The 102,022-nt window shown below is 30.6% G+C and overlaps 4 protein-coding genes across 9 annotated transcripts; 2 read left to right on the top strand and 2 right to left on the bottom strand.

Annotated features, from left to right (window-relative positions):
• Window positions 1–287: 287 nt before the first annotated feature.
• On the bottom strand, window positions 288–3,075 carry LOC121118844 (phenoloxidase-activating factor 2). The gene is made up of 5 exons (XM_040713441.2): window positions 1,871–3,075; window positions 1,725–1,783; window positions 1,289–1,644; window positions 978–1,229; window positions 288–839 (listed from the first exon to the last, which is right to left on the bottom strand). Exons 1-5 carry the CDS (start codon window positions 1,962–1,964, stop codon window positions 479–481), a joined length of 1,122 nt encoding a protein of 373 aa, XP_040569375.1. The 5' UTR covers window positions 1,965–3,075; the 3' UTR covers window positions 288–478.
• Window positions 3,076–12,764: 9,689 nt separating this feature from the next.
• LOC121117745 (phenoloxidase-activating factor 2) lies at window positions 12,765–15,829 on the top strand. Of its 6 annotated transcripts, none has more exons than XR_011780480.1 (8): window positions 12,765–12,940; window positions 13,184–13,287; window positions 13,349–13,608; window positions 13,672–14,045; window positions 14,106–14,339; window positions 14,396–14,791; window positions 15,089–15,110; window positions 15,163–15,483. XR_011780480.1 is itself a non-coding variant. In XM_040712227.2 (7 exons), the coding sequence occupies exons 2-6, from the start codon at window positions 13,194–13,196 to the stop codon at window positions 14,757–14,759; spliced, it is 1,326 nt and encodes a 441-aa protein (XP_040568161.1). In that variant the 5' UTR covers window positions 12,765–12,940; window positions 13,184–13,193; the 3' UTR covers window positions 14,760–14,791; window positions 15,467–15,829. The 6 variants fall into 6 exon arrangements, 4 of the variants coding, with proteins under 4 accessions (XP_040568161.1, XP_071745093.1, XP_040568162.1 ...); XR_011780481.1 differs by having other exon boundaries at window positions 12,790–12,935; XM_040712227.2 differs by lacking the exon at window positions 15,089–15,110 and having other exon boundaries at window positions 15,467–15,829.
• A 6,022-nt stretch (window positions 15,830–21,851) lies between these two features.
• On the bottom strand, window positions 21,852–99,359 carry LOC121118089 (uncharacterized). The gene is made up of 3 exons (XM_040712632.2): window positions 99,230–99,359; window positions 26,691–26,764; window positions 21,852–23,212 (listed from the first exon to the last, which is right to left on the bottom strand). Exons 2-3 carry the CDS (start codon window positions 26,737–26,739, stop codon window positions 22,566–22,568), a joined length of 696 nt encoding a protein of 231 aa, XP_040568566.1. The 5' UTR covers window positions 26,740–26,764; window positions 99,230–99,359; the 3' UTR covers window positions 21,852–22,565.
• Window positions 73,975–80,381, top strand: LOC121118088 (plexin-A2). Its single transcript, XM_040712631.2, has 2 exons — window positions 73,975–76,813; window positions 76,911–80,381. The coding sequence occupies exons 1-2, from the start codon at window positions 74,237–74,239 to the stop codon at window positions 78,117–78,119; spliced, it is 3,786 nt and encodes a 1,261-aa protein (XP_040568565.1). The 5' UTR covers window positions 73,975–74,236; the 3' UTR covers window positions 78,120–80,381.
• Window positions 99,360–102,022: the final 2,663 nt, after the last annotated feature.

Raw genomic sequence — 102,022 nt, 5'->3', positions numbered from 1 at the left:
TATTTAGAATCACTTTAATAGTATATTAGTATTATTGTCCTATATTTAAACTTGTACTGTGCATAATATATATGTTTTTTGTTGATTAATAAAATAAATTCGGATTTTTATTTATGTATAGAATTATACTTAACAATAAGCCAAAGACACTCAGTAGTTTTTGAGTCTATTTAAGTAACATGACGACAAAATCCCTCCCATTAAATTAGTGTCCCCAACCGTCATAGGTTAACAACTAAATGTAAAAATTGAATGACAATCAAATGATCTAGAATTACAGAATAATGTAGTCTTTAAAATACATATTTATATTAACTTATATGAACGAAAATAAGTATTTCATTGTTTATGTGCAACATTTCTGAAACTCTATTCACATTTCAAGAATGTTTACATATTATTGCCCAAAACAATTTGTATATACATATTATAATGCTTAATTTGAATTCAATATTATAAGAGTAATTATTTTATTTTATCAATGTCTTTCAATCCATTTTTTAAATTGCGAAACTTTAGTATAAACACCCGGAACATTATTTCGTGCACAACCAATTCCCCATGCTGCAAGACCTACAACATGCCAATAACCTTCTTTTGACTGGCACACTAATGGTGCACCTCCATCTCCTTGACAATATGTTTTTCCTTCTCCTCCGGCACAAATTTCAGTTTTATGTAGCTTAAATTTCATAGAAACTTTTAGACTAAAATTTTTCAACGCAGACTTCACCTGATGCTCACATTGTTCATCACTGATGAGAGGAAGATTGACTTTTCTTTGAATTATGTTGAAAGATTTATCAAGTTCATTCTTTCCCCATCCTGCAATCCAGCATCTTACCACATTGAGTAAAAAGAAAACGAATTAATCAATGATCGTTTTTAATTAGGCATGTATATAATATTCAAAGAATGGCAATTTCATTTCCAATACTTAATCTTAAATTATAGTAGGTAGGTAATTATTATCTCACCTTACTCCAGACCCATTCGGAAAAGTATGAGCAAACATATTATCACAAGATGGCAAACACGCAGCATTAACGCCAACGTCATGTAAGTCAATTGGTTTATTCGTTCTCAAAATGGCAATATCATATTTTAATCTTCTCCTGTTGAATTTATCATGAATAATCATTTCAGCAACCTCATATTCTTTGTGTTGATGTCTCTCAGGAGTCCTGAATCCGTCAATATTATACTCCAATACTCGAATCTTTAATTGCCTTGTGAAATTAAAAAAAAACAATTATATAAATATACACATATGCACGGGTTTACCTACCTATAGCTATTCACTTTAGATAATTTATGAGCAACAGTCAATACTTTATGAGTATTGTGAAAGATTTCATTGTCGAATTTTTCAGGAATAATAACGCAAGTTCCAACATATTCGTTATTCTTTGTGAGTATTATACAAACCCATGGAAACTCTTCAGGATGACTTTGCCCATTATCGAAGCTTCGAATTACTTGGTAGTCTCTTGTTCCACATTGATTTTTAGCTAGGGGAGTATGACTGGGACATGGTTGATAGAAATCCGTGGATTCTGTTTTATCACACATATATCTTTCATAGGATTCATAACAGCAGAAGCTATGGTAAGGATTGCTACAAGTTTTGGATTTTGAAGGAGACTAAAATTTAAAAAAAAGATGTACATGAATAATAGTTATAATAAGTTAATGATTTAGTTCATTTATATGCAGGTACTTACAATTAAACATTTAGTATCTGATGAACAGCAGCATGAGTAATTATCCTCTCGATCTCGGGCTTTTAATTAAAAAACGAAAGTAAATGTATATAATTCATACTTTGTTTAATGTAAATAATAATTATTTATATTTAAATGATAAATACCTATATTAGAATAAAGAAGGCCAAATTTGTTTTCCGACTCACAAGTTGAAAGGTATTTGACAAAGATGATTAATAACAAAGTTATAAGTCGCATTCTGAATAAATGTAATGATTTGATGTTACTGGATGTCTTGTGATAAATATATATACATGAGATACAATCACATTCGGATTAATTAATTATTATATCAGAATAATTAGACTTCTTGAAATAGTTTTTACATATTATCATAAAGAAGGTAATAAATTGATTGCCATTGTGAATTCAATTCAGACAATAGCTGCTACTTAATATTGTAATGAACTTCGAGTTATGTGTATAATTAATCATATGTACAGTGTGCGGCAGCGAATCGTATAGTAATTGATTCGCTTCTATAATTTTGCCCAGATTTTCGAAAATAAAAGAGGCAGATAATTGACATTTTTACTGGTTTATTGGGATGTCAATAGCTATATCATTTCTCGAAATGACCTCCCTTGGCCGCCAGCATGACCTCGATCCTGGGGAGAAAGGCCAATCACATCTTCCTCTCAAAATCCCCGCTCATGTGCTCCCATTCTTTGTCCTCCGCAGCCTTCAGGGACTCCACATTGGGTTGAGAGGTAGCACAACCCTTCGTCTCAATGTCTCCCCACACCCCATTATCCAGGGGATTCAGATCCGGGCTTGACGGCGCTCAATTTTTTTTGACCAGAATCCCTTCAGAGGATTATAATTTGTGGGGGCTTGATTTTTTTGAAAAAAAATCAAAAAATTAAAATTCAAAAATGATATTTCAAATCTTCAATTTTTTGAAAAAAAATTAAAATATTCATAACTATTTACAGAAAATTATTTGTATTGGAAATAAAATTTCCAAAATTTTTCTTTTTTAATTTCCAAAATTGGTCATAGTTCTCATGCTCTTCATCAGGCTCCTGTCTATCTTCTCCTTCAGCGAGTCCAAAAAGGCTGGAGACGGAATTTTGTTGAGACCACCGCTGCCAGGACTCTGTGCGAGGCTCAGGCCATCCTTTTTCCGCTTTTTCACCTTGAAGACGAGCCTCTCCAAGTAGCCAACGATCCTAATAATTTCTGCCACCTTGACATGGGCATCGAACAAGTCGGATATCCTTTTTTAACCTCTTTTGTCGCTCTCGATCGTAATACGAAGGTTTTTTAAAAGAAAAAATGTTCTAATTGGATTATTGAATAAGCACATGTAGCTTAAAATAGTTTAATATAAGGGGTAAGAGCTCTAAACAAGTTTTAATCCTACTACGTTGCCGCCGCACACTGTAATATCTTTGAGGGTTTTTGAAATTTCAAGGATTTTTTCTATGTTTCTAGAATATAATAACATTCTTTATTTCTTAGACAAATATAAAATCTTATATTAATAATAATTTATAGAACATTTCATTTGAGCATAATTCAGAACTGTGTTAAACTTGTGGATTCTACCTATGATGATTTATGTATTTCTAAAGAAATATGAAGTAGAATTACAAATGGATCATATTCTTAGACACCTAAACTATACTTGTTTTCAGGGAGTTATTCAACTTGTCGTTTTATATACTCAATTTTGAGATTATCAAAAAATCCATCTAAATAAGAATAATTATTTATCAAGCCATACCACAAAACTCATAATTTAAATTGTAATTTGTATCTAATATTTCATTATTAGTATTTTTTCCATACATTTAATTTATCAGAAACTACTATTAAGCATTTAATATTTACAAGGGGTTTGTTAGTTAATTTAGTAGTATATATCTATAAAATGTGTACACTTAACCTCAGATGAAAATACAAAAGAAGGAGAAAAAAAGTGTGGCAATAAGGAATTACAAGAAAAAAGAATCAAGGAGCGCACTTGTCAATGTGCGACTATATCCTGATTGCTCCTATAAATTAAACTACTGTCATAAAAAGAAGGAAGTTAGAAAGGTTGCGTGGATATTATTTTCGCAAGTTTTTCAAATATTTGTCGATGGAAAAATATATCATATGAGTTATAACTAGAGTTGTATAAAATATGACTTATAACGCCTGGAAGACTTTTTGTAGTTGCATTATTTTTTAATGTCTTAAGATGTTATTATTATTATTAAATTCTTGCAAAGGCATTTTTTGAAAGATCGATTTAATTTCTATCCTGCAAAGACTTACACTTATATCTCCAGAGCAAAGCCTCATTAGTTATCCTCCGTTTTTTTATGAGCACACGCACATATTTTTTGAATTTTTTTTTTCAAAAATTCACAATCGATTGCTACTCACAGAAAATAAACATTTTTGATAAATTAATTTGAAAAATTAATTTTTTTGAAAAAAATTTCAAAAATCCATAGCTATTCACAAAAAATTGTGAATTTTGGAAAAAAAATTCAAATATAAAATTTTTAAGGGAAAATTTTTAGAAAATTAAATTATATTTCCAATATTAATTTTTTGAAAATTTGTTTCAAATTACAAATATTTTTGTATTATTTGCAGACGTGGGATTTGTTTTTTTTGCTTCTTCTCACGGATCTTGCAGCGGATCTATTAAAATTTCATGGTAGGTAAGCTCCCAAACTTCAAATTTTCAGATCTACTACGTCAATTTTCTTTTTCTTTTATTTTTACATAACAGTAGGACATATTTTATGCAACTTTGTCACAAGGTATATCAAAAACTGTTCAATTACCTTCAGTTTTTAACTTTGGTACGCTTTAGGAATTGTATTTTAAAGAAACAGACATAAATTTAATGGTTTGATTTTTTCCCTTTGTATTTTTCAAGTTTTTTGTGAATAGCTGTGGATTTTTGAATTTTTTTTCCAAAAAAATTAATTTTCAAATTAATTTTCCAAAAACGTTTATTTTTCTGTGAGTAGCAATCGATTGTGAATTTTTTTTTCCCTGAAAAAAATCCGTTTTCTCTGTCAACCTAACTAAGACAAGTGGCCAAGTAAAAATCTTTGTCATCTCTATGTATATTTTTCTTTCTCTATGATTTTAATCAAATACTCTTAATATGTGGCTTTTCATAAGAGCACTGCATCCATAAATTCGTAACTCTTTTGAAATTATTTACACTAATGGTCTAAATATTGCACTTTAGATATACAAATAACTGTTACTTTTGCTCATTGAAGCATGGGAATTACCCATTTGATGTCAGTTTCCTGTTTGATATCAGGAAATTATCTTCTTGTACTGTGCCAGGGATGTGACTAACTAACTTGTTTACCATCCTACTAAAAAATCCCGTACTCATTATGCCGTACCACAATTCAATTTTTTTTTGTCGTCGGAACACACAAGTCATCAACCAAATATATGCCAATTTTTTAAGTGTATTTCTTAAATAATTTCTACAGTGGTATAAATATATTTTATATAATCACAGAAAATTCTTATGGATATTTGTGTTAGCTCTTTCAAGTTCTGTCTCCAGTGTTCTACACACTGGGTTATTTCTTGTCTCTCAAAGTCGTCTTTTATTTGATCAACAAACATTGTTATAAGATTTATAAATCCCTATCTGAGGTGTCATTGAAGGAGGTAGATTCTTGACAAAAGTTTCTACCTTATGGTATTTCAAAATATATTGTTAGTAGATGGAGATTCCGTTAAGCCAGTCTCTTTTGTAACTCAAAACATATCAAATATAACTAAAATATGCATTGTTTGACCGGGCCAATTCATGACAGGTAGCTCAGGCTGTCCAATACTGACTGGTTGGCCGGATTTATCATTAATAGGACTTGCCGGATCTTCCTTCTTCTCAGCTACCAGTCCATTAGCACACACAGAGCAGTAGATATCATCTGTGAAGTGAGATACCAGAGGTGATGACAAAGAGTGTTTAGCACGTACAAATATTTCAATTTTCATCTGTTTCATTTCATTTTTATCCAACATTCATGGAATTGAGAATCAAATCAGTAATATGCTCATCATTTCCATGCTGCTGAGATTGTCACTGGAGAGTCAAACCAATACTTCACATATAAAACTGCAATGAATTGAGGTATTTTCTTATTTTTCGATCTCTTCTAATTTGAATTTGTTGACCAGGAGTGCTAACTTAAGATAGTAAAGATATTTTCTCATACTGGGAGCATGATAGTTAACCCCAGGGGATGACACTTAAATTTGTCAATATTTTCGCCAGGATAGACTATAGTCATCTCAAAAAGTTTATTGGAATTACCTAGAATAAAAACCCTATCTTTGAGAGCATTCATACCCCTAGCCCCAACTAAGAACCTTGTCTACTTTATCTTTTAACAAGTAAGATAATACAGTCTTGTCCATGATTGTAAACTACTCATATATGATGTTTATGGAGTTCCACTAGCTTTTCAATCTTTTGAGTAACTCCACACCTGCATCTTTTATGGAACTAAAAATGCATCTCCATGTTTCGTTGATATTCAACTCGGCTATGTGGGTTCGACCTACCAGATTTTTAAAAATCCCAAAATGAAATTCTTATTTTATTACTCTTATATAAATAAATATACATATAACATATAAGCAATGGATTAAACATTAGGCCAAGAACTACTATACCTAACAACCCTATGGACCCTTCCCTATTGTCTGTATTGTTGATTTCTTGGTGTATTATTTCGTAGTTATACTTTTCCCCCATACTCCACCAAAAAATGACCTATTATATTTTGTTATGAGCGTTTCTATTTCTTTTCTTCTTATCAGTGTTCTAAACGCCGATTAGTTAATTCGAGTTAGCTTTAGTTAAGACAGTTAATTACTCAAAGTTGGGATAAGTTTGTCTAACTACTAGTGATGGTACGATTAATTAGAATCGGTAATCGGAGAATCGCTTTTTTTTACTGGAATCGAAATCGGCATCCCAAAAATATTATTTAATTAACGATTCCGATTCTTATTTATTACTGGTATTTAACTATTTATTACTTTTTTAAGTAAAAAAAAAAAAAAATAGGCAAGAAAATGTAATATTTGAAATTAGGAAAAAAAAAAAAAATTTTTTGGATTTTTTCAAAAAAAAAATCAAAGAACCAATCCATTATATACAACCCTGTGGATGCCCTTTATAGCAAAATTGTATTTCTTATTAAAATTATTATTTAAAATATTCAACAATCGGAATCAGCATCGGGATTTTTTACTAGAATTTTATCGGAATCGGGATTTTTTTTTAAATCCTCCTATCACAACTAACTACCTACTGACTTTTAATTTTTGTCTCTGTTTCTTTTACAACGATGTGTATAGTATAATTTTCATTAAAATTAATTGATTTATTTGTGAATGAAAATTGTCATCAGTGTAAGCTAAAATCATATATGAAGTATATAAATCTACTTTTTTTTACGTATTATAAATTTTTCATGTGAAGAGTAACTTGTAATATTATAATGGATATTTATTCATATCTCTTTTTAAAAAGATATGAATTAAAATGAACATAACTTGTTTAACGTTGATATAAATCTGAAAAGTTACGGAACCATACAGTTCAAGGCCATTAAAATCCCCTTTCATCTATGTACAGGGTGAGGACTAAAAAATTAGAATCCTCTTCGATGCTGTATACCCTCAGTTTTAAAAGTTTGACCATTTTGTTCTTGGTGCCATTCAAAAGAACTGATAAAAAGCTACAATTTGATGTTTGCAAAACGGCAGAAGGTGTACGATCTACTCTGCGCACAAGTCGATCCCCTTCAAGAAGATTATCACAGTGAACGCTGTTTGGAATAGCAGAAATTATCGCTTCTTGGCTGAATCAAGAGCTCAGGTCGAGGGAACCTTCAGGACCAAACACCCTGCTCAGGTCATGGTCGTCGGTGTCGTCCCGTCCGACGGCATCAAGATACCTCTCTACTTCTTCAAGGCCAACGAAAAAGTCAACACAGATGTCTACTACAAGGTGTTTAGGTATCAAGTCTGGCCATGGTTGAAGAGTACGTTCCCCAGGGACAACTATGGGTTTACCCAAGATGACGTCCCGTCTGCCCCAGGCCATCAGTCTTCTGGACTTCGTCTTCACCCGACCTCAGCCCCTGGACTTTGCTGTTTGGTGTGTCTTGGAGGGCAAGACGAACAAGACTTCTCAGCTGAATGTCGATGCCCTGGAGACCGTGATCACGGAGAAGAGGAACTTCGGACTTCATCAATGCCAGCTGTGCCTCTGTTTTTCCCCGTATTGAGGCCATCATTCAGAATGAAGAGGAACATATCATATAAAAAGTGTAGAAAAGTGTTGAATTACCAACTTTTGCTTGAGAAGTTTGCTATAAAAAGTGCTAAAAATAAAAATATGTAGAAGTGAAAACGGCTTTTAAAATTTTCTAATTTTTGAGTCAGTTTTTTTTTCACTAAACCTCTTAGGTCATAAAATGAGAAACTCAAGCTCATCGTGAAATATTATATTATCTTATATTCTTTCTACAATTGCTCATCTGAATAATTGGACTTGATGATTGATTTTTTCTAGACCAATTTGGACAGATATTTCGGTTCAGACCACGATCTCAGATTGTAAACCGAAATTAAGCCGTTATCAAAACGTGCACCAATTTTTTCAATTTGTAGCACAACGTAACCTTACTAACACAAAAATATAAAGTGTATATTGTTATACGTTGTTGATGTTTCTGTTTTTTTCTTCGAACCAGGGTTCTGAACGTAGATTGGTTAAAAAAGAATAATTTTATTAACCTGTAAACTAAGCTAAAAAGTATTTTTGTTGGTAAGGGAATACTAGGGTTAAATAAATATTTTACAAGTGGTACATCACTCAAAAATGGTTGAGAATCCCTGATCCATAGAATCGGTCTAAAACGATTCTATTTGATTTTTTTTTTTTTGTGATGGACATAGATCGAACTTCTTTACGGAACCGAATTAGTTTGGTTCAATAAAAATAGTTACGGTCTCGGTCCGGTCTAGAATTTTCAGACCAAAACTCAACACTATTATATCTGTGTAATACATTTTCTTCCAGGGTATACAATTGAATATTTTAGCGTCTTAGATCTAAATTTGAGTAACATATTGGCAAGTGTAGCTATATAGATGAAGAGGATGTTACATAATCAAATAATGATGGATATTGATGGACCACTTAAAAACATGACTTGTAAGATCATTGTTACTAGGCTTATGAGTTACTAGGTTATTTAATGTACCTAGTAAAGACGTTCTTCAGTATACAACTTATTTTCCAAGAACATACTTATATATTCGCTTGTATCATGTATGAAAAAAATGTATTTAGGAGCATCTGAAGGATTACATTTTTGGTTGGGGGGTCTTTCTTTTGAGATTTTTTTTTGAAAAAAATCTGAAAATTGAAATTTTTTGGGAAAAATTTTTCAAAAATAAAAGTTCCAAAATCCACAACTATTCACTAAAAAATTTAAATATTAAACTTAAAAAAACAACAACACAGCCATTCACAAATGGTTTTCAAAATTTTTCACAGAAAATTTCAAAAAAATAATTTCTTGGAATTTTTTTTCTCCAAAAATCCACAGCTATTTACAAAGAAAAATGATTTCTTTGTTCCAAAAATTCACAGCTATTCACAAAAAATAAAAATTTTGAAAAAAAATTGAGATATCCAAAGCAGTTCGTAATAAAATAGGCCCTTCCCCCAAATTAAGCAATTTATGCTTTTTACTAGAAAATTATTCACAAAATATTTTAATTTTTGGAATTTTTAATAAAAAAAAATCTAAAATCCCCCCCCGAATAAAAAAAGATAATAAATAATAAAGTATAAACCTGTGGACGCCCCTGATAGCAAAACGGTTTTTTAACTAGTGTTTAAAATTTTTTAAGAATCTAAATTTGGCATCGGGAATTTTTATTAGATTTGCATTGGCATCGTTTTTTTTTTAATCATCCCATCACTAATAAAAATGAATAAAAATCTCACGCGCTTAGGTTAGATTCCTATTTTATTCAACTCCATATAACATGGATGTATATAAAATATGAGTATCATTTTTATCATCGAGCGTGCGGAGCTAAAGCTCATAATAAAAAAAGACAAGGTGTTATTTTTTTCTTGGAAACCTGAACAATGATTTTTATTTTCTCAATCATTCTCATCATTATTCTTTCCTTCTTGAAAAGATGAACACCCAGTAACTACTTGTGAGTGTGATCAAGTGTCACGAAACACGTATCGTAGCACGGATAATTTACTGGGGATTTATCTTCAATATTAATAAAGCAAGGTTTTTCTGTTCCCCGTCGCCTAACAGCTCAGAGAAATGCAAGATAGTACCCTCTGTAATTATGAATACAAGAAGACTAAACAAAAAAATAAATGCTTAATGCCTGATTCCAGTAGTACTCGATGAATTGAGCACTTTTAATTTAATTATTATAGTTACATTTTAAACTTTCAATAGGTTTAAAATCATTTTTTTAACCTAAACAATATTGAGGCAACCAAGACTTTTTAAGGGTCTTTATTTTGAAAGAGCATACATAGGTAATATTTTATTTTACCTTTAAAAGAGGCATATTACTTATAAACATTAGTGGAGGGAGAAAACAGTCATAGCTTTAAGGGAAGAGGCTCTATTTAAAGCCATCACTTGAGAACTGCAGAGAAGTGCCCGGGCCCTCGTTCTCATGATTAGAAAATTGTAAATTGAACAAATGGAAAAATAATTTAGGATTCACCAATGTGTTAGCCAGTGTTGATCATATGCAGTGATGAAACTATATTTTTTAGCAGCCTCGCCTTTTTGGAATTGGTAGTCTGAAGAAGGAATTTTCTTTTCCTCATCAGTCGTCATTATTATTTAATTCCTAAGTATTGAACATCCTTTCCTAAATAGATTCAATTATATTCAAAACCTGATAGAGCATTCGTGTGTGCTCATAAAAGACGAACCGTACGCCTGAGGATTTGTTGGGGAATTATAATTGTAAGTCCTAGTTGGACTCAGAGTCAAATTAGGCATCGACATAGGAGTAATTCTAGCCAATGTCCTTGTATATCTCTTTTTTCGTCTTCCTCCCTAGTCACAGATGATTGTACCTGATTGTTGTCTAATGAAACGTCATGAGCATTATTCTTTCTCTCCTCCAAAACATTATTCAAATTGTAAAGGTTACCATGTTGATTTTCGGTTTCTTTTTTAACATGCCCATTCTACACTGGATTTTTATCATTAATGGTATGCATCAATGGGCCTGGAACTATAGGTTTCAAGGAGCTATTTCCTCTTTCCCACTTTCGTAAAAAAAAATTTCTTCAACTTTTAACTTTTATTGTTTGTCTTGGAATCCGCACTGGGCGAAATACCCCATCTGCTCTACTATTTTGACATACCTGTTAGCGAAGAGCGAAAGCCCAATTTCATAGGAGGATATATTGGAGACAATAAAGGTTGAGCCGGTTCAGCGGCTCTATCGGCCCCAGTCTCGGTTCTTTCATTTTAATGGTCTCGCTCTATGTTCCGTTATTCGGTCTCGGCTATTTTATACAGGCTCAGTTTGGTAACAGGCACTTAAACTAGGGAGTGGTAGAAAATTCAGAACCAGGAAAGGATATTATATACAAACATGGCTGCAGCTACCTTAATCGCAGAGTGCGTAGTGCCCCAAGTTCCAGCAGGGACCCGAAAACTAAGATTGCTTAAGACAATGATTTTGAAAGTGGGGCCGTTAGAGGAGGTTAGTCGTGGGGGAGGTACAGGAAGATGGAGAATTGAGGGTTGCTTTCAGTCTACAAATGCATTCATAGTACTCATGTTTCGTATTAAGGTGGCTTCAACTAAAAATGTATTAGTGTGGTGGTCCTTGGAATAGTAAAGTTTGGGAAACTCTGGCTTAAGAAATATTATAATGATCGTATCATTGGATTCTGACAAACTTAGTAGCCGACCTGCATCCATAATCAACCCCAGCCCTTCCCTCTTTTATTTACACTGTCTTGTGTCTAAAACGACTTTCCCTGATCCATAAGAAGCCCGTAGCTATTGGAAACTTAGATACAACTGTATCATCCTTGTGTCGTAAAGAAATCATTGAAAACACCATGCAATTATACAAAAAAGAACAAAAAACTCAGAAATTTGACTAATGGATTAAAGGTAATATATCCATTATAATATTGGGTATATATCGTTATTTTCTTTATATATTGTATATAGGATATATATTTGTAAAAGCAAAATAACCGAGACCAATAAGCAATTTGTCGGTTCCGGTACTAGCGGCTCAACAACCGAAAACGCTTGAACCGCTGACTGACAATGGCACAACATTGGGCCCAATAAAAAGTACTTTTCTATGTATTATATGTTGGTGATATTTCCCCACGGAGTTTTCGCCAATGCTGTTTAGAATAACGCATTGGTTTTTATAATTGAGAATTCTTTAATAACCTGACCTTATACGAAAAATAAATGATTGGAGATTTGTGACTCTCAAATAATACAGATACCCCATCAAAGATAAGGCTTTTTAGAAAAATTGAAATTTTATTTTATATAAGCAATTCCATGTATCCCCGAAGTTTCCTTTGATAGTAGGAATGACATTAAATAAGGCTGCTAGAAATTAAAAATAGTTATATTTACATTGGGCTTCTCTTATTTCTTTCTATACAAAATTCCTGTTTAGAAAAAAATACGCAATATTTCATTGCAATTTATGCTCAAACCTATGAAAATTACGTCGATGATCCAGGTAGATAATATTTTTGTCAGCCTAATTAAGAGGCATTGGAGAAGATCTCTTTTTTTATTACGCACTTCAAAAAACCCAAAGTTAAGAAGAAAGGGAAAAAAACCACACCAATGAAGGTACATTAACGGTTTTTCGAGGTTATAACTAAGGAAGTCTACCTTACAACTAGACTGAAAGATGGCCGGGTCCATATTATTTTTTGTTATTGGAAGAACCCCGATTTGTAACATTTACACACACACACGTTGATACCAATATATTTGACTATACTTATATAAAGAGTGGAATTGCTAGATCTTTTAGTAGTTTATTATAAACAGAGTGATAAAGAATAAGATTTAAATTTAAAGACATACATATTTGAGTTGTTTTATAATTGTAAGGTAAATCATTATTGATTCATTTCTTTAATAGTAGAAGACATTCCTTATTACATGAAGCTTGAATTACAAAATGTCATCAAAAATTGATCGATGTATAAAAAAATTACAATTAAATTTTTCGCTCATTTTCAATATTTAAAATAATTATTATTTTGGAATGAAATTGAGAGTGTTGTACCTATCATTGATTTAAAAAACTTCTTCAATCCTTTATTTATAATTCTTGTTCATTTAAATTTGCAGGGAGTACATAATGTGGATAAGAGTTTCATTTTTACTTTTATTCTTTGGAGTTACCTATGGACAAGAAGAAACTCGTTTGGGGCTTGTTGGTTTAACCCATTTAAGTAAGGAATTTGGGGAAAAAATTTAAAATAAGCTATAATAATTCATGCATTTGTTCTTTAGATAAAGATCCTGTAGGAAATAGTCGAATCCAACCAAACAATGAAAATAACAATCAAAATACTCCAGTTTTGTCCGAAATAATTGACGGAGCCTCTAAAGGTCGTGCACGTAGACTTTGTTGTTGCTCTTCTACTTTACAATGCCCCACTGTAACTAATGGCAAAGACGACTTCTTTGATTATGAAGAAGATCGGGATTTGGTTGGTCTTGGAATCATTAATCCAAGAACTGCAAATATAACAACACGTATAGCAAACTTTGTAAGTTAAAAATGTTGTTTAACGGTTGTATCAAGAATATTAATTATAATAAGATATATATAGGGAGCAAACACTCCAGACCATATACAATGTCCCAGGGGACGTACACTTTGTTGCTATGACAATGTAATTTCTCTTTTGCATCTTGGAAATAGATGCTTAAGCCAAAACCTAGAAAATTCTGCTAGTCAAACCTGTTCCTCCAAGATTCCCATTAATGGTCCCACTTGTGGAACAAGAAATTTCTCACCGATTCAAACATCAAAAGGACAAAGTAGTCCTGAAGAGTTTCCATGGACCTGTCTCTTACTTAATCAAAATAACGACTTCCTGGGTACCTGCGCAATTATTCCTGAGACCTATAGCAATAGCTTAATCGGGGGTACCAGAAAAGTAATAACTGCAGCTCACAAACTCAATAAACTAGGACCCAAAGAGTAAGAAGCCTAAAAAAAAACAGCAAAAACTTAAATTAAGTGATTTTTTTCAATCTATAGCTTATTGAAGGTTCGTGTATTAGAGTATGATGCCAGAGGATTCAATCCTCCTGAGATGACAAGACATGTTGAACATACTGTTGTCAAATTTCTTGTTCACCCTGATTTTAACCAAAAACGCTTGAGTAATGATATTGCTCTTTTAACACTGGACCGCCCCATTGATTTAACACCCAATGGTGTGAATGCTGCATGTCTCCCTTCTTGCTTGGATATGTTTGATGCGGGAACAAGGTAGATTTTTAAAATTTGTGTTATGTTAAAACAAATTTGACTTATTCTTTTTTAAGATGTTGGGTTGCAGGATGGGGAAAAGACACATCGACTGGACAGTTCAAGTTTATTCAAAACAAAGTAGATGTCCCACTCGTTAACTCTCGTAATTGTGAAAATCTCATAAAACCTGCACTGGCGCAGAGGAGTCAAACGGCTGCTCGTAGATTCAAATTACACGAGAGTGAGCTTTGTGCTGGTGGTGTGGCTGGAAAAGATGCTTGTGATGGGGATGGAGGAGCTCCCCTTGTTTGTCAATCAAGAGAGGGATTATGGCATGTTGTGGGTCTTGTGGCTTGGGGAGTGGGCTGTGCTCAAAAAGATGTACCTGGAATCTACACCAAAGTTTCGTACTTTAGAAGTTGGATTGAAAATAATTAACTTAACATATTCCTAGGGGATTATTCCCATATGTAATTCATAGTTTATTTATTATAATTTTGAGTCTATTTTCTATAAGTGCAAACTCTTTAACACATATTTATTTACAATATTACCTACAGTTCATCATTTAATTATTTATACTTGTCTCAATTATGATTAATAAATGATACAATTGATTTTAAATCTATTTTTTCTTGGACATCGATATTTCACGTAACATTTCTATAACCTTTTTTGCAAAGTGGTAAATTAACAACCGAACTCATAAAAATAATTTAGAAAAAAAGTTAATTATCTATTAAAGTCTTTATTTCATTCTTTTGCAGCACACTGTTGAAATGATTTAAAGTAAGGTACTAATTTTTTTAGATCATTAAATGCATGTTTTTTCCCCTTTCAGAATAGGCACATATAAAAACGTACCTGGATCATTCATAATATGCAAGTTTACCTAGGAGTGGCTAGCTCAGACACTAGGTATATTAAAATAACTAATAAGCACCTGAATGATTTAAAATAACTAATTATTAAGAAATATCAAAGGTTGCGTGACGATAAATTAGAAGCGTTGCGTGAAACAAAGTTTTGTATTTTAAATAATGAGTAAAGAATAGTTGTATCTTTTATAGACTTTTTAATATTTGTAAGTGTATCTGTTTTAATTAGTTTGATTATTGTTATGTCATTTTATATTTATTTTTTAGGAAAATACATTTTGATGATAAATCTCAAGGGGATTTTTATTCAACTATCAAGAAATTGTTATACCTTATGATGTAATGAATGAAGCAACATAGTTGAAGACGTCTTCTTTAAATTGTAAAACATGTTAATTCATTTCAAGCAATGGATTTAAGGACCATTTTTTTAAATTTTTATTTAGACAGCAAATAATATAAAAAAGTTAGATTTATCTAAAATAATCAACTGAAGATGCAGTTACAAATATATAATTAAACATTTATATTTAAAATTTCTTCTCCAGATTAAGGCTTACAAATATAAAATACCCATATATCTAATCTAATAATATCAGCATCTAGAATCAATAAAATAAAAACATTTAACATTAAGAGCAAATTTACTTTTAAACTAACAACTGGCTCGTTTTTTTGTTTTTTTATGCTCTTTCTAAAAAGTTTGAGTATTTTCTGCAATGTAAGATGTGTTTGATGGATGATATCTGAGGCCTAGTCCCAAGCACCCTCAAACGTCCTAGCGATCTTCAATTCGAACGAAACCATATCTTGCCACCGCCTAAATTAAAATAGCACGAATATCCTCCGTAACCGCAGGTTCTCCTACAGTTATATTCTTTACTAGGGAACTCTTAATATTTAATAAAGCCCTATCGACCTAGCTTTAGGTGTACTTTCTTAATTCTTTGATGATACGGCGAATAGAATAATCACCGTAAGTATATTAAAGTTATTGTCCTCCAGAACCCTCAGGTTTAAACTAATAAATTATCTCAGAATATGTAATTGTGGACTTTCCGAAAAAGTGTGTCTAGTAGTGTTGAATAATTTACCACAATCTTTACATGGAGTGCTAAAAACAAAATTCCTATGACAATTTGAAATTGTGCTGCGAATTTTCTTCCATCAACTATTCGGAAAGTAGAAAACATAATCTTATGCACCCAATTACTAGATAGATTTAATTCTCTAATCCATCCATCACACCTTGACAATGTAAAGTCCTCTTCTGAATTAGAAAAATTCCTTTTCAAATGCCAAGGAACGGGCACATTGTGTAGCTTGGCATGTTTAATGAGAGGAAAAGTAAACTTGTCCGTAAAAAAACCCAGTAAACAACAATATCATGTATTGTTAGATGTTTTTTCGTGAGTACTTCCTATTCCAAAGACACAGGGTCCTGTAAATTCTTGAAAAAAGGTTTCTTTCCATTTATTTTTATAAATAATATCCACAGTCGCTCCACAATCGTAAGTGGGGGTCGCTTTCCAACGAACCCTTTGTGTTACAGCGAGCTAAGGGGAAAAGTCGTCGATATATCCATCTATAGGATCAGTTCCAAGTATAATATATTCATTGTGTGGACTTGATGTTATCCCATATCTCCTTCTCCATGTTGGGATTCTTTGTTGTATCAACCCAAACTTTCGAATAAATTATTGCGATTATGCCAACAAAAGATTTGAGCCCACCACATAATCGATTTCTTGGTCTCTTCAATGCTGATATGTAATTTCGATGAAAAATATTCTCGAACCAAAAATTTTCCTCCAATATGGTATCATCCGCCAATATTAATAAAGAGATAGCCTTATAAAAACATTTGGAATGACAAAAGTGTTATGAAGGTCTATTCTTTTTTTAATGTTAAAATTGTGCCAACCTATGATAAAATTATTGACTTCGGTTTTAGTTCTAACCAATTTAATTCTGAGGGACCAGAACCCACCCATTTAATGCCTAAAACAGTTATCTTTTCTTTTGTTGATTAATTTGAGATTTTCAAACCTTTTCCTAGATACCATAAGCCAAATGCAGTCTTTGATTTATTGATCTTCCATCCCAACTTTTTTTAACGTTGTAAAATAAGATAAGAAAATTTATGTTCTTCTTTGTAATTGAGCTTCCGTGTTCGCTTCTATTATCATGGTTACATCATCGGCATAAAGATCTATAATATGTTTAATATTTCAAAAACTGACACCGAATCCTAAATATTTTTTGTCATGGCGGTTCTGTTGCAGCGACAAAGAATAAGGGGCCGAAAGACAGCCCTGCCGACAACTTTTACTCCAAGTAAATCGGTCTGATCTTATTACTTCCAACCGTTACTGTCGATGATCCTGTAGCTAGAAATGTCCTGACAGGGTTAAAAAAACGGCTTGCTAGTAGTTTTTCACCGATCTCAAAATGTAAGAATGAGAAAGGGAATCGAATGCTTTTGAAAAATCTACCGCAATAATAGCTCCAAAACGCTTGATCATATCCACTGCTTCAATTACTGTCTGAATATTCCGGGAAATGTCAGATATTTTTCTTCGTTTTAAAAACCCTTTTTGATATGGGCCTATCTATTTATTTAGAATAGATTCAATCAGATTTGCTATTACTCCTGAAAGTATTCTGTATGTTTTGTTTAGTACATTGCTTGGCCTTCCAATTGTCAAGGTATATAAGTCATCTCCCTATTGGAGGATTATAAAAAATCGTTTTTAGTAATAGGTTCTGGCAGATATCCCTTCTTTTCCATAAAGTTTCCCATTTCATATAAATGCAGGGACGATCTCTTCTCTGCATGTAGTAAATATCTTTTATTTATTAAATTATGTAGTATGGAAAGTCGGTCTATGACCCAATTTGTCCCCCGGACTCGGTCCTAAGTATTTTTTAGGGACCAAACTATTGATCCAGACTGCGGCCAGAAACCGTGGATCGAAATGTATTTTCCTTGAAAAAGGTCATACATATTTTTGTGCGGCTAATTAAGACCAATATTTTGTTTAAACAGAATGTTACTACAAATCTTGTTCATACAGAAATGGGACCAAATTAATTCAGCTTTTCAAAAATTAAGATAGTTTCAGACCGGCTTTTTTCAGACCGAAACACAACACTATATAACATTATATACATTTATAATCAATGATGTAAATCCTGTATAGAATGGGCATGTTAAAAAAAAGAAACCGAAAATCAACATGATAACCCTGACAATTTGACAAATGTTTTGGAAGAGAAAAACAAAAATGCTCATGACGTTTCAGTAGATCAGCTACAATCAGCTGTGCCAAGAGAGGAAGGAGAAAAGGATATAAATAAGGACTTTTGCTAGTATTACTCCGATGTCAATCCCCAATTCTACTCTGAGTCCAACAAGGATTATAACTCTGCAAGAAATCATCAGGGTTACGCACCGTCGTTTATGAGCAAACTCCAACATTCAAACAGGTTATGAATATTAATGAATCTATTTAGGAATCACTACTCAGGAATTAAATAATAATGAAAACTGCTAAAAAAAATTCCTTCTATATACAACCAATTACAAATTGACAGACCAGCTAAAAAAACCACCGGAGTTACATCATTGTTTATAATGATCAAAAGTGGATTACAGTAAACATATACATACAAAATGAAATATCCTTAATACCATCCATAATTAATTTTTAAATCTACATCTACTAATCTATTCAAATTTTAAAGCATAGGATTGTAGTTTATTTCATGTTCTATATATATATATATCAATTTGTAATTGATTAGAATTAGTGATGGGACGATTAATCGGAATTGGAAAATCAGATGTTTTTTCTTAAATTGGAATCGGCATCGGGGAAATAATGTTTCATTTGCGATTCCCATTCATATTTAATTTTGTGAATTTTTTTTCAAAAATTGTAATATTTAAAATATAATTTAATTTTTCAAATCTTTTCCCAAAAATTTAAGTTTCTGTGAATAACTATGTATTTTGAAATTTTTCTCCAAAAATTTATCAGTTGATTTTTTTTTTGGAAAAAATTTTATATTATAAATTTAACTTCTTAAAATTCTTTCTACAAAAAATATATTTTTTTAAGAACAGCTCGGGATTTTTAAAATTGTTTTTCGAAATATTTATTGTTTGTAAACAGCTGTGAATTTTTGAAAAAAGAACCTAAAAACCATGGGTTTTGAGAATAACCATGGTTTTTTGAAATTTTTTTCCAAAAAAAAAATTTTTTTTGTGAATAGTTGTTAAGTTTTCAAAGTTTTTTAAATATTAAATTGTATATTTTAAATTTTTTTTTCAAACAACTTAATTTTTCAATTTTTGTTAAAAAGATTGAATGATTCAATTTTTGATAAAAAATTGACATTTTTCAAAAAAATTCCCAAAAACCAAGCTCCATGATATCAAAATGGTATTTTTTTAAACTATTATTTAAAATATTAAAGAATCGGAATCAGTATTGGAATCGGCATCGGGATTTTTTTTTGGAATCGTTCCATCACTAATAGAGCTTTTTCATGTGTCTGTCATTTAGGGAGACTAAACAAACATGTTTTTTATCTGTAAAAACTATTTTTTTAAGTTAATATTAAGGAAAGTTGTCAACTGTTGGATGTCAAAATGGGACCAACAAATAAAAAGACATAAACTTTACTGTATATCAAAAATATATCCCTCTAATGCTAGTTTTATTATATATCCAACATTAAAATATATTACACATTTGTTATTACATCGTAATAGAAGCGTATTTATAGTTAATCATTGTAGATAAAAATTAATCATTACCATGGAAATAATAAAATATGCTTCTCAAGTTTTTTTCTCATGCTATATGGATACAAAAAAAAAAAGTACAAATCTAGCCAATTTCAGGGATTTTTAGGGTATATCACTTTTATTATATTGAAATTTCACTGTTTATCATTGGCATCAAAAAGTATTCAATGGAGTTGGTCAGTCTTTTTTTTATTCTTTAAATCCATTTGATGAAGCTTCATCAAGATTTATTCAAAATTTGTTAATTTATGTACTTTGCCTTTGCTAAGATGGCGTCTTATTCTATTATGATGCAATTTATGACGTCAGTAATAACACTGTAATATTAATCTCATAAATACTGTGATAACCTTTTTGACAATTGCTAGCTGTTTGATTTAAATATAGCTTTAAAATAATGATATTGGCCCTGATTTGAGTATTTCAAATAAAATCTATCAATTTCTCATTCTGTTATTGTGTCCATCAATTTTAGATACTTTAAGTGTAATTTGCTGAGCCTTTGAATGTGAATAAGAAAATTTGGTCATAAAAATTGACAATAATTCTTACAAGAATATAAATGTTCTATGTTCAATATCGTTCTTCTTTTTTTTTTGTGTTGACAGGACAGAAATCAGGGGTTTTTCAATAGATTATATTTTGAAATGGGTTAGATTTTTGGATTTTTTTCTCAAAAAAAGTCCAAAAATTAAAATTTTTGAAAAAAAATTATATATCCTAAGTTATTCACAAAATATGATTTTTTTTGGAAAAAATGTAAAATATAAAATTTTTAGGAAAAATATTTCAAAAATTCAATTTTTGGGATGACAAATTCAAAAATTACAATTTTCAAATATTAAATTTTCAGGAAAAAATTTCAAAAACCCATAATTACTCACAGAAAATTAGCTTTTTTGGAAAAAAATTTCAAAAATCTACAGTTATATACGAGAAAATTCAAATTTACATAGCTATTCATAAAAACACTAATTTTTGAAATTTTTGGTGAATGGCTTTGGATTTTTGAAATTTTTTCGAAAAAAATTAATATTTGAAATTTTTTATATATTGAAAGTTTTAACAAAAAAATTATTTTTTTGTGAATAGCTATATAAATTTGAATTTTCTCGTATATAACTGTAGATTTTTGAAATTTTTTTCCAAAAAAAAATAATTTTCCGTGAGTAACATTGGATTTTTGAAAATTCAAAAATTAATTTTTGGCAATTAACTTTTGAAATTTTCGGCGAATGGCTTTGGATTTTTGAAATTTTTTCTAAAAAAAATAATATTCAAAATTTTTTTTATTGAAAATTTTTACAAAAAATTTATTTTTGTGTGAATATTTATATAAATTTGGATTTTCTTGTATATTACTGTAGATTTTTGAAATTTTTTTCCAAAAAAAAATAATTTTCTGTGAGTAACAATGGATTTTTGAAACTTCTTTCCAAAAATTTAATATTTGAAATTTTAATTTTTGAATTTTTTGTCCTAAAAATATAATTTTTGAAATTTATTTCCTAACAATTTAATATTGTAACTTTTTTCCTGTAAATTTCATATTTTGCAACTACGGATATATAATTATTTTTTTTTAAATTAAAGAAAACATAGCTATTCAACAAAAATTAAATTTTTGTTAAAATTTTCAAAAAATTAAAATTTCAGATATTATTTTTTTTGGAAAAAAAATTGATAAATCCATAAATAATCACAGAAATTAAATTTTTGTAAACAAATTTCAAATATTATATCTTTTGCTTTGACGAAAAAAATTATATTTGAAAGCAAATATTCCCCCTTGTAAATGTGATTAGAACTTATAAAATTATGTATTACCTTATGATGACAGAAAGTGGTATTACACCTTTATTATTTTAACTTTATTACATCTTTAAATTACATCCACAGATTAAAAAGTAGGTATTAGGTAGAATGAATGATCCAAGAGGAAGTTACTCTTTTAGGTATTAATACGAGTCTAATCAAGATTAATAAATAAATCTCTCATCATCATGAAATGACTATTATCAGGGCGTCTGCAGGATTATTTTTTTTTGGAGGAGGCTTAGTTTTGGAATAAAAAAAAATAATATATTTTTTTTTTCCAAAATATTTTAAAAAAAAAAATTATTAAATCTACAGTTGTTCACACAAAATTAAATTTTAAAAAAAAATTCAAAAATCTACAGCTATTCACCTAAAATTAATTTTTTTGAATAAAAAATTCAAAAATCAACATTTGCTTACAAATATTTTATTTCAAATATTTAATTTTTTGGTTATAAAAAAATTCAAAAATCCACAGCTATTAACAAAAATTTTTAGAAAAATAATTTAAAAATCCATAGCTATTTATGAAAAATTTCAAAAAAACCATATTTATTTTCAAAAAAATTTAAAAAAAAATTTCAAATATCAAATTTTTTGAAAATAAATTTCCTATATCAAATTTTTTGAAAATAAATTTTTGTATCAAATTTCCTAGTAAAAAGCAAAAATTCCTTATTTTGCGGGGGTGGAAGGCTTCCCTCATTATAAGCTACATTTCCATTTATAAAATCAAACAAAAATAGCGACGTCATTAGGATGAACAGCTACATCGTACTTCTTTTTGAAGCACTCTATAAACAAATTCAAAGGACTTTCTGAGTCAAAGTCATGGGATTCATTGGTCGTTGATGCCCCTTTGTCTTCTTCTTTGGCTGATTTTTTTATTGGAGGTTTTTGTTGATTCTCTTCAGTGGCGTGATTACGATGTTGGGCATGACTTATTTTAAACAATTCCTTTCGAAGTTTCATGATTTCTTTATCTTTCTCACGAATTTCAGCTTGCGAAAATAACACTTCCTCCGTTTGAACTCCTGTATCTGACTGACTGCATATGGATTTATGACATTTTTTGGGATGAGGAATGACTTCTTTTAAAGGAGGTGGAGGATTATTTAAGTTGTTTTTTAAATCACTAATGACAGAGGTGAGATCCGAAATAATTAAAGATAGTCTATCTTGACCCAATTCTAATTTTTCTAATCTTTCCATGAGCAAATAGCCATTGATGGTCCGAGAGGCTGTGGAAGAAGAAGATGCGTTTGAAGGATTGGGATTACGATTATGATTGGTGGTGTGTCCTACGTAGTTATTGGGTAATGTTGGAGGATCCAAGTCCTCATCTGTTTGTACGTGGTGATGTCGTTGAGTGACGTGACCTAAATAATATGTAAATGAAACGATAAAATATATTAAAGATAATGTCGTGTGATTCCTTAAAATTACAACAATAGTTAAAAACATATTTTATGCTATACATTTTGTAATAATTCATTGTATTTATATATTTGATTACTGATACGTGACATTTGACCTTACCATGTGACTACGAAAACAAACAATTTAACATGATCATTGAAGAATATTTGAAGGAGAGCAGCTTAGCTGTCATGAGGTTTCACTAAAACAGCTGCGATGTTATGAGATGAAGGAAATAAACACAAATCCAAACTTTGTATTTAGCAATGATATAGGCAGGAATGAATCGGATGCCGATCCTCAATTTACTCCAATTCCAACTAGAACTAACATTTATTGTAACTTCAAAACAAATCCTCAGTGCTACTCTTCATCTATTACACACTACTGATTATTTTATACCTATTGTTTTCTCTTCAAGAATAAAATAATAATGATGGTGTATTCCTTCCAAATCAAGGAAGTTTTGGATTAAATTAGATTTTTTTGGTGGCAGGATCAAGGTTAATATAAATACAAGGTTATACCATTATGTAATAGGTTTTTGCCAAAATTTTCTATTTGATGTACCGTACCGACTGCTGGTCAAAACAGACAAATGACGTCATAGAGTATAACAGCAGTTCTCTACCAGTAACACTAAAGGAAGGCGATATATAGCTACTCTTGGTAACAAGGTTAATATAAATATAAGGTTATTCCATAACGCATGTACGACAAATGTATAATGGTTACGTGTTTTGTAAAAATATGTCTGTTTTGCACAGTAGTCCGTACGAAAATCAAATTGAAAATTCTTGCCCACACGATTGCATGATGATTTAACCTTGTTTTTTTTCAAAAAATTTAATATTTTCAATATCATTTTTGAAATTTTTTGCCCAAAATTTTTTATTTTTTCTAAGTAGGTAACTATGGATTTTTGAATTTTTTTCTAAAAAATTTAATTTTTCAATTTTTTCCCCCAAAAAATTTAATTTTTTGAGCGTAACTATATATTTTTTCGAAATAAAAATAAATAATAATAATAATTTTGTATGAAAAGCTATGGATTTTTGTAATTTCTTTCAAAAAATTTAATTTTCGGATTCTTTTTCAAAAAAATTCCAAAAAATAAGCCTTACTCAAAATAAAATCCTATGGACGCCCCTAGCAATTTTTCAATCCGGTTTTGGATTTATAAATATAAGATATCTTCTCTATAGTAAAAAAATAAGTTCAGTCTTTACGAATGAAATAACAAGATAGCTGCTTATAAAAGGAAAAATCTCTCTTCAGGTTTACAAACTAAAAAACCAAAAAACAAACAAATAAACGATCAATCTAAAAAGTGCAACCGATTAACATTAGTGATGTTCAAAAGTTAAAAAATATATAATTTAAACATCTTGCTCTATTTTTAATGACTAACTGAATTTTTTTTTTTTTAACAAAGCCTCGTACCAGGATTATATAAATATATTTGGGGATGTGGGGCTTTATTTGGAATTATTTTTTTAAAAAGTTTCAGAAATTAAAATTCTGGCTGTACTGCATAATTTAGTCAAATAACCTTTTTGTTAGAAAATAAATTCTTAAAAAAATTATTTTCCCCTTATTTTAGCTTAAATTTTTTTCATCCTGCCCAAGGCTTTTTGAAATACATTTACGACTCATGTTTGACTTCCACCACGCTTCTTAACAGTGACGTCAAAGAGTATAACTGTTAGCAAGAGTGGTTGTATATCGCCTTCCTTGGCTGTTACTGGTAGAGCACCACTGTTATACTCTATGATGTCATTTGTGTCTGTATTGCTCAGCAGTCGGTACGGTACATCAAATTGAAAATTATAGCAATCCAAATTACATGGATGTTCTGACCTTCTATTTCTATTACCTTAGCCTTGCCAATGTCCTTGTTTAGTTCCTTCACTTCCTCTCCTCTCGTCACTAGTTGTAGTCAAGTTAGTAAAATGTCAAAACAGCTTAGCAGCTCTTCTCTAAAGCATTCTTCAAATTGTCAGAGTTACCATGTTTTTTAATTTTTTTATTATTTGGCTCTTTAAAATGTCTCCAGTAACATTCAGTAATACATATAAAATGTTTCTAAAAAAGTTAATTTAATTAAATATCAACAAAGACTAGGAAAAGGGGCACAAAAAAATTATTAAAAGAAAATTTAACATTACTTTCTAAAAATATTTTTCTTTCCCTATGGTTTGGGAGGGAGCAGGTTGGCTGTTATGCCGTTTTATTAGCTCAGCTGCAATCACACATTAGATGAAGGAAACAAACATAAATCCCACTCCTTTTTGTATGAAAAGTCCGTGCAAAGTCCGAGAGATGGCACTACTGGCTTCTATTGAAAAACACACACCAACTTTCAGCCAGATCGGCTTATTTTTTCTGTCTTGCATTCGTTTGAATCGATGAATCGGTAGAAAAGATTATAGCGGCTGTCTTTTGTATTTGCAAGTAATAATCCTCATCGACTATATGGAAAAGAAACTATTACAGGTGCATATTATTCATCATTACCGTACCGTTTGAAAAGCGAGCTGCAAGAAAAACACCACCATTGGCCCACAAAAAAGTCATTTTCCATTACGACAATGTATCAGCTCACACCTTATCATTTGTCGTCGCAAAGTTAATGGAAATAGGGCTCCAATTCGAGATGCCCACAGCAATAGTGATATTACACACCTTCACTCTTCAGTCATCCATTCCTTATCATGGATTTTATTATTGATTTCTGGCGTAGTAATCTCAACAGTCGTCCAGAATGTTCACTTATGCTTATATGTCCACTCCATTTTTTTAAAACCACTTATAAGCTGTTCTAATTGAACGTGTAGAGTCCCCATAATATTTATAAAGCTTATTTTTAGTCTCTTGAGGCTCTTTGCGGTTCACAAAGTAATGTTTAATCAACAAACGAAATTATTTTTCGTTCATTTAAAAAATTAATCACTCCACTTCCTCAATTAATATGAATGCCAAATAGGAAGAAATAGAGAGGATCTGACTGAAAGTTGGTGTGAGATTTTCCAAAAGATACTACACACTAAACATGTATCCTCAATACGCGCCAGTAGTGCTATTTCTTGGACTTTGAACGGACTTTTTAAACAACCCTCGTAGCAGGGCTATGGACACTGGAATTACTCCGATGTGGATCCTCAATTCTACTCCAACAAGTTCTTAAACTTATAACTCCTCGTGCAATCCCTAGCATTACTCTTCATTATCTATAAGCTCTCACACTTTATACTTAGATGTTCCCTCCTCAAAAAGGAAGAAATAATAATAGTATATATAAAAAAAAAAAAAACTATTTAGGCTACAACAATTACAAGTATCACACTCTTCTAAGCCTATATATTTTCAACTATAAAAATTAAATATTACAATTCACCTAGTGAATTTTATTTTTTATAAAAATAGTCTATACATTACCTGCAACTCCATCATCTGGTGCGAAAGAAATCTTTGTCGTTTTGCTCATACTTTCTACTATTAAGTATTATAATCTAAAAAAAAGTAAACACATGAATATAAGTATAATATATAAGATGCTTAATTATTGTTATAAATGTATTTGTGGTTTTGGCTCCAAATTAACCAATGGGGCATGTACGTTGTTTACTTGTTCGTAGTTTATTTACATCGTTCAAGATAGCAGCACCGTCTTGCATTCATTACACTATGCAACAAAATGAATATCATGGAGCGCCCGCAGGCTAAAACCGATATTGATTATTGTGATTGAAACCGTAGAAGTAGAAAATGACCATTAAAACTTTCAACCTCTATAGATTTGGCTTTCAAGGCCTCATTTTAAAATCAAATTTTTAACTTTTAAAGTGTTGAATTGGTTATTAGTTTATAATTAATAATATATACTAATATAATTAATAATTTATATACAAGGGATTAAAACAAGTTTATAGATACTTTATATTCAAATTAATTGATAGCTATAAACTCATAAGCGGTTCAATCCCCCGTAATATTATTGTAATTTATATTCACGCAACCTAACCCATTTAATTTATTAAATTTTTTTATGAATTTTAAAAATTAAATTGACCAAATAAATATAAATCAAAAGCAACCTTTTTTAAAGGCAATAAAAAAGAAGAAATATAAGGTCTATTTTATGACTTTAGCCAGAATATAAAGCACTTCATTAGTTTTTAGGTAAGGTCTTTCAATTTACGCAACTTTTCTTGGTTATATACATTGTTTATTTATTCTAATCAAGATAAAGTAATAAATAATTCATTTTCTCAATACTGAAATGTTTGTATCAATTTGTTATTATTTTTTTTTCATCTATATGGTTTTTTCATGTCAAATTGAATTGGTGTTCTACCCTAAAAAAGGATTTAAAGACCATATAACCTTAAATGTCTAAAGTTTTAATGACCATTTTTGCTTCAAAAAGAATAATAAATATGGCTTTTAGCCTTTGGGGAAAAATGCTTTTGTATGGTTTTATCATTTAATAATAATTTGGTTGCTGATTGCTTAAGATTAGTAAGAGGTCTAGTACTTACTTAAGAGCGGTCCGATCGGTCCTGGGACCTGTCCTTTGGACCGGTCATTATCTGACAACCCTTGGAATTTTTTCATAAACACTACTTAGTTATACAATTTATTTCATTATATAACAGGACAATGAAAAAGGAAAAACACACTCAACGATCATCAATTTTACTGTCTTTAAGGACTAGCAAGTGAGATGGACTGAATGGAACAAGATTTGACTGGTCCCATGCGGGCTTTTCGTCTTAATTAAGGACCAACACATCACTAATTATGGGTACAAAAGAAACTGGGCTCCATTTTCTATTGCTTACTGCTTAAGAATTTGTCTATTTGTAATTCAATTACATTATTTATGCACATAATTTATTATTATTAATTGATGAATATTTCTTTGGCCTGGATCCTTAAATTTATTATTTAATCAAGTGTCAATTTTTAGGGTTTTAATTTTTACTATATATTTTCAGGGAAAAAATCTTTTAAAATAAAATTTTTACATCCATTTTACTGTAAAAAAATTTCATTCTGACCAAAAAAGTTATATAAAAAGCAAAATTGCCCCTGACATACATACAACCCAATATTTCATTGACATATTGGAGTCAATTATAGGTTTTCAATAGAAATTTGTGGAATGACTTATGGATTTTAGCAATAGTTTAAAACTTTTATTTTGATCTAATAGACTTATCTTGGCCCCGATATGCCCTATTTCAAATAAAATCTGTCAATTACGTATTCTTTTATTGTGACAATCAATTTAGTGCAATTTACAGATAAAAATATTATTTTTTGTTGATAGAATTTACGATCATTTGTGTAATAACACAAATGTAATCCACACTCAATTTGGAGAAAATTCATTCTAGCTTGCTTTTGTGATGAGAGCCAACATATTTTATAGTTAAAAATATATGATATAGGTACAAAGTATATATTTTATACTATAACTCATTATTAAAACTAAAATATGTGGATCATACACGCCCTTACTTTGATCATATAATACAAACTTTTCTTCGAAAAGAAAGAGAAACAAATTGTTTGCAGCCTAAAAGGCTGAATCTCTAATTCAACCCATCAACGTTCAAAACCTTGATTAAGAGGAAATAAAGCAGAAATATCTACATCTAACAACCAAATACACAATATATATTTGTGCATTCAGGGATGTCTGCAGAAGGGTGGCCTGGAGGGTCTGTAGCCTCCCAAAAAAAAAAAAAATAAGGAATTTTTATTTTTTACTAGAACTTTTTTTTTTTTTAATCAGAATGAAAAAATTTTACGCGAAAATAGAGTTAATTTTTTATAGATGAAACGTTTATCATCTTAAAAAAGATCATTCTGGTAAATTATGCAGCAGAGCAAAAGCATTAAATTTTTTACGAATAAATATTTTTTAATTGGTTTTCCATAAAATTTAATAATTGAAATGAAATTTGAATTTTTTTTTTCAAACATTTAATTTTTTGTGAATAGTTTTGAGTTTCTGATTTTTTTTTCTAAAAATGTAATATTTGAAATTAAATTTTTGAAACTTTTATCCAAAAATATATTTTTTGTAAATATCTGTGGATTTGGGAATTTTTTTTTTTGTACAGCTATGGATTTTGGAATTTTTTTCCTTAAAAATCAAATATTTATTAATTAATTTTTGAAATTATTTATCCAAAATATTGATGAAATTACTTTAAACAAATAGTACTATTTTTAATAATAATTTTTGCTATTCTGCTAGAAATATAAATATAGAAAACAACGCTACACTGTAACACGTGTACGACTGATATTTGACTTACACCACGCTTTTAACATTGCCGACATAGTAGATGAGTTGTTGCATGTTTGTCAAAATTTAATTTTCCTGCCTAGCTGTCTGTACGATACATTAAATTGAAAATTCTTGCAATAGTGACGTCATAGGCTATGAGTGGTCACGTGTTTTGTAGAAATCTGCATCTGTTGGTCTGCAGTCGGTACAATACATCAGATTGAAAATTCTAGCAAGCCTGATTACATGTTGGTCTAACCTTGCATTTTGCTTTAATAATATAATGATAACTTCCCAATAAATACTATTCATAGTTACACTATGTTTTTCATGAGCTCATCAAACCTATCTTCTCAATATTTAGATATTCTCTCCTCAATAATGAAAGAATACTAATAAAAATTATGTATTTATTTTATTACGATGTGATGAGCCAGAGAGCTCTTTAGTCTCTAGAGTCCTCACTAACTGTGCTTTACCTACACACGCTCGTTGTTAAACCAAAGGCGTCCACAGGATAATTGATATGAATAGATATATATATAATTATTTTTTTTGGGCAAAAATTAAAGGGGGTTAATTTTGGAATTTTTTGTAAACTTTGTTTTTGAAAAATTACAAAATTAAATTTTTTCGAAAAAAATTACAAAAATTAAATTGTTTCGAAAAAAATTTCACAAATCCACAGCTATTTAAAAAAATAATACTTTGATTGTGAAAAATATTAAATTGTTTCGAAAAAATTTCTGAAATATTTTTCCTCAAAAAATTAAATTGTTTGAAAAAAAAAATTCAAACATTACATTTTTAGAAAAAAACTCCAAAATCCATAGCTATTTGCAGAAAATTAATTTTTTGGGAAAAAATTTCAAAAATCCAACCTTTTTCAAAATATAATTTTTTGGGAAATTTTTTTCCTAATTTAATTTTTAATATTAAATTTTCTTAATTTGAGAGGGGGGACTATACCCTCTCCAGCCCAGCCCCTGTAGACGCCCCTGAAACTTCATCTCAAGTCACAATCATTGTTTTATATATGTACTTCCGTCTTTTTTTCTTTTATTAATGAATTAGTTTGTTGAAAAAATGAGTCTTCATCCGACACTCAAACATACATACAGACAAACAGAAAGATCAAACTTTGTTTTATTAATATTGATAAAGAAAACTAATCATTTTTCTCTTGATAAGAAAAATTGTTGTCAAAAAATTATATAGGCTCTAATTGCACTCATATGCATTGTACACTGTACAGGAAGTTTTGTAACAATAAAAATTAGGTTAATATTATTTAACTGGAATTTTTTTTAGTAATGAAAGGATTTACTTGTGACAAATTGTAAATAGATTTCATTATTGAAACCTGCTACATATTTAATAAAAAAGACAAGTTGCGAAATGTTAATTAAAATAACATAAAAAGTTTCTAATAAATAGTTTAGAAAGAAAAATGAATTGATAAAAGTAGAAAGTTTTTTGATTAAGTAATTTCCAATATTAAATTCAAATTATTATCATTTTTATGATGAACAAAAAGTTTAATAATGAAAAACTTTAAGAACAAAAATCCTTGTAGATGCATATTTTTTTAATAAATCTTTTTTTAAATTATACATAGAATATTTTTTTATAATATAAGTTATAATATTCTTCATCACTATGTATTATGAATAAGCACAAGGGTCTAAAGAAGATTCGTTTATCATCATTTTTCAGCCTAAAATTGAAATATATCGAATTCAGAATCAATATAAATACTTTTTAATTATAAAAACACTTTTATATAAGTTTCAGTAATCCTAATTTTAATTTTGGGATTGTTTTAAGAATAGAAAATAACTTTGAACGATAATAGTCTCGAATTAGTATAATCACAGATATTTCAGAATTCAGATGATTGAAAGAAAAACTGAGATCAGTTTTGGATTTTGCATTCATAGATAAATTGGATAATTGTCTTCAATTTATTTGTAGAAAAGTTCCCCTGAGTTATTAATTAATCAACACTTAATGATTTTGAATTTGCGGCAAATTATTTAACATTTTATGTAATAAATTTGGAGTAATATGAAGCCGACTCATAGTCACATATCATTACTGCATGAATCTTCATCAAATTTATAATTATATTTTTCGTAAAAATGTCCTTTTGGGGAAGTGGTCATTCGGCCCAAAGTGGCTGCGCACGATTTGAATTGACAAATGCTAACTTGGGTTGAATCCCAAGAGCCTAATAAAATTAGGGCCCACTGATGAGCTGAAATTTATAGCTTTATTATTTATGTGGTTATGAGAGCCTACAAATATTTTCAGCTCCTCACCTTACGTATTATTAAGCTAAAACAGCTCTACATATGCCTGTATTGGCTTCTATTAAGTAAATACATATATCTTATTTGTTTGATGACTTTTTTTACATGCAGACCCGTTTTGACAGAAGATTTATATATAAAATATTAATATAATGGAAACTTGCTATGAATATGCACAGATGATCTCATATGACTTTAATTGAAAACCAATGCATTAAGTTAAACAAAAAATGTTCAAAATCTAAGTATTAAACAGAAATAACTTAGTGTATAATATATTATTTTTATATGAATTAAAATTTATTTTAAAAAGCGGAAAAGTTTGTAAAACTGTATGACTTTATCTATTGACATTTCAAATAAATAATATAATATTTGCACACTTATTATGTTGATTTACTAGATATAAAAATTATATTTAGTCTTTAAATGCTTCTCAGCTATAATATTATAGAAAAAGAATTCATGTGATGTGTCTGTTCTAATACAATCTTGAACAAAAATCTAGTACCCGGGAAAATCTTTGTATTTTTTTATTACTTCGTTAACACAATAATATAGTGTGTATTGTGTTGTTAGCTGTCGATGTTTCTATTTTTCCCCTCTCTCCTAATCAGAGTACTGAACGTTGATTGATTTAATTAGAATGGGTTCTATTTATGTCGTAAACAATTCTCTACAAGTTTTGAATAATCCTTCCAAAGTTGAGAAGAATTGGCTAGCACATATACTTGCTAATTTAAAATTAAAAATCCCCCGGGCTTGAATGGTCATCGGGCTCATCATATGCTATGACGTCCCGTATAACGGATCTCTGGTTCGCCTTTGGTAGTATACATACAGCTAAATAATTCCTAGACACATTTGAGTCAATTAAAGACTCTGTATTCAAATTTATGGGGTGAGTAAAATACTCAAGAATTATAGCTAGAGATTATAACCTTTAATTGATTTATATGACTTAAATTGGCCCCAATATAGTCCCGATTACAATTTCATTCTGTCCAAAAAGTACCGGGAGTTGTTAAATAAAACACAAATTTCACATTTAATCATTAAAATTTATTTTTTCACCTTAAAAGTAATCTCCATTGGATACATTACACATATGTCAACGGCTTTTTTTCCATTCCTTGAAAAATATTTTATAGGCACTTTTTGCCATTGCCTTTAACTCCTTCCACCAATTTTGTTTTAGGGTTTCAATAGACTCAAAGCGGATTCCACAGAGTGGCAAGCTAAGTTTGGGGAACAAAAAAAGTCACACGGAGCTAAATTAGGTCAATATGTTGGTTAATCGAGGGTATTTGTTTGCGTATTTGTCTTTGAATTCGCTCACAATCGTGGTTCTGTGCGATGGCGCGTAATCAAACGTTGTTGCAAGCAAACTTGTATAAAGATCGCGCTCAAACATGGTATCATTATGAAAGACAGTTTTGCCGTCTATACAAAAAATGTAAAAAGCTTTTACATTTAATTTTTATGTATTGTTAAAAAGTTCATTTATAAAAATATATATTAAATAGATTTGTATAAATTAAAAATACCTTTTTGTATGGTTTTACTCATTCTATAGGTCGATTTGTAGATGTATTGAACTTATGCATTAACTCAACTTATATTGAAACAAGGCAAATATGACGTCATTGCATTTAATCTGATTTATATTTGATTAAACCTTGGTGAAACCAGGCCATAATGTGTGTATTATTTTATCAATAAAAATTAAAAATGTGTAAGAGGAGAAAAGTCAAGAAAATTGTCAAAAAATTGGGAAAATATGACAAGTTAAATTCAAGGCTGGGCCTTTATCGGTCTAGTGGCTCAAACGGTTTCGGTTTTTGTACCGCTTGAACTGGAACAGACAAAGTCGAACCGCGACCACAATACATTGGTTATAGGTTCATGTGCTTTTGTTCCATATAGAATATATTTAACAAAATACGATATATATTTAAAAAAATGAATTAGCTAATCAATAAGTCAATTTTCCGATTTTTTTTGTGCAATTACTGCGTTTCCTAATGGTATTTTTTTACGTCGCTAGGGTGATACAGTTGTATCTGAGCTCCAAATAGCTAAGGGCTTCTTATGGATCTGGAAAAGTGGTTTTATGCACCAGACGGTGTAAATAAAAGATGGAAGGGTGGGGTAGATTATGGATCCAGGTCCGCTACTAAGCTTGTCAGGGGTTTATTATATAATAAATATAATATTTCTTATGGCAGAGTTTCCAAAATTTAGTATGCCAGGGCCACCTACATTAATACATTTTTAGCTGAGGCCCCCTTTATACGAAATATATGTAGACTGAAAGCAATCCTCGATTCTCCATCTTCCTGTGCCCCCCCCTCTAGCCTCCCATCACGGCCCACTTTGAAAACTATTTTCTTAAGTAACTTTAGTTTTAGGGGCCTTGTTTTAAGTGCCTGTTACCAACTGTGTCTGTATAAAAAAGAACCGAAACCGAAGACCGGAACTAAGACGGATAAAGCTGAACCGAGACAGATACCGAAACCGTTCAAACGAAAGAACCAAGACTGGGACCGATAGAGCCACTGAGCCGGAACTATCCACAATCTTACATGATTAAATTAAATTACAAACAAAATCCATATAGTTCAAATTTATTGTCAGCTGAAAGCAGGTATGGTTAACAGCTATTTCCCAAACGTTATATTTTATTTTTAAGTGTTATATATTATATTTTTAAGTGTTATATTATATTTTTAAGTGTGAGAGAAAAGTTAAAATTCAATGATCCCAAGCTTTTAATGATTAGGAAAGAACAACTCTAGGACATGGATCGGCAACTTTTTGGAGAGTAGGCGCCAAAATAGCTATGTAGTGTCATGGCAGATGGCCAAATAGCTATCACTGCAGAATCATGGTGGAAAACCTTTTTATTGAATATATAATTAATTTTCTGGGTGTTTAGAGAAAAGAAGGATTCAATATAACTTGATTTAAATTATAACCTTATTTTTTACTACAGGAATTATTATAAACAAATTAAAAATATACACAATTTAAAAAAAAATCTAAAAAAAACAAAAGTAAGAAAAATACAAATTATTTAATGAGACAATTTTTTCTGCTTAATTTGTTATATTTTTTCTATATCAGGTGAAATACTTGTCGATGACAGGAGCAAAATATTATCCAGGTGATCGTCACGCAATATTGTTCTCAAATTACTTTTAGTGTATTTCATTTTGGAAAAAAATTGTCCACAAGTATTTGTGCTTCCAAACAATTACATCATCATTTTTGCGTTATTAATAATATTTTTCAATTGGTAATCTATATTTTTTGTAGAAGTCACAAGTGAAACGTCGATTTCAAAGATTCATTACATTGCAAGTCAATTAATTCCACTTGATATTCTTCTGGTACTTGCTCCATATCTGCTTTGTAAACTTATTTATATGAAATTGGACTTTACTTGGATTCGTTATCATACGAATTCAGACTTACAGTGATTTGGACTCAGAGTAGTTTTGGAATAGCTGTCATTTGCCTACAAAATTGTATAAATATCTTTCACTCTTGAACAATAACTTAATATAATTTTAGCAATACCGTTTCATATTACGTTTGTACTAGCAGCTATATTGGTATATTAATATGTATATTTTACTATGGCCCAAAAATATATATCTCTATTTAAAAACTTACAAATTGAGGACAGTTGGTAAAATACAGCTTATATTTGACAATTTTTATAACTTCAGTTAACGATGTTCAATTTTGGTATCGAATCAAACTTGGTTGTAATCAACATCAATAAATAACTATATCGTATATATATTTTGTTCTAATATTCTATTTGCTCAGAGCAGTAGTACTCGAGTCTGGGCTCGATCTTGAGCTTTTTTATGGACTCAGATAATGAGGACTTGAGTTTTACTCGGACAAGGTTGACACGAATATAGTTCTGGATGCTATCTATTAACAGCAAAAATGAGCACTTTTATCAGAAGCTGAATAGTAAAATCAATGTAAATAACTACCCAACAATCAAAATGGGGCTCGTATGTAACATTATAAACAGGTATACCAAAAACTCGTAGACCAGAGCATTACTTTCTATGTAATTATTCAGGGTATGCAAGCAAAACGTGGACTGTTAATTATTGTTTATTTTGGCATTATTATGAAAAGGTTGAGTGATTTTTGATATTATATTTCCGCCTTCTTTTTTACATAAACAAACTATACCAATCATTTAGTCATTTAATCATCATGAACGAGCAGCAAGCAAAAAAGGAAGTGCATCTCAGATCTCCTTGATGCTGGAGTTGATGTGATGAAGATTACAGACATTGTTAAGTGTTCTAGGAGCCTGATTTTTAAGTTGGCCGAGCCGAAAAAAGAAAAAAATGGAGAAGATCTCTTCAGGATGTTAGGAAGTGGAGGGTATAATTTAAAGAGAGATATGAAGTTTTGTTAGGTATGAAGTAGAATATAAAGGAGGATCCCACTTAGTAGATGAATCGCCTCGCCAACGACTTCTGTGTGGCTCCTAGGAACGACTTCTGTGTGGCTGAAAGCCAGGAGGCAGGAAAATCATAGATCAAGGGGAGTTGTGAAAATTTTCTTTGACAAGAAGATTTTCACATTTGATCATTGGGACAACGCGGAACGACTACTGGCTTGTGAAAACAAAAGAAGAGGTCAAAGGGGTTTACCACACCAAATATGTAGCACAATTAATGGTCTTCGGAGTTGTGGGCTTTGGTTCTTTTTCAAGGTTGGACAGAAAATTGACCAGGAGGCCTACTAGTATAAGGTTCTTAGTTGCACCATCTTGTCATGGCTGAAGACCAACTACCCAGAGGGTAACTACGTGTGGACTCAGCACAGCACCCCTCTCACACGTCCGCCAAGTGCCAAAAGTTAACCAATATGGCTCGATTCTGGTCCAAAGAGATATGGACCACTTCCTCATCAGATTTGAGCCCACTGGACTTTTCTATATGGGGTACTTTGTAGAGGGAAACCAACAGTACCTGACACCCAAATGTGGACTCACTGAAGAGGCTACATGGCATGGGGACAACTTGTCAGAGGAGTTTGTCATCAACTCCTGCATGGGATTCAGACGACGTATAAAGGCTGTGATTGATAATGAAGTTGGCCATATTGAGTCAAAATGTTTTGCAAAAATCTTGTAAATATACTTTGCCTACATTATTTTTTTGCCTATTAATGGAAATATAAAATTATTGATGTATTTTTAAATCCATCTCCTACCCTACCTACCCTGTATAAAATTATACTTATTTTCCTATTGTGAGCAGAAATAGAAGTAGAATTTTTTCTATTTACAGAGTTGTATAATTGGAATAACTATTTCTATCGTACTCAATATAGTTTAAAAAAATGTTTCAGTCTATTCAAATATTTAGTTAACTATTCATTTAATTTAAGTGTGTGTAACTAAGCTCTAAGATTTATATCCAACTCTTTCCATTCATTTTGAAGGAAGAAACAAAGGAAGTTAATCTCTGAGTATATCTACTAGTGCTGGTATTCAGTCTAAAAACCCTAGACCGGTCTGAGACTGTAATGATGTTTTGTGGAGTTAACTAGTTCTGCCTAAACATAAAAAAATTTGTTCTTACCCGGTCTCAAAGAAAAATTTGGTCTACATACATCCGTCAAAATTGCACCTTTCTATCTCCTTAAGCCAACAGTCGCGTTTCGCTTCTTGGTTTAAAGCTTCAGTTATATGTATTCTTCTTTTTTTTTTTTTTTTTTTTAATATGACGTGCAGAGCTCCAACTACAATCTCTTGTTGCTAAAGTAACATTCATTATTATATATTAACACTCCCCTTTTATTTTTATTATGACACACTGAGCTATAGCTACACACACCCTTTGCTACTTTGTTATTTCTGAGATCAAGTACTCATACAGTTCAAAGTTACAAAATGCACATTCAAAAATTATTTTACAGCAAACATTTATTTTATTGTACACTAACTTTTAGTCTTGATTTGACTACTTTAATCTTCAATTTTGAATATTTTTAACATTATAAGAAGAGTCGACATTGTTAAGGAGATCTAAGGGACTGGTTGATGTTATGTATTGTCTTTTATATACTTTTAGATAATGACGTAGGGATTTGTTTTAAATAGATAGTAATGTACCTTGTGTTTTACGAGTTGATATATTTTGATAGTTATATGTATGTACATCCTTTTAAGTGTAATCCCTTATAGAATATATGTTTTAGTGTATGATTGTACCCCCAATCCAAAGGTGTTCTTATTGGATTTACTCTGGTCCGTTACTTCCGTCTGTTGGTGGTGTTCGTAGAACATTATAGTTGAATGATGAATAAATAGGTTTCTGACTCTTGGTTTATTTGAAATACAGTAATTAGTTTTTGTGTTCACAATTTAATGTTTTTGGAGCTGAAATATGTTTTAAAAAATCTAATGTTTTTGCTACGTGAACACTAATTAGGCCTAACATTTAAAAAATATAACAATTTACTGCAAATTCGGTCCCATTCAAGAGCCTCTGTGGATTACCTGAAAGGCATTCCACCAATGAAAACAAACACTGACGTCATCAATTTCCTCCAAAAGATAGAAAAACACATCCAATGTGAAAATTGTTAAAATCGTTATGAGCATGCATTTTTTTTAATATCATACATATATGTATTAAACAAGACTTTCTCGATCCTCTTGTAATATCTATGCATATATACTGTGTAATAAATCAACATTTCATCCTTTTCTTGTTAGAAAACAGGGGACTTTAGACTTAAGAAAACTGTCTGCTTATCAAAAAGATAATAAATAATAATCTTTTTCTCAGTTTTTTTTTTTTTTTTTTGTGGATCAATCATTGTTTTTTGTTTTTTTATAAAAAAAGAGAAAAATCCAAGCCTCTTAATAAGTATTTATTTAGTTCTTTTTCATACGAAGTGTGCTGCTTTGAGAGGTTTAAAAATATTAAATATATGATTATCAGCAACTTTAGTAGATTGATCTTTGGTTGACAATTGAAATGCTTCAGAGATTTTAAAATTAAAAAATGTTTTCCCGATATATTTTCCATTCGACCTTTAAAGATTTCTGACTTAAATCGTTTAATCCTATGAATGCAAAATGGAAGACTCAATTTTAACTTTAACTTTTACTAAATAATTTCAGATATCAACTATATTCCTATAATAAAAAACAGGAAGGACTTGACTCATTAACTAAAAAAAGTTGCTCAATTTAACTAATCTTCAAATTCCTTCATTTTTGAAGAGTATGGTGACTGGCGATGAAAAATGGGTCACATAACAGAACAACAGCCGAAAAAAATCGTGGTCAAAATACGGATAAGCGGCTGAAACGATTGAAAGGCCCGGACTTACAAACAAGGAGGTTATGCTTTGTGTTTGGTGGGGTTGGAAATGAATTATCCACTATGAGCTCCTTCCATCGGGCAAAACACTCAATTCGGACTTATATTGTCAACAACTGATCTAATTGAAGCAGACGATCCACAGAATTTGCAAGTACAAAGGGTTTTATATTCCATCAAGACAACGCCAGAGGGCTTGAATGGGAGGTTCTATTGCACCTGTCGTATAGTCCATACCTCACGCCAAGCGATTATAACATTTTCAAGCATTTGCAAAATTTTCTTGATGGTACAAAACTGGCCTCAAGAGAGGCTTGTGAAAATAAGCTGATCAATTTTTTTTTAAAATAGGGACGAAGACTTCTTCGAAACTATGAAATTTCCTTCAAAATGGACAAAATTTATCCAACTAAATGACACATATTTGATGTAAACCTTGCTATGTTAATTTTATTGGCAAAATAAAGCGAAAACACGCTCAGAACTTTTAACTTCACCTATTATAATACATTTAAAATATTTATATAAATAAACCTGAGCAATTATGTAGTTTATTATTAGTTACAAAAAACAACATGTATATTTTGTGTCATAAATATCTCTTGCACCTTAAATATTAAGGCAACCAATATTAAAGAATTATTCCGTTCTTAAATCTTCGTTACTTCGAAGTAATCTGTATTTTTTTTAAAATTTCAATTAAGTATCATCAACCAACAAATAGTTATGGATTGCAAATTTATTTGATATGGAGTTGAAAATATTTTTTTTGGTACGTACAAGTCTTCAGTTTGGGACCACCTTGGATTTCCTTATAAAGATAGCGAAAATGATGGCAAAAAGTTGTGGACAAATTTATAACCATCTGTAAGTACTGTTCCACACGAATCCTTTATGCCAGTGGAGGTACATCAATCATATCAACTAATATGAGAAGACATTATTGTAGTAAGTCTCTGGGGAAAAAGAGAGGTGAAAACAAGGCAATTTTCAATATCTACAACATTTAAATAACATCTTACCGATGATTCTCATAGGCCATAACGAATAACGGCAAAGATATGGTATTTTATTTCTGAAGGAATGAAACCCTTTTTATTGGTTAGGGAGAAAGATTTACGGAAATAATTAAAGAGCCAATATATAAAATACCACATAAAAAACATTTTAGAAATACTGTGATTCCTACACGTTACGACGATGCCAAAGAAGCTCTCGAATTCAGTTATCCACCTCAAAATATATATCCTTTACAAGCAATAGATGGACCCCAAGAGTAATTAAGAGCTATTTAATTGTCACTGCACATTATATTACTTCGAGTTGGCAGTTAAAATACTCAGTTTTGCTGACAAGACCTCTACATGAAAGTCATTCCGGTGAAAATCTTCCTTCGGGTATTAAGTAACTAATGGATATTAGATGGACCAAATCTCACAATACCAGTGACAATGGACAATATGGCAAAAATATTATCAATGTCATTTTATATCAACCTTTGGTTTTTTAGAGAAGTTAGGTATATTTAGGAATAATTTATTTATATAGAATATAAATTATTTCGAAAAAATTCTAAATATCGAATTGTATATTTTAAATTTTTCTTCAAAAAATTTAATATTTCAAATTTTTTACCAAAAATTTTTTTTAATGGATTTTGTATCAAACAAATTCAAAAAACCAAGCCCCCCCCTATAATTCTGTTGTGGCCCCTGACAGCCAAATTTTAATTGTTTAACTATTATTTTAAATATCAAAGAATTGGAATCGGTATCGGAATTTTTAATAGAATCGCATCGGAAAGTGAGGTTTGTCTTGTAACACAGTCTAATTTAACTACCAAGAGTTTATTAATATATTCATACAATATGCAAATTGAATTTAAAAAAAAAAATTCATGTTTAAATTTATTTAAATAGGTATATTAATTTAATTTATGAGCTGATGTATGATATATGTTTGATAAATGACTTCATACCTATGTAGAATACTTTTTTTTGAAATAATGATATATTTATACATAAACATTAGAGTTGTGTTTCGGTTTGGAAATTCTAGAACGATCTGAGACTGTTATATATTTTTGTTGGACCCAACTAATTCGGCCCTACAAAAAACCTCAGTCTGGACAAAATCTCATATAAAAATTCGGTCCAAAAGAAAATTTCGGTCTAAATCGGCCAAAATGAAAAATTCGGTTTAGTTCGGTCCCAAAAAAATCGGGTTTCAAGTACAATGACGTTATACGAAGTTTAAATAGAGATTGCTCGGATTAATTTTGATCCCACCGTCTCTTATATCTATACAGTATTTGTTCTAGTAATTATTGTGTACTTTAGAGATTTTTTTGAAATAAATGATTGACAGTTGATATAGAAAAAAGAATAGTCTCTTGTAATATATGAGACGGAAAAAAATCGGTCATAAAGGAAGACCGAATCAAAATCGGTACAAATTGCTCATGGGAATTACGTAAGACCAAATCGGGGAAAAAATCGGTGCTGGATCGAGTCTCAACACTAATAAACATATTAAATAAGCAAAGCACCTGCATATATGCATTACATGTCTAGTTTTAGGTAAAGAGCCTAAAAAGGAAAGAGGAGACAAGATGTTTGAAATAAAAAAGTAAACAAAAACTATGTTTATGAATTATGTTCAGTATTCACATAACCTCGATCAAAAAATATAGACTATAAATAACCTTTATTGATGGTAAGGGTTATGTATTTTCGTTTTAAAATAAAATAACTTTAAAATACTATGAAATATGGTTTTAATTATTAGTTTATGTTTCTGGTTTATTCTACAGAAAAATATATATTATATGAATCTTAGTCAAAAGACGTGATATAAGAATGATCTGTGCAAGAGATGAAAAAGTGCATATACATAATTTTAAACAAATCAGAATTAGATGTAAGGAAAAATATTCTTGATTTATATATATAATGCCAACGTTAATATAAATAGAAGGTTATACTATAACACGTGTACGACTGATGTTTGACTTCTACTATGTTTTAAAAAATAGAGGTCATACTGTATGAGTTGTTGTGCGTTTTGTCGAAATCTGTTTTTCTTGCCCAACAGGCGGTACAATACATCAAATTGAAAATTCTAGCAATAGTGACGTCACCTTCAATGAGTGGTTGCGTGTTTTGTCAAAATCTGCCTATCTTGCCCAGCAGTCGGTACGATATATCAAATTGAAAATTCTAGCATGCCCGATGACATGATGGTCTAACCTTGTTTTTCTATCAACCTTATATGAAGCCCCTTTCTCGTATAGTCTCTATAGTTTTAGGTAGGTGCTTGTGTTTACATTTGATCATATTATTCAACTTTTTTTTGGCAAAAATATAGCTTATAGCATTTATTGGCATTGTAAAGAGCAACACTAACCTACCAAAGTTTTTTCCATACTTGCAAAAATAAAAAAATTATGGAGAATAATGTTCTTGAAAAAATAACTAACGATAACTGGTTCCTTTTTGGAAATATTGCAAAAATAATTTTTAAAAATGTTCTGGAAATTTAAAATAATCTGTCATCAGTTGGAGTCTTTAATTAAATTTCCCAAATGCATCGTTTTTTGAAATTTCTTCATAAAAATTTGAAAATTGGCGTTTGATGAAAAAATGAGAAATTATTCAGAGAAGGACAGATATTTCATTCAAGCATCAATTTTTATCTGTTAAATTTAGTACAAACGAATTTCCAGATAAATTTCTACAAACTTTATTTTATTGTTTTTTTTTTGAGAACTCAATCACTTTTTAATTATTAATTCAACCTTCTATCTGCTCTCCTTGAGCTGCTAAGAACAGTTTGTGGGTTTGTGGGTATAGTATAATCACCCTTGTCTTAGCCTGAAAGAAGCACCCATGCAAATTTCAGCTTCCTAGGTTAAACGTTGTTGGTACGCACAAAAGATAGACAAAAAAAACTCTATTTTATATATATACAGAAGATAATGCAAGTAAGGCTTAAGGTTGCAAATCGTAAGCATTTTTAGCATGTAAAAAAACGAAACCGAAAATGAACGTGGTAACTTTGACCATTTGAAAAATGTTTGGGAGTAATGTATGTTAGTCCTTATTATATTTAATTAAATAACCTGGGATTGAGTCAAATTTACAAAATAGAAAAAAATTACAAAAATACTAGGCGGTAATTCATAATTCAGAGATGTTAGCATTACGACGATCTATTAAATAATGAAAATTTAATATAAAAGAGCAGACGCAACATCCATTTTTTTTTCCTTTTCTAATCTCAAAACTGCTATTTTTCTCTACGTTTTCCTTGGTCCTACGTGTTGCTTGGCCCTACGTTTAAAGTAACTCTGGACATTATGAATGCTTTTTGAGTCCCATATTATTTTTAAATCTACTTTCAGGAATATATTATCCCCAATAATTATATATAAACTTAATTTTAAGATATTATTCATATTTTGTCTACAAAGCCTCAGCAAGCTCTGTAGTATTGTAATTGGGCTCTGATTGTACAAAGTTTGAGGATCACTGCTCTAATGTAAGATGTACAGGGTGAGGACACAAAAGTTAGAAAATTTTAAAAGGAGTTTTGAAGCAAAAGTTGGTAGTTGAACAATTTTCTACACTATTTGTTCAATATGCCCCATCTATTCGGAATAATGGCTTCAATACGGGGAAAAACAGAAGCACAGCTGGCCTTCATGAAGTCTTAGGACAAGTTGTTCGACTCCTCTATGATCCCGGCCTTTAGAGCATCGATATTCGGGTAAGAAGTCTTGTTCGTCTTGCCTCTATGACTCACTAACAAAGAAGTCCAGGGGGGTTCACGTAGGTTGAGGACAAAGGCCAGAAGTCTGCAAGCTAGAAGGCAGCCATGTTCTCCCTGCATAAATGCTGCACCTTTTTGGACGTGTGTGCCGGGATACCTTCTTGGATAAACACATAATTGTCCCTGGGGAACGTGCTCTTCAACCATGGCAAGATATGGTACCTAAAGACCTTGTAGTATTCGTCTGAGGCGTCTTAGTGCCGTCCGGATGCCACGGACGCCGAGGACCATGACCTCAGATGAATGTTTCGCCCTGAAGGTTCCATCGGCCTCAGCTCTTCAATCAGCCAAGAAGCGATCATATCTCTTCTTCGGAACAGCGTCCATTGTGAATAACTTCTTGTCGGAGATCAACTTTTACTTGTTGATCAGATATTTTTGATCATACAAAAACAAAAAAAACATCAGTATGTATCTTTTTGTCAGTTCTTTAGAATGGCGCCAAGTACACAATTTTCAGACTTTTTGAACTGAGACTAGACGGGCTCGAGTAAAATTCTAATTTTCGAGTAATCACCCTGCATTAAATATTGTTTCAACAAACCTTTCAAGTCTCATTCTTCCTTAATCATTAGCTTTCATAACTCCTCAAATGTTCTTGTCATTGTTGTATCCTTATGACAACGCAAAGTTGTATGATAAATATGGATGCGCAGAAGGGATTTTTCGAATTAAAAAAAAAAAAGGTATTGAGAAAAGTTGTGTATTGATAAGAAAATAATTTGGGTAAAATATGAGCTCCAAATCCCTGATATTTATACACTTTTATAATGTGTATCTTTTCATATAATGGATTTCTTTTGTGAGAATGGTTATTATTCATTTTATCCTACCGGCAAGATTACTTTACTTATTTTTGTGGAGAGCAACAACTTATTTGGTATTGATGATGATTAATAATTATTATGTTATAAGGAATTGAAATACTATATTTTCTCTCTTGATAAAAATAACAAAATATTTATTCAAAAATAACAAATTTGATTTGTGGAATTATTTTTTTGGAAGACCCCTCCACTTGTTTACTGTGAGGGGGATGGGTACCTGTGTTTCCTTGACCATTGATGTGAACACAAGTATTTATTATAAATAAAGAATCGCCCACGAAACTTTTTCTTTTTGATATCGCAATAAAAAAAAGACAAATAAATATTTTTAAATATATTTTTTTTATTTGAAAGCCTTCACATTCCGATTAATGATGAAACACCACTTCGTTCATATGGCCGCCGTGGGTTGCCTTACAGTAGCCCATTCTGTCGACCCAATTTTTCAATACATTTTCGATTGTGTGAGCTTCAATAGCGGCAATGGCGACTCCAATTTCGTGTTTTAAATCGTCAATCGTCTCTAGATGGTTGGCGTAACATTTATCCTTGAAGTTTCCCACAAAAAAATAGTCCAAAGGAGTCAAATCGCAGCTACGAGGTGGCCAGTTGACGTTGCTGTTTCGGCTTATGATGCCATTGTCGAAGACAGTGCGCAAAAGATCCATTGTAACGTTGGCTGTGGGGCACGTAGCGCCATCTTGTTGGAAACCAGATGTCGTCGATGTCTTCCTTTTCCATTTGGGTAAACAAAAAATCTTCCAATATGGCCTGATAGCGCTCACCATTGACCGTAATGGCAGCTCCTTGCTCGTTTTTTCGTTTCGGCAACAGCAGCAATGTTTTCGATTGAGTGCACTGGACGAACACGGGAACGCGTTGTTTTATTCATTAACGAAACAGTTTCGCACAAATGCTTCACAAATTCATCCACAAACTGCCTGGAAGGCACTTTATTTCCACCGACGTAATCTTCTTGCAGTTTCGTTTGAAGACTCTCCATTTTGGAAGTAAGTCTTCGGTATTTCCCAATTTTTTTTGAGCATAAACTTAACCATTTCGTAAACCGGAGATCTTTTACAAAATATTAAACACAATAAGAAAGTTACTATAGCTGTCAAACGTCAAAAAAAGTGGTAGTTTAAAATGCAACCGCTAGATGGGGCACCCGTTATATATATACAACATTCCTTAGTAACTCCCAGTCTGACACATCTATGACAACATTGTTGAGAAAAGCCACCTTATTTCTGGTTAGTACTAGCCTTCAAGTAGTGCGTCTCAAAATTTAATAGCATTCTGACCATTAATTTAGAGTTTAAAGTTGTTTTAGTGACCCAAGTTGTGTAATTTTCACAACAATGGATAGTAAGGAAATTCGTATGTTGACTAAACCCTGTTTTTTTGGGGCAAATACTGTTGAAGCCACACAGTGACTTAATAAGAGAAAAATCAACTACTATTGGCTGGTATGCAGAATTTATCTAAGAATCGCAATTGGACGTCTTTCACTACAAATAATAAATCTTGAACATCAGCCTCCCACAAAATCTGTCTTTTACTGGTACATTGATATCAAGGAGATTTACCATCCCAAGATCCCTTTTCTGTGGATAGGTGAGACTCTACTTACTATCTAAGTTGATGAATAAATCAATAATGTATGAGATGGAATCGACAAAAAATATATAAAAGTGTTCTGAGAATAATTATGTACAATGTGTTTTTTTTCTAAATCGAAAATTAACATTAAATAATGTACACATAGAAAGTCTAATAAAAAATGGACCGTTATTTTCTAATTCCAAATTCAATTCTCATTCGATACTCATATATATTTTACTATTACGAGGGTCGTTTGAGAAATTACCCTACTTGCACGTATTTCCATTAATTTTGCGACCACAACTGCTGAGATGTGAGCTGGTACATTGTCGTGATGGAAAATGATTTTTTTTGTGGGTCAATTGTGTATTTTTTTTTCTTGCAGCTCTGTTTTCAAACGGTCCAATAACGATGAATAACACCATGCAACAGGATTTTATTCCCAGGCTGAACCCCACATTTATTATTGATATTTAAGCCGTAAAACACAGAAATGACCATTAAAACGTTCAAACTCTACGGGTTGTCCTTTAAAACCTTCTTTTTTAAATCCAGTTTTTAGTGGATAAATACGATTCAGTCCCATATTTCGACATGAAAGAACTATATAAATGGAAATCAAAGTAAATAATACAAACATTCCAGCATATGAAAAATAAATTATTTATTGCTTTATCTTGATTATGAGTAATGAAGATGTACATAACCACCAATAAATCGTATAAAATCAATATCTATTTTATTTTTTCTTCAAGTGCTTAATATTCTGGCTGAAGTTATATTTCAATTTAAATAAAATTGCCATTAAAAAAGGTCGATTTTGATTGATTTTTTGTCAATTTAGTTTTTAATATTTATTAAGAAATTTAATAAAATAAGCTGGTTATGTTGCGTTGAATATAAATTAAAATAATATTCCGGGGGGTGGCGGGAGATTTTGAAGTGTTGATACTAATAATTATTTTTATATTGTGAAAAATAATCAATTAGTTTGTATATGAAGCATCTTTAAACTTGTTTTAGTCACTTGTATTAGTTGTTATAAGCTCATAAACGATTCAGTTTTTTTTCTCGTAATATTATTCTAAGATGTAGAATTGTAGTTATACCCTAAAAACTTGATTAAAAAAAAAGTTTTATAGGGCAAACCTGTAGAGATTGAAAGTTTTGATGGTCATTTTCTTGTTCTACGGCTAAAATAATCATAATTCAATGTGTACTTCAGGCTACAGGCCTTCCTAGACCTTCATTTTGTCTTATAGTGTAATATGCCCTCTGTAATAGTTTTACCCTTTTCCAGATAGTCGATGAAGATTTTTCCTCGTGCCTTATCACGTACTTTGCACGGACTTTTCAAACGATCCTCGTAGGTTGGAACACATATTCACAACATTTGTATTGTTTTTTTTTTTTTTTGACAGATGAAAGGGTTAGACGTCTTACGGTATGCTCAGCAATTTTCTACTATTGAAAAAAAAAAAAAAATGAAAATAATATCAGAAAAAACTCTTAAAAACTTCAAAATTTAAAACTTTGTACAATATAACTATTTTAGAAGAACAAACAATTTGAAAAAAAAAAGTTTTGAAAGAATTTGCCCTACTTTGGTTTTTTCCTTCCTTTTTTTTCAAAAGTGAAAAATTGCAAACCACACCAAAAGTCGTTTAATGTTTTTATCTGTCAAAAACAAACTTAGTATACAAAGTTTCTGATATCGTGAACCTACGTTCTGAACAGGTGTACCAACATAATAAGAAAATGAGTTTGAGGATCGAATAAGAATTGAATTCCGGGATATGAAATAACTGTTTCTTTTTAATCAGGGTAGTATGTATCTATGAATGTATCAGGCCTAGGCTTTCTTTTTTCTAAATGGAAAATAAGTAAAAAAGAATGTACTCGTACAATGTACATATATATATATATATTATATAAGGGTATGTAGATTAATCTTTAACAGTATTAGTTCTAAAAATTAGACATAAGCTTGTCTTTTCAAACAAAATGACTATGATAAAAGACGTTAGCTTAAAAAATAAACAATATAAAAGAAATCAACCAGAAATTTTTATTTAATTTAAATGTATGTTCCTTCAAAATAAATACATATTTAACGATTTTTTTTCCTGTTCGGTCTTAAGTGAATATTTTTATACCGATTCGGATCGATATTTCGTACAGACTGCAATCTCAGACTGTAGACCGAAATAGAATAGTTTTTAATTCATAGTCCTTTTTTTTGTCTCAATATACAAGGGTCGTTTGAGAAGTCCGTGCAAAGTACAAGAGATGGCACTACTGGGCCGTATCGATATTATGTTAATTTAGAAGCATTTCTTTGAAGAACATACACCAACTTTCAGACAGATAAGTATATTTATTTCTGTTGGGCATTCGTTTGAATTGAGGAATAACGCGAAAAGATTATGGTGACTGTCTTTTGGATTTGCAAGGAATAATCCTCATTGACTATCTTAAAAATTGTAAAACTATTACAGGTGTATATTATTCAACGTTATTGTACCGTTTGTAAGCCCGAACTACAATAAAAACGGCAAGTATTGTCCATCAAAAAAGTCATTTTCCATCACGACAATGCATCAGCTCATACCTCAGCAGTTGTGGTCGCAAAACTAATGGAAATAGGGATCCAACTCGAGATGTCCACAGCACTAGCAATCTCACAAACCTTCACTCTTCTGTCATCCATCACCATATTTTATAGATGATTTCTGGAGTAGAAACCTCAACAGGGCGCTCAGAACATATGGCCACTCTGAAACCACTTATAAACTGTTCTAATCGAAGGTGCAGAGTCCCCATAATGTTTATCAAGCTTATTTTTAGTCTCCTGAGGCGTTTTACCTTAAATGAAGTAATGATTAATTAACACAAGAAATTTATTTTCGTCCATATTTTGAAAATCCCTCCACTTCCCGATTCAAACGAATGCCAAACAGAAAGAAATATACCAATCTGTCTGAAAGTTGGTGTTTGTTCCTTCAAGAGATGCTACCAACTAAAAATAAACTCAATAGACACCAATAGTGCCATCCATCTTTGGACTTTGCATGGACTTTTCAAACTACCCTTGTATAGACCGATTTTTTCGCCCTTTTACTATGTACCAATTTTTCCCCATTGAATCGATCTGGGTCGAATTTTAAAAGAGACGGATCCATACATAATTTTTGTATGAGACCAGTCTAAAAAGAACTTTTTTAAAGGACCAAATTAGTTCGATCCACCAATAACCAACTCTTTTTTTTAGATATATGAAAAAAAAAAATGAAAAAAAAATAGCAATTTAATTATATATTTTTCTTCCTACTTTTTAAGTAAAAAACAAAAATATTTTAGTAGGTTAATTAAATTGTGATAACAACATTTTCGTAGTTTTAATTTGAGAATAATTTGCAAATACAATCTTTGTAAAAAAAAAATAGTGAGTTTATTTTTAGATTTTTTCTTAAAGTTTCGTTGTATACATTCCTATTGAGATTCTTTATCTATTTATAGGAAATTAAGGAAAAGTAAGTTAATTAAATTAAAGATAAATATAATATTTAATAATTAGATTAGATATTCTGTGCTGAAAGTGAATAATAAATGCTTTAAAAATAAGCATAAAGAATGATTTCATAAAAATAAATAGTCAAATATATAACGTAATTTTTTATATACATAATTAATCAAAAAGAACTTCCTTGTCTTCATTCATTAAGCGAACTTTTGATCTTATTTTCTCCTTTTACAGATATTACTAATTTGATATGTGTATGTGTAAGGGGCCAAAATAGTGTAAATATCAAGATCCCTATCTTAATTTGCTAATAGTCTTAGCATCTACGAGTATACATATGTGTTAAAATAGGCTTTTGTGTAAACTACAGGGTGATATTTTTATTTTGTGTCATTTTATGGCAAATTTTTGAAGCAAAAGTTGGTAATTCAACAATTTTCTTCACTTCCTATTCAATATTCCCATATTCATTCTGAATGATGGCTTCAATACGGGACAAACAGAAGCACAGCTACTCTCAATGAAATCCAAGATCAAGTTAATTAAATATAATTTAATGAACGGAAAATTGTGTTTTTATAACTTAATTCGCAAAATATAGTTAGACGTAAAAGAATATCCCTGTAATAAAATATAAGCGAGTCAAAGTTTTAAGGCTATTTAGAACTTTGTACACAATTTTAAATAAAAATATGCCAATATATTAGTTAAATTTAAAAAGTTTACAGTTATTTTTCGTGAGTTTCATATTTATATATTTTATAAAAAAATATGTTGTCTGCTTTTATAAAATTTTAATATTTTTATGATTTAAATACATAAAATTATTTATATACCCAATGTTTTAGTATAGAAGAATAAGTGTGCACAAAAAAAGCTCAATGAGATGAGTAAGATACATCATTAATGAAGGCTATAAAATTAAATAAAAACCTGTGCATATTTGCGCACTTTTCCAAAATAAGGATTTTGCTTGAGAGTGAACTGCAAGATTGAACATGCTCTCCTTCTCCAACAAATAAACCAACCAGTGCAACCCAAAGTTACATCTGCCCAATGATCCATACCTGTCATTACTTGGTATACTTTCTTTATAATTTATCCAAGTGTGTAATTATAAGTAATTAATACTGATATATATAATCTGCTTTTGCAGAATATATGATATGAAAACAATTATGGAAATGAAACTTATTAGACTTCTCTTATACTTATTGAGTTTAGTAAGGAAATATTTTATAAATCCCAATAATTTACAAATCTATACTATTTATCGATATATTAAAATACTAACAATATCGATATCATTTTTATTATTGACAACAATAGAGAGAAATACTAAATTAAATTACTGTCATATATAAAAATTGTTGAACGGTTTTATAATGAGTAAAGTCGTCACTATGATAGAAGGGAACGATATAAGGGTGGGTGAATGGAAATGTAATTGTAACAATGATTAAAAACAGATATGAGTAAGAATGACAGCCCTCCCGTAGAATGTATAAAGCTTCTTCTCAGATTAGGATAAAAATTTTTTAGTTACGGCATCTCCAACAGGATCGACAAAAAATAAACGAGCAATACCATTTGATTCTCCAATTATATATAATATTGAAGAAGTTTTAGCTTTATCAATGCAAATTGATTTGTGGAAAAATGTGTATAAGGAAATTAGAAATGCAAGACTTAAAAAATCAAGAAAATCAGAAGAATGGACATTCTTTCAGATTAGATTCGCCATCAGTGACCCCTTAGTATCCCACTTTAGAAAAAAAAATACTTAGTATTAAAATGATTTATCTGTGTGTGTGATGTACGTCCCGCTCAGAAAAAAAAACATGATGAAAGCACATTTCTTTTTAAAAAAGGAGACAAATACAGACTTTAGACATTAAAAAACAATAAAAGTTGTTTAGAATTTTGATTTACGTACGTCAGCCTATGTTTAATTCTGATCAGACTAGATTCCTGGGCTCTGGAGGGAAGGTTTTTTTTTGTTTTTTTGTAAATAAGTTGATTTTTTTCATAAAATAAGATTGATTCCCCGTGTCTCAAAGTTTATTTTAAGTATGGGTTGTCGATTCGAAAAAACACAAAAAAAATCCGAAAAACAAACTATTGTACTTGCGGAAAAAGAGAAAAAAATTATTTTAATACGAATTAAATTGGAAAGAAAGTAAGAAAAGGATTAGTGAGTTAGCCTTAGTATGTATCTTTATTATGGTTGAAGAAGGAACATCTTATACCGGTAGTTGCATAAATACGTAGACTATTTGTGGCAAATAATTAAATGTGTAATAAAATTCGTATGACTTTCTTTTTGAGAATTATATAATAGAGAATTTATTCTGGTATAAAATTTAATATAATTACTGAATATAACCCCCATCAGCTGCTATGACACCCTCCAAGCGTCCGCCGAAGGCCTTGTACACATTGATGATGTAATGGTCTTCCATGGCTGCCCATTGCTCATTGACACTAGCCTTCAATGGGTCCTAATTCGGGTGGCGGGTAGCACAGGCCTTCTTCTCAATTTGCCACCACACACTGTAGTCAAGGGGATTAAAATCAGGTGATTGAGGTGGCCAAATGTTTTTGTGAAGGCCTCCTTCACCTCATCCACATTGATTTTCCGTGGTCTCCCGGTCCGAACACCCTCCTTCAAATCTTTTCCCTTCTTGATAAGCTTCTGGACCTTGAACACAGTAGTCCTGGATAGTCCAGTGTCCTTGATTATCTCCTTGACAGATCTACCGGCGCGGAGGGGAGTGACAACCATATGACGTTTGGCCTCGTCATTCCTCGTAAACGACTTTGTTTGACGCGAGTAAGAAAAACAAAAACAAAGCCAAAAGATTTACCGAGTTACTTGCGCTGGAATTTTTTATTTCTGGTCACAGAACCTTGATATATAAGCGTTCGCGTATTTATGCGACTACCGGTATACTAATTGTAATTATTCCAAGAATCACCCTTACTTCTGGTGGCAATGAGTTTCCATTTTTACTCTAAAGAAAACGGTTTAAGTTACCATTGGCAATGACAAAAAATAAATCACAAGGTCAAACTTTTGAAAAAATTGCTTTATATTTATTAAAATTAGTATGTTCACATGATTAATTATATGCAGCATTTTCAAGAGTGTCAAAAGGGGATGCAGATTTGATTATATTTACATCTAATGTACAGAAACAATAAAAAATATTGTTAACAAGGTGGAATTTTACCTATTATATATTTATAGTAGATCGTTTTTGTTTAGAATTTTAATATAAACAAACTAAATATGAATAAAATCTTTATAATTTTTTATTGGCTATCTTTAAGATAGCGTAGTAGCTATAAAATAAAAATATAACTGTTATCGACTGATGCTAAATCAATATTGTATGTAAATTGACGCAGTGAATGATGCATCTAATAAGGATTCGATTAAATATTTTATACACTTTTATATTAAATAGATTAAAATTATGTTTTCGTTTATTTCCCCTGTATAAACAAAAACATTACATTTCAATTATTGTCATAAATATCAAAATAAATGCTTAAAAATCATATAAAATCCGTCAAAACTAATATGTTTTAATAAATAAGTTATTTAAAACATAAATTACAACTGGAATTGTAAAAATAAATATTTATTGTATCGATTTTTATAGTTTTGATCGTTTTTATAGGGAAATAAAGCACTATGCCAACGTTTCTCATTATCTTAATCCAACTAAATCTACAATTGATTTAAAAAAAATGCTGATACATGGATAAAAAATGTTGGAGTCTTAAATATTATTTAATTTAAAATTAATGAGGAAATCAATATCTGTAGATTGCAAAAAAATCTTGATAAATAAATAAATTGAAAATACAAAAAATATATATATCTTTTGATTTGACCGATGAGTTATATTGTTTGAGTATTGTATATCATTATAACATATGTATGTACCTATTGACTAAGGATTTACAAAAAAAGTTAGTGCAGTGGAATGGAAGAGCCATCAATTATTATTTTCGCTGTTATTAATAATTTTTTACAAAATAAATTAAGAACTAAAAAAAAATATATATTTTCAGTCGACCTAAAACATTCATAATTAGGGATGGAATGTAAATTGTAAGCATTTTCGTTGTGTAAAAATGAAATCAAAAATAATCATATTTACTCTGACAGTTTGAGGAATGTTTAGGGAAAAAACATTTTAACTGTCATGACCTTTCATTAGATTAGCACCTGTGGGAGGAAGTACATAAAAAACCATAAAAGTACCAAAAGTGACGTCAGGGACCTCACGTGACGTCCCTGGTGTTGCTCTCATTTTCAAAAAGGAAAAAAAAAGAAGAAGAATATAAAACTGATTAGTGATTCACATTTAACTGAGTGGTTCTTTGTGTAATTTGAACAAATACTCTCCCACATTAATCCCAGGTAATTAAAAAATTGTTTTTTTAATCACCCGGCTTAAATAGGTGTCGGGCTAAAATAGGCAGTGACGTCTATAATATGAGAGCTCTGGTACGTCTATGATATGAAGCAAAGGAGCTAGAAATGAATTCCTCTGTTATAGATCTTCAATGTAACACTCAAGTGCTGCTCGTTCGAATAAATCGAAAGACTCGAAGTCCATCTTCTGCTACTCTAATAATATGTAATTCGCTTCGGCAAGCAAAGGTCTTCCTTTTTGTGAAAAGGTTGCAATAATTGAATTTCAACTTTTCGTTGTCTCCAATATTGAGAATGTACGATAAAAGATAACTATTATTATTATTATTTTTTTTCAAAGCCGTTATCATTATTCTTGAAGAGATAACAATAAATATACAAGAGGCATACGTAGGGGATGGGTTGGAAGAGATGTAGCCCATTAAGTTAAGGAATTTTTACATTTACTAAATAATTTAATATTTCAAATGTATTTAATTTTTCAAATTAAAAAAAAAAAATCTTTTCTGTGAATAGCTATAGATTATTGATTTTTTTTTACTAAAAATTATATACTTTAAATATTAATTTTTTTTGTAAACAGCTATGGATTTTTGAAGTTTTTCTCCAAAAATTTAATATTTGAAATTTATTTGCTAAAAGAAATAATTTTTGTGAAGAGCTATGGAGTTTTGAATTTTTTTTTGCAAAAAATGTAATTTTTGAAATTTTTTTATAAACAATATAATATTTGCAATTATTCAGAAAAAATTTAATATTTTCAATTTTTTCGAATACTTTTTCAAAAAAAATCAAAAAAATCTTGCGGACGCCCCAATATACAGTAATCACAATTGTGACGAAAAAAGACGAAGAATTATACTGATGATTTGTTAAGGAGTTATAAATGCAGTCCTCGTTGGACTCGGAGTAGAACTGTGGATCGAGATCATAATAAACTATTTTTATACCATTAATGGATATGGAGTGTTTTTTTATTGTTTATTTCCTACATCAAATAAATACTTGTAGCTAATTTAAAGACTTTAAGTCTTAGACTCTGTAAATTGCTTTTGTAACCAAGTTAACTTTAAAAATTTCTTCTTTTTTTAGTATATCGGCAGATCATATTATTTTAAACTATCCTTATACACCATATCTAAAGAAACTCTTTTTTTTAAGAAAAAAAGAAAATTAAGTATTTACGGGGAAATGAAAGCTAAAGAAAATAAATATTATAAAGGTAGTTTTTCATAATATACAGGAACTTACGGTGGGCACTTTAACAAATGATCAATGAAAAATAAATATAAATCCAAAAGTAATATTTTATCGACATGATGGTGATTAATTAAATAACATACATAATGTCCTTTCAAAGTCTTCAATAGTTTAGAATATAGAATTAATAGTTATATTTATCTAACTCAATTCGGTCATTGAAGAATAGGGGAAAGTACTTCTTTAATAAATAATGTCTTGTAATTTTGAATACACCTTTTTCTGACAGGAGAATTAATTTGGACAATGGAACTTCCGAGATAAAATAAATATATTGGCAAAAATTAATATTTTTTGTTGTAAAATATATATTTTTAGATAAGGATATTCTATGCTTAAGAAAGAATCATAATTTATGAGTTTTCTTTCTCTTTGATTAAGAAACAATGTGCTCAAATTCATAAAATACAATATTTGAGCAATATTTTGATAGTGCAATGCTCTGTTAAAATTTATTTATCGCAAGTAACTTAATATAATATAACTTAAAGCCAGATTGAAAGCTTATCGAGTTTACCAGGAACAGGATAATTTCTTGTTATGTGAAATTCTTCAAGTTGTACGGGAACTTTTTTAATACTAAAACCCGTAAAATGGCAATAATTATTTTTCAAATTCCACTTTTTACTTTTTTTTTTTTTTTTTTTTTTTTTTTTGGTATGGTAAGGCAATAAAAACATTTTATTCATTATAAATTATTGAAAATAATATATTCCTTATTTGATTTTTAATCCGGTCATTTCAATATTGTAAAATTTAAATAATTGGAACTTAACCAATATTTATTTAGCAACCTTTTTAATTACAAGCCTTTATAATAAGTAACTAGATTAGGGTTGCTGGGCATTGCTCAGGCTTAAAAATAAAAAACTTCTCTCCTTCATATCAGAGAAAAAATAAAGAAATATTCTTGCCGCAAGTTGTTATGTAATCTCTGCAAACTTTTTTAAATTTTTTTTTAAAGTTTAGAGAAGAAAAAATATACTCTCGTTCGCTCATCTTTTATTGTCAAAAATTATTTGTCATTAACACTCACACACACACACACACTTATATTTTAAATAATATAAAATCTTTACAAAATACAATATAACGTGATGTATTTTTTATTTTATCTGTCAATTCAAAAATTCCATTATTACATTCTAAGTGAAATATTTTTAAATCAACAAAGTTTTAAGTTAAAATATTTTTAACATAAAGAGACTCAATGGAATTAATGAAAGGATAGGAGACATTTTTAAAAACAATTTTAGAAATGTTTTTTTTTACTTAGTTATTGAATATATGAATGTATATAACAAGTGAACAATTAGGGGGGAGAGGGGGCTGTACAAATGAATTGAAGACAATAATCGAATTTCTCTAATAGCTCAGAATCCAAAACTGATCTTAGTTTATATCTCAGTCATCTGAATTATGAAATATCTGGTATTATACAGGGTGCGTGAACAAAATCTGCCGCTTCAAAAAACAACAACTACTTGCTTATTTTATAATATTTATTGATAAAATAAAAACGAATATCTTTATTAGGATATAGAGCAGCTATCTATTCAATGTAGCCGCCGTCTGCGGTCAAAACCTGCTCAATGCGGCTACGAAACCGAGAACAGGCATTTTGGATCTGCGCTGCTTCTATCTCACTGAATTTCTCCTTGATACAGGTGATGAGAGACTGCTTGGTGTTATGGGAGGAGCGGTTGGTCATGTTCTCCACGTAAGACCTGACAAAGTAGTCCAACGGGTTCAAATCCGGTGATGAGGGAGGCCAAAAGGAGAAGGGTACGAATCTAAAAGCATTGCTTTTCAGCCATTCTTGCGTCCGCTTAGCTATGTGGGCCAGAGCCGAGTTCTGCTGCCACATCCTCGGCCTGTCGCTGACGACAGACTTTATCCACGAAGATGTGGGGCGGCAGGACATGTCCCTCACTTGACACCACCCCAAAGGCCATGCCAGTGGCCGGAAACTTGGTGTTCATGACCCTGGTGCTCTTCTCCTCCTTTTTCTTCCTGTCAACAACGTCCATCGGGTCCGATGACTCCTCCAGTTACTTCCTGAGACTTCTGACCGTTCTAACTGGCATTGACAGAAGGCCAGAGATATCAGTATTGCTTCATTTCATGTCATCACTTAGCATAATCTGAATAGCAGCGCACCTACGATCTCTCTTATTGAACATAACGCCTTTTCTTGGGCACTTAAAATGATGTTTTTGTCCATGCACCCTGTAGTAATTCGGAACTATTATCTTTCAGAGTCATTTTTATCCTTAAAACAATCCCGAAATTAAAAAAAAAAGATTAATAAAACTTATATAATTTTACCAATCTTTATAGTATTTATTACATAAAACTCAAACCATAATATCATAGATAATTAAATAGTAATTCATATTTTGACTAATAAAAATGTTTAAAGCATCAATATTTAAAATTATAACGAAATAAAAAAGAGTTTTGTTCACAAATTTCAACACTTTACTATTGCTAATGATGAAAATCCGGTGTATTTTATAGCTTGGCCATTTTTTTTTGCAATTGGTAAACTAAAGAATGAATTTTAGTTTTCTTAGCAGTTGTCATTATTATTTAATTCCTGAGTAGTGAAGATCCTTTCCTAAATATATTCAATGATATTCAAAATCTGATTGAACATTCGTTTGTGCTCATAAAAGACGAAGCGTAACCCTGAGGATTTGTTACGGAGTTATAATTGTAAGCCCTTGTTGGGCTCAGAGTAGAATTGGGGATCGATATCGGAGTATTTCTAGCAAATGTTCTTCTTTATATCATTTTTCCTCATCCATTGTCACAGGTGATTGTAGTTGATCCAAAGAAACGTCATGAGCATTATTTTTTCTCTCCTTCTGAACATTTTTTAAATTGTCAGGGTCACTATGTTGATTTTCGTTTTTTTAACACTCCCATTAATTCGAATATTATTCATTGAATATTACTTTATATGTGTAGTAGATAATTATACAACATTATTATTTAACATCAAATATTTCTTTGTTTTTTTTATGTGCCAATTCGTCATTAAAACAACAAGACACATTCAAGACCGAAAAGAAAAAAAATGATCTCAGCTCTAATAAATATCAGGGTGTTACCTTTTGTTATCAGCTTTTTCTACTTTTTTTTTTCTAATCAGTGTTGATTGGCTCAATTCAAATCAGATCTTGTCAAACTTAAACTATTCCCAGTAATGATTGAATATTAATTCCATAGTTTGGAAGAATTTTCAGTTTCCCTTCGGAGGAAAAGTTGTGTGATACAATAAAGGTAATGGCCATTATATATTGATCAGGGATTCAAATTCCAATAAAGTAGAGTTCTGATGCATTTATTTATTTGAAGAAAGGAACAAAATTCCTTCTTCAAACAATCAAAGTAAACATTCAAATACGTTGAAATAGATATGGTATACATTTAAAAAAAAAAAAAGGAAGACAATGTGTTAAACTAATATTGAATGTAATGTTTAATATAACATAAATATATATTAGGTTGTTCCGAAATGATTAAGGCTGCTACAGTAAGACAAGAAATTACATACAAGTTGAAAAAAGTACTCAATCATGTCAAATAGTCTCCTCCGGCTCGGATAAGGTGGCCACAATGGTTCTACAACTTCCTGGAGATGTCTTCTTCGTTCACTAACTTCCTCAACCGCTGAACCCCGCTTGTGAGGTCTTCATGGCTATCAAAATCGTTATTCCGAAGCAGGCGCTTCAGCTTACAGAAGAGAAATCGCTCACAGAGACTGAAATACGGCTATAGGGACTCTGTTTGATCCTTTCTACCTTCCTCTGCATAAAGAATTGCCTAGCGTCGGAGGTGATGGGGGCATATACGTTGTCCCACATGAGCTGAAGTTCCTCCAGGTGAGTTTTGTTCTTCTTTGGGGGTGGAAAACGCTTTCCTGTCGTCGCTTGGATTAACAGTCTCCTGATGAAACACCTTTTCTCTAAGCTAAATGAGCCCTCTTGGATCTCACCAGCCCTCTGAAAGATGGTTGCACGACTAGGGCAGGGATTAAGGAAAACAATAGTTAGGTTGGTGCGAATCTCAGGCACCGTTTTGCCCAGTTTGTAATGTATCAAAAAGTACGAGGGAAAATTATGAGCTTCCATGTTCAGTGACGAAGTGAGGAACAGGTGCAAATGTGGTATGAAGGTATTAGCTATTTAGTATTTAAATAAATTAACGAATTTATTTTATTCATAAACATTGCTGGATATGGTAGGTAGTAATACTAATATGATATATTTATATTTTATAGTTTGTCATTGACCTCGACCTCAAATGTCCTCGGAGGTAATTGCTATTAAACAGTGAGTCCTACTAAATATTTTTCTTCTTAACTTTAACATAAATTTATGACTTTTTTTATAATACATAGTTATATGGATATTTTTCTTCAAATAAAGGTTATAAACAGGTCACCCAGGTCAAGGTCATAAAAAGGTGACCCAAGTCAAGTTCATAAAAATTTGCAGAAGTTCCTTTATCTAACATAATATTATGTGTACTTGCAAATTTTGGTATGTATCAGTTGAAGAGTTTGGCTTTGATACACGATCTAACTGGCGTATAGGTGGAAAGTTGCAATTCATGTAATGACAGTTATCGGTCTTTTCGAAACGTAAATACGAAATTTTCAAAAGAATGTATAAATTAATGTTGGTAGAACTTTTATATAACTAAATTTGTTATTTAAATCAAAAAGCTGTAATATGTGCAATATACTCGTTGATGATAAAATAAAACTAGTCTTGGGACGATTAAACGGTATTGCAATCGGGAATTGGAGAACATGGTATTTTTTAGGAATCGGTATCGGGGAAATAATGTTCAATTTGCGATTCCAATTCTCATTTTCTTTTGCTTATTACTGGTATTTAACTATTTATTACTTTTCTAAGATATGCATAAATAATATAAAAAAATAGCCCCACATCCCCCAAATGAAGGAATTTTTTTTAACCTTCATTTTGACAGAAAATAATTTATAAAAAATGATGATTATCTAAAAATTTTCTGGTGAAGATATATTTACAAAAATATCATTAAACATTATAGTTTAAAATTTCTTCACATGATTAAGTCCTTCAAACATAAAATATTCATAATAATCTAAAATCAATGAAATACAAACATAAAATATTAATAGCAAATTTGCTTTCAAACCAACAACTAGCTCGTTTTTTTGGTTTTTTTTTTGCTCTTTCTAAAAAGTTTGACTATCTTCTGCAATGCCCAAAAATGTCTTGATGCATTTGATGAGTGATAATTAATGATATCAGAGGCTCAGTCCCAAGTACCCTTCGTCGCCCTAGGTATCTTCAACTCGAACACTCCATATCTTGCCCTCACCGAAATGAAATTAGCACGAGTATCCTCCGCAACCACGGGCTCTCCTACAGTTATATTGTTAGCTAGGTAACTCTTTACATTTAATAAAGCATTCCCTATCGACCTAGCTTTAGGTGCACTTTTTTTTTTTTTTTTTGATGACATGCCGAATAGAATTATCGCCGTTATTATATTAACTTTATTGTCCTCCAGACCCTTACGGTTAAACTAATAAATGATCTCAGAATATGTAATTGTGGACATTCCGAAAAAACGTCTCTAATAGTATTGAATAATTTACCACAATCTTTACATGGAGTGCTGAAAAACAAAATTCCTGGGGATATCTGAAATTGAGTTGAGAATTTTCTTACATCAGCAATTCGGGAAGTGGAAGACATAATCCTATGCATCCAATTACAAGATAGATTTAGTTCTCTAATCCATCTATTACACCTTGACAACGAAGAAACCTGATCTAAATTAGAAGAATTCATTTTCATATGCCAAGAAACGGGCACATTGTGTAGCTTGGCATGTCTAATAAGAGAAAATTGAAACTTCCTGTAAAAAAACAGAGTGAACACCAATGTCATGTATTGTTAGCTGATTTTTTGTAAGCGCCTAAGGTACAGGGTCATGTAAATTCTTAAAAAAATCAAATCTTTCCAAGATACATATGAATTATATCCACAGTCGTTCCACAATCGTAAGTGGGGGTCGCTTTCCAAAGAACCCATTGTGTTACAGCAAGCATAGGGGAAAAGTCGTCAATATATCCATTTATAATACCAGTTCCACGTATAACATATTTATAGTATGGACTTAATGTTATCACATATCTCCACTCCATGTTGGGATTCTTCGTAATATCAATCCAAACTTTCGAATAAGTTATTGCGATTATGTCTACAAAAGATTTGAGCACACCACCCAATCGATTTCTTGGTTTCTTCAATGCTGATATGTAATTTCGATGAAAACTATTCTCGAACCAAAATTGTTCTTCCAATATGGCATCCTCCGCCAATATTGGTAAATATATAACCTTATACAAAACATTTGGAATAACAAAAGTGTTATAAAGGTCTATTCTTTTTTTAAGGTTAAAATTGCGCCAGCCTTTGATAAAATTATTGACTCTCGTTTTTAGTTCCAGCCAATTTAATTCTGAGGGAACAGAGCCCACCCATTTAATGCCTAAAACAGTTATCATTTCTTTAGTAGAACAATTTGAAATTTTCAAACCTTCTCCAGGATGCCATAAGCCAATAGGGGAAATTGCAGTCTTTGATTGATTGATTTTCAATCCAAACTTTTTTTCGAACGTTGTAAAATAAGATAAGATAATTTCTATTCTTCTTAGCAATTGAGCTACCGAGGCTGCTTCTTTCATCAAATGTTTAATATTCTGAAAATTGACTCCAAATCCTAGATATTTTTTTGTCATGGTGGTTCTTAGATCTTCTATTGCAGCTACAAAGAGCAGAAGGGCCTAAGGACAACCCTAGATACAACTTTTACGCTTTTGTAAATCGGTATGCTCTTTTTACTTTTTACTTTCAACAGTAACTGTCGATGATCCCGTAGCTAGAAATGCACTAACAGGATTAATAAAACCCTTGGTAGTAATTTTTTCACCGTTCTCAAAATGTAAGAATGAGAAAGGAAATCGAATGTTTTGGAAAAATCTATCGCAATAATAGCTCCAAAACGCTTATCCTATCCACTGCTTCAATTGCTGGCTGAATATTCCGGCAAATGTATATGTTTTTCTTCCTTTTAAAAACCCTTTTTCCTCTGGGCCTATCTTTTTATTTAAAATAGGTTCGATTTGACTTACTATCACTCCTGAAGGATCAGAACAATTCGTCCTTTAGTAATAGGTTCTAGGAGATATCCCTTTTTTCCATAAAGTTTCCCATTTTATATAAATACGAGACGATCTCTTCTCTAAATATCTTTCGCCCAATCCCATCTGGACCAAAGGCCTTATCATTTTTCAAGTTTTTCCTAATAACGGGTGGCCCATCCAGCGGTTGCATTTTGAACTACCACTTTTTTTTACGTCTGACAGCTGTAGTAACTTTCTCATTGTGTCTTATATTTTGTAAAAGGTCTCCGGTTTACGAAATGGTTAAGTTTACGCTGGAAAAAATTGGGAAATACTGAAGAATTACTTCCAAAATGGAGAGCCTTCAAACAAAACTGCATGAAAATTACGTCGGTCGAAATAAAGCGCCTTCCAGGCAGTTTGTGGATAAATTTGTGAAGCGTGTGCGCGAAACTGATTCTTTAATGGATAAAACAACGTGTTCCCGTGTTCGTCCAGTGCGCTCAATCGAAAACATTGCTGCTATTGCCGAAAGCGAAAAAAACGAGCAAGGAGCTGCCGTTACGGTCAATGGTGAGCGCTATTGCGATATGTTGGAAGATTTTTTGTTTCCCTAAATGGAAAAGGAAGACATCGACGACACTTGGTTCCAACAAGATGGCGCTACGTGCCACACATCCAACGTTACAGTGGATCTTTTGCGCAATGTATTCGACAATCGCATCATAAGCCGAAACGGCAAAGTCAACTGACCACCTCATAGCTGCGATTTGACTCCGTTGGACTATTTTTTGTGGGGAACCGTCACGGGTAAATGTTACGCCAACCAACTAGAGACGATTGCCGATTTGAAACACGAAATTGGAGTCGCCATTGCAGTTATTGAAGCTCACCCAATCGAAAATTTATTGAAAAATTGGGTCAACAGAATGGGCTACTGTAAGGCCAGCGACGGCTACCATATGTATAAAATGGTGTTTTCTTATATTAACCGGAATGTTAAGGCTTTCAAATAAAAAAAAATTTATTGAAAAATATTGATCTGTCGTTTTTTTATAGCGGTATATAAAAAAAAAGAAGTTTCGTGGGTCACTCTTTATATTCAGACAATATATTGTTAGGGAATATAGAGGTTTTTTTCCTTTTCCTTTTAGGGAAACTACTTCTGAACCGACCAACTAACTTCTGGAAGGTTTTACAGAATGCCTCCGTAATGTCCTCTTGCTTTTCTAAAGTTTTACACCCATACTCCATTCTCTTTATTACTGAGGCTGAATAAATATTTTTGTTGGTAGGGGTTTTAATCCTTCGAAGGGGATTATATTCATTTTCTATTTTATTTCCGTAATCCTGAAGGAATTATAAAACTTAGAAGTTATAGTTCGCTAAAAAAATGAATCCATGTTCAATGTATGTTCCAAATTATTGTTAAAACCATCAATCCCTTTTCTCTTTTAATTAATGCAGCTTCTAGAAGTACTATGTATTGTGCGTTTAAGGGGAATATAATTTTTTTTATAGAAATAAATGAAGAATTAAAACTATTTGAAATGTTAGTTTTAATTTATTTATGCATTTTTCCTCATTGAATAACCACAAAGGGAGTTTCCAGGGCTTTGAAGAAGTTTCGAGTACAAAACTAACCATTATCCTCTTGTGGTCAGACAATGGTTCAGAACGATAGAAGACACTCTTAGTATTTTTAGAGATGAATTTCGACGCAAGTGCTAAATCAATTCGTAACAATGATTGTCCTTTTCTCAATGTCAAATTATCACAGGGGCTAAAATAGGCTATTAAGTCAATCAAATTTAATTCCCATGCAAGTTTCTCCCTATATTTTTTTATTCTTTAAGGAATTTTTACTTTTTTTTCTAGAAAATTTAATTTTCAAGTTTACTTTTCTTGAAAATTTAATTATTCCATTTTTCTTTTTCCCAAAAATTTAATTTTCTACAAATAACCAAGGTTAAAAGAAATACAATGTTAAACTATAACCCGTGACCGACTGATGTTTGACTTCCACCACGCTTTTAATATTGACGTCATAGTAGATGAGGGGTTGCGTGTTTTGTCAAAATCGATTTTTCTTGCCCAGCAGTCGGTACGATACATTAAATTGAAAATTATAGCAATAGTGACGTCAATGACAATGAATGGTTACGTGTTTTGTCAAAATCTGCCTGCCCTGCCTAGCAGTCAATACAATACAAAAGATAGAAATTCTAGCAAGCCCGATTACATGATGGTCTAACCTTGTATTTCTATTAACCTTGCTCTCCAAAAAATGTAATATTTGATTTTTTTTTCTAGAAGGTTATTTTTTTGAAAACAGTTGAGGTTTTTAAAAAAAAATGGATTCATTTTTAAATTGCAAAAATCAAGCCCCCTATAATATAATCCTGTGGACATCCCTGATAGCAAAATTATATTTTTTAACTATTATTAAAATATTAACGAATCAGAATCGGGAATTTTTATTAGAATTGAATCAGAATCGGTATAAGAATTTGTTTTATTTTTTAATCATCCCATCAATAAAAAAACTCCTATTTTCTAATAAAATGTAAAATTTCAAAACTGTAAGACCGTTGGATGGATCTTCATATTTTTCTAAACAGTTCAAAATTAGTAATGATATTTATTGAGTATAAGAAACCTTAATGATCTCATATTTCTTACATTTATGTATAAGCTCCACCCAAAGAACATTATACGTAAATTATTATGAACCTCCAGAGAATTGATCCCAACCATTTTTATTTTATTAATTTTACATAAGCAAAAAACTTTCATTTACCTTCAAATCATGATCCTACTGAAATCTAACTAACATAGCTAATAAGACTCATTACCAATTAATTACGAACTCTTCGAACATAAGCGCTAAGCAGAGAATGGAAAAAAAAGTTCATAATATCTGCCATGAAAGAAGAGTCGAGTAAACAGAAACATGATCCTTAAAATAGTCAAAATAAACTCAGAGCAATTATTTATTGGTAAAAAAAAAGAAGAAAATATAGTTAAATATGGTCTTAAAATATTTATAAACAGCGTATTTATCAATAATTTATTAATTTGGTAAAAAAAAAAGAAAAAAGAAAGATAAAAGACTTTTGCTATTCTTCTGATTTAAGTAACAAAATCTCTCAGGGCGTCCGCAGGATGATATATTTAGTGGGGGTTGGAATTGGGAATTTTTTGAGAAAAAAAAATCTAAAAATTAAATTTTTTGTAAAAAAATTTCAAAAATCAAATTTTAAATATTAAATTCAAGAAGAAATCAAAAATCAATAACTATTCATAATTTTTTTGGAATAAAACCCATAGTTATTATCAAATAATTTCAAATATATAACTTTTTGAAAATAAATTAAATATTGATTTTTTTGAAAATAAATTAAATATTGAATTTTGTACAAAATAAATTAAATAGTCGAGAAAAAGTCAAAAAATTTCAAAACCCCATAACTATTAAAAAAAATTTCAAAAATTTAATTTGAAACATTAAATTTTCTAGTAAAATGAAAAAATTCCTTGATTTGGGGGGGCTAAAGCCCCTCAATCCCACCCCCTGCAGACGCCCCTTTCTCTACATACAATACTTTTAATTTAATGACGTAGAATTGCACATTAAAATCCCACATTAAAAAACATATCTCTCAGTAATAAAGAGATGCTTTAAATTTATTAAAAGCCAACCTAAAAAAACGACAAAAATAACTATTAATAACTAAATATTCCGAGAAAGTAATAGACTTTAAACAGCAAAGAAATGTTATAGGCACTTGTCACATAAAAATGTATAAATATATTGAGAAGTCAAACAAGATGAAAAATTTAATATTAACGAAGTCAAAATATAAGGGTAAAAAAAAATATTTTTGCAAGCATAAATCTTCATGATATTTAGAATAAGAAATCAAGTAACCACACACAAAAATAGATATATTATCTACACACTAATCAAGAAAAGTTTTTCTATCTTTTTCTTTATTTGTCTGAGGAGGAATCATTTTTAGATCAAGGGTGTGAAGGTAACAGGGAAGTTCGTAGGATTATATATCTACTAAATTATAATATTCTTGTTGTATGTACCCAGATTAAAACGCAAACGCATTGGGTATTTATTTCAAGAACAGAGACAGATACAGCCTTTATACATAAAATAAAAGTTGTTGAGAATTCTGAGTTACGTACGTTACGTTATGTTTCATTCGGATCATACCAGATTCCTGGGCTCTGGAGGACAACTTTTTTTTTGGCTAACAAGTTGATTTTTTCATCAATCAAGGTCGATTCTCCGTATCCATTATCGATTCGAAAATGCATCAAAAAAAATTATAAATAAAAGTTATTGTACTAACGGAAAAAGGGAGAACGAATACGAATTAAAAAAGGGAATTAGGAAGAGATTTAGCGAGTTAGTCTTAGTATGTATCTTCATAATGGTTGAAGGAGGATCATATTTCTAATTATTCTAATCATAATGGCCAAGGGTATGGAACAGCTTCAAATGTTGTCTATCGACAAGCTTTAATAAATTATGGAGCTATTTAAAGTATAAGTGAAATAATTCGAAATAAAATATATAATATGAGTACGCCCAATGTTAATAGAAAGAGGCTATACCAAAATGCGTCTACGACCGATTCCTGACTCCCACCACGCTTTTAATATTGACGTCATATTGTGTGAGTGGTTGCGCATTTTGCCAGAACCTTTTTTTTTTTTGGCCTAACAGTAGGTACAATACATCAAATTGAAAATTCTAGTAATAGTGACGTCATAGACTATGATTGATTACGAGTATTGTCAAAATCTGCATGTCTTGCCCAGCAGTCGGTACGATACATCAAATTGAAAATTCTACCAAGCCCGATTATATGATGGTCTAACCTTTGTATTTCAATTAACCTTGGGTACGTTGCAGTATATGAATATATTTTGGGTGTAGGGGCTTTTTTTTTTTCTTTTTTTAATTTGAAAAAAAAAGAAAATAATAATTATTTTTTCATTGCAATTCTTTCTTTCAATATAGTAATTTTATAAAAATTCCTTCATTTTTTTTTTTTTTGGGGGGGGGGATTTTTGGTCCAGACCATGGTCTCCGAGAATGGATCGATTTTGATTCGGTCTCATTTGTTATGAGATACCGTTACCTCAAATTAGACATGTTATGCATATATCCTGATACTTTGTTTATGTAACATGTTTATTAGTGTTGTGACTCGATCGAGCACCGTTTTTTTTTGGTTCGGTCTAACGTAATTTTTTCAAGACCGATTTAGACCGATTTTTTGGTCTCTGACCGTGAACCGATTTTTTCGGTCTCAAATCATGTACCAATTTTTTCAGTCTCATATATTATGAGATACTATTTTTTTTTCTATATCAACTGTCATTCATTTTTTTCAAAAAAATCTCTAAAGTATACAATAAAATCTAGAAAAAATACTGTATACATATAACAACCGGTGGGATCAAAATTAATCTGAGCTATCTCAGTTTAAACTTTTTATAACGTCATTGTACTCGAAAAAATATATGTTGTCATGTTATTAATAATTTATCTCTTAAATCGGTCTATACCGAATTTTTCCATTGGACCGATTTAGACAAAAAACTTTTCTTTCGGACTGATTTGGACCAAATTTTCATATGAAACTGGTCCAGACCAATGGTTTTTGTTGGACTGAACTAATTTGGTCCAGCAAAAAATATAACAGTCTCAGACCGGTCTATGATTTTCAGACCGAAACCCAAAAACTAATAAATACCCTAACAAGATTGTATATGTCAAAGTAGAGTAATATTCGTGTGTATAGAATATATAAGTATTACTGGAATAGGAGCTAAAAATATTTTTGTTTGACTTTTGAAACCTTGTTTATATTACCTATCAAACAAAATTATTTTTGGGGAAAAAGGGAGAGGGGTGAAAATACTTTCGGATAAGACTGAATAAAACATTTTTAAAATAACCATTTTCCTCCTTAAATTTAATCTTTTAAGGAGTAACTGTAATATATGTCGTGTATCAACATAGAAACAACTTTATGAAAGAAATAAAGTACAAGAAGAGATCCCAATTTATTTTTTACTTCTTATTTACCTACAATGTTTTGTAGACACATTTGAGTCAATTATAGGGCTTTTATTCAAATTTGTGGGTTGAATTAAGATACTTAAAAAAAACAAAAAAACTCTATAGTTTAGAACAGTGTTTTTTAACTTTATTGGAGGTAGTAATCCCTGCAAGCTTGATCAGTGCATTCACCAAAACCCTTTGTGATTGGAAAAATACAATTTGATTTCTTCAGAACATTGGTATATATTTTATTATTCCACAGCATGAACCATGCATCAGTTGCAACCAAAAAAAAACCCCAACAAAACATGAATTTCAAAAAAAAAAACAGCTTAATGAATATTTGATGCAAATCAATGTTTTACTGTTGCCATTCAGACAAAAGTTCAGAAATGTGTGTGTGGTATAGTTAGTAAGAAGGGACTGAAAATTTAAAATAAAATAAAAAATGAGATACACTCACTAAAACCACAAGTTAACTACTACGTGCACCAAGTTCCCTGCAGCACATATATCATAGATTGCCAATATGGCCTGATCCCTAGCAACCAATGATGGACAAGCGGAGTGTTTTAACGTCAAAAATATTAAAAATGGGCTGGATTTATTTTGTGCAACACATTTTTACTAAGCAATTAAATATTTGTAATCTTACATGCAGAATAAACTTTTTAAAATCCCTCAGCGGGTCAACCCCCGTTGTTTTTTCATGTAAGTATACCCCGCTCTGAGGGATTGCAATGCTGTTGTGACACAATCACAATGAAAGAAGGTTGCCCGGTGGGAAGTCGCGTCAGTGTTCAATCGAATCCAGGTTAAGAAACCTCTGGGTTAGAACCTTTGTTTGATTTAAGAAACTTATCTTGGCCCTAAATGTATACATTTTTCTCGAACTTTTATTGTAAAACCCCTATTGACTACTTTATGTCCGACTTGCATGTTCTTTAGAGGACTATAAGAATAACTTATCAATAGAAATGGACAATAAATAGAGTACAGATATAATCCACACACAATTTTGGGAAAAATCCTTCAATTTGTTTATTTTTAATTGCATTACTAAAACCTTAACAACGGTGCCTGTTTTGAATTATATATACATATATATTTTTTTAATTATTATTTTTTTTTTTAGGGGAAGGGGTATGGTTTGAATTTTAAAAATCCAAAAATTAATTTGTTATGAATAACAATTCAAAAATCCACAATTGTTACCAAAAATTAAATTTTTTTGAAAAAAGTTCCAAAATTCGTAGTTATTCACAAAAAATTGAATTTAAAAAAAAAATTCAAAAATGCAGTTTGTTTTTTTTGAGAAAAAATTCAAAACTGAAATTTCATAAATTAATTTTTTTGGAAAGTAATAAATTTTGTAGAACAAAAATTAGAAGAATTAAATTTGTTCGAAAAAAAATTGGAAAAAATATATTATTTGGATTTTTTTTTCGGGGGAGGGGGGTCTATTGCCCCTCCAGCCCACCACTAGTGGACGGCCCTCAAATATAAATATATATATATATCTGTAGATTTATGTTGTTTAAGGATAAAAGTGTTTTGCAAACGTCCAAAATTATAAAAAAAATATATAAATTGTATATTTAAAAAGTAGATATATTCTTTTAAAAACTTTTGGTGAAAGCAGATAAAAATAATAAAATTTCCCATAAATCTATGTGAAAAACAACACTTTATTCCCTTAAAGAAGAAATTTATAATCGTGTGAGGTTTGATATATACACTAATTTAATAAATTAAAGTATTAAGAAAAAATATAATTACTTTGAAAAGGCATATATAAACTGCATAAACATAATATTTTCACCTTATAATTAAGGATTACATTTTACCATGTTGTTTGAGGATTTAGAATATCTAACAAATAAATAACTCAAAATGAAATTGTGAAAAAAAAAAAAAAATTAAAAAAACATGAAAATTTCTTTGATCATAATATTGTGAACTATCGCATTCACTTTTGTAACTAACTTTTAATATGAGACTACTACATCAAGAAAAAAGAAGTAAAATAAAACTTTGCTATCATTTTCTTACAAAAGAAACATAAATTAATCAAAAAACCTACAAAGGACCCCATATTTGTGTAGAGACAGTATAAAAAAATACTGGAGTTTTAAAGAGAAAAAGGAAAAAAACTTCATTTTTTCTTTTCTACCTATTTTTACTCAATAAGAAATTACTAACATAAATTTCATGGATAAAAAATTACACTAAAACCTCAAATATTTTTTTATTCTGGTAAAATGATAATATTATAAAAATATGTAAAGTTTTTGATAACGTATATTTCCTATAAATTTTAGTAATATAAAACAGCTCAATTTGATGTTTATGTTATCATCACATTATATGCTTGATAAGAAATTGAAGTCGTTCATTCAATTAACTCTTTTTTTTTTGATAAGTCATTGAGAGTAGACCATGATTCAGGGTCTACTTTCACTTTGAATTTAATATATTTTCTTTTCTATTTCGATCCTAACTTCTCACATAAAACATCAAGAGTGACTTCATTTAATAACTATAAATGACCTCCGAATTGGCTTCAAAGTTTTGGGCAAAAAATGACCATTCTAATTAATAAGTATTTCTTTACAACCTAAGGAAGCTTGAACATTTTTCTGTTTGTTAGGTTAAAAAATATATAAATTGATAGACAGAATCAGTTTTTATGAGATGAAACAGTTTGTAGTCGCTAAAAAATAGAAGATTTAATGAATCTTCTTTTGCGTAGCGGTTTGAGGCAAAAAAATCTAGTTGACAGAGAAAATTTTTATAAACATCTAAAGAAGCTTGAATATATTTTTATTCATTGGTTAAAAAAATATAAAAGTTGATCCATGGAATCTGTTTTTATGAGATGAAGAAATTTGTACTCACTAATAATAATAGGACTGTTTTTTTATCTTCAAACTGTCGTCGACGCCTCCGGACAAAAATGTTCCTTTTAATTAATTGAGAATTATTTTTTTATATCTAAGGAAGCTGGAACATTTTTATATTTATTAGTAAAAAAATATAAAATTGATAGATGGAATCAGTTTTTATGAGATGAAAAATTGGTTGACGATAATAAATCATGAGAGGAATGTCAACTTTGTGTTATGCTCATTCTTTTCCGGTCACTGAGCCTCGTACAATTCACATCCAGAAAAGTGTAGATTCTGTGATTGAAACTACAACAGTCTTAAAGAAAAGATACATAATTTTAGTGCGATGATAATGATCAAACTCCATGCCTCATACTTAATACCCCAGTCCATGGAATTCTAGACACATGGAAAACTAACGCTTTTAATTTACTTTTTTTTCCTCATAGATTAGGTGCTTTGTTATTTAATTTTATTTTTCTTATACGAAACAACGAAATATGGTATTATTCCTCATTTGTATAATTTGGGTTGAATCCTTGATTATTCACGGAATATTCTAATAACCGTGAAGCCAATATGGTCAAGACTAGAATCATTTTTCTTAGTAGCTTCTACAAAGAAAATCGATGTAGTTTGATTTAACTGACTCTATAATTACTTTTTTGTATGATTACTATTACATTAATGATAATAATTAATAGAAGAGACAATTATTTGATCGTAGTTATATAATATATATGTACCTAATGCATTTGAAATCATATTTCAGATCTTTTTTCATAATGTCAGCCTGCTTTTGTATACCAAATTATCACAGTGGATACAAAAATGCACCAAAGGACCCTACTATGTCTTTACACTCGTTCCCTCATGATGAATGCTTAAAAAGTGCCTGGCTTGGAGCAATTCCTAGGCAATAAGGTGGAGTCTAGGCACTTTCTAAGAATTCAAGAGTTTGCTCTCTTCGTTTTCAAGACGATGATTTTCCTACAGAAAGTCAAGATAATCTCCAGAAGAGTAAAAAAACAACAAAAAACAACAGTTAAAATCGGTGGATCTGATCTCCTGTAATGGAGGAATCCTTCAATGTGCAGATGCCCCTTCACATCGAGGTCTGTGATAGTGACTTCTGACCTCATGAATAATTCCATCTATGCTCAATTATACATAAATTCCTTCAGATCTTTTACGGAATCATCGTATACTTCCACATATATGAACCAACTAGTTTTGTGCTATTGTCTTCGTAAATTTTGATTTGACGAATTTTTACAAAAATGAAAAATAAAATTATCATCTAAACAAATTTTTCCTGTAGATATGTTAGTATGTTATTTAAAGATTATTACACTATTTATTTTCTTTAAATGTATAATAATAAATACTATATTTACTATTAGGATGCTCCCCCACAGCAAAAGGGGTCTAAACAATGATGAAAATCCACTGTAGATTGGGCATGTTAAAAATAAAAATCAACCAAAAATCAACATGGTAATCTTAACAATTTGAAAAATGTTTTAGAAGAGAGAAATAATAATGCTCATGACGTTTCATTAGATAAGCTACAATCAGCTGTGACAAGAAAGGAAGGAGAAAAAGATATAAACAAGGACTTTTGCTTTAATTACTCCAATGGCAATGCCCAATTCTACTCTGAGTCCAAAGAGGACTTACAATTATAACTCTGCAACAAATCCTCAGGGTTACACATCGTCTTTTATGGGAACAATCCAACGTTCAAACAGTTTATATATAGGAAAGGATGTTCGCTACTCAGGAATTATATAATAATGACAACTGCTAAGAAAAATAGAATTAATTCTTTATACTACCAATTACAAGTTAGCGGGCCAGAAAAAAATAACATCGGATTTATATCATCGGGTCTAAACATTAATAGGAAATTACATGGGCCATTCTCAATGTGATTTCCCGCTCCCTCCTTGACGCAAGCAACGGGGGGGGGGGGTAACCCTGTGCTATTTATTTATAAATTGATTATATAACTTTATAAATACACTTGTAGGAACCACTTTTATTTTTTTTAATGGAAACTAGTTTGATAGAGAGAAAAAATGTATCTACATGCTGCAAGTATTCGTTGAAGAAAATATAATAATAAAGTCTACTATTGCAAAAATATCAAGTTTTTTTATATTTCTTGTATTAAGAATTACATTTTATACTTGTATTCAACAACGCCAAAGTTGGTATTTCAATACCAAAGGAGAGAGAGAGAGAGGCAAAATGTATTGAATAACAAAAAAAAATAACGAAATTATTTTTTTATTTTCGTAAAAAGTGATAAGTAAAAATGAGCAGTGATTTTTCGAGGGTCTCTTTTCTCTCAGTTTGGATTCTTTTCATATGTTGCCCTGGTAACTTAAAGACCCAAGATGTAGTTGCACGCTTCCAGGATAAAAGGAGCGGCTTGGAAGGGAGTAAAGGGCCTGCGCTCAACAATTTAGTTGTGGACAAAGTCACGGGTCTTGTTTATGTAGGAGCCGTTAATCGACTCTACCAACTCCATCCGGATCTAACAAGACGTTTAACAGTTGTTACGGGACCTCAAGAGGATACCCCTCAATGTTCCGTCATCCCTAAATGTCGATTTCCAACTCGACTTACAGATAATGTTAACAAGGCCTTGGTGATTGACTATGCTGAATCCCGCCTCATTGCTTGTGGATCCTTATTCCAAGGGGCCTGTAGTATTAGAAGTCTCAGAAACATCTCTCATGTGGAAAGAGAAGTATTAGAGTCTGTAGTTGCCAATAATGCAACTGCGTCGACAGTTGTTTTTATTGCGCCAGGACCTCCGAATCCACCAATATCACGTGTCCTATATGTTGGAGTTTCATTTACTGTGAATGGACCCTATAGAACTGACGTACCCGCTATCGCAAGTAGAAGTCTAGAGGGAGACAGACTGTTACAAATAGCGGAAATCAGTTTGACGACAGGAACCCGCATGCATATAAACTCCATAGTTAAACAAACTTATCCTATCAATTATATATATGGATTTAGCTCTGAAGGTTTCTCATACTTCCTTACTACTCAAATGAAACGCACTGAAGCATCACCATTTCATTCTCGATTGATTAGAGTTTGTCATGACGATCAAGATTATTATTCTTATACAGAAATTCCAATTGAGTGTATCAGCTCAAATTCATCAAAAAACTATAACCTTGTTCAGGCTGCTTATCTGGGGAAACCAGGATCTGATCTCGCATCTAATTTAGGCATTACAGTTCAAGATGACGTTCTTTTTGCGGTGTTTTCTGAGAGTGACTCCTCCGAAGGAGAAATTTCTTCGAAGCCTTCAAAAAACTCTGCTCTCTGCCTTTATTCTTTAAAGTCTGTTCGAAGAAAATTTACGCAAAATATTCAACGTTGTTTCAGTGGAAAAGGATCCAAAGGACTTGATTTCATTTCTACGAGCTTCAAGTGTATCAATACTCGATTTTTACAAATTGGGGAGGAGTTTTGTGGTTTAAACGTTAATACTCCCTTCGGTGGTGATCTACCTTTAACTGTCGAGCCTGTTATCACCTTTGACAATTCTTTACTAACTGCTGTAACTGCTATGTCTACCGGTGATTATACTGTTGCATTCATTGGTACAGGAGATGGCTACCTTAAGAAAGTGGCAGTTTCTTCTTCTAACTCTGGTTTGGAATACTCGACTATTCAAATTTCAAAAGAATCCAAAGTCAACCCTGATATCGCGTTTGACTTAAAGCGAGAGCATATTTATGTCATGACAGAAAAAACAGTTTCAAAAGTACGGGTTGAATATTGTTCTCGTTATACGACATGTGGTGAGTGTTTGGCAGCAAAAGATCCATACTGTGGTTGGTGTTCATTAAAAAACAAGTGTTTACTAAGAGGAGACTGTAAAAATGATACCATGAATCTCTTGTATTGGATTTCATACAAAAGTGGTCTCTGTACCACAATAACTCAAGTTAAACCTAAGGAGCTTCAGAGAACCACTTCAAGCATGCTTACTCTAAGTATAGATAATCTTCAATCTCACTCAGGTCAATTTATTTGTGTTTTTGCTACCTTGGGAAAAACACTTATCACTGATGCAACACTTACTTCAAATAAAATCACATGCATGACTCCCACTAATGACCTTTTACCTCTCATTCCAGCTAATGAGCATAATTATACATCTGCTCTCTCTGTCAGAATGTCAAAAGGCCCGGACCTTGTGTCAACTAATTTCACATTCTTTGACTGTAACACCTTTAATACATGCAGTTCCTGTGTCTCCTCTAATTTTCCATGCGATTGGTGCGTTGATGCTCATCGTTGTACTCATGACACGGCCGAATACTGCCAGAACGATATTCTTGTAAGAGCTAAGAGTCTTGGTCCATCAATTCGATCAGGGCCAGGGTTTTGTCCTCAAATAAATATTACTAGTGATGGAGGAAGTTCTGAAATACTTGTTTCCACTGGAATTAGTAAAGCTATTCGTGTAAAAATATATAATACAGCAAGTTTTATGGGTAATACTGGCTTTGTATGTCAATTCAATATTGAAGGAAGATCCACTAGTACTAATGCTCAAATGCTAGGAGATATTATTTACTGTGAGGATATGGAGTTTTCTTATACTTCTCGCGCTCCTAAAATGAATGCTCTGTTTGCTGTTATTTGGGGAGGTTCAAAGCCTCTGGACAATCCAGATAACATCCATGTTTTGATTTATAATTGCAAAGAAATGGCAGATAGTTGTGGATTGTGTTTATCATTGGATGAAAAGTTTGAATGTGGCTGGTGTGAGTCTTCTGGAATGTGTGAAGTCCAGGGCAAGTGTGGAAAGGATGCAACATCCTGGTTGAATCGTGACAAAACGTGCCCGAATCCAATGGTTAGTTACTTGTTCCAGATATATACCATATTCTATATTGAAAAATCTAAAATATTCCACGAGTTTGATTATGGTTGTACTTTTAAACTTTTTCCAGGTCCTGGATTTTCATCCCACCACCGGTCCGTGGGAAGGAGGAACTAACATTACAATTCATGGTATAAATCTCGGAAAACAATTCAATGACATCTATGGCGGCGTTACAGTTGCCGGAGTATATTGTGATCCCTATGAACATTTATATCAAAGAACGGAAAAAATAGTATGCAAGCTAGAAGGCCCTGGAACGCTGGAAAAAAAGAATGGGCCTGTTATTGTTCAAGTAGCAGACTTTAGAGGAGAAAGTACAGAGGACTATGAATTCATAGATCCTCAAGTGAAATATATTCGTCCTCTAAGTGGTCCTCAATCAGGAGGTACTCGAATCAGGATTATTGGTGAATATCTGAATGCTGGTTCACATATAGAAGCTATCATTGGAGATTCGCCTTGTCAAATAGTAGAGACTAGACCAGACATGGCCATTTGTATCACTTCCGCTTCCAAGTCACTTTCGAAAGAACCGGTCAAAATGATCTTTGACAAAGGTATACGTGAGTTGGAATGTCAAAAATATGAGTATGTCGAAGATCCTATTATTCATTCTGTATATTCTGGATCACTCGGGGGTGGAGTGCAAAAAATACTCAAAGGAATTGTTTCCGGAGGAATAAATATAACAGTCGTAGGACAAAACTTCAATTACATTCAAGAGCCTATATTCTACGTACATTATAAAGGCAAGCACTATTATTCAAATCCTTGTAATGTTGTCAATAATAAGAAAATGTTTTGCCTCAGTCCAAGAGTTGAATCATTAGTATCAAAAGCCTGGATTAATATAAATCAACCCGAGCCCATCGATCTAAATTTTGGATTTGTGATGGATAATGTAGACCGAGTGCAGAATATCTCAAATGTTTTGAATTCTTATTTCCTTCTGTATCCTGACCCAGAATTTCATAAGTTTGATGAAGAAGATGGAATTAAATATTACAAATTTGACTATTTAACTCTAAATGGGAAAAATTTGAACCGAGCCTTAAAAGAGTCTGATATAAAAGTACGGATAGGCAAAAAATTTTGTAATGTGACATCACTTTCATTAAATCAACTCACTTGTAGACCTCCTGAGACGAAGCCTGAACCCTTGACTGACATGTCTAATGATTTGCCTGAAGTTATTGTTATGATAGGGGATAATCTGGAGTATCGGATTGGTCATCTAAGTTATCCAAGTGTAAATTTTGCTTCTTTTTTCAATTAAATGCATCATTCTTTTTTTAACAATCTTAAACATTTTGCGATTTGATAACTATTGAGCTTGGATTGAACTATACATTGAATATTTTCTATGCAACTAGCTATGATTTTCCTCGTCAATATGTAATATGAATTAGTTATAAGGGTCTAAAAAAATTGAATTTTTCTGGGAATAGATATAGATTTTTGAATTTTTTTTCGAATAAGTTGAACTTTTTTGTGAATAGCTATGGATTTTTGAATTTTTTTTCCAAAACGTTGAATTTTTCGTAAATATCTATATATTTTCAAAAAAAATTTCACAAATTTAGTTTCTTGTGAATTTTCGATTTTTGTTTTAAAAAACTTGAACTTCTCCGTAAATAGCTATAGAGTTTTGAAATTTTTTTTTTTAAATATAATTTTTTGTTAATATCCTATTGATTTTTGAATTCGTTTTCCAATAAGTTGAAGTTTTTTTTGTGAATAGCTATGGATTTTTTAAATTAAAGAAAGTAATAATATTTGAATATTTTTTTCAAAAAATTCCATTTTTCTTTGAATAGCTATGGATTTTTGAAATTTCTTTCAAAAAATTTAATTTTTTGTTAAAACCCTATAGATTTTTGAATTCGTTTCCAAAAAGTTTAATTTTTGCGTGAATAGCTGTGGATTTTTTAAATTAAAAAAAAAAGAATAATATTTGAAATCTTCTTCCAAAAAAATTAATTTTACGTGAATAACTATGGATTTTTAAAAAAGGTTTTCCAAAAAATTAAATTTTTTGTCAATAATTATGGATTTTTGAAAAAAAAAATTCCAAAAACCAAGCCTCCATCAAAATATAATCCTGCTTACGCCTCTGAATATACGTTTATTATGACTATTTTTAATCCCTATAATAAACGATTTTTATCAGAATTAAAGGGTTTTGCACTTTATAGTGAGTAATTTTAGACATTTCCTATCTACATCTATAACTAATACAGTTGCACAAAAAAATATGTGTTGATAATTCAATTACTGTCGTTTCCAGTTAATGATACATTATTTATGTTTAACTTTTAAAAAGTTAGTCAACATTCCTTCATCTGATTAAAAAATCGATAAATTACATTAACATTAATAAATCACGGAAAAGTGTGGAAACTTTTTTGTAAGACGCAGTATATTAACAGGACTATTTATATACAATTTTCTCTCATAATTCAAAGTACTCTTATCAAAGTAAAATTGTTGTTGATGTTATCTTCTAGAAGTGACGACATATGGTCTTATATATAAAAATAATGAATTATGCAAGTAGATGTATCAGGCGTGTTCCCAAGATTATACATTGGGGCAGATTGGTTTTAGGAATTTTTTTGAAAAAAAAATCCAAATTATAAAATTTGGTTTTAAAATGTCAAATATTAAAGATTTTGAAAAAAATATTTATATATAACATTCGATATTTCTTTTTTTAAGTCCACGACTATTTGCATAAAATTTTCTAAAACCTATTGGCAAGTAATTTCAAAAATTCACAGCTGTTTAAAAAGAAAAAATGAACTTTTTGGAAAAAAAATGACAAATTAAATTTCCACTAGATTTATTTATTGGAAAAAAAAATGGAAATATTAAATTTTTTGGAGGAAAATTTCAAAAATACATAATTATGCCTAGAAAATAATTTTTTTTGGAGACAAAAGTAATAAATACATCATTATGCACAGAAAATAATTTTTTTTGCAGAAAATTTGATAAATTAAATCAAATTTCAAATATTAAATTTTCTTGTAAATTTTTTTTTTTTTCATAACTTTGAAAAGTAATTAATAGTTAAATGCCCGTAACAAATAAGAATCTGAATCGCAAATTTAAAATTATTTTCCCAATGCCGATCCTAATTCCAGAAAAAAACACCCAATTCTCTGATTCCGATTAATCGTCCCATCACTAATATTTGCGTAGTTTATTCACATAAAATTGATCAGTTAATTTTTAAGTAATTTTATGTTAAAAACAAAATTATTTAAAAAAAAAGAAAAAAGAAAATACTTTTTCTCGAATTGTCTTCACATAGAGAAAGAAATTGCTAGATGCAACAAAATGAAAGGATGATTAAGCCAAAGAATCAACTGACATAAGGGGTATAATATGACGTCAGATTTGTTCATTTTTCTGACATTAATAACACTATCCAACAAAATGAAGGTCTTCAAGCACCATCAGCCTGCAACCCACATTTATTATTGTTGTTTAAGCCGTAGAACACGAATATGATCATTAAAACTTTCAACTTTTACAGATTTGGCTCTTTTAATTTTTATTAAAAATCAAGTTTTTAAGAGTATAACTACTAAACTATAATATACTGGTATATCCACAGCTAAAACAATATTTATTTAATACCTTCACATACAAGTTACATTCGTTTCCGGAACGGAGTTCGTCAGTCAAAGTTATTTGTCTCAAAGGAAAATAACTTATTAAAAATCAAGTCTGATGTGACTCTCGCGTTCCGTCGCCCACTCTGAACCAGATTGAAGCTTAATCCAAATTCGTATATTGTGGCTGTTGTATCTCAAGTTATTGTTGTATTGTTGTAAGTGACTATTTGTAACATAGTTGTAACCTGAATGACATTTTTTCCCAAAGCTGCGACCATTGTCCTTTAATTCTTGAAGATTTAACTTCTACTATAATATAATATCATAGTTGTGCTAGGATTTACCCGTCTTATAGACTTCATTTCGAGTTATTTTATTAATAAATACTAAGACAAACTCCCTAATCCTTTTCCTAATTCCATTTTTTAATTCGTATTTAATATATGTTCGTTTCCCTTTTTTGTTTTTTGGATTTTTAATTTTTTGGTGCTATTTTCAAATTTACAACCCATATATGAAAAAAATAAATTTGAGAACCTGGGAATCGAACTTGTTTTATGAAAAAAATAATCAACTTATTAGGGAAATACAAACTTGCCCTCCACATCCCATTAATCTGTTCTGATCAGAGTTAACTATGGCCTTAATTGCGTAACTCAGAATTCTATACAGCTTTTATTTTAAGTTTAAAATCTGTCTCTGTTAGTGAAATAAATACCCTGGTTATACGTTTTTCTTGGCAGACGGACATACAAACAAACACCTATTATAATATTATATTATAATTGATTTACCCTGATAAAAATACATAGGGTATTTATCTTAAAAACGGAGACAGATATAGACTTTAAACATACAATCAAAGTTGGTCAGAATTCTGAGTTATGTATATAGGGCTATGTTTTTATTCTGATTAGATCAAACTCCTAGGCTTTTGATGGAAGTTTTTTTAATTTTATTTTTATTTTTTCATATAACAAGATCGATTCTCCGTATCTGAAAATTTTTTTTAAGGTATAGGATGTCTTCAAGAAAATGCAGCAATAAAAATTAAAAATCAAAAAAACGATTGTACTAACGGAAAAAAGGAAAATGTATATTGAATACGAATTAAAACAGGGAATTATGTAAATGACTACATTAAAGGAAGAAGATGATTACCGAGTTAGTCTTAGTATGTATATTCATACTGGTTGAAGGAGGACCATATATTTTTAATTGTTCTAATTATTTACTGGCCAAAGAGATGGAAGGACTTCAAATGCTGTACTTGGACAATTTTTACTAAGTTATTGAGTAATTGAAAGCATTAATAAAATAATTCGCAATAAATTATATATATTGGGTACGTCCCAGTATATGTATAAAGTAATCGATTGTGCGTAAAAAATGAGGAGTACCACTGAGGATTTGTTACAGAGTTATATGTGTAAGTCATTGTTGGAATTGGAGTAGAATTGAAGATCGAAATTGATGTAATTTCTGCATAAATCATCGCTAGATAAGGATTGGGGTTGTGTTTATTTCTTTCATCTCTCCCAGCTGTTCCCAACTAATTGATTGAAACGTTGTGACATAATCTCATCTCCCTAACATCATTCAAACTGCAAGGGTTTATTTATTTATGTTCATTCAGACTATGTTCATTTACCAAAAAAAAGAAAAAGAAGATCAAATTCAATATTTTCCTTTTACCCCAATTTTATCTAATAGATAATGGTAAAAAATACATTTTGATACCAAAATCATATCCCTAGCTTGAATATTAAGGAAGTTATAGCCAATTTATCATCGGAGTTTCATACCTTTTTTTCCTATTGTTTATGATATAACCAACACCCCAATCTTTGATCTAACAAAAAAATTTCAATAAAGAAACAATACTTTCTTAAGCATTAAGAGAATTGAATGAAATTTTCAGGAATGGGACAAAAGATATTACCTTGCTACTACTTGCAATTTTAAAAAAAAGTTAAAGGAAAAAGTACTTTTGTATTGGGCAGTAATACAGATTGAAGGTGCTAATGTCGGATCAAAACTAATGTACTTTTTATCAACAAATTGATCAGCAATTTTCCAAAATACAAGATAAATACATGATTTAACATCAATGTACCTTTTGTTTGATCCATTATACGTTATATGTGGTTTTAAGTCCTATCTTTAAGTAATTTATATTCCAGCAAATTTTGCTACTAATCAATGCAACGTATTGAAAAAAAAAATTAAAGCAACTGAAAAATTTGGAATTAAATGCACATTAAATATACATGACGTCCAATCGATTTGCCTCATTTAATATATGAAAATCCAGTATTACAATGGAGATTCTCAAAATACTTCTAGACTTTTGCCCTTGTCTTTTACAAGTTTTTTTCCGCAGAGTGAATCGGCATTTTGTACCATACCTATACTATGCTGAATTTCCAATCCAAATCCCTTTGCTGTATCTATGTATTTCTTTCTCTATGTTCTTATTTTTTTTAATTACTGAACTTTTCACGAAATTGATTAAGTAAAATCTTGTTGTGGGATTTTTGCTTAACAATGTTATTTAGGTAGGAATTAGTGACCCAAAAGTAACTCATGGGCAAAGACATGAATTAAGCATGGAATATATGTACATTGTACATACTTTTAAGTATACACATAAGGGAGATGACATTAATTTTATTACCACATCTGCAGTATTCTTGATTATATTGTCGTTGTAATTATGTATGTGGATATACTGTACACTGTAACTTCCTAATTAATAGTAACATTCCATAAAAAATCTTTCAGAATCTATCATAGAAACAAACTAGGTATATTTTTGTATTTTCTTTAAAAAACACCGAAATATGTTTGATTATATTTATAAGAATAACCATATCCTTATAAGTAAAGAGAGCGGGGATCAAATTGTCGCCAAAATATTTTTCTACAAAAAACAACACAAAATATACATTTTTTAACTTTTTTATTGAAAATTAAAACTATGACGAGCATATAGGTATAAAGTAGCCATTCATTCGATATAATCACCGTTGGCATCAATAACAGCCTCAATACGGCCTCTGATCCGGCCGCAGGCACTTCTGACCATCTCATTGTCCATGTTGCCGAATACCTCCTTGATGGAGTCCATCAGGCTGGCCTTGGTGCTATGGGGATGTCTGTTGGTATGTTTCTCGACATAGCCAAAGACAAAATAGTCCAAAGGATTAAGGTCGGGAGATTTAGGAGGCCACAAACCCTTGTTTACGACGTCATAAGAGTTCTCGATTAACCACTGCATGGAGATTTTGGACACATGGCAGGGTGCTGAGTCCTGTTGCCACACCCAGGGCCTGTTTCCGGCCTTCATGGACCTGGTAAGGTCATCCTCAACCATCTTCTTCACCTTTTCGACAAAGTCGGTATCCCTGACCTTTCTGTCGGCGCCCTCCTCCTTGGGTGCCCTCTTTATGGTGGCACCAACATCCCAGGTGTCCTCTAGCTTCATACGGATACGCTGAACAGTCTATAAATTCACTCCTAAGGTTGAAGCAATCGTTGAATTGGAGATTGCACCTCCACTATTAACCAATGCCATTACAACGGCGGACCTCGAAAGCTCCTCGTTCCACTTATAGCACTTTATCTCCTCATATGATGACTGCATGATGCTAACTGAACTACGTATCGTCAGCTGACGAGAATAGCTTTCCTATTTGGTAACTGGTTTTTTATTTGATAATGTCGTCTTCAAGTTATCAAGGTTTAAAGTAGGCGACAATTTAATCCCCGCTCCCTGTATATCGATATACTACATCAATATGACTTTAACCAGATAAGACCGAATTAACACCTTCTTCTTGACAATAGTTGTTAATAGTGTTACCTTCCATCCATCTATGCTATTTAATCTTTCTTCTCAAAGTGTATGTGGCAAATGATTGGAAAATAGCCAATATACAGGGTAGGGAAACAAAACGTGGACTGTTAATGAATGATTATTTTTAATTACTATGAAAAGGTTAAGTGGTTATTTTTTGATATTCTGCTTAAATCGTCTTATTTACATAAACAAACTTTACTAATCATTTAGTCATTTCATCATCATGAGTGAGAAACAACCAAAAAAGCACTGCATCTTAGATCTCCTTCATGCTGGAGTTGATATGATGAAGATGATAGACAAACAATGGCCTCTGATGGAAGGAAGATGCCTCCGTTCTTTTTCAAGGATGGACAGAAAATCGGCCAGGAGGTCTACTATAAGGCCCTTTAGGTACACCATCTTGCTATGACCCTAGACCAAATACCCGGAGGGTAACTACGTGTAGACTCAGGACGGTGACTTTTCTCACACGGCCGTCTTTTCTCAGAAGTTATATGCAGATAACATAGCTCGATTCTGGTCTAAAGAAACTCCCCTTCCTCACCAAATTGGAAGCCAATACACTTCTCTGTATTGGGCACTTTGGATAAGGAAACAAACAGGACTACACACACAAATGTGGACTCACTTAAGACCTCCATAGTGGCTGCATGAGACAATTTTTCGGAGGAGTTTGTCATCAAGTCCTACATGGCCTTCAGGCGACGTGTAAAGTCTGTGATTGAAAATGAAGATCGACATATTGATTAAAAAAAGTTTTGCAAAAACTTTTTCAACATGTTTTGTAAATATTATTGTTTAGCCTATTATTGAAATCATAGAACTATTGATATTTTTCTAAATCCCTTCCTCGAGTCCACGTTTTACTGCCCTCCCCTGTAGTTCCCATCTTTAAGAAGGAAGATCCTCCTGATCTGTCTAATTACAGACCTATATTTCTTTCAAGTCATGTAGGTAAAATAATGGAGCGGATCGTTAACCGGAAGCTACACTCATTCTTTCAACGTAATAAATCAATAATATCTTAACAACTCAAAATAAGATGGCTTTTTCAACCTCTCCTCCATTGATGACTCAAAGAGATTAAAAATACAACTAACATTATATTTATTCATAATGAGTAATACAGTGCTATATTTACAGTGTTTGGTTTATTTTCGTATAAAATCATGGGAAAGATACACATTGCACAATGTTACCAAAGTAACTACTGAGCTACTAAGTCCGAAAGTATTGAAACTAGTAGTAACAATACTTATCTCAGTGATTTAAAAAATTATATAAATCATCTTTTCTGATTTAAATTCTGTCTGTGATATCCATACCGAATCATTTAACTGGAATGTTACATGTAGAATCCTTATAAATATTAATAAATGTGTCTTGCTTCCTTTCTCCAAAAAAGAGTTCATCTACACAAGTCTTCAGGTGGTAGATGATTACTTAGACTTATGAATTGATATCTCTCGTGATTTGAGATTTAAGAGGGATATATGTACATTGCATTATATGGAAGGCAATATGATACTTGGGAAATTATAAAAAGAAGCTTCAAAAACTAGTTACCCTTCGTTTACGGTAAAACTATATAAACTTTATGTACTCTCAATTTTAATGTAGGCATCTGAGATCTTGAATCCTTCCAGAAACTACTTGATTAAGTCCTTAAAGAAGGGGCAACCCAGGTTTTTGTCGTTTTTTCCGTCATTGGGAGATAACGAGAACTATGAATGCAGACTTGGCTTCATCACTTTGTCTCATAGACGTCTTATTAAGGATATAATTATGCTCCACTGAACTTTAAACAAAAATATAAGCCTATCTCCCCACCCTGCATACAAAATAAAGTCTATCTCTTCCACGAAACGAGACTCTCTGCTAACACCACCATCTACATCCTAAAACCAAAGATTGACATTTTTAAGGATAGTTTTTTTTACAGATGGACTAGTCTTTGGAGTACAATTCCTTTTGCTTTCACCAGGGAAGTAAGGCTGACCTCAAGCAATTTTTAGTCGATTTATTTTTTGTGTGACACGTATTTATATGTATATATATTACATTTGGGGTTATTTCATTATTTTGATTGGGTTTTTTTATGTCTGTGCACTGCCACGTTCTTTATAAAATTTTAATATTCGAATTTTAAATGCATCACTTTTATTAAGAATGATAATATTTATATTTTGTAAACACTAAATATAAGTCGAACTTTCAACTAGTTGTTGTTGCTAGTTGAAATAAAAGAAAATAAATAAAAAGAAAATATTTATATTTTTCCAGTATGTAAGAAAAAAGAAACCAAAAATGAACATGGTTACGAAGAATTCTTGTGAACAGCTTAGATGTCATGTAAACAAGTAAATTAATCTTAAACATATAATGTTCTAATTTGTTATAAAATGATACATTGACAATGGAGAGAACCAAATAAATAAATAAGAAGTATTGAATAAGTCTTGAGCCAGGTCTTTAACTGTATTTTTGAAAGGTTTAGAGAGTTTTCAAAGATAAAGTTGTGATCATTAATGAAAAGTTGTTGTTCCTATCTTTTAAACAGGACATTGCAAACAAATATATCTCACTTATGGACAAAGATAGAAATAAAAAGGTGAGAGACTGCAATTTTGATCTGTGCCTGCTATTACGCCTCGGACATTGCCATATCACTAAAGTAGCCCCAAGTAGCCCATCATGATGTTTAAGGTCAACACAATGACTTCTGCAACTCTCCATACGGAATTGTTGATATTTTTGAGTCTAAAATGCCCTCTCTTCCAACATCTTTGACGTACTTCTCAGAAGCCTTTACCACCTTTGACAAGATATATCCGTATAGGGACTTCTGTTTTTGCAAATTGGCCCATGAACATGGCCAGGGTGGTTCTCATAAGAGTATTTGACAGCCTGGGACGCTAGCTAGACAATGTTACATTTTTAAATACTTTTTCACGATAAATAATATGATTTTTTGCAAAAGAACAGATGTTTCACTCAATTAAGTCAAATTGTTTTAAATCACTTAATACTCAAATTCCCATAATTAAATTACCTAATTTCCCTAATGGGATATCCCTTTAGATTGAAGTAAGCAACAGTTGATGTTATTATATATACCCAGGGGTGCACATTTGTTATGTTAATCGATATTAAATTAATATTAATAGAAGAAGATGTATGAGTAATATAATTGTGGACATTTCAACTTTATAGTGTGCTTCAGAAAACTTATATTTAAGTAATTTTTATAAAAATGAAACTATTCATACATGGAATATACATGGAATATTCAGGTATTGCATTGTCCTCATGTAGAGTTTTGTCTATCCTATATAGTATTAAAATAATTTATATGTGTAACTGATGTTCGTCCTACTGGTTAAAACAATGATAAAAACTTCAAAAACGGGGACTGATACAGACTTACAACATAAAATAAAAGTTTTTCAGAATTATTTAGTGAGATCAGATTCTTTCTTTTTTTGCTAATAGTTTAAATGTTTTTTATTAAAGCAGGATTCATTTCCCGTGTCTCAGCGTTATGGATTGTTGATTCGAAAATACACCAAAAAATGAATGATTGTACTAATGGAAAAAGGGAGAACGTATATTAAATAAAAGTTAAAAAAAGGGATTTGATAAATGAAGAAAAAAAAAGATTAGCGAGTTAGTCTTAGTATGTATCTTCCTTATGCTTGAAGAAGGGACATGTAAAGGTCATAATAAATTATAAAACACAAGGTCAAGCATTTGAAAAAGTTGCTTTATAATTACCCAAATCATTATTTTCACATTGTCAATTATATGTTGGATTTTCAAGAGTGTCAAAAGGGGTTGCAGGTTTTTATTATATTTACATCAAATGGACAGACAAACAACCAAAAATATTGTACATAAGCAGGTTTTACAGTAGAAATGTACATATTTTATATTCCTAGTTTATAAGAGATCGTTTTACTTTAAAACTTTAACATAAACAAACTAAAAATAAATCAAATCTGTATAATTTTTCATTGGTTATCTATCAAATAGTGTGTTTGTACTAGTCTTTTATTTAAAATTATTCATCTCATTTTGTGGTTGCAACTTGTACAATATTGCAATTTGTATATATTTACATTTCAAAATTGTTTATTTCACTTCTACGTTCGTTGTAAAATCTATTAATTTTCTTTTTTTTTTTAGCTAACGATAATACATTTATATTTTACGTTTACAAACTATAATGTTTTAAATGTTGACCGTTATAAGCTTTAACCATCCCTACTCGTCGAAAATGAATAAATCATTTTATAGTTGTTGTACATATGTACAAATAAACATGACAGTTTCACACTCTGAGAAAAGCAAAATGACAAAAAAATAATAATAATAATGATTATTCTATTTTCTTTGTTGCTGTCCACAACAGGGCATCTTATATATACTACACGTATTATAAATATATCTTCAAAAAAAACCCTTATCTTTCCAATCATAGAAATATAATGAACAGAGTCCACTCATAAAAGAAATTAAGTGTTCGCACAGGGAAGGTACATATTGAGTGGCGTCCGCAGGAGGTGGGCTATCCAAATTTCCAAAAAAAATAATTTTTTCAGTTTTTTTTTCCAAAAATTAAATTTTATATAAAAAACGATGGATATTTGATATTTTTCCTAAAAAAAGTAATATTTAAAAAACAATTTCAAAATATTTAATAGTTATAATTTTATTTTTGAAATTTATTATCAAAAAATTTAATATTTGAATTTTTTTATCAAAAATTTTATATTTATAATTTAGTTTTGTAGTTATTTAGTGAACCGCTGTTGATTTTGAATCTTTTTGACAAAAAATTTAATTTTCTGTGAATAGCAATGAAATTATTTTTCAATTTATTTTTTTGGTGTATAATAGTGGATTTTTTTTTTAAATGTTATATTTGAAAAATCAATAGCCACAAGACCCTGAAATCAAAAACCTCAAAAACCAAGCCCTCCCTATGGACGTCCTTGATATATACGAAGAAGTATTAAGTAAATAACTAACTTTTTACTGAACATCTTTTTTTTATGAAATGTTTATATAGACGTCGCACATAATATGGAGCTTTCAAAGTAAAAACAAAGAACATCACTAAATATGTATGTATATTAGAAAGCAATGAAAAACGATGAGTACCGGAGTAGATTTTCGATAAATAAAGTTATTTGAGAAACTTGCTCAAAAACGTCAAAACTTTCCCTATGAAGAAAATCTTTAAATCCTTAGAAATGTATATATTTTTTGTGAGCGAAGTTAATACACCCTAAAAGCTTGGCATTGTCTTTGAAATATTTCAAAAAGGTAAAAAGAAATCAATGAATATTTAAGAAGGATAGTTTTGAAGGAATAAAGTTTCATTTTTCTACTTGAGACACCTTAAAAACAATTTGGGACGCATTGATGAGGGTAAACGCTCAAAGGTCGGACAGTGATGCTTTGATTGTTAAAATGCTTTGCAGTAAACTGAGATCTTAGATTTTAACGGGGATCCTAAAACAGCAATGAAAACACATTTGTCTATGGGCAGTTTAAAAGATCCTTGAATTTTAAAGAGAAAAACAAGAAGACTTCAATTTTTCTTGTCCAGCTATTTTTATCTAATTAAAAGTTACAATGATAATTTTCACGGAGAAATAATTACACTTAAGCCTGAAATATATATTTATTCTGGTAAAATATTAATATTGTAAAAAGTATAAAGATTTTGATAACGTATTTTTTCTATGAATTTTATAAAATTAAAGCCACGTAATTTGATGTTTAAGTCATCATCACATTAAATACTTGATAAAAAATTCAATTCTCACTTTGGATTTGTTATAAATTTTTTGTCTCTTTCTATCCCAATTTCTCGCATAAAAAATCAAGAGTGACTGAAAGAAAATGGCTCAATGATTGATTATAAGTGTTCGAATATAATCTTAAATAGCGGGCCTCCCCATTAATTATTCGAAAATATTACAAATATAATTTAAAAAACCATATTTTGAGAAAAAAGTTAATTTTACGGAATAAGTTCTCACAAAAAGTGTTTCTAGAATATTTTATACTCCTCTTAAACGTTTACTTCTTAAAGTTGTTGTATGGACAAATAAAGATGACAGCTCCACACTCTGAGAACAGCAAAATGACAAAAAATAACTAAATTGTTTCCAATATTGAATGACCTCACTCTACAAAAGCAAGTCAGCAGTGGAAAAAATAAATTTTGTGAATAGGTATAATTTTGTCTAAGCAATTGTAGATTTTTAAAATTATTTGCCAAAAATTTAATTTTTCAAATATTTTGATACAAAGTTTTTATTTTTGCATCTTTTTTCAAAAAAATTCCAAAAACCAAGCCTCTGCTTTTGCATTCAAATGTCTCCAGATAATTAACAATTAATGTAAAGGAATTTAATCTCATTAAAATAAATATATTTTTATCTATTGCATAATGAGAATAATTAATTTTTGAATTATAGAATATGGAAAAGGTTTTTTTAATATAAATTTTGACTATAAAGAATATTTAATGAGTAATTATCTATTTATATGTATAAACATAATGTTGTGTTATGTTTCAAATATCAGTTAAGAACATTAAAATGCCAATTCCATTCTTTAATATTTTAAATAATAGTAAAATAATACAATTTTGCTATCAGGGGTGTCTGGTGGCACAGAATATAGCGTAGTGAAAAATCGTACGAGAGATAGATTTAGCATTAAAATAATACTATTTATCATAACCATAATAAAAATGTGGGTTTTTTTGTTAACTGTCAAAAATTCAAAAATAAAATTTCTAATATAAAATTTAAAAAAAACAAAACAAATATAGCTACATAGTTATTCACAGAATGGAATTTAAAAAAAAAAAAAATTAAATAAAACTTTATATGTTACATTTTCGAAATTTTTTTGGGTGATAATTAAATTAAATACTAAATTTTCTAGTTTAAATTCCTTAATTTGGAGGAAGGGGGTGATATTTTTTTTTCATAACTTAGAAATCTAATAAATTGTTAAATGTCAGCAATAAATAATTTTAAATAAGGATCAAAATCGTAAATTAAACATTTTTCCCCGATTCCGAATAATCGTTTAATAACTAATAAGAATAATTTTCTATTTTTTAAAACAAAACAATAAATTACTCATCCCTTAAATGAGTTCTTTATTTCATTATAAAGTTATTATTATTTTCAAAAGAAATTTCTTAAAAATTAATGAATTATTATTGACATTAACTTTTATATTCCCTAGAGATGGTTCATCTAAAATGTGAAAGTAGAAATAAGTTTTTCATGGGATAAGTTTATTAGTTGGTTAGTGTAGTTGGTTTTCTAATTTTTCTTATTCTCAAAAATATTTCAAAGTGTACTGAAAAAACTAAAAGTTTGACGAAGAAAAAACTTATAACAAATTTCCAATTAGCACGTCAAATATATCAAAAAATAAAATACCGAGCCCCAAACCATTTTTGATTAACCCTCACTATATCTCTTTATATTTTCTAGTGTTGGGGTGGGGATAGAAAATCATAGACCGTTATGATTTTTAGTTGACCAAAACTAGTGATGGGACGATTAATCATAATCGGAGAATGGGAAGTTTTTTCTGGAAACGGAATCTGGAACATAATGTTTAATTTGCATTTCCAATTCTTATTTATAATTATTTATTACACTTCTAAGTTATGAAAAAAATAGTAACCCGCCACCCCCAAATTAACGAATTTATTTTTGCTTTTTACAGGAAAATTCAATATTTTATGTTATTTTTAAAAATTTGAAATTTGATATAATTTAATCTTCTGTCAATAATTATGTATTTTAATCTTTTTTTCAAAATATTTTATATTATAAATTTAATTATTTATTTTTGAACAGCTGTAGATTTTTGTATTTCTCCCAGTAAATAGCTGTGGATTTTGAAAAAAAAAAAAAATTCCAAAAATGTAATTTTTTGAAAATAGCCATGAGTTTTTGAATTTTTTTTCCATTAAATGTAATTTTTTGTTAAGAGTTGTATATATTTGAAGCAAAAATTAATTATTAAATTGTATATTTGAAATTTTTTTTTTAGAAAAAAATAATTTTCTATGGATAACTGAGTAATTTTGAAAAAAATCTTCATGAAGTTTAATATTTGAATTTTTTTCTTGTTTTTTTTTAATTGCTATAGATTTTTGCATTTTTTTTCCAAAAAAATTTCTTTATTTTTAATAGCTGTGGTTTTTATTAAAAAGTTTATTAATTTTTGAAGCATATACTTTTGGAATTTTTTATGAATAGTTAGGGATTTTTGAAAAAAAATTAAAATTTTAAATTGTATATTTGAAATTTTTTCAAAATATTTTAATTTTTGTATGTTTTTTGTTTTTTTGAAAAATATTCAAAAAACCAAGAAACCCTCCTCCGCCCAAAAAAAAAAAATAGGCAAAGATTAAAACAATTTTACTTTCTGAGCGAAGTCCGGAAAAAATCCTAGAGACATTACCTTTTCATAAAACAGTAATAAAATTGGACCCAAATAAAATGAAAACTTTTATAAAATTCATACGTAAGCCCAGATTGATCAGGTGCCTTGTTCTTTTAGCGTCCTTGATAGCTGACTTGATTTTTGTCAATGTATATATGAGCTTCGATTTGGTTGTTGCCCTCATAACCAATCACACGCTCGTTGTCGGATTCACATCTCAATTTCTTGCAAAAGATATTTGCTATTTAACATCTTATGCGCAGAGTAAAATTTTCACTGTCAATAAATCTGTAGAGTTTCGAATAATAAGATAAAATTTGATTTCATACAAATACAGGATCATTGGATGTCACACCAGATTCCCTAAGGACAAATCATTGTTTGAGTTTCTTTTAATCTCTTGTTTTAAACCATTCAACCTGGAGTTTGAAAGATCATCTATATGCTCTATTTTGAGCTTGACACGATGAAGAAGATCAGCTTTGCGATAACTATGATCTATTTTATAATATTTTTCTTGAGGAGATATTAAAGCTTCATTGATATTTTCGACTTGATTAAGACGTTTTCTTATAATTTTGGCTTTTTTAGCTCCAGCCCTACGACAACGTTTTTGATTAACTTAAGCATCTTCTTAACGCTAGCAAAAATGTCATCACCATTTGTTAATTCAGATCTGGCAGTTTCAATTATTGAAATGATCTTATTATTAACCTCATGATCGTCAATTAAGGTAGGATTGAGTTTCCAAGATGATTTACATGTTGGTATCTCTGAACTGGACTAGACCAAACTCATTTCTCCTTTAAAGAAGCTTGGGGTGAACAGGTCTCAAGTAGAAAATCGCTCTTGATCTGTCTTACAAAAAAATCAGTCTCATTTAAATTTGGTATTTTTTATTTATTCTACAGATGAATTGTTGATGACGTAAATGGTGTTTAAAAATTGTGACACATAGACCCATAATGACGTCATATGAAGTTAAATGTGTTGCACAAATCACATTTGTCAAGATTGTTTTTATGCTGATGCCCGCATATGTACCTTATTCTAAGTAAGAGGTCCCAGTAATAGGACTGGAAATTAGGTGGCTGATATGCTAGCCAGAGTTGGAACTCTAAATCGATCTCCTACACGAATTGAAGGTATCCATCGGGCATCTCTTAGGAGGAGGTCTATGCCCATTAAATAGACAAATAGGAGACACTTTGGTAGAACCCTGACTATTGCTATCAAGTCTGTGCGATGCCCCAAGAGTTATACTTGGGAGGTGGAAACATCTCTTAGATTTTTCGAAAGGAAAACTTAACTCTTTGGCTCAGTTTACCACTGGGCATTGTGGCATTGTCTCCTATGTCGACACTATCAGCAAGAACTCAGCCAACTATGTCGTGGGTGATGTTTAAGAGATGAAAAACCACTTCATCTGGTTTATGAATGCCCTAAAATTATAATTAAACGGATACATATTTTGTAGAATTCTCGACGTGTTCAAGAACATTCCGTCTCCAGCTTCTCCAGTTTCTTAATGAATTCTGATGCCGGGCACTGGCTGAACAATGCACTATCCCTAAAAAATGTTTACGACGGACTGCAGTAGGAGACCTAATTGGTAAACTATTTGGAGGTTATCAAGAGTTAAAGTTATTTTAACATGGGCCCGTACTGATTGTATATCTTTATATGCCATGTAGCAATAAATGTTTTAAATAAATAATTGTATTTTTATTCCTGAATTTCGAATAAAGTTTTTGCACCATTAGACTAATCTATATCATATATTATTTAATGAATCATACATACCTTTGCACGAAGAGAAGCAAGTGCTATGTTAACATTTTTTTTAAATTATATAATTTTATCTTCTGCGGGTTACATCTGTAATCTAATATCCTACTTACTATATGTGTAGTGCATGATATGTGCTTTTAAACTATCTAGAGCCAAGGTGGGCTATTTAAAACTGAGAAATAATATGGAAAATAGTTTTATGATAAAGGGATAAGCAAGGTTAATAGAAATACAAAGTTATACCAAAACGCATTTTCCTACAAATGTTTGACTTCCACCATGCTTTTTAATAATCAAATCAAAGAGTATAACTGTTTCCAAAAGTAACTTTATACCTATAAGTAGCCTTTCTTGACTCTCAGTGTTGGAACACCACTGTTAGACTCTATGACACTGTCTGTCTTGCCAAGAAGTCGGTACGCTACACCAAATTGAAAATTCTAGCAAGCCCGACAACATGTTGTGATAACCTTGTATTTCTATTAATCTTGGGTTAACAAGAAAATTGGAAAGTTTAACATTGTAAAAGAATAACTTTATTTTGTTTATTAAAAGACAATTTGCAATATTTGTACAATACACTCGTACATATTATACATATACATGAGATTTTTTTGCAAATATCACAACAAATATTGACATGTTTTTCCTTCTATAGCTCAAGTATATTTTGGAGGATTTTAAAATAAAAACATTTTGTGAGAAGTTATTAAATTAATATCATTCCATATTTTTTGACAATTTTAGTATTTATTTTTCAAGACATCTAATTTATTCAAAATAAATATGATTCTTCTCAACACAAAAGTAAGCTGAATTATTTTTTCTAAAAAGGTTAACTGTCTGAGTATATTAACTAAGACAAAAAAAAATTCCATTCCACTCAATAAGTTTTTTTAAACTCGTTTCTCTAAATAAGCTTGTGGAGTCGAGACGAAATCCGAGAAGATCCTAAGTTGTCCCAGCTACATATTTTCCATTTAATTTTAAACACAGCTCTGTTAAGTGATGAAATTTAATAATGACGTCGTTTATCTTTTATTGTTTACTATATGAAAATGTCGCTGAAATGAACAACGCTGAAAAAAGCTCGCCCAAATAAGTAATTGCTCAAATGAATGTTCCTATGATGACACCTGCTGAAATTATCGTTGCTCAAAGGAACGGACACGGAATTATGAATGATCTTGAGTGATTATGTTTTGGAGAAATAGTTCTCATAATAGAGATTTTTGATGACCCTGGGTATTTTGTTTTATCTAGGAATAGAACCACATACCAGGGTATCATTATTGACATTAAGAGAATTTCCAATTGTAAGAATTAGAAATTATATTAATCGATTGGTTCTCTAACTACCAACTCTGAAAGTATACAGATCCCATTTTTAAAATTAGACAGAATGTTACGTAAAAATTTTGAATGACCTTTTAAATTGATAAAATACATGGTTTTTTTAAATTATCGTTATGTTAAGAAGGTATTTCTAATTTTGATATTGATAATATTCCATTAATTAAATACTAACGGTACTACCCGTCATCACATGGATTTATTAAGAGTCTAATAACAAGAAAATGTTTCTAATTTTCTATCATAAAACGAGATTTAAGTAGTAAAAATTTAGAAAAATATCAATAATATCTCTGCTTAATACTCAGTACCAAAATAGTATATTTATTTACTTGCCACATCCTTAGGAATAAAATAATTATAGTTTGAAAACAATTGAAGCAATTTTGAAAAAATATTGCTGTAATATATACTTTTTATCTAAATGCTAAATTTAATACAAATCTCATATTTTAATTTAAATAGATCATTTTGAGGAATAAGATGAAAAAGTTATGATTGTCATGATATTTAAAAAAAAAATTAATGAAAAAATGGTGTAAAATCAACCCTTTGGAGGTTATTTTATTGTTTAAATAAACACAATTCTAAGAAAAATTTCCTATGATACCAAATTGTAAATAGATTATCAAGAAAGACGGCTTTATCAGATACCTTTTTAAAAACATATACACAAACCTACACATACTTATTTGTATATTAATTTTACATTTTTTCAAGGGCAAAAAAGAACTTTTTTCTTGGTTGTAAATTTCATTTCTAAATATTTAAACTACAGAAAAACTAATTTAATTTAAATTACATACATATATGTACATATAGATACACATTTTCCTTGTGGTAATAGGGCTGTAAGGATTATTCCTGTATACTCTTTTATTAATTCTACGTTTAGTATGTATGAATGTAAATACATTATTAACGATAACATGACTTATGGCATACTGTTGCAGAGGTTATTGGATTATGTGAATGGAAACAAAATAAATCTTTGTGAAAGTGACAATTGTTGTTTAGGTTTGTATGTAATCTTTATCTGCGAAGGAAAATATATCCTACTTCCAAATACATATTTTTATGTACTGAGTGTAGAATGGACATGTTAAAAATAAAAAGCAACCAAAAATCAACATGGTAACCCTGACAATTTGAAGAATATTTACGAGGAGAGAAAGAATAATTCTCATGACGTTTCATTAGATCAGTAAGAATCAGCTGTGACAAAAGAGGAAGGAAATAAAGATATAAACAAGGGCATTTGCTAGAATTACTCCAATGTCGATCCGCAATTCTAATTTGAGTCCAAGAAGGAACTCCCCAACAAATCCTCAGGGTTACTCTCTGTCTTTTATGAGCCCACATACTCGTTGTTACTTTGTTATTTAAATGTTCCATTCTCACAAATTGAATAATATTGATAACAGCTTTAGAAAATTAAAAAAAACCCACACATTTTCAGTTTGCTACTGGTTGAAGAGCATTATTATGATAAAAGGGATATTTTAGGCAAGGTATGTGGAGTTAAATATTATATCTTATTAGGACTAATAAAACAGCGTCCTTTTTAAGAAATTTTCAAGTACCAGCAGTCCTAAGGGCTGATAATTACTGGTTTCAAGGACTGACAGTCCTAAGACAAGACTTGAACCAATAAATTATGATCCTTACACAAAACTAATTGTAAATATTCTTTTATTCTACTGGTCTATTTAGAAGATGTTTAATGTACGTATGTACATACAATTGTCTAAATTTATAGGGATAAGTATTCCTAGATCCAATTACTTACATATGGAATGACCAATAAATTCTAAAATACATTTTTTTTTTTGTTTCAATGATGGAAATTTCTTATAATTTTATTGCTTCTTTTAGTATTTATTGTTTAGTATAATTTATATAGTATTATTAGAGTAATTTTTTTATCTTGAGAAATAGCAGCATACAAAACTGTGTAAATTGAAGTAATCAAATCTTAATTACATTTGCAAATATTTACGCGTTGCTTTAAATACTCATAATGAACAACATAGTAATAAGTAATTGAACTACAACTTAACTATTTAAAAAATGTTACATTTCCACTTTGTATGATGGCACCAGGATAATTGCCCTATGGAATATTGTCATCATAAAATTGCCTCGCGGAAAATTCTTCACCATCTACAGATGGGTCTGGCCCATATAAGTATTCATTGATAGTTTTATCATCAGTAGATTGTCAATAATAAAATAACCCTCGTAATCTCCCAAATTGCCCCTCAGGCACACAGAGTTAGTGAAGGATACACTTGGAACCTCAAGTTAAGTAAAAAACTTCCGTTTCTACTTTAATTATCCTTCCATAGAATCGCTAATACTCCAGGCCAATGGGGTTTGTACAATAAATTTGGGACCTTGCAGCCGATTATAAGCCTTAAAAGAACCATAAATAACAACTCCTAACTTTCTTTTTTTACAATGGCAGATTCGACGCCCGCTATTTATATTGCGGATGGGAACATTATCTACAGATACTTTGAAGTGATTTCCATGGTACATATACCCGACCATCCTTCTTTCTATTTTAGTAAAGTCGTCTTTTCCCGTTAGAAGAACCCTTCCCCTAAAACAAAGAGAGAGTTGGGCAGCAAAACGTGGACTGTTAATTTACTTTAGTTTTCCCATTATGGTTGAGTTATTCTTTTTTGACATTCTTGTTCGGCCATCCGTTATGCATAAACAAACTAAAATAAACATTTCGTCATCTTGTCATCATGCGTTAGCATGAAGCTAAAAGGTAGCGCATCTCTGATCTCCTAGATGCTGAAGTAGAAATTGTGAGGATTATGGGCATGATGAAGTACTCCTGGAGCCCGGTTTTTAAGGTGGGCAAGAGAAATAATGATGGCGAAGACCTCTTCAGGAAAGTAAGATGTGGAGGGCATAGTTTAAAGAGATTATTCGGAGATCCTGTCTAGCTTAGAGAAGAAGATTATGAAGAACCCCTCCAGATCGATGAATCTATGTTCATAAGGCCAGGAGGATCAAAAGTACTCGTTCTGCTGCCCAACTCTGTATAGTATCATTGCAGGCAATTTTCCGCAAATGACAATATTCGTCCAGGCATTAAATATACTTTGATTTTATCGAAACCTTTATTTTTTAGTAAAGATATATTTACATACAAAACAAATCTTTTGACATGATAGGTGCCCTTTGTTTCGGAGTGACAGCTTTCCCGCCTCTTTTAAGAATGATGGTGATTATAGAATATCTTACCTGAGTATCAAGTATTTCACATTACTTGGGTAATCTATGTATGTTGTAGAGGTTAAATATTACAAGACATTGGATACACAAAAAGTAATGACTCTTTATTCTTGTATGCTCTATTCTTCTGGTAACTCAGGAAAAAAAAAATGTTTTTATAGGCATCAACTTTTTTTCCTCCTCTGCTCTCTTTCTCTTTCTTATTCTTCTTTTTTTTGGGACGATCTTGGAAAATGGGAAAGGAGAAGAAGGAGGAGAACTGTTCCTTTTGATGATTTGATGCTACAAAATTTGCAAATATGTAAAAGGTCCAAAACTAATTATTACAACATTTGTTGCAGTACACAAACGTGATAATTCATAAAAACATTTTTGAAGTTTTTAATAAATATGTGTGGGGATAACATAAAAACAAATGGGATTTTTTTGATGAAACAGAAAAAACCGCATTATGAGTTTTTTACTTCAATGAATAACCGAAAAAGATTTTCAAAAGACAATTTAAACACAATATTAAAACCCTGAAAAGCTGTCCAACAAGTTACTAATATGATAGATGTTCAGTCAATTTGATTGTGTGGTTTTTGAACTTTAAATCAAATTGTGATATCATCAATATAATCAATTTCAGTTGGTGAGGCTTGTTCTTAACGTAAATACTTATACACTCTTCTTTACAAATAATTTTTACTTCACAAAGTCTCAGTATATTTTATAATCAGTGTTACCAAATAACCGATTTTTATAAAGTTCAGTTAACCTTAAAAACCGTGCCTCCTAAGGACTTTATCACTTCTTTAAATCAATTTAAATTATCGTATTCATATCAATAGATATGTTTATCATACAGAGGCAATATTGAGAAAAAGTATCCTAACTTGCTATTAATGTTCTCACCACACATATAAAAAATTATATATGTCGCCCGTCAACATAAAAACAATCTTGAAAAATAATATAGAAAACACGAACATCTCAATATAATTTTTGACTTAATATAGACAAGGCCCAAGAATTGTATCCATAGTTTAAAATTTTATTTGATTTAAGATACTTATATGGGTTTTTCAGATCAAATATATCAATTTCTCATTCTATTAATTTGATGATCAATTTAGACTGCTTTAAATGGAATTTGTGATACAAACAAAGGATTAATAATATTTATTTGTTTAAACAAATTAAGAATAATTCACTCAAGACTACTTATAAAATCTACACTCAATTTTGATAAAAATTATTCAAGGTTGTTTTTATATTAATTTAATATTATATACAACTGAATTTTGTAGGACCTTTTCTAGTATATAAGTTGTAAAGTTTAGAAAATAAGTATTTGATTTCCTTTCAATTTTGTCCCACTCATAAAGATTTTATAAAGGATTAGGTTCCAGAGACTGGATACTGGATTGGCAACTCCATAACATTAATGTGCTTTTTTTTAGGCACATTCTTTTGATGCTTTAGCAGTATGTTTTGGGTCATTATCGTGCTGGAAGACCGATTTTCAATGCATTTCCTGAGGGAAGGAGGTTGTCGCCCAAGATTTCTCAGCAAATGGCCCTATCTATCCTCTCTTCGTTGCAGTGAAGTCGATCTTCCCCTTAGCAAAGAAACATCCCAGAATGTCTCTATGTCTCCATTCCCATATTTGACAGTGGGAGATGGTGTTTTGGGGGTTATACTGAGTCTTTTCCCCCGACAAATACATTTTCTTTGTTCAAATAGTGTCTCTCACTGTTAAAATAAGCCTATCATTATGGTTATACGAGTTGCGTTTGAAAATTTCGTGCACAATCCGAGAGAAAGCACTACTGGTACGTATCGAGGTAATGTTTGCATTCTTCGAAAATTATTGTCCATTCAGTGGTGTCTCCAGGATCGTATTTTTTCAAATATTAATTCTTTTTTCCAAAATTCACAGCTATTTAAAAAAATCCATTTTTTTTAGAGACAAATTTACAAAACTTAAATTTAAAATACTCCCTGCGGACGCCCCTTCACTTTCTTACAAAAAGTTATTCTTAAGTATGGATTCGATCAATCTTACTTTTGCAATATTTACTTTAAGTATGTGCAACTGTTAATTGGATAAAACATTGTTTATTAACTATTATCTTCAACAAAGCAACGTGCAATTACTAAACATCAGTAACATTAAAGTATAGTTATTGAATATTGTGTTTATTTTGTAAGTAACTCCTTTGTATAAAGACATTGAATTCCTTGAATATTGATTGTCTAAAGCACAAAAAAAAAAAGAAGAAGTCGGACAATGTTAATCTAAAAAATATAAAAGCCAATTAGACCAATATCCCAATGTGAAATCACATTTTTGTATTTGATAAGATTAAAGCTTGTTTTTGCAACAATATGTAGTTTTTTAATAACAATACTTATCTCAGTTATTTAAAAAAGTATATAAATCATCTTTTCTGATTTTCATAACAACTAGTTACCCTTCGTTTACGATAAAACTTTATGTACTCTCAATTTTAATGTACGCATCTGAGATCTTAAATCTTTCCAGAAACTACTTGATTAAGTCCTTAGCAAAACTGCAAGCAAGGTTTGTCTCGTTTTTCATTGGGAGATAACGAGAACTATGAATGCAGACTTGGCCTCATCACTAGGTCTCATAGACGTCTTATTAAGGATATAATTATGCTCCACTGAATCTTAAACAAAAAGATAAGCTTATCTCCCCACCCTGCATACAAAATAAAGACTATCTCTTCCCCGAAACGAGACTCTCCACTAACAACACCATCTACATCCCAAAACCAAAGATTGACATTTTTA

This window comes from Lepeophtheirus salmonis, chromosome 5, assembly GCF_016086655.4.
Source record: "Lepeophtheirus salmonis chromosome 5, UVic_Lsal_1.4, whole genome shotgun sequence".
Lineage (NCBI taxonomy): Eukaryota > Metazoa > Arthropoda > Copepoda > Siphonostomatoida > Caligidae > Lepeophtheirus > Lepeophtheirus salmonis.
The sequence above is the reverse complement of the archived record's forward strand: the minus strand, read 5'-3'. Positions and strand labels throughout refer to the sequence as shown.

Coding starts and splice junctions, on each gene's coding strand:
- LOC121118088 (XM_040712631.2), top strand. CDS start 74,237: ATGAGCAGTGATTTTTCGAGGGTCTCTTTTCTCTCAGTTTGGATTCTT. Junction 76,814..76,910: donor AAACGTGCCCGAATCCAATG/GTTAGTTACTTG, acceptor AACTTTTTCCAG/GTCCTGGATTTTCATCCCAC.
- LOC121117745 (XM_040712227.2), top strand. CDS start 13,194: ATGTGGATAAGAGTTTCATTTTTACTTTTATTCTTTGGAGTTACCTAT. Junction 13,288..13,348: donor TGTTGGTTTAACCCATTTAA/GTAAGGAATTTG, acceptor TTTGTTCTTTAG/ATAAAGATCCTGTAGGAAAT. Junction 14,340..14,395: donor ATGTTTGATGCGGGAACAAG/GTAGATTTTTAA, acceptor TTCTTTTTTAAG/ATGTTGGGTTGCAGGATGGG.
- LOC121118089 (XM_040712632.2), bottom strand. CDS start 26,739: ATGAGCAAAACGACAAAGATTTCTTTCGCACCAGATGATGGAGTTGCA. Junction 23,213..26,690: donor ACCAGATGATGGAGTTGCAG/GTAATGTATAGA, acceptor CATATTATTTAG/GTCACGTCACTCAACGACAT.
- LOC121118844 (XM_040713441.2), bottom strand. CDS start 1,964: ATGCGACTTATAACTTTGTTATTAATCATCTTTGTCAAATACCTTTCA. Junction 1,230..1,288: donor TCTAAAGTGAATAGCTATAG/GTAGGTAAACCC, acceptor TAATTTCACAAG/GCAATTAAAGATTCGAGTAT. Junction 840..977: donor CCGAATGGGTCTGGAGTAAG/GTGAGATAATAA, acceptor CAATGTGGTAAG/ATGCTGGATTGCAGGATGGG.